Genomic DNA, 128,907 nt, shown 5'->3' with positions numbered 1-128,907 from the left:
CGTGTCTCAAACAATAGTGAGGCGCATTCATCGCCTTCGTAAAATGTATATTCTGTTAAATGAGCAAACTATAATTTGTGGGGGGGGGAGAGAGTATTTGGAAATAAATAGTATCATAGATTTGTAGATTGTCATTCTAATGTTTGATGCTTTGGGTAGAAATAGCATTAATAGAATAGCAAATTAAAACATAATATGAAGGGTATTTTGAGAATAGATGGTATGAATACTTTCTATAGATTGCAAATTTGCAATTCAAGACAATTAGATTATAGAGAGAGAGAGAGTCTCTATAGGTAACGGACTAGAAGAAAGACAGAGAGAGAAACATGGGAGGGAGGGAAATATTTGTAGCAAAAGGGAAGAGAGGTGTCAAAGGGACTTTGTTTATTTCATCAATTTCCTATTGGTCATCTAGAAAAGTGGTGGCATGTGTCGTGCGTCTGAGGAAAATAGGCGAGGAATGTCAATACCACTTTGTTTGTTTCATCATTTCCTATTGGCCAACCTGGATAAGTTTGGCACGTGCCATTCATGTAGAGAGAGAGAGAGAGGTGGCAAGGGCACTTTATTTATTACATCGTTTTCTAATAAAGGTAATTCTCAAAAGTTGTTGCGTAGAGAGGCTAAGTACTGTGTCGTGCATGTGTGTAAGGATTTGCTAGGCACTTTTGCTGAAAAGCCATTTCGCAGCTCACGTTTTTTTTTCTCCTCTCTAGCTTTTCTATCCGGTAAAAGTAAACCGCCAAATGGCTTTCTGCAAAACTAAGGGTGGAGCCCCACAACAATATTTTTTTGGGGAGTGATAAATCGACTCCCCAAATTGATAAATCGACTCCCCATATGTCTTTCTCTCTCCTCTAGGTTAGAAGAGGAGAGAGAAAGACACATGGGGAGTCGATTTATCCATCTGCCCTATATTTTTTTTATAGAGAAGTTTTTCTATAAAGCCACCTTGTGTTTGTAGCATAGACATATCAAAATGAAAGTTGGAATTGAAATTAAGATCAGCGAAATCAAATTAAAAGCTCAACCGAATGAGTTTTACTATAAATTAAAGAAATGCATCACAATTGGCAAATACAAAAAAGCACAAACACCAATTTCTCCTAATCGAACCGGGTTTTATATGAGAACATAGGATCTACCTATGCTCTCATCCTGACTATTGTTGTTATAATTATCAAAATCATCTTGTGGGGAAGTTGGAAGTACATCAAATTAAGACTACAAGAACAAGACAAAAAATAATAGATAGACAAAATCATGATAATAGAACTACAATCATAAAGAACAAACATGTTTCCACCCAAAAAAGGAAAAAATAAATCATGAAATCCCAACAATCCCAGGCATCTACAGAAACGCAGAAAAGCCTCCTCAAGATCGAGGAAGCAAAGGCGAACTATTTGAAGAGAGCAAAAACTAGCATCACTAACCTCCAGATTCAATAGATCGGAGTAGTACAACCCTATTCTCGAGTGGCGCTTGTACTCCATGTTTTAGGGCTTGAGGACTCTAGAGAAGAGAAGTAAAGGATAAAGATGGAACAAACCCGAGGTGCCGAGGAAGCATAGCGAAAAGGGATCGGTGCATGAGAAGACTAGGTTTGGATGATCCAAAGCATTCATTTGCATAGTCCAAAGATAGATACAGTGTGCACAAAAAATCTGCTCCACAGGATTATCCTAACCCTTCGATTTGTGGAGGTTAAAGTGGATGGGTATAAACCTCCACAAATCTGTCCATTTTTAACCTCTAAAAATTGAAGGGTTAGGATGATCCTATGGAGTTGATATATATATATATATATATATATATATATATATATATATATATATATATATATATATATATATGAGAAAAGTTTCTCTAGTTCGCCGACTAGAGAACCTTCTCTAGTCCGCCGACCCAAAACACAGTGGGCCCACAATGTTTGGATGATCCAAAGCATTCATTTGATAGGCCCTGACATAGATAGGGTGTGCCCAAAAAATCAGTTCCATGGGATCATCTTAACCCTTCGATTTGTGGAGCTAAAAATTGGACAAATTAGTGAAGTTTTATACCCATCCATTTTAACCTCCACAAATCGTAGGGTTGGGATGATCCTATGGAGCTGAGTTTTTGGGCACACCCTATCCATGTCAGGGCCTATTAAATGAATGCTTCGGATCACACAAAAACTGTGGGCCCGCACTGATTTTTTGGCGGACGGACTAGGAAAATCAACCCCTATATATATATACATATAGATATATTATATATATATATATATATATATATATATATATATATAGAGAGAGAGAGAGAGAGAGAGAGAGAGAGAGAGAGAGAAGTGTTCCTGAGCTCGAGCTAAAAAACTCAAGTGGCCCCACAATTTATTTATTTATTTTTGGGAGGGGGGGAAGAGAGAGGTGTCCAAAGCATTCATTTGGAAGGCCCTTCCATGGATAGGGTGTGTACAAAAAATCAGCCCTATAGGATCATCGTAACCCAATCAAAGGTGGAGGGAAAAATGGACAGACACTGCGTGTCCATGTTTCTGCTTATTTTTTCCCTCCACAAATGGCAAGGTTAGGATGATCCTATAAGGCTAGTTTTTTGTATACACCCTATTCAGTGAAGGTCCTTCCAAATGAATGCTTTGGATCCCCCAAAAAATGTGGGGCCACATGAGTTTATAAGCTCGAGCTCAGATAAGCTTATATGAGCTCGAACTCAGGAACGCTTTCCTCATATATATATATATAGAGAGAGAGAGAGAGAGAGATAGAGAGAGAGAGAGAGAGAAAAGTGTAGCTACACATACGTGTAGCTAACTTAGCTACATCGATGGCTTAAAATACAGTGGGCCCCACATTGTTTGGGTGATGCAAATCATTCATTTGATGGGCCCTCACATAGATAGGGTGTGCCCAAAAAATCAGCTCCATAGGATCATCCCAACCCTACGATTTGTGAAGGCAAAAATGGACGTGTAAAAACCTTCAGAAATCGGTCCATTTTTGCCTCCATAGTTTGAAGGGTTGAGATCATCCAATGGAGCTGATTTTTTGGGCACACCCTATCAATGTGAGGTCCTATCAAATGAATGGTTTGGATCACCCAAATAATGTGGGCCTACTGTATTTTAAGCCGTCGGTGTAGCTAAGTTAGCTACACGTATGTGTAGCTTCACTTAACTCATATATATATATATATATATATATATATATATATATATATATATATATATATATATATATATATACAAGATCCTAATTAGTGCTTTTATAGAAAACATATTAGACAAACATGGAAAGATAATAAGATAAAAATGGAAAGAGATAGTCCTAATATATTATCCTAATCTAGCATAGGTACTTAATCTAACGCTAGATGATCCAACGATCAAATCTCACTTTATCTGATATATTCCATCCCTCTCTCTCTGCCAACAACTTATATGAATTAATGAATGTGGCTATTCTCTATGGAGATAAATACTTTGATAATTTATTTCTAAGATTGGCTATTTTGTTTCAATAATTTTAACTTATTTTAACCTAATTTTACAGTATATTGTACCAAGGTTCTCTTTGTGATCCAAGGACATGAAACCGACTTGCTATCTCATAGTCATCGCTAACATCCCCAATAAAAAATGACGAAATACACAAAGTGCCCTCTCTCTCTCTCTCTCTCTCTCCACGCACACACACATATTGGATCCTCATCATTAAGTTTCTTAAACCGATTTTAACATGTTATATGTGTGTGTATATATATAATCTTCTGAAAAGTGAGACTATGTGGCTGCTCTCTTATGCAACAGCCAACTGTGAAATGCCTTTCTTCTAAAGTCCCTAGCAAATCCCATAATATATATATATATATATATATATAAGAATTCAAATCAATATTTTACTGCAAGATAATCGATTTTAATACTATTTACTTCATATAGTGTCCACAATTATAATTTATAAAGCACACAACGTATGCAAGGCATGTCTATGTGTAATTGAGGTTGTCGATTTGTTAAGGCCGCCACTAGACCATGTGTGTGGGCCCACTTGATGGATGATCAAGATCAAGCATCCACGTAATTTGATAAAAATTTATTTTAAACAACTAAAATTCACATACCTAATATATATAATTAACTATTACTAATTAAAAATTCAATTAAGACTATTTAAAATATTTAAAAAGTGAGAGTAAACAAGTTTCACATAACAATTTTATTGTTGAATATAATAGCTAAAATGAGAAGGTTCACTGAAACAAATTTGAAACTGAATAAATGCTATGACATCTATACATACCTGATTCTTATTATGCTCAAGGAGCAACTTGCACTTGATTATATGATAGACACATAATATTCCCATGTTGGTTAGTATAGTTGGGTTCAGAATAAAAGCATTTAATATCGATAGTGTATGTCTTAGTGATCTTTTATTTTGATATTAATTCCTTTAGGACTAATTGAAAAATAGAGATTGCCTATTAATGTTTCAAATAATTAATTTGGAAAATCTTTGATTGATATTATTATTTCCTTTTAATAGTGTCTTGATCTTGATAATTGATATATTTTTATAATGACAGATAGAAGCTATTTGAAATTTAGTAAAAGTTGCATTTATACTTATGATATGGTCCTTCCTTGACAAGTATCCAGTATCTAGACTTGTCTGCTTAGTCTTTTTACTATGATCTTTTTAATTTCTTTGTACATCTTTTGGAAATCATTGCTGGGAAAATCTTTCTTCTTTTCTTTCTTATATGAGACTTACTTAGTCTCTTAGGTGCTATTCTTATTAGTTTGTTTTCTCATCATAGCAAAAAGGGCGATGAAGGCGAAGCCCATCCTTAGGAGACTTGCACAGTCCAAGTAGCCGTCCCCTCGTTTATTTTTAAGACTTGCCCAGTCTTTTAGATACCCTTAAGCATTAGGAGCCTTTTCATTATAAGGGTAATAAAAGAGTCATCTTGAGCCCACCCTTTAGGGAGACAAGCTATGTCTCAGCAGAGAAGTCATACTCTTTAAGAGACAGGCTTTGTCTCATTAGTGAGTCACACGTAGGAGGCTTGCTTAGCCTCATCATTAGAAACTCCCTTTTTAGTTGAAGACCAACTTGGTCTGGTAGTTGTCCTAACCCTTTTTATCGTTGCAAGGGCAATGATAAAGTTACTTAGAGCCCACCTCTGTGTCTAGTAGACTTGTGTAGTCTCGGTGGCATCCTTATTTGTCCTCTCTTCTATAGGAGACAGGCCATGTCTCATAAGCATCGGCTGTCATTTTTCTTTTAAGAGACTAGCCTAGTCTCACTAGCATCTTTCTCCCCTTTTATAGAGCTTCTAGTTTTGAATCTGTCCTTAGCTAGAGTTAGCTAGATAGTCAGATTTTAGCATAGGAGTCAGTCCTTCAGTTTCAGGAGTCTGTCCTATCATCATAGGGGTTAGGGTTCTATCCAACCTCTCGTCAAGTCATGTGATTTTATCCAACCCCTGTAAGGTATAGGATGTTGTTCAACTCTTTCAGAGTTGTGATTCTATTCCCCCGCAAAGCATAGGATGCTGTTCAACCTTTGCGGGATATTAGGAGTCTGTCTTACCCTTATGATGATAAGATTCTGTCATCTTGTGTCAAAAATAACAAAAACACTTGAAAAACATCTGAAAAATCTTGAGTCAATAGGAGTAGTTAGGAAAGTCTGTTCTGAACTACGTTGGCTTGATCCCTTTTTACAGGGTACGTAGTGCAGCTTGGGATCCACATCCCAAGTCCAGCCAAACCTTTCAAAATAAACATATCAAACCTTCCAAAAATATAAAAATTCTTCAAAATCTTTTCAAAAAGATCTTTCCCTAGAGTTAGGAGTCCGTCCTAAATATTTTGGGTGTTTTAGAGTCAGGAGTCTGTCCTGTTTGTATTGATATGATGTGTCTTGTTGTATGAGTGTCCTTAGAGTTAGGAGGCATCGAGTCATGGTCGGTTAGACATTTAGTCGAACCGATGGCTAGACTATGAAGCATTTAGTCAGCCCATGGTTTTCCTTAGGATGCACAGCCTAGTTCTGCATTAGCTTAAAGCTAACCAACTTGCATTAGTTAGGGCATATAGGGAGTCTTAAAAATTACAATTCACTTGAACTTAAGCAATCGTACAAAAAGCTTTAAAAATAAGTCGAGTCTTGTTGATCGAGTCTAGGATAGCGGTTCTAGATGGTTAGGCATCGTAGTTTAGAATAGGTCATCGAACTACGTTGATTCTGATTCTTCCCGAGGCCGGGATACATAGAGCAGCCAGGGTGGATGGCCATTCTGGTCCGAGTCAAGTATTGCATTAGAGTTTTAGGATTCGTCTTGTCAAGTTGTGTATAGAGTTGATTTGTGTTGTGTGTTTTGTTGTGTTTTCTTACTTTCATGTACAAATCCTATACTTTTAGCTGTAGCATGCATGTGTTTGCACACCAGAACTTAGATACCAATTAGATATGACATTCATAACCTAGTTATTCTTAGGTGACACTTATTTCATTTCTTTTATGTGTGCTTATTAATCATCTCCGAGACATGCATGATTAGGTAGACTTCTTCTCGGAGATATATGTTCCCATTTCATATGACTTTCGCCCAAAGCTTTTCAAAATTAATAAGTAAATGGCATAAGAGACCAGGTGTTTGCACTTAGGCGGATGAGGTGCTCTTCGGACCTTCCAAATTCGTAACCGGGCACGAACATTCTTTTCTATCTCTGATTATCCGTTGCAACAGAGCATAGTATGGGATCCAGGGTCTACTTCCTTGGATGGCGACTCTTCTTTGTTTAAGGTACGTCTCGAATCTGGGCTAGTCCCCGAATCGAGAGGTATCTCACCTTATATCACCACTCATGCTGTGAGAGGGACATTCTTTCGAGAGTTTCTTGGTAGAGCTCTCCATTCACGTGGATGATCTGTAGAGAGAGATTTCTCGTGGGGGCTAGTCCCCCGCCTCTCTCGGATCGGGGTCCACAGTAATATCTTAAACCCTCTTCTTTACAAGTGCATGTTAGATAGCTTAAAAGTAATTGGTAGAATCTTTTAAAATAAGGTTTTCAAAGCAACAAATTGTTATAAAACCTAATTCACCCCCTCGTAGGTTGCCTAGTCTATTTTCAATATCATTACTTCTTTTAAACATTTTCTTCCACTTATATATATAAGAATTCAAATCAATATTTTATTGCATGATAATCGATTTTAATACTATTTACTTCGTATAATGTCAACAATTATAAAGCACACAATGTATGCTAGGCATGTCTATGTGGTAATTGAGGTTGTCGATTTGTTGAGGATGCCACTAGACCATGTGTGTGGGCCCACTTGATTGATGATCAAGATCAAGCATCCACGTAATTTTAAAAAAAATCATATTAAGCAACTAAAATTCACATACCTAATATTTGTAATTAACTATTATTAATTAAAAATACAATTAAGACTATTAAAATATTTAAAAAGTGAGAGTAAACAGTTTAGATGCATTGGAGTTATTTTTGGTAATACACATAGTAGTAAAAGGACATGTGTGAAGCATGCAAAACAAAACAAAAGAACTTCAAAAAAAAAAAAAAAAAAACAAGAAACTAAAAAAAAAAAAGGGAAAAGAAAAATGAATGTAATGCAAAAAAACTTTATAATTACACATTGTGCTCAAATGTATTTGAATCTCGCAAAGCATCCATGCATTTTTAAGATCCAAAAATATTAAAGTAACATACATAGAAAATCTTATATTTTTTCTTTTCTAAGATGAATATATTAAAAAAAAACATTAAACACTCATTCTTCTATGTATTATACAATATGTGTAACTTAACTCTCAATCACTCAATATTATAACCCGTTTGCATACCCCTCTCTCTCTCTCTCTCTCTCTCTCTAAGAGCGCATCAATCCTCCCTTCTTGCTCCTCCCCTTTCCTTCTACTCTCTTTCTTTCTCTTCTTAGGCTGAGCTAGCGCCCCCCCTAAATAATCAATAAATCCCAGATTTTTTGGTGAAATTTCAAATTTTCGATCGAAATAATGTAACTTTTCGGGTTATATCAATTTCGATTTCGTTATTGACCGAAATTTCAGATTTCGGTCGAAATTTAAAACCTTGGTTGAGTTCCTTTAAGGACTGGTCCAAGACAACCAATGAAAAGGAAGCGTGACACACCACATCTGCCCTCATTCCATATTAATCCAAGCCAAAGTGCATTGCTGAATGAAAATCCGAAGTGCCCATATAGACAGCCCTACTATTACCAATTGTACCCAAATAAGGATACGTTATTTGCCATTTTATCAAAGATATATGAATTTTTTTGTCATATAACATAGTCACTAATGTATTATTTGGCCAGTGGAGTACGAGAGAGGTTACGAGAAGCTCCCAGACGTGGGCGTGTCTTCATAGCAGCTTTTTTATTTTATGAGGAATGCTAAACTGAAGTGCGCACTTGCCAAAACAAGCTGCAAGCTTGCAAGGGTGCCCCTATTCGATCCACATCACCAAACTGCATTTATAATAGCACTGAAAAATGAAAAGGATGAGGAATAATAAATGCAATTGGGAAATGTGGATCCAATGGGGGTGCCCTTGCCACATGTTTTTGCACGGGCGCCCTTCATTTTAGCATTCCTCCTTATATGTTTTGTTTTGTAGCTTTGTCTTTCAAGTGTGGGGTTAATGTATTATACATTATCCTCATTTTAATGATGGAGCATTTGAAAATGTTATCTAGAAACACAACTCTCACGTAGTGTGAATATTTAAAACAAAGTGCACCTCCATTCTCCAACAACGTATAAGAAATCTTAATAAAACTATTTAAAGGAAAATAAATTAAGGAGGACGAATGCCGCGGTTGAGGGCGACCTAATGTAGCACCCTCTAGGCTTTGTTTGATCCGAGCCGCTCATTCGATAGCCCTTGCTTTGGATCCCTTATAGTCCAAATTGATCACATAATCATAAAATCCAATAATGTATATTGTCCGCCATTGAACGTGAACAGTTGCTTAGTTACTTATATGTAGTTTTTAATCACCACAATGCTCGCCCGAGGGTGATCTAGCTTCCATTACATTCTGTTTAGAGTCCCCACACAAGCTGAAGATCTTACGAATTGAAACGAGTTACGCACCAACCCTACCAAACTTACAGTTGATCTCTACTTTTAACGTTTACTTATGAATATAATTATCTTAAGAGATATGTTTATGATGTTAATATGGTGGTAAATAATATGAATTGCTCTATGATTCACAGAGAAAGAAACTAAACAAGAATATTATAAATAGCCAACTTTATCTGTTAATCAATAGAGGAATCATCTCATTGATTAAATACATGGTAAGCCCGATCGGTTGAATTTCAGAATAAAAGTGCAAATTCGACTAGTGCGTAGTCATATGTTAAAGGCACTCAAAAAAATACATTCTGAATCTTGATTTAAGAATGAGAATCAAGAGAATGGTTGCCTAATGCAACCTTGTAAGGCTTTGAAAAGCAAAACCTCGAATCTAGAACACAAAGGTTTGGTAAAGAGACCTGTGTGCCTGATCTGACATGCAAAAGACCATCTGCGATGGACAGTATGCGATGGACGTTAGCAAATCCCTATTTTGAATCATGCATGATACAAGACAAACAGGGCCTAAGGATAAATATATTAATTGAGCTCAAACTATTACATCATTCCTTTGAGCTCAGTTTTCACTGTGCTGAGAATTTTTTCCTAGAACAAGAACTTAGTGAAAGTTGAATTTGCAAAGTCTGGTAACCAAAATTTTCAAGTAAAAATGGTTCACCAGAAGGCTTCAATGAATTTCCTTGCCCATTTTTTTTGTTTTAGCAAAGGTTTTTTGACTGATTTTTTTAAGAACAAAACAGTTCTCGATAGAATTCAACCCTCACATGTGAATGGTCGATCCTATACAGGTCATGTCTTAAATAAACCAACCATCAGACTAAGGGTGTCAATTTTAGCTCGGGCTCGGAGGCTCGCTCGAGCTCGGCTCGAATCCTTAACGAGCCGAGCCGAGCCGAGCCCGAGTTAGGCCAGGCTCGGCTCGTTAAAGCTCGTCAAGTCAACATCATCTGCAAAAATAAAAACAACCGTACTAAGGGTAGGTATGTCATGTCAACATCATCGGCAAATCAAATGAAATTAATTTTGTCCCGTAGTTGTCATAACATTTAACATTTTTTGGTATTTTTTACTTAATTGTCATAACATACTAACTTTTCTTGGTAATTTTTCATTTTAAACTTTATAAATCAGCTATTTATCTTTTTCTCTGTCATGATTACTTTTTTTTTCTCTACTTTTGCTACCGACCTTTGCTTATGCTACCAACCTGTGCCATGTGCGAAACTCGATAAAGCTCGCGAGCCTGGCCGAGCCGAGCCCGAACCAGGCCCGAGCCTAGCCTCTGAGCTTAACGAGCCGAGCCGAGCCTGACCAAGCTCAGCTCGGCTCGGCTCGTTTACACCCCTACATCAGACCATCCTAACAATCCAATTTGAAGACTTATGATTGTTGAGTGTTTAAGTATTGTTTCATTTTTATAGCGTATCGATCTCGCGATATAGACCCTCCAATCTCAGCTGTTTTTAGGCAATGCAAATCCAAGCTTGTGCAATCTTGACCAGCCACCTGTATGCTGGGATGTGCATACCAGAAGGTCTATCCTTTCATGTACTCCACACCTTTGCAACCCCATTCAAGTACACCATGACTCCCAAGCGCCTAGGGGTGTAAACGAGCCGAGCCGAGCCGAGCTTGGCCAGGCTCGGCTCGGCTCATTAAGCTCAAAGGCTAGGCTAGGCTCGGGCTCGGCCACGCTCGGCCAGGCTCGCGAGCTTTATCGAGCTTGGGTTTATCGAGAAAAAGTAAAATAACTGATTTATAAAGTTTAAAATGAAAAATTACCAAGAAAAGCTAGTATGTTATGACAATTAAGAAAAAAATACCAAACAATGTTAAAAGTTATGACAATTACGAGACAAAATTAATTTCAAACCGTTTGATTTGCCGATGATGTTGACATGACATACCTACCCTCAGTACGTTGTTTTTATTTTTGCAGATGATGTTGACTTGACGAGCTTTAACGAGCCGAGCCGAGCCTGGCCTAACTCGGGCTCGGCTCGTTAAGCTTAACGAGCCGGCTCAGCTCGGCTCGGCTCGTTAAGGATTCGAGCCGAGCTCGAGCCGAGCTTTTTTTGAGCCGAGCTCGAGCGAGCCTCCGAGCCCGAGCTAAAATTGACACCCTTACAAGCGCCCCACAAACCCATTCACTTGAGTCGGATACCAGCACTAACAAAATCTGGAACTACTGTACATCACCTATACCATGCAAAGAAGAAATGTGAAACACCCTTACCCATGAGACCAGCACTGCCTGTTGAAACTAGAAATTTTGAAAGCCTTTCCTCTTGAGGGCCGTACTATGTAGGAGAAGAAACAGCGCGTGATCCTCAAAACATATCAGCAGTGCCCTCCATTTTCTCCAAGTCTTCTTGCGACAAAAGGGTCTTCTTGCCACTTCCTCCGGCCTTATCGTATGGTTGGGCCATCTTCCGAAGGAACTGCGTCAACCACAGAAACCGGTTCTAAATGTCAAACAAATAACATTAAAAATAGTAACAGAGTGAATGGTGATGAATTAAAAATGCCAGCATAGACACACCTCGCGAGCTATATGAACAGCCATGTCGGTGCTTAGGTTGAGGTGGGCATCACGTAAATGTGACAATATCCAGCCAGGCAACTTAGAGCGCTTGTCATGGCGACTATATCTGCAAGGAAAGCAAGTTTCCCATCAGATGCACCATTGATATATTACAGTGCAACAGTGAATAAACATATGATACATACCAACAATAATAAGCAAGCCATTGCAGACAAATAGACTGCATACGTTTGGCAGTGTAGCTATTCCTATAAAAATATTGCAAAGAGGTCCCTAGGGCCATCCAATGATGGGCCATATCAACTTACATATTAATAACTTAAATCAAGATAACTTAGGTTATAACAGATTCATTGTCCCCTTTCCTGTTGACTTTGATGGCTGATTCTTCAAGTAGAATCTTGAAGAAGTCTAAGAGTTGCGAGTTAATTAATGGCTTCAGGATGGGATTGCTAGGAGTGGAGATCACTCATTTCCAGTACATTGATGACACGAATGTGTTTAGCAGTTCGGAGGACAATGAAATTAAGAATCTGAAAGTTGTCTTTTGATGTTACAAGGTGGTGATTGGCCAGAGAATCAATTTTAGTAAATTGATCATGATATGCACTTCATCTCAGTGAGGAGAGTTCTAAATTTTCCACTTTTTGGGGTGTAGGGTGGAGTAGCTCCCTATCAGATATCTTGGTTTACCTTTATGTGGCAGAAGGCCTAAAAAGGGGTGTCCGACCCAATCATTGAGAAGAGAGGGGACTCACCTCTCCTCATGGAAGAGGACTCTCCTCTCCTGTGGTGGCAAGATCACCTTGATCAAATTGGCTTTGTCTAATCTTCCTAATTATTACATGACTCTATTCAAGTGCACTATTGTGGTTCTTAAGCACATCGAACAGCTTTACCCTACAGTTAATTGAAGTTTGTCAGCCCAAGAAGACTGGAGGTCTGGGCATCAGACACCTTAAAGCCCTGAACACGGTTCTTGGGTAAGTGTTTGTGGAGATTCGATGAGGAGAGTTCTCTTTCTAGATGCGGGTCATTGACAAGAACTACAGGGCCAATTTTGTGGTTGGAATCTGTCAGACATAGACATATATAGTAACCATGGCATCACGGCATAGAGACACATTCTAAAGATTCAGTACCCTTTTCTCAGAGGGATTTGGCACAAGGTCCGCAAAGGTGACAGTGTGGTTTTGATCTAATGTGTGGTGTTGTGAGAAGCCTCTGAAAGACTTATTTCCGAACCTCTTTTGGATGGCAAACCAGAGGGAAATTACTAACGTCATCATTGACTAAGGAGGTCGAGTTCTGTAGACTTTTCTTTGATAAGAGATTGAGAGGGTGGTCTCTTTCAAGGACATTCTTAATTCGACTTTCATTAGAAGGGAGGGGAAGGATAAGAGAATTTGGATTTGGGCACGTGATGGTGTTTCTTAGGCCATTCTTTCTACCGCCTCGTGTTGGCTACCTCTTCCTGCAAAAATGTAATGTTATCGTCGTCAACCATTGCACTATATGTCTCAAGGCGGAGGAGACCATGGACTAACTCTTTATCCATTTCAAAGCGGACAGAGAAATTGGGTTTTTTATCCTAAATCTGTTTGGCACCGTCTTGGTCCTCCCTTTTCGCTTTGCAGATTTGTTTGAGATGTGGAACTTTGCCCCTTGGGCTAGGAGGGGTTGTATTCTGTGGAGATGGCCTTCTTGAAGTGATCTGGATGATCTTGAAAGGAATAGCCGGGTCTTCAAAGGTTCTTCGAGTTGAGGAAAATTCATTTCTATTCAGCAACAAGCGCTTTCGATGATTGTCCATTGGGCCAGTATCCTTCGGGAATTCAGGGGGATATCTGAATCCACTATTAGAAGGTCTCCCACTCCAGTCTGGGATAAGTGCAAGCCTTGAAGTTTGGGATTAGGCTGGTGTAGCACAGAGAACTTGGCAACCTAACAGTAGAAGGCGACTCAAGCAACGTTATCCGGTGGATGAAACATGAGATTCGCCAATGCAATTGAAGAGATTTTAGATCGGATTGAGGGGCATTATTACTTTTCAGCATGTTTGTCGTTAGGCTAATAGCAAAGCAGACAGGGTCGCTCGCTCTTGGGTAGATAGAGCTAGTATAGAGACTTTTGACTACCTTCCTCCATGAATTTTGATGTTTTGGTCTTTCTCTGGTTGTGTTGTGTATTTTAACCATCTCGGCCCCCCGAGCCTAGCCCTTTATTTTCTAATGAAGTGTTTTTTTTTTTAAATGGTTCTAACGAATTGTTGCCATTCAAATAAAAAACAGATGTGGGATGACCATAGACACTTAATCAAGATATCATCGTGAGTTTCCCTCGTGAAACTGCAGAGTATACAAACTAACTAATCACATGTATTTCTCTAGAATAACTGGTCCCCAATTAGGATCTTACTGTGAATTGCACACCATAAAAAAGCATTGATCTAGGAAAAGAGGGAATGCTCCAAATTTTACGAAAATCATCTTTGGTAGTTGGGGGACCACTGAGGAATAGAAAGATTTAGCCAACTGGGGAACACTTAATCAAGTCTCCGAAGTATCTCACCAAAGTATCCCTGGGCATGGATATAATGAGAATTAATTCGATTTGATAGGATCAAGGATTTAACTGAAGCACACGGAAACAAACATTACTGCTGAATCAGGGCAGTAACAATAGAACCATCAATTTGGTCCTAGTAATCTGCAAAATCATCTTAGGAGATCCTATGTGCACTTGAGCCCTAAGAAAGTGACAATCTTCACATGCTTCGTTACAGGACACTGCATCTGCATCAATGTGGGGTCCTACTTTTGGTTTTTCTTTGGAATCAAATTTCTACCAACAAAAAATATCCAATAAACTAATGAACACAACTTATTTGGGCAACAAACCTAGTCATCATCAATATAGGCTGTGCAATGTCAAGAGAGTAGTTTGAAGCTAGCAAGCCTCGCACCTGAGACTAAAAAAAGGACAACTAGACTATTTTCAGAATTATCAATGTGCCAGAGGTTGTTTATTTGGAAACAATACCAGTAATAAAAGATGCAGATAAAAATTGCAAACCTTTTGTCCGCAAAAATCATCATTCCATAATCTGCCTTTGAACGAATGACCCGGCCTACACATTGTGCTGCTTGCCTCTGCCGAAAGGTTATCCCATTAATGAAGTTCATATTTTCATATATAACAATAGACTTCAGAAGTTAAATTACTTAGCATAATTAAAGAACCGAGTTCAAATAAAACATGACAATATGAACATAACAGTATCGGGACATACCAAGGCATCGAATGTCAGAAAATCTCCTTCTTTTATCTGAAAAGTCTCTCGTAAATACTCTAATCTGGCGAGCAATATTCTGGAAAAAGAAAAGCTTTGTCTCTCAAACAAGATGCATAAAAAGAAAAACAAGACTTAAAGCTCAGTAACAGAATCAACAACTTTAAAAGAAACTTTCTTTATCAAGTGTATGTCAAGGTTTGGGCCAATGATCATCAAGGTTTGATAAGTGAGTTTCGGCCTATGATCATCAAGGTTTATTCTTCATCAAGTCTGATTTTCGAGTCGTTTCTTCAGGTTATGGTAATTTGTCTTCAATTGCCAAGATTCGAGGGATTGGTATCTCATAGGGTTGAAACCTTTTGTTGAATGTTCTGACCATTCCAATAGGAGTCAGGAGTGATCAAGGGATGGACCAATGATTGTGAGATCCTGACGACAAGTAAAAGAACAACAAGTTTGGGCTTGCGAATATTTCTTGATTTATTTGAAGAAAGGCGGGCCTTTTGAGCAAAAAAGTTGGACGTTTAGGAATCAGGGGGACAATTTGGCGACGTGTCAAATCTTATGATGCTTCATCCCTCATGTGATCTTCTAAGATATTTGGAATGGAAGGAACAAGAGAATCTATAAACATACAACTCTTCTCCATCGGAGCTTCTGTGAGACACATTAAAAGGTCCGAAGGCACTAGCAAGGAAACAATTTTGGGTTGTTCAGTTCAAGATCTTACTGAAATTAGAGAGAAATGCGAGAAAAATCAATAGTATATGGGTATGCTGCTTGACAGGTGGCCCCTCCCACTAGTATCCTAAAACTAAATTTGGTTGTAGTTCTTTGGATAAATCCAAAGGTCAGTATCTGAGGTGTTTTCTAGAAATGATAAAGGTGATGAGGTAAGATTCTATTCCTAGGACAATTAGAATTAAAAGGTCTTATTTTTCATTTTCCCTCTCGGAAACAGCCTCTCTGCAAAGCAGGGGTAAGGCAGCGTACATCTAGCCCTCCCAGACCCCGCAATGGCGGGAGCCTCGTGCACTGGGCCGCCCTTTTTTTATTTATTCTTCATTTTCTCCATTGATTTCCCTGCTGAGTAAGGCATTGGTGGGAAGGTAATTATTGATGTAATATTTGAGTTGGCTAGATGTTTGGGTGTTTCTTCTAAACTATTTTGCAAGAGGAAAGAATTAATTGATAAAAAAAGATGTTTCTAGGCCAGAGTTGACTACCTATCATTCTTTTCCCATTTTTAAAATTTTTGTCCTTTTTTTTCTTTAATAAATTTGCCATTTATTGAAAAAGAACAAACCTCTTCAATTTTGGGAGGTCCAGAAAAAAAAACTGAATCAAAGATGAATCAACTGGGACAATAAGCAAATCTCAAATAAAAGTGGACCACGCACCTGCTCAGCGTGTACTGAAAAGGAACCCCAAACATGATCACAAGTCTGCCATAATGTCGATCAAAATCTATACCTTCAGCTACTTTTCCCCTGCATAGGACACACATTTTTAGAATAAAATAGGGGTCGCCAGAGAATTGGGATTAATTTGGTGTGTTGGGAGTAACAAAAAAATTAATGAAAAAATAATGGAGCAACAGTAGGGGGTCTGCAAACATAAAAACAAAACAACAAGGCATGTGATCTGATTCATGCAAGTGCCTGCCACTTGTCCAACCATAGCTTATTTGAGATGTCTAGGTTTTTGGCATTGAATCAGTTGCAGAATGTTAGTACGAAAGAAGAGCAAAGGAGAATATCAAGATGGCCTGACCCGCAACTACAAAGGCTTATGTAGTTTGTTACATCAGCAAAATGGAAAATTATAAGGGAAACATTGCATCCTTGGTCTAGTAGTCAAGAATTTTATCTCAGATTTTTCTGAGAATTTTCTGAGAACAGATATTCCTGTAGACTTTACTCCTATAAACAGAGACTTGCCAAAGAATTTCCAAGAGACTTTACTGGGTGGTTGAAGCATCAAGCTTGTGGCTGTAAACTTATAGTCCCTACTCCCATCACAAACTGAATTGGGATTTTTTTTGGGGAGTTGAGGGTAGATAATAGCAGAAACACAGGCGAGAAGAAGTTCAGAGCAAAAAAAGCTACTATCCCATCGACCACCCAAACTGTCCTGCAAATTCAAGAAAAACCATAATGCTTCGTTTGGTTGCAAGTAAAAAAAAATTCCCTTGAATTTTCATGGAAAAAGGGAGGAGACAAGGGAGGGAACAAGCATTTATTAGCAAGGGTGTCATTATGAGTGGAGAGAGAGGGAAGTGAGAGAAAGAGAGAGCACCATTCCCTAGAAAATTACATGGGAGACTTCCAAGATAATGCTGATGTCACCTCCCTTTTTCCACAAAAATCCAATGGATTTTTGTTTTTTACTAGCAACTAAACGAAGCATAAAAGAAGCCCCCTTTCCAGATCTGCCATAACTCCAATAACAGTCCTAAAACCTATTTCTACTGTCCCAACTCCCTTACTAATCACCCTAAACCCTTTCGCAACCAATGGATCACCCTAACTCCAGTTCAGACCCAATCAGCCACCATAAACCTGTCCCATCTCCCAGTCCTAACTGCTAAGTCCTAACCATGCCACTTCCACAGGTCCCTCCAAGGCTCCTAATAGTCTCAACCCTATAGATATACGTCCATTAATTCCTTTACATCAGAACCCCTCAACTATGACTCCAACCTTAGCCTTTTATCCTTAAATCATATTGTTGTGATTAAAAACAGCAGTCTTAAGTCAATCTGTGGTTCTAAATTTCGACCGACACGATGTTGGTTCGGACCAACACCAAAAGTACCAATTTCGGTGTCGGTCCAGATTCCGGCCGAAATTTCCGAAGTTTTGAAATTTCGGCCAAAATTTTGGGAAAATGTAATTGTTTAAAAAAAATCCAAAATCAACTGTTATTCCCAAATTTAGCCAAAAAATTCGGATTTGGCCGATTTTTTTTTCTAATACCGAATTTTGGCCGAAATTTCGGTTTCGGCTGACGCCTAAACTGATACCGAAACTGAAATTTTAAACCTTGAGTCAATCTTTCTAGCCAGTCCTACACCAAGTGGTATCAAACCCTATCTTTTTCTATGGCAACTCAAAGCGGAAGGGCTTACAAGGGAAAATTCACTCAAAGATAATATGCTATTAAGCTGGTAGAGAGGTTGTACAATATTGAGATTCACTTGAAGGAAGCAAAAAACTCCTCTACTCGAGGGAATGCAACAACTAAAGGGCTTGGGATCTTGGAAACCAAGAGGAAGACATAAACAGAAAAAGAAGAGTCCACAATGGTGGCGGAAGTGGAAAGCAGAATAACTTGCCACTTAGGACCAGTCCTAAGGTTGCCAATGTCAAACAAAGTCTACACTACAACGGACTCCAACAACCAAGTTGGTTCGCGAAGTACCTCAATGGAATAATTTAGGAAGTGCAAGATCCAACAAAGATATTAGCAAAGTAAAGGCACGCACTATGGAACTTTATGACATTATGCGAAGAAAGGATGCTCATCTAAAGAAACATAAATATGTTTGGATGTATCTTGCAAATAAAGCTTACACAAATTTGTTTTCTGTGGCTATTAATATTCAATCTTGTTTGTGTGGAATAATGGACTGTAAATAGCTCAATTTCAAGTGAAAGACAAAGGCTACAATTGTTATCTAGAGTTGATTCCGACAATACTTGACTCACATACAATATTGAAGGTGATTCTCTAAATGTGATTAGATGGATTAATAAGGGTGTGGGATTTTTTTGGAAGCTTGTGGACCTATTCGAAGAAGTGCTAGATAGACTTGAAGGACACTGCCTTCAATTTGGCCATGTTAAAAGAGAAGCAAATGCAGAGGCTGACCGAATAGAAAATTAGGGAGTTTCTAGTGAAATCTTAAAATAAGGGAGTTTCTAGCAGAAATCTTATAATTAGGGAACATATGCCTGCATTTCATAGGCCCTAGAAGGTTTTCTTGTAGCTAGTTATCTTTTGTTTTGATGATGTTTTATTTTGTTGCCTCGATCTGATCACCTCTGTTGAGCTTTGTTTCTATCTTTTTATTCTATGATTTCATTGCTATTAAAAAAGGTATGTTATGACAAGCAAGTGGAAAGATGGAAGCTTCACCCATTTGTTGCCAAAAGCTCAATTGCAAAAACAGCGGCATGGGTTTCATAAGGGACCACCCTCTCATTTAAAGATTGCTTACTCAAGTTTGGTTGGCATCAAGGACTTCAACACTCCCCCACACGTGAGGGGGAGTGTTGAAGTATAAAAGAATAAATAACGCCTTCTCCAACAGCTTAAGCTTTTGGAGAAACTGGTCGACACAGTTTTTTTATTTCTGTTGCACCATCAATTAAGAAATTCAACCAGCTGATGGATTAATTGTCTTCTATCTAGAATATGAGTGGTCAATATTTTCCATTAACAATATACATATGAAAAACACATATCTTTAATCATGATTTTGAAAAGACGGGCAAGAGCTAGAAGATGTGGTATTTATTTGAACTTTGAGTTGTCTTCCATTTGGAAGTATTCAACAAATAAAATGTCAAAGGAACAATGAGATAATGAATACCTGGCAACGGAAAAAAATACAGCGCCTCTCCCACAATCACAGGCCCTACGATAGTTATCTAGAGCCAAAGTAGTTTCCACCACATCCTGAGTTTCAATGAAAACTAGTTTATGTTGCATTACATCCTGCAATAAAGGGAGGGGTTAACACGATAGTTAAGTCGCTCAAGAAAATTGCAATAAGAATAGTGGTCAAGTTGTGGAACTTTCATATTGAGATTTTATTTGTCCAGATAAATCCAAAAAAGGGCCTGAAAAAGAGATTTTATGAGGCATTTTAGACTGAATATGTCAACTGGAAAATACAGTGACAGTCCAAATCATAGATGCAGGTCTAGGAAATGAATAGAAGAAGAGAAACGTGAAACAAAAGGGAAAATAGAGGAGAAAAGAGAAATGGAGAAGAGATAGGAAATCAACCATTCAAAAAATGATACGAAATCATATAAGAAACATCTTAAAAAACCACTTGAAACATTTGCGAAACAATAGATGAGTGTCGAGGAAAACATATCTGAAACAAGAGAGAAGCAAACCTGAATTGTGTGGGTTAAAAATTGGGTTGTAATAAAGCAGATAAATAAACCAATATAAATGAAAAATACCAAAGTCTAGGAACTATAGCTCCCTAACACAAGTGAGGATTACAAACAATTATGATTCAGACTTGAAGGATGTTGACGACCAATACCTCAACATATTTTTTAAATGACCGACAGCTTTACTAAAGAGAAAACAACCAACGTTAGATATAACACAAATACATACTTAGGAACCATGACATAAACAAGAGAATCATTCGTTAAGTGTTTAATAACATCAAACACCCAATGACGTAGCTCAATAGTCAAGGCTTTGTTCTTCAACTTAGATGTCGGACCTTCAACCCAGTTTAATAAACACACGCACGCACACAAACAATGACGTGCGTTGTCGTACAAGTCTGATAATTCAATACAAATCACATTTCACATGTAATTCATATAATATGTATAATAGTACAAGCAACATATTTCAAATTCAATTTATATAGATATAATTATGTAACATATACTAATATAGTATACCACTAATGCACTTACGATTTTGGTTTCAGTATGCATTTCAGTTCCGATATTGTTTCAATGAGGATAGACATGGAAACGTTTCAGCTGTTACATGTCGGTTTCTGTGAAATTTAAAACGCTTTGGTAGTTTTGTGTCGGTTTCGGTTGAAATTTAAAACCAAGCCCTCAATGAAGATTTTCAACACGGGTTGAGGAACCACCCAGTTGCGCACCAATACCATAACTATCATGACATCTAGTAAGTAGCATATTTTTGTCTCCTCATCCAACTCCAGGGCCTGACCGAAAAATGAAGGTGATCATCACAATAATCGTTTCATGATCCAGACAATGAGGTGGATACCAAATATTCTTAGCAAACAGCCCTAGCTCATTGATAGACATCATGATGCCCCTGGGATAACGATATCAGGCGGTCCTGAGGTTTGATCTATCCCAGACTCAAAACCTTGGATGCTCACACCTCCAAGAACAAAGAAAATAGAACCACATTATTGCTTAAGATCCTCGTGTTCACCTACGTCACAAATATCGTTCACGGGAATTTCCCAGCAAGGGAAAATCTAGGGATATATTAATTTTTTTTACTTTGTTCGGGCTTATATCGGGAAAACATGGTAAAAATAAAATTATTTAAAAATATATAAATATATAAAATAAAAATATCGGGATATTATTGCGATATTTTATGATAAAAATGAAAATATCACTATATTTCTAAAATCACGGGATTATTTCGGGATTTTGTCGTTTTCTCAAAACGTCGCCATTGAAATGAGATATTTTGAAAATATCAGAGATATTTGTGACAAAGGTGTTCACTGGGCTTTTGAGTCACCAATGCACCATAGCCCAACTCTCAAGCTCTTGATCAAAGAAAGCCTTAGACATCAGCACTCCACAAAAAATCATTTGAAAAAATCCAACACCTCAAAATCCTCCTTATCCACTGCCACCGCCTCCTCATTCTCACTATCAACCCATGCGTTTCCTTAACATGACCAAGGTCGAGAGCAAACCACTTCCTCAAACGATATTGATAGACTGGAAAGGTCCACTTTTAGGGTCTTCTCACTCCAAATCTTCCTCACAAATTGAAACACCTAGTGGCAACTCCACCCACATGTCAGAGGTGGATAGCAATATGCAGAGACTCTAACTAGCTCATAAATCCCTTGAGAATGGCATGCATGCAATCTCCAGGCACTCCAAGCACACTTTTAACCAAAACGAAAACTGCCATTACTTAAAATTCATGGAATGGATACAAACGACAACAGTCATTACTGCCATTACTTTAAATTCATGAATGACAAAAGAATTGCTTTTCAGTAGCGCCAGGGACTGTCTGATCCCATGTTCAACACTCCGTGTGGACTCTGCATATGCGAAATAACAGAAAATAAAGGCCCTTGAAAACTAAACAATATAATGGCTCCTCAGAGGCTCAAACACAGAACAGGCTAAACTGGAAACATGCTTTTAACCCAATAAGCTACAAGTACAATGAGCATTGCAAGAACTTGAAGCAGATAAAGATTTCTAAATCTTTTCCTACAGAAATTTATTGCTTGCATTTCCAAATTGAGCATTGCAAGAATTTGAAGCAGATAAAGATTTCTAAATCTTTTCCTACAGAAATTTAGGGGCCGTTTGGATGCGCGGATTTTAGAATCCGGGATTTCTTCAAAATTGTAGATGAGAGACAAGAGAAGAAGCGGACCAGCCATCGTTTTCTGATTTCTCGCCCTTCTTTCTGTCAGCAAGAGGGTAGCAGATGATCGCCTGTTTCCCGGTTTTAGAAATCTCAGGATGTGGGAGAGATTTCAAAAACCTGGATTTCTTACTTAAAATCCAAGAAACGCTGTCAGGACAGCATGCAGAGCTTGATCATGAACCCTCTTTTACAATTAAAACCAGGATTCTAAAATCTGCGTATCCAAACAGCCCCTTAGTGTTTACATTTCCAAATTAGAACTTTAAGAAAGATCCAATGACATCTATTCACCTGAAAATTCAAAACAAATTTCCCCCCAAAGAGGTCCAGATGCAGCACATTCTCACCTGTAAAATGCCAATTTCATTCCAACTATTGACAATTCCATCCATATATGAGTAGCTGACGAAGAAACAAACAATGCCATCTGGGACAGCAGCCACCATTTCCAGCAGGAGCCTTCCATAATTCCTCACAACACCAGGATCACTACGCATATCAAATTTTGTACTTACGGGAAGTTGATCACTGAAAACAACATTAGAAATGGAAAGTAAATAATCTAGGAAATGTTAAACATCAAATTCCATGAACGTGAAAGCTTCCATGATTGTTGTGCTGATAAGATACAACACAATGAAACTCAGTTTTGGAATATGCACTTTGCAATTGAATGCATAAAGAGAACTAGAGGGTAAAAACCACCCTTTCTATTCAAAATCAAGAACATCGCAAAACAAATGCTACCAAAAATGTCCCACAACCAGAAAAAAAAAACTTTTAGATTTTACATAGTTCACACCTTCCACGGGTTAAAACCATTGGACATATGCAATCCCTTGTCAGAGACATTGTAAAACTTCGACTGATAACTGGATTGAAATTAAGAAGACGCGGGTAGAGGTCAATCGGGCTTAAAGTCCCAGAAGTTATAATAACCGATTGGAAGCGTTGGAATACTGGCTTTATGGCAAGAGAAGCATCATGACAGCTAAGCTGGAACACAATAACAAGAAAATGTCAGATAATCAGTCTCACACACACACATATAGAGGCAACTAAAAATATTAAAGAGGTTGAGTTCAACCGTACCTGCAATACAGGGTCTGGTATATGTGGCATTCTCTCGTCATAAGGTTCAATTATAATAGAAAATCCCTGTGTGTATGTCCCAACCAATGTTGCGAAATCACAGACAGTTTGGATATGCAAAAATTCATCTGTATCAGTTATTTCGAGAGTCAGCATGAGGGAGTGCAGACGATCGTAGCAGAATTTCAACATTTTCTGGTCAATTCCAGCCTGAGAATTTATTGAAGCAACAAACAGAACAGGTCCTTCAGTCTCAACATTTTCAGTTTCCAGACGCCCCTTCAAATAATGTACTAATCTCCGTAAAACAGATAGAAAATGTTCCGCACGTCGAATATTTCCAGGCACAGCCTCCTTCAAAATATCATCGGGCAAGGCAGGATTAGAGAGCCAAGTATCCGTTACTGCAATGAGAATGAGAAAGTGTCAACAATTATTAAAGACAGAAAACCCAAGGATAATATCTAACCAGGATAGAATATCACACGTACATGGCAAGTTCCCTCTTTGTGCCAAACCCTCAACAAGCCGGTTGTATTCTGCACGCAACCTACCAGCATCCGTGGCCTTGAACCTTCCTACCATATCAAACAGTTTGAAGACTGGTCAAGTCTGAAACTACATCGTGGACACCGCATAAAGACTAAAGAAGCAATGTGTAATTACAGACATGGTCTTAAATTTCGGTAGGGACTGAAACCGAAATACCACCGAGCTCGTCAATCTCCCTCTGTAATCAACAAAATCCAAAATTTTGGCTAGAGTCTGAAATTTCGGCAATTTCGGTACATTAATTAAATTTGCTTTTTTTTAACCGAATTTCAGCCGAAATTTCAGTTTCAGCTATGTCCAAAACCGAAACCGAAACTGAAATTTAAATCCTTGATTACAGAATAAGCCCAACAGCCTAAAACCTTAATCTCTGCAGTAGTTCTGTTTGAGTGTTGACCATGGATTGAAATCAAACAGATAGATAGAACACAGAGCAGCAACTAAATAACTAAACTACCACAGAGTAATATTTAGGACAGTGTGTAAAAAACTAAAAACAACAATACATAACATTGAAAAAGTGAGATTGATCTTATTTCAATGTGCCACATCTTTATAACGGATCCGAAATTTATAGAATTTCCAAAATATCTAATCAGCTCAATGTAGAAAAAGGACAATGCAAAAGCAATGCACTGAAACATCTCAACTCAATCACATAAAGAGCCCAGAGCCAATGAAGCTAACAAGGGTAAAATACTGACAGAACTCAGAAGCATCCATATAAATATTATATCACAAAATCAAAAGAGGCAACCGATAAGATGCAAGTACCCAAAAAAATTACAATTATATCAAAAAAAAATAGACAAAGATGTCATGCATAAAAAAGTAAATCTAGAGAACATCCAATGAGCTTCCATACAACATTCCAAGCACAAAACCATATACAGGGAAAGAGAGAAAAGAGACCATACAGAAAAAGAGAAAGAGAAAAAGGAAGAAAGGTGCACCTTTCGATCTCATGTGAAATCTTGTTAAGATTCCTGGTGGCCCCGTCAAGAGTTTGACGCCTCACACTCACACTAAGCGCCTCAATACAAACGTTGTCAATATTATGGGCTTCATCAAACACCACAACGCATTCTCTCTGCATCTCTTTCGATATGACTCCAGCGACCTTGGGGTCAAGCAAATACTGGTAGCTATACACAACAACATTGGCGTACTGTATCATATGCCGAGCCAAGAAATACGGGCACCAGCCCTTTTCTTTCCCAAAGCTCCGCAAGTCCTGCAATGTGTAGACACCAGGGGGGAGGAGGGCCTCCGCACCGGACTTTTCATAATTTTCAAAGAACGGACACGTAGGTATGTTGGGGTTCTCGACAGCAAGGGCACGGACCCAGCTGGCAGTGAGCTTGCGGCAGCCAGCATCAACAGAGTCACGGGTTGTGGACGAAACAACAGAAGGGTTGATGCATAGATTCTTGCGGGAGCTGAGACCTAGAGCGAGGATTTTAGCAGAGGGTCCAAGGTGGCGAAGCTGATAGTCATAAAGGAGGCGGAGCTCAGATAGAGTTTTCTCCATCTCATGGACGGTTCGAGTGCAGTAAAGGAGCTTTGGAGGGTTGGAAGGTTTAGCAAGGGCATAGCTAGTGATGAGTGAGAGGAGGGCTATGGTCTTTCCAGTGCCAGTTGGCATTTCCAAAAGGCAATGGCCTTTCGCATCTAAGGCGCGTTTTAGGTCCAACATGTAAGAGTACTGTTCTGGGTAGATGTGGTCATAGGGGAAGTAAACAGTTATATCTTCAATCTGGAACTTCATTGTTGGCTCCCTCAGATCCTCTGCTTAAAAGTGACTATTTGAATGTTAAGGATTAATGAGTGGAATAATTACAAGTATATTGCTCTTTTAGCTTTCTTTACATGATAACTTTCTTTCTTGTTGATGGTATAGTTAAGCACGATATTGAACCCTTGCTTCTTTCCTTCAGATTTATGTGTGAATATATAAGACATCGGCATTTTGAGGAAAAATCTTAAATTGGGATATATTTATTTTATCACACCATTTTTTATACTTATTTGTCACGTAATTCAGAAAATCGTTTGGGCGTAAAGCAAACCAGATTAATCCCAACCCAACCCCAAACCAAAAACTCAAATAAATCTCAAACCCAAACCAGATCAGGGGGTAAATCCGAACCCAAACCAAACCAGATTAATCTGAAACCCAAACCAGAATAATCCCAAACCCAAACCAGATTTAATACCCAAAATCCAAATCAAACGAACTAACCAGCCATTTAATACCCAAAATCCACACCACAAAACAGAGCAAGATGAAAAAAAGACGTGCAAGATGAAATAACCCAAAAATCCAGACCCTATTCAAAATGAATCAAAGTACTCCAAGATCTCCAATGCAAACCAGTCATTTAATACCCCAAGATCTCCAGAAAAAGAAGACATTCCAAGATTTCAGCAAACATTCCAAGCACCCAAACCCTAGTTTTAGGTTAACAACACACGTTACAAACCCTAGTTTTAGGTTAACAACAGACATCTAAAACAAATATACTAAAAAAAATCCCACCAGGGACCCTAAAATCAAATCACAACACAAAGCATAAAAATCAGATCTGAACAAACCCTAGTTTTAGGTTTAGAATCACACGTTAAAAATCTAAACAAAAAACAAAAAACAGAGAAAAAGAAAAACCCAAAAAAGCATACAACCAAGCCCCAAAAATACATAGATCCAAGCACCAAGCCAAACAAAAACAAAGATCCATGCCAAACCAGGCATCTCCTACAATTGAAACCCAAAAAAAAATACAAAAAAGAGGGGAAAGGAAGAAAGGGAGGAGGCGTACCAGTTGGGGAAGAAGGACGAGTGGAGGCCTCGAGATTGTAGAGCGAGAGGAGATGAGATGAGAGAGCGAGAGGAGTCGAAAAGGGTTCTGCTGTCACTCACAAGACGCGACTCGTTTTTTTCCGTGGAAAATAAGACTCCTTGCCTTTCCGTTTCCGTTTCCGTTTCCGTTTCTAAGGCGCAACTGAACTGCTTGAGGATTAATTCATCTCCTTTAACGATTTTCGTTGCTTTGAAACTTAACAGATAACGTTACAGAGGGGATTTGATAGTCAGAGGGGATATTTCCCCCCAAAACAGAATGTGCGCATAGATATTAAAGACGGAGAAAACAAAGTTACCTCAGGTGAAACAGCCGTCTTCTTCTTCTTCTTCTTCTTCTTCTTCTTCTTCTTCGTCTTATTGGTTCGAGATTGAGATCGGGAGCGACTTGTTATGCTTGAGAGAGAGAGAGAGAGAGAGAGAGAGATGAGGTGTTTGTTAGGGTTTTGATCCAGACAGTTCGAGGGAGAGACGGGGGCGGGGAGACGGTTTAGGGTTTTGATTAAGAGACTTCGAAATAGATTCAGTCATTCATAGAGAGAGAGACTCGCTGTCGAAATTAAACTTCGAACACAGTGGCCCACAGTACGGTGTTCGTTGTTCGTATAATCGCAGCCGTTGACGTATAAAATCCTACCAGAAAACAACTTTTACCTTTTTGGAAGGGAAATGACCCCCCTAAACGGATAAAATCCCCCTGAAATTTTACATGGGACTAGATACACTCACGTCAATGTCCTTTCACACTCTACAACCCTAGAAAGGTAAATGATATCCCCCTAAACGGATAAAATCCCCCTTTAATGGTTTCTAGGGGTGCAACTCGGGTCGGACCGGTCGGGTTTTCCGAAACCCTACCATACCTAAGAATTATATCAGGTCTGGTAGGGTCGGGTCTAAACTTTTATAGAAAAACCTTAGATTCGTAAACTCAACCCTATGCAAGATAGTTTCTCGGGTCGGGTTTTCATTTTTTAGCGTAGGATGATAACTAATTTTAAAGATTGTAGATAAAAAATATAAAGTTTCACACCAAAAATCTCTAAATTTATGTCATCAAGTGTATAAATTTAAGAAGAACACTACATTTGCACATAACAGACATAATCACCTCAAAACAATTGTATTAGTATATTGAAAAATAATTTGCTATGTTAATCAAGAGATATTTAAGAAAGTCATAGTACACCCATATGAGTTGGGTCAGGTTTCGAGTTTTAGGCCTTTTTTTCCTTTAAATCCAGCACTACTCAAGATTGAGTCGGGTTTTCCAATTTAAAGCCCGACCCTACCCAGGACCCAAGATTTCTATACCCAACCCATGTTATTTTCGGGTCGGGTCAATGCGCAAGTTGCAGCCCTAACTGTTTCTGTGAGAATGGTTCAATGCTTGAGGATTAATTCACCTTAACGATTTTCTTTGCCTTTGAAACTTAACAGATAATGTCAGAGCCTTAGAGGGGGGATATTATCGTCAGAGGGGATATTTCCCCCCAAAAAGGGAGCCCCCCCTCGTATTTTTCTTGTTCCCCACACCTAGCCTCAAACACCCCACTTCCCATTGCTATACCTGAAGACGTTCAGGTGCTCTCTCTCTCTCTCTCTCTCTCTCTCTCTCTCTCTCTCTCTCTCTCTCTCTCTCTCTCTCTCTCTCTCTCTCTCTCTATATATATATATATTTAATTTTGATAGCCAAAAGAGCTTCGTATCTTTTTATTGCAGGTCTGATCTCTGTGTCTGTTATCTTTCCTCGTCCAAATTCTCAACACATTGCCATTGCTGATCGATTTAACCCGTGTATTTCTTTTCCCGAAATGTAGAGTTTGTTTCCTTTCGGATTATCCTGTTCTTTGCCTTTGAAACCGTAAATTTTTTGCCCTCTAATGTTTTTTGCTTCTGCCTTATCTATACTGTTTTTCTTCTCCCCCCTTATTTCGACTGTCGTAAAAAATTTCTGCTTTAGGATTTTCTATCCAGTTTTAATTTATTGCGTTTGGGTTCTCTACACCTTGCCTAGTGTCTTTTTTTTCCGGGATTATATGTGCATATAAACACCCATGAAAAAAGGTGATGAGTCAAAGAACATCGCATCACTTGGCTTAGTGATTTTAGTTTAATAGTGTTTGTGAATCCAGGACAGCAGAACCTTGACGATAAAAGCAGTTGGGGGTTCCATGCAAAAGCAAAGACCCCCCATCGGAAAAGTGGATGGATGTGGCTGCGCTTATAATGACTTGGACACCCTCCCCTTAACGGTTAGCTTTTAAGGGAGAGCTCAAACCGGGTCTCAACAAGCAGTATCAGAGGCGGGGCATGGTAACTATGTTGTGCCCCTGAGGATGGAGATAATCCCTCCGAGAAGATCTCGGTAGCCCCGGTATACTCTCGAGGATGGAGAAAAATTCGTCAGGGAAGACCTAGTAGTTCCCACATTGGTCCTGCGTGGAGGGGCGAGATTGTCCATGTTGTTTCCACGTTGAAGGGGAGATTGTTGGGGGTTCCACCCGACAGCAAAGATACCACATAGGAAGATCGTGGATGGATGTGGATGCGCTTATAAGGACTTGGGCACCCTCCCCTTAACGACTAGCTTTTAAGCCTTTAAGAGTGAGTTCTACCCAGGTCCCAACAACAACCACCTCCACTATTTCAGAAAACCTGATAGCCCCGCTGAACAACTTAAGAATCTTTGCTTAGTGGTAAGTAGCTGTGGAGCCTCGGCACTAATGTCATGTTGCATAGGTTTCTTGAATTGTCTTTTGAGAAGAAAAAGGAATATAAAAAATTCAGTTATATCTTGTGATCCAATCACAAAATATACTCAATATGGTGAGTTGTGCATCTTCCATAACCACTGCACGAAAAATATCCAAAGCCCTTGCACATATGATACACTGAGCTAAGGAAAAGCATGGATATGACAAGATGCCAAAATAAATGAGCCAACAAAGGCAACGATGTTTTCGAATTGATGCATCACCATTTGCAAGATATCATAATGGCAAAGAAACCACATGTTTTAGAATTGATGACACAAAATATATGCTCACGGTGCCAGTCATTCATGCGAAGAAGTAAAACTATGTTGATAATTTGGGCCATAGGAGATCAAATATTAATTTCATCATAAGAGCTTCAGGAGATAGTCCATGCTTTCACATATACACTCTTCCATACATTCCATATATGAAGAGAGAGAAAAATTAATAATATTCTAAACAGCACATACTAATGTTATCTATTTCATAAAATCTTAGAAGCAATGTGCTCATGTATTCCTAATTTAGAACAACTAGCCGTCTAATAGCATATAACACGTACCATTGAAATCATTGAAGATAATCCTAAACACCAGATACAGCTATTATGGAGATCTGTTAGTATAGTTTTTAAGGTGACTGCTTAATTTTATACATTTAAATATCTAGACACCTAATGGCTTCTGCTCAATATAAATATGATTTTTGTTAGAAACAACATCCATGTGTGAAAAACAGAATATTTTATAACATGAAGATGGAAAAAATACCAGCAGAGGACTGAGAGATAGTAGAAAAAATATATAATAGTATCTGCTAAGGCCAATTAACAAAACAAAAAGAATAGATGGTTAACCATAATATTGCTAAGTTATACACAAGGGGCAATTAATAAAACAAGTTTGGAATGAGTATAAACAGAAGCCCAGTCAAGACTGGAAAACAAAATGGTGAATCTAAAGCAGACCAAGCATATGATATATGCACATATAATCCTGGCAAAAAAAAAAGACACTAGGCAAGGTGAAAAGAACCGAAATGCAATAAATTAAAACTGGGTAGAAAACCCTAAGGCGGAAAATTTTTAAAGTAGTCGAAATAGGGGAAGAGGGAGAAGAAAAACAATATAGATGAGGCAGAAGCAAAAAACATTAGAGGGCAAAAAATTTACGGTTTCAAAAGTAAAGAATAGGATAATCCGAAAATAAACGAACTCAACATTTAGGGAAAAGAAACCCACGGGTTAAATCGATCAGGAATAGCGATGTGTTGACAATTCGGACGAGGAAAGATAACAGACATAGAAATCAGACCTGCAATAAAAAGATACGAAGCTCTTTTCACTATCAAAATTAAATATATATATATATATAGAGAGAGAGAGAGAGCGCACCTGAACGTCTTAAGGTATAGCAATGAGAAGGGGGGTGTTCGAGGCTAAGTGTGGGGAACATGAAAAATAAGAGACTCTTCCAGAAATCTGAGGATTTTCCGACTTTTCTCTTGTCTTGAAACGTCAATTCACATTCAAAGTGGTGTCAATCATCCTACAGGGGGTGCGAATTTATAAGTGCCCACAACTAAAGGGAAATTTTTTTTTTGTTTTTTTTTTTTTGGGTCGATTGAGAGATAGTAGAAAATATATATAATAGTATCTGCTAAGGCCAATTAACAAAATAGAAAGAATAGATGGTTAACCATAATATTGCTAAGTTATACACAAAAGGCAATTAATAAAACAAGTTTGGAATGAGTATAAACAGAAGCCCAGTCAGGACTGGAAAACAAAATGGTGAATCTAAAGCAGACCAAGCATATGATATATGCACATATAATCCCGGCAAAAAAAGACACTAGGCAAGGTGAAAAGAACTGAAACACAATAAATTAAAACTGGGTAGAAAACCCTAAGGCGGAAAATTTTTAAGGCAGTCGAAATAGGGGAGGAGGGAGAAGAAAAACAATATAGATGAGGCAGAAGCAAAAAACATTAGACGACAAAAAATTTACGGTTTCAAAGGCAAAGAATAGGATAATCCGAAAAGAAACGAACTCAACATTTCGGAAAAAGAAACCCACGGGTTAAATCGATCAGGAATAGCGATGTGTTGACAATTCGGACGAGGAAAGATAACAGACATAGAAATCAGACTTGCAATAAAAAGATACGAAGCTCTTTTCACTATCAAAACTAAATAGAGAGAGAGAGAGAGCACACCTGAACGTCTTAAGGTATAGCAATGGGAAGGGGGGTGTTCGAGGCTAAGTGTGGGGAACAGGAAAAATAAGAGACTCTTCCAGAAATCTGAGGATTTTCCGAATTTTCTCTCGTCTTGAAACGTCAATTCACATTCAAAGTGGTGTCAATAATCCTACAGGGGGTGCGAATTTATAAGTGCCCACAACTAAAAGGAAATTTTTTTTTGTTTTTTTTTGGGTGGGGGGCATTGTGGGGGGGGGGGGGGGGGGGGGCTCCCTTTTTTGGGGGAAAATATCCCCTCTGACGATAAGATCCCCCCTCTAAGGCTCTAACGTTATCTGTTAAGTTTCAAAGGCAAATAAAATTGTTAAGGTGAATTAATCCTTAAGCATTGAACCATTCTCACATAAACAGTTAGGGCTGCAACTTGCGCATGACCCGACCCGAAAATAACATGGGTTGGGTTTAGAAATCATGGGTCCTAGGTAGGGTCGGGTTTTGAATTGGAAAACCCGACTCAATCTTGAGTAGTACTAGGTTTAATGGAAAAAGGCCTAAAACCCGAAACCCGACTCAACTCATATGGGTGTACTGTGACTTTCTTAAATATCTCTTGATTAACATAGCAAATTATTTTCCAATATACTAATACAATTGTTTTAAGGTGATTATGTTTGTTATGTGCAAATGCAGTGTCCGTCTTAAATTTATACACTTGATGACATAAATTTAGAGATTTTTGGTGTGAAGCTTTTTTTTCTCTACAATCTTTAAAATTAATTACCATCCTACGCCAAAAAAATGGAAACCCGACCTGAGAAACTATCTTGCATAGGGTTGAGTTTACAAATCTAAGGTTTTTCTATAAAAATTTAGACCCGACCCGACCTGATCTGATATAATTCTTAGGTATGGTAGGGTTTCGAAAAACCCGACCGGCCCGACCCGAGTTGGGACCCTTATAAACCGTTAAAGGGTGATTTTATCCGTTTAGGAAGGATATCATTTCCCTTTTTAGGGTTGTAGAGTGTGGAAAGGACACTGACGTGAGTGTATCTGGTCCCATGTAAAATTCCAGGGGGATTTCAGCCGTTTAGGGGGGATATCATTTCCATTCCAAAACGGTAAAAGTTGTTTTCTGGTAGGATTTTATTCGTTGATGTGAGATACCCCACGTCAACGGTTGTGATTATACGAACAATGAACACTGTACTGTGGGCCACTGTGTTCGAAGTTTAATTTGGACAGCTAGGCTCTCTCTCTCTCTCTCTCTATTTGAATGGCTGAATCTATCTCTCTCTCTCTTAATCAAAACCCTAAACCGTCTCCCTGCCCCCGTCTCTCCCTCGAACCGTCTGGACCAAAACCCCAACAAACATCTCATCTCTATCTCTCTCTCTCTAAAGCATAACAAGTCTCTCCCGATCTCAATCTCGAACCAATAAGACGAAGAAGAAGAAGAAGAAGACAGCTGTTTCACCTGAGGTAACTTTGTTTTCTCCGTCTTTAATATCCATGAGCACATTCTGTTTTGGGGGAAAATATCCCCTCTGACGATAAAATCCCCTCTGTAATGTTATCTGTTAAGTTCCAAAGGCAACGAAAATCGTTAAAGGAGATGAATTAATCCTCAAGCAGTTCAGTTGCGCCTTAGAAACGGAAAGGGAAACGGAAACGGAAAGGCAAGGAGTCTTATTTTCCACGGAAAAGCACAAAAACGTACGTTTTGTTGGCTGGGAACGGAAAGGACGGGGAAGGCAGGAGTCTGACGTGGAATCCGACTTATCCTGCGTGTCAACCCACCTTCCCCAACTCAAAATCCGACCGTGGCTCTGTTCACTTGTTTTCCCGGGAAAGGAAAGGAAAGGAAAGGAAAGGAATCTGACGTGGCAAAATGGAAAGGAAAGGAAAAGAAACTGTGATTTTCCCATGCTTTCTCGCTGTTCACTTGCCTAGAAACGGAGGAAAAATATGCAGGAAAGTTATCTTCTCACTGTTCACTTGCCCAGAAAGCAAGGAAAAATATGCAGAAACCCATATTAAACATATTTTGCACAAGATTTATTTTTGGCATTAAATGCTACCGCATAAACAACACGTACATAAATCCCTAATCCATCCAAATGAACCTAGCAAGCTTCTATATAGGATCCTTCTATTTCAATCTGCATAAAATGAAATGTCGATATCGGCTGTTGAAATTTCTTTACGCAATCTACATTCCAATGCAACTAATTACGCTACAAATTGAAAATTAAAAAAAGGTCTTTCTCAAATTAACCAAACCTGTAAGAGGTCTTTCTCACATTCTTTGCCCATTCTGAGTGTCTGACCTGACAGCGGGCAGCTTTAGAAAATTAAATTTATAATTTTCTTGGTGTGGGTCAGGGGGTAAATGAAACACCAACAAAGGGCCTTTTCAGCACAACCTCTGGAATTCAAGGAATTGCGTCAACAGGTAAAAAAAATATTCAAGGAATTCCATCTTCTTCTTCACATTCTTTGCCCATTCTGTTCTTGTGCACTTCTTGCCCGGTTCTCTGCTTTTTAATTTGCTAGCAATTTGGCGGAAAAAACCTCGTTTTCCATCATCTGGGATTGCTTTTCTTTCCCCCATATATACATATATTAGCAACTTCAGGTTTTTAAGCAAATGGGTTTTCTTCCATTTATGAAATGGTGATGTGATGATTCAAGCCCACTTACCTTGACAATGAGACCTGAGATTTGCTTCACCTCTAGATCTTCTACAGATCTTGTAGATCAAGAGGGGAAAGGAGGCCGTGGATTGAAGAAATCCTATTCCCGGAAAAAAGTAACAAAAAAGTTGTAGATCAGAGAAACGAGGTCGAGGATTTGAAGGAAAAAAAAAATGAAACCCACTTACCTTGACAATGAGACCTGAGATTTGCTTCGCTGGAGTATTTGCTGCCCGCCGGAGGTAGAATCGTCGCCGGAGTGGTCGAGGTTGACGAAGGAGGAGCGCCTAGGGTTTTTGCTAGAGGGAGAGTTGTGAAAAAAAAAACACGATGATAGCTTTCTGGCGAGAAAGGAAATTGATTTTCCTATCGATTTAGGCGGAAAATGGGTAGCGCCTTTCGGGAGAATCCATATTTTCCACGTATTTTTTTATGTTTCCACATCATTAACTTTATTTTCCGGAGAAAACAAGCGAACAACAGAATTTGCTATTTCTCACGAAAATTTGGGGTGTTTTCCTTTCCTTTCGTTTCCTGATAAGGCAAGTGAACAGTGCCATAGACTCGGATTCGAGTTATTTTCCTCGATTCACGTCTATCGGAAAAAAACGAGTCGCCTCTTGTGAGTGACAGCAGAACCCTTTTCGACTCCTCTCGCTCTCTCATCTCATCTCCTCTCGCTCTACAATCTCGAGGCCTCCACTCGTCCTCCTTCCCCAACAGGTACGCCTCCTCCCTTTCTTTCTTTCCCCTCTTTTTTATAATTTTTTTTTGGGTTTCAATTGTAGGAGATGCCTGGTTTGGCATGGATCTTTGTTTTTGTTTGGCTTGGTGCTTGGATCTATGTATTTTTGGGGCTTGGTTGTATGTTTTTTTGGGTTTTTCTTTTTCTCTGTTTTTTGTTTTTTTTTTAGATTTTTAACGTGTGATTCTAAACCTAAAACTAGGGTTTGTTCAGATCTGATTTTTATGCTTTGTGTTGTGATTTAATTTTAGGGTCCCTGGTGGGATTTTTTTAGTATATTTGTTTTAGATGTCTGTTGTTAACCTAAAACTAGGGTTTGTAATGTGTGTTGTTAACCGAAAACTAGAGTTTGGGTGCTTGGAATGTTTGCTGAAATCTTGGAATGTCTTCTTTTTCTGGAGATCTCGGAGTACTTTGATACATCTTGAATAGGGTCTGGATTTTTGGGTTATTTCATCTTGCATGTCTTTTTTTCATCTTGCTGTGTTTTGTGGTGTGGATTTTGGGTATCATATGGCTGGTTATTTCGTTTGATTTGGATTTTGGGTTCATGATTTTGGGTATTAAATCTGGTTTGGGTTTGGGATTATTCTGGTTTGGGTTTCAGATTAATCTGGTTTGGTTTGGGTTCGGATTTACCCCCTGATCTGGTTTGGGTTTGAGATTTATTTGAGTTTTTGGTTTGTGGTTGGGTTGGGATTAATCTGGTTTGCTTTCCATTGTTTTGCAGGTGGTCACGCTCTCATTTGATTTTCAAGAACTGTTCCATAATTTCCAAGGTAATCAACACTCACAGTAGTTATTTTTCTATTTAGGTAGATGTGCTTGTGTTGTTTGGATGTGCTTGGATGGATGGTTTATGGAGGGGTTCTTTTCCATTTCCTGGCAACTGAATGCACATTCCTCCTGTTTCTTTACTGTTTCTTTTCCGTTTCCTGGTAACTGAATGCGCACTCCTATTGCTTTCTTAGCAGTTTCTTTTCATTTCCATTTCCTTCTGCCACGTCATTTCCATTTCTTTTCCGTTTCCTTCGCGCAACTGAACAGACTCGCCAACAAAACGTATGTTTTTGTGCTTTTCCGTGGAAAATAAGCCTCCTTTCCGTTTCCGTTTCTATGGCGCAACTGAACTGCTTGAGGATTAATTCACCTCCTTAAATGATTTTCTTTGCCTTTGAAACTTAACAGATAACGTTAGAGGGGGGATTTTATCGTCAGAGGGGATATTTCCCCCCAAAACAGAATGTGCGCATAGATATTAAAGACGGAGAAAACAAAGTTGCGTTAGGTGAAACAACCTTCTTCTTCTTCTTCGTCTTATTGGTTCGAGATTGAGATCGGGAGAGACTTGTTATGCTTTAGAGAGAGAGAGATGAGGTGTTTGTTAGGGTTTTGATCCAGACAGTTCGAGGGAGAGACGGGGGCAGGGAGACGGTTTAGGGTTTTGATTAAGAGAGTTCGAGATAGATTCAGTCATTCAGAGAGAGAGAGAGACTAGCTGTCCAAATTAAACTTCGAACACAGTGGCCCACAGTACAATGTTCATTGTTCGTATAATCGCAACCGTTGACGGTGGGGTATCCCACTTCAACGGATAAAATCCTACGAGAAAACAACTTTTTCCGTTTTGGAAGGGAAATGATATACCCCCTAAACAGATAAAATCCCCCTGGAATTGTACATGGGACCAGATACACTCAAGTTAGTGTCCTTTACACACTCTAGAACCCTAAAAGGGAAATGATATCTCCCCTAAACGGATAAAATCCCCCTTTAACGGTTTATAGGGGTGCAACTCGGGTCGGGCCAGTCGGGTTTTCCGAAACCCTACCATACCTAAGAATTATATTAGGTCAGGTTGGGTCGGGTCTAAATTTTTATAGAAAAACCTTAAATTCGTAAACTCAACCCTATGCAAGATAGTTTCTCTTGTCGGGTCAGATTTTAATTTTTTAGCGTAGGATGGTAACTAATTTTAAAGATTGTAGAAAAAAAATATAGAGCTACCAAAAATCTCTAAATTTATGTCATCAAGTGTATAAATTTAAGGACACTACATTTGCACATAACAAACATAATCACCTCAAAACAATTGTATTAGTATATTGGAAAATAATTTGCTATGTTAATCAAGAGATATTTAAGAAAGTCTCAGTACACCCATATGAGTTGGGTCAGGTTTCGGGTTTTAGGCCTTTTTTTCCCTTTAAACCCAGCACTACTCAAGATTGAGTCGGATTTTCCAATTTAAAACCCAACCCTACCCAGGACCCATGATTTCTAAACCCAACCCATGTTATTTTCGGGTCAGGTCAATGCGCAAGTTGCAGCCCTAACTGTTTATGTGAGAATGGTTCAATGCTTGAGGATTAATTCACCTTAACGATTTTCTTTGCCTTTGAAACTTAACAGATAACGTGAGAGCCTTTTAGGGGGGATCTTGAGCCTTAGAGGGTGGATCTTATCGTCAGAGGAGATATTTCCCCTCCAAAAAGGGAGATCCCCCCTCTCAATTTTTTTTTCCTTTTAGTTGTGGGCACTAATAAATTCGCACCCCCTGTAGGATGATTGACCCACTTTAAACGTGAATTGACGTTTCAAGGCGGGAGAAAATTCAGAAAATCCTCAGATTTCCGGAAGAGTCTCGTATTTTTCCTGTTCCCCACACCTAGCCTCGAACACCACCCTTCCCATTGTTATACCGGAAGACGTTCAGGTGTGCTCTCTCTCGCTCTCTCTATTTAATTTTGATAGTGAAAAGAGCTTCGTATCTTTTTATTGCAGGTCTGATTTCTGTGTCTGTTATCTTTCCTCGTCCAAATTGTCAACACATCGCCATTGCTGATCTATTTAACCCGTGGGTTTCTTTTTCCGAAATGTTGAGTTCGTTTCCTTTTGAATTATCCTGTAATTTGCCTTTGAAACCGTAAATTTTTTGCCCTCTAATGTTGTTTGCTTCTGCCTCATCTATACTGTTTTTCTTCTTCCCCCTTTATTTCTACTGCCTTAAAAATTTTCCGCCTTAGGGTTTTCTACCCAGTTTTAATTTATTGCGTTTGGGTTCTGTACACCTTGCCTAGTGTCTTTTTTTTTTCCGGGATTATATGTGAATATAAACACCCATGAAAAAAGGTGATGAGTCAGAGAACATCGCATCGCTTGGCTTAGTCCAATAGTGTTTGTGAATCCAGGACAGCATAACCTTGACGATAGAAGCAGTTGGGGATTCCATGCAACAGCAAAGATCCCGCATCGGAAAAATGGATGGATGTGGATGCGCTTATAATGACTTTGACACCCTCCCCTTAACGACTAGCTTTTAAGGGAGAGCTCAAACCGGGTCCGAACAAGCGGTATCAGAGGCGGGGCATGGTAACAATGTTGTGCCCCCGAGGATGGAGATAATCCCTCCGAGAAGATCTCGGTAACCCCGGTATACCCTCGAGGATGGAGAAAAATTCGTCAGGGAAGACCTAGTAGTTCCCACATTGGTCTTGCGTGGAGGGGCGAGATTGTCCATGTTGTTTCCACGTTGAAGGGGAGGTCGTTGGGGGTTCCACCCAAAAGCAAAGATCCCTCATAGGAAGATCGTGGATGGATGTGGATGCGCTTATAAGGACTTGGGCACCCTCCTCTTAACGGCTAGCATTTAAGCCTTTAAGAGTGAGTTCTACCCGGGTCCCAACAGCAACCACCTCCACTATTTCAGAAAACATGATAGCCCCGCTGAACAGCTTAAGAATCTTTGCTTAGTGGTAAGTAGCTGTGGAGCCTTGGCACTTATGTCATGTTGCATAGGTTTCTTGAATTGTCTTTTGAGAAGAAAAAGGAATACAAAAAATCCAGTTATATCTTCTGATCCAATCACAAAATATACTCAATATGGTGAGTTGTGCATCTTCCATAACCACTGCACGAAAAATATCCAAAGCCCTTGCACATATGATACACTGAGCTAAGAAAAAGCTTGGATATGACAAGATGCCAAATGAGCCAACAAAGGCATCGATGTTTTCGAATTGATGCATCACCGTTTGCAAGATATCAAAATGGCAAAGAAACCACATGTTTTAGAATTGATGACACAAAATATGTGCTCACGGTGCCAGTCTGTCATGAGAAGAAGTAAAACTATGCTGATAATTTGGGCCATGGGAGATCAAATATTAATTTCATCATAAGAGCTTCAGGAGATAGTCCATGTTTTCACATATACGCTCTTCCATACATTCCATATATGAAGGGAAAAAAAAATCAATAATATTCTAAACACCACATACTCATGTTATCTATTTCATAAAATCTTAGAAGCAATGTGCTCATGTATTCCTAATTTAGAACATCTAGCCGCCTAATAGCATATAACACGTACCATTGAAATCATTGAAGATAATCCTAAACACCAGATACAGCTATTATAGAGATCTGTTAGTATAGTTTTTAAGGTGACTGCTTAATTTTATACATTTAAACATCTAGACACCTAATGGCTTTTGCTCAATATAAATATGATTTTTGTTAGAAACAACACCCATGTGTGAAAAACAGAATATTTTATAACATGAAGATGGAAAAAATACCAGCAGAGGATTGAGAGATAGTAGGAAATATATATATATATATATATATATATATATATATATATATATATATATAGAGAGAGAGAGAGAGAGAGAGAGAGAGAGAGAGAGAGAGAGAACGGTTCCTACACATATGTGTAGATAAGTTATCTACACACTAGCTTAAAATACAGTGGGGGCCACATTATTTGGATGATCCAAACCATTCATTTTTAAGGCCCTCACATAGATAGGGTGTCCACAAAAAATCAGATCCATAGGATCATCCTAACCATTTGAACTGTGGAGGCAAAAAATAGACTAATTTGTGAAGGTTTAAAGACATCCATTTTACCTCCACAAATCGTAGGGTTGGGATGATCTTATGGATCTGATTTTTTGTAGACACCCTATCTATGTGAGGGCCTTTAAAATGGATGGCTTGGATCACCCAAACAATGTGGGCCTCCACTGTATTTTAAGCTAGTGTGTAGAGAACTCTCTACACATATGTGTAGGAACCGTTTTCTCATATATATAATAGTATCTGCTAAGGCCAATTAACAAAACAGAAAGAATAGATGGTTAAGCATAATATTGCTAAGTTAAAACAAGTTTGGAATGAGTATAAACAGAAGCCCAGTCAAGATTGGAAAACAAAATGGTGAATCTAAAGCAGACCAAGCATATGATATATGCACATATAATCCCGAAAAAAAAAGACACTAGGCAAGGTGAAGAGAACCCAAACGCAAGAAATTAAAACTGGATAGAAAATCCTAAGGCGGAAATTTTTTAAGGCTGTCGAAATAGGAGGGGGGGGGGGGGAGAAGAAAAACAGTATAGATGAGGCGGAAGCAAAAAACATTAGAGGGCAAAAAATTTACGGTTTCAAAGGCAAAGAATAGGATGATCCGAAAAGAAACGAACTCAACATTTCGGGAAAAGAAATCCACGGGTTAAATCGATCAACAATAGCTATGTGTTGACAATTTGGACGAGGAAAGATAACAGACATAGAAATCAGACCTGCAATAAAAAGATACGCAGCTCTTTTCACTCTCAAAATTAAATAGAGAGAGCGAGAGAGAGGGAGAGAGCACACCTGAACGTCTTTAGGTATAGCAATGGGAAGGGGGGTGTTCGAGACTAAGTGTGTGGAACTGGAAAAATAAGACTCTTCCCGAAATCTGAAGACTTCAATTCACGTTCAAAGTGGTATCAATCATCCTAAAGGGGGTGCAAATTTATCAGTGCCCACAACTAAAAGGAATTTTGTTTTTGTTTTTTTTTTTTTGGGGGGGGGGAGGACTCCTTTTTTTGGGGAAATATCCCCTCTGACGATAAGATCCCCCCTCTAAGGCTCTAACGTTATCTATTAAGTTTCAAAGGCAAAGAAAATCTTTAAGGTGAATTAATCCTCAAGCATTGAACCATTCTCACAGAAACAGTTAGGGCTGCAACTTGCGCATTGGCCCGACCCGAAAATAACATGGGTTGGGTTTAGAAATCATGGGTCCTGGGTAGGGTTGGGTTTTAAATTGGAAAACCCGACTCAATCTTGAGTAGTGCTGGGTTTAAAGGAAAAAAAAGGGCTTAAAACCCGAAACTTGACCCAACTCATATGGGTGTACTGTGACTTTCTTAAATATCTCTTGATTAACATAGCAAATTATTTTCCAATATACTAATACAATTGTTTTGAGGTGATTATGTCTGTTATGTGCAAATGTAGTGTCCTTCTTAAATTTATACACTTGATGACATAAATTTAGAGATTTTTGGTGTGAAGCTTTAAATTTTTTTCTACAATCTTTAAAATTAGTTACCATCCTACGCTAAAAAATGAAAACCCGATCCGACCCGAGAAACTATCTTGCATAGGGTTGAGTTTACGAATCTATGGTTTTTCTATAAAAATTTAGACCCGACCCGACCTGACCTGATATAATTCTTAGGTATGGTAGGGTTTCGGAAAACCCGACCGGCCCGACCCGAGTTGCACCCTATGTGGGATCTTTGCTTTTGGGTGGAACCCCCAACAATCTCCCCTTCAACGTGGAAACAACATGGACAATCTCGCCCCTCCACGCAGGACCAATGTGGGAACTACTAGGTCTTCCCTGACGAATTTTTCTCCATCCTCGAGGGTATACCGGGGTTACCGAGATCTTCTCGGAGGGATTATCTCCATCCTAGGGTGCACAACATAGTTACCATGCCCCGCCTCTGATACCGCTTGTTCGGACCCGGTTTGAGCTCTCCCTTAAAAGCTAGCCGTTAAGGGGAGGGTGTCCTAGTCCTTATAAGTGCATCCACATCCATCCACTTTTCCGATGCGGGATATTTGCTTTTGCATGGAACCCCCAACTGCTTTTATTGTCAAGGTTATGTTGTCCTCGATTCACAAACACTATTAGACTGAAATCACTAAGCCAAGCGATGCGATGTTCTTTGACTCATCACCTTTTTTCACGGGTGTTTATATGGTGCCATCTATGAATTTTTGCAGGATGTTTAGCTTGAGTTATCCTCCAACAAGCGTGTCAAGAAGTTTGGAACTAATCAACATTTCACAGAAGTTTGATGCGCTTGTGGTGAGTTCCCCTAAGTGGGTTGCTGTTTATATTTATATTCTTTATGCAACTATAGCATTTTGGAGCTCATTACCCACAAGAGGACGTATGGTTCTGGTGGGATTTATTATAGAGATACTTTTCTTTTTTCTTTTCAAATATGCTAAATTTATAACCTTGTGATATCTGAATTATCTCATCCAGTTAACACCGTCCTTAGGTTCTTGCGATACTACCACAAATGAAGCTTTGATGTTACTAATCAGTAAAGAAGAGCAAAAGGCAGGAAAAACATAAAAATACTCGCATGGTTCTGCTCCTTCAGATTTATTGAGAATTATCACAAATGACTCTTTGATGTGGACATGGTCATATTCATCTATTCAAAACTGATGATGCATGGGGATTTCTAAGCTTCTGACAAGTTGTAGTAAGAAATCTATCTATGTGCCAGACATTTCAATTTTAATTCTTAGTTAAAGAAGGGTCTATACATAAATAACGGTGTCATCATGGATCAATAATGGACTTGTCACATTTGGTTGATCTGATCTTTGCATAAATTTCTGACAAGTTGTAGTGAGAAATCTATATATGTGCCAGACATTTCAATTTTAATTCTTAGTTAAAGAAGGGTCTATACATAAATAACGCTGTCATCATGGATCAATAATGGAGTTGTCACAGTTTTTGATCTGATCTTCACATAAACTATTCAATGTTTTCATATTATGCTATATTTCAATTATTATCTATCATTCTTATACAAATCATTGCTATACCAGGTATGTTATGCAAAAGGCCCAAGACCAAGATATCCTCGTGTATGGAAATCCAGAAATAGAATAGGCACCATTTCAAAGTCGCAAAAGCTTGTTGAATGTGTAAGGGTTTCCTGTACTGGTATTTACTATAACCAATTTTATGAGTTCATTAAGAATATCATGAATCCATGGCAATAGGAAGGAATTTAATAATGAAAATGCATTATTCTATCCATTTTTGATATTTTTTTAATTGTAAGCTGGTTACAGAAGTACTGAGTATTCTCATATTCAGTTACTAGATTGAACTGCTTCCTGGTTGCATTGATTAACTTCATCGGTTTTCCTTTCTGTCCATTCATAATCTATCATTGTACGAAACCGCATAATTCTAACATTTGAAGAAAATTCTGGAGTAGATGGTGATGGAATTCTGTTTTAATTTTTTTAATGGTTTTTTGGGGGGATTTCTGTTTTAGTTAGTCAAACTAAATATACCAATGATTCGGCTACTCTTGTACTTTTCACAGATACATAGTTGACGCCCCTATTGAGCTTAATGTGAGGTTCGTTAGATCATCCTTTACTTTAGGATTCCACTACTTATTGTCGTCTGGTTGGGAGTTTGATCTATTTGACTATGACATATACATATACTGCTTTGGTTGTCCAGATCATGACTCACTTTGTCACAGTTCATCATACATCCCATCAGACAACTGTGCATCACATTCTTAGATATTTGTGTGGGACGTTGGGTTGTGGCCTCCTTTTTCCTTCATTATTGTAACTAGATCTTGTTGCTTATGCAGATGCAGACTGGGCGGGGTGGCCATGTAAAAATTAGTTTAAGATGAACACATATACGTATTAGGATATAAACAAGAAGAAGAAGAAGTTTGGAACAATTCTACACTTTCATTAATTTTGAAATGCTATTTACATTGACTTTTATACATATTGTGATCAAATGACCGAAATACCCCTACTTAAATAATTCATATATTTCAACACTCCCCTTCAAGATGAGTGTTCTGTAGAACATGCTTTAGCTTGTCCACCAAATAGTGATGATGATCTGCTATGAGGCCCTTTGTGAATACATTTCTTACTTGTTCTTGCTGAAAACATAATTGGGGTAGATCTCATCATCAACTTCTCACGCATGAAATGGTAGCCGGGATTTGTGAACGTTCACTGAAATGGGGCAGCTATCTCAACTCCTAGGTATACTAGTAGTCGCTCGAATCTAATCGAGAATCTATAAGAGGAAGGCTGTCAAATAAGCCAAGCAAGCCGGATCGCGCGAGGCCTCGCTGACTGAGAGGAATAACCAATACTATCTTAACATGTTTTGTCCTGGAATGAAGACTGGATTCTAAGAGTTTGATGGCACCCTTGTTATCCTAGTAAAACACATGTACTCCTTATCTCAGTCACAACTCCTGTAAAAGTTGTTTCACTTTGTAAGCTTTACTGTACTGGATGCCATGGACCTCTATTATGCCTCTACACTTGATCTGGCTACAATTCTTTGCTTTTTCAACTCCACAAGACTAAATAGTCATTTGACGCTGATTTGCATGTATCTGTGTCACATACCCAATCTGCATTTGTGTAGCCAAATGCCATGACTATCTTATAATGTTGTGTCTTGTAGAATAGTCCATGATCCAAGGTGCCCATGGTGTACCTTAGAGTTCTCCTGCCAACTTTAAAAGGCTATGGATTTTAGATATATCACTCCATGTTATGATGTTTTCATCTAAATAGACCAATACTAAAACCATGCTATAGTTATAATGTTGAATGAAGACAGATTTGACTTCTTCCGTATGCACCATACTTCAATGCTTGGTGAAGCTTTTTCAAACCACACTCTGGAATCCAGATTCAATCCATAAATTGCCTTTTTTGAGTCTACAGATGAATCGATCTCTGTCTGCAACCTCGAAGCCTTTTAGCTGCTCCATACGTACTTCTTTTAATGTATGATTTGTGGACACGGACACGAGTGTTGCATGTCGACATTGACACTGTCTGATATGACAACCCCTAAAAATCTAGATATGGTGGCAAGCCCATACAAGTACGTGCATATAAAATTACTTATTACTATCATAATTTGCAATAATATAAATACGGTATTCATTTAATAAACGAATAAATATTAGGATTGATCAACTATAATCTAAAAGGAACATAATATCATCAAATAACAACGCATTCGTCAATTTAATCTTGTGATTGTGTATAGCCTAAGGGCAATGATGTAATTTGTCATTTTCTTACCATATAACGGAGAGAAGGCAAGTCATGAGGTGGGACACAAACTCTTTCACCGGAAATAGTTCATGTGACTCGGTTTGCTCTCTACTTTCTCTCTTCTTTTCTCCTTCTCAATATTAATCTAGTTTTAACGATCATAAGAAATCCAAAATCCTTTCTAAGGCAACCAACCTCATCATCAAACCTATGCCTCATGCTTTTGGCTAAATCTAATATAACTTCCTGGGTGTATCTCCGTAGGCGTAATTCTAAATGATATTTCTCAGGTTATTGATGTTCAACGGAATATTCTCTTGATGACAATTCATTAACGGGGTCCACTAACTTGAGGGTTGATGCACTGCAAAGGCTACATCAAACCATTCCACGTGAGGACTATGGATGCAAATATTGGGTGAAAGGATTTCTGAATGTTAATTTTTTTCTTATTATTTTGCTCTATTTTTAGTGGCATTTTTTGTTATTTACATTTGTAGAAAAATGTGATCAGTAACTTGTCAGCTCACAGCTGTGAAAGTTTATATTTTCTATTGTAGGTCTCCATAAGTTATCAGAATAGCTTTGCCAGCTCTAATTAATGGCTGAGATTAGTTTAGGGTGGATGGTTGAGACTTGAGACAAGAAGTGATAGTTAGAGACTTAGAGCTGATTTTTTGAGTAAATATGTTAGTCTTATTCGACTTTTCTGTGAGTATTGGATTTTTTTAAATGTTTTCGAGTTTCGACAACTTGTCAGCTTACAGCTGTGAAAGTTTATATTTTCTATTGTAGGTCTCCATAAGTTATCGGAATAGCTTTGCCAGCTCTAATTAATGGCTGAGATTAGTTTAGGGTGGATGGTTGAGACAAGAAGTGATAGTTAGAGACTTAGAGCTGATTTTTTGAGTAAATATGTTAGTCTTATTCGACTTTTCTGTGAGTATTGGATTTTTTAAAATGTTTTCGACAACTTATGCTCCATAGTTGAATATGAAAAATTTTTTGATTTTTTTTTGAATGGTGCAAAATTTTCTGATTTCTCCTGATCTTCTACTTGTTTTCCATCTAAAAAGCATCTTAATTAGTATTAATGGATTAGTCAGACAAAGACCAAGTTATTGAGCCTTGGTCAACTCAAGGACTGGCCATCTCTGAAGTTATCACTTATTACCTTCCATGATCGGTTTGGAAAAGTTTTGTTTTTGGGAGGTCTTTCTAGAGTGTTACACGGAGTTATCATGGTTCTTGTTAAGCCCCAATTGTTTGTCAATACTTTCTTGATATTTGATAAAAAAAATTGGAGCTTAGACAAAGAAAGAAGCAAGACATGATGCAGGGAAAATATGGTCTATATTATAACAGCACAGAAAATAGTATGATCCTAGTTGAGGTATGTTGAGTTGGGTGTCTTAAATTCAACCCGGTTGGGGTCCGAAATATTGTGTGCGACCCCGATGCGGCCCATTTATTCCGTTTGGCCCGGTTCGTTTTATGTATTTTCGGCCCTATAAGTTATGGTCCGCTTTATATAAAAAGGGGCTCTTACGGATTATTTTGTATTCTTGTCTTTGAGAAGAGGGTTGAGAGCTCAAAAGGGAAAAAGGGGTGTATTAGGGTTTCTTATGGGTTGGGTTGAGAGATACTGATCTTCTCTTGTAATCTCTTGTTCTCATAGTGGATTTTCTCGTCGCCTTTGCCGTGGACGTAGGCTTTGCCGAACCACGTAAATCTTTGTCTTTGTGATTGCTTGTGTATGTTTGCTTCGTTTTTGGTTTGCCGTTGAAATTGCTGATCGCTATTTTAGAGGGGTTTTTCATATCAAGGTAAAATTTTCTAAAACCTCAAAGTTGGGTCTGGCACATAGCTTAAGAAATAAATGCCTACTTCTCCGCTTCTACTGCTTGTGCTTGCAATACCCTTTTATACTCCTTTGCTTAATATTATATTTGAATTGGTGCTATTGAATGCTTGTTAATAACTCTTTATATGTTTACTTAGTTTCTTCAATAACAGCCTTTTTTGCTTCCTCTTGTAGATAAAGGGATTGTCAAATGTCAAGGAGGAAGTTTATGGGGCCCTGGATTCTTTCATTGCTTGGGAGCTAGAGTTCCCTTTAATTACAGTAAAGAAAGCATTGAAGACCCTTGAGAATGAAAAAGAATGGAAGAGGATAATTCAGGTATCATCATAGGCAGCTAATAAAGTGATAATCAGTCATTCCAATTCGTTGTTTTCATCTCCTCAATAACTTCTCTGGTCACTCACTCAGTGGCTATGGTGTAGTAGGTGACAAAATGGATGCTAAGCAAAGGTCAAGGAAAAACCAAGGGAAGCTATTACACACTGTTAAATGCTTTAGCAGAGGACGGGAGACTTGAAGAAGCCGAGGAACTCTGGACGAAGATATTTTTTGAAAATTTGGAAAATTTGCCTCGTGAATTCTATAGTAAAATGATTTCAATATACTGTGGAAAAGACATGCATGAAAAGATGTTCGAGGTATAACTCTGATCCCATTGTAGCTTTTTCAATAGACACGAGATGTGGAGTTTTGGTCATCTTGAATCATAAAAGATGAAAATAAGCAGGGTCAAATGGCTAAAGAATTGGGGTGTTTATGCACAATTTCATTTAGAGTGTTCATTTTTTTTGAATGGTAAACTGTTTTCATAGAGCATTCAGCATAGTACTGCTTGTCCACGTGTGGGTTGGTTGGTTATTCATTTGCTCTTCAAGATCCTTTTTCTGATAAAAAAAGCTGTTATTTTGAATCTCTGATCTACTAGGTATTCGCTGACATGGAAGAGCTTGGGATCAGGCCAAACAGTTCAATTGTGACAATGGTGGGTAATGTGTTTCAGAAGTTGGGCATGCTAGACAAATATGAAAAGTTAAAGAAGAAATATCCGCCCGTGACATGGGAGCACCGGTACATCAAAGGGAAGCGTGTTAGGATCCAATCAAAGCGTGTAAATGAATTAGATGAGGAAGCTACTCCTAATGCTTCTCAATAAATTGCGAGGTACATGACCCCATATTTTGTTCTGTATTTCTTTAAATGTTTGTGATGAATGTAGTTCTAACATTTAAGGGAGTTGGAGAGAGCTCCCTTTGCATCCAGAAGGTGTTCTGTAATTCTTCAAATTTGGTTTCTATGCATGTCGTAAAGAATAGACAGTGTTTTCTTCAAATAGGCAGTGCTGGGATTGTCTGTGACCTAAAGGTTGGCTCATTATACTCCTGAAAACTTTGTTACTGGCTCTATTCCTCATTGACGGCATTCTTATCAGCCCAAACTTTTCTCAATTGTTAAAAGGTTTTAATGCCGTCTCTTGTCATAGTGCAATTACAGAAATAGAAGTGCAATTACAGAAATAGAAGTTTTACATTATTTTTCTTCACAAACATAAAGATCCTCAATCGGAGTAATGCCGTATCTTTGATCTTCGACTTTCTTTTTGATTCTTCATTTTAAAAAATTTCTATATGTTTCTCGAATTATACTCGTATAATTTCCTAATTAGCACTACCACGTTTTGATAATTGCACTAAGTCATCTTGTCTTTTACTATTTAAACAGCCGTCAAAGGTTATTAACATCCCAAAAGGCTAAGGCGCAAATTAAATCATAAAAGATAAGCTGAGTTTGTGCAATTATTAAAACGTGGTAGTGCCACTATCAGTTGCCTTATTCTTTTACCAAATCTGAACTTTGTAACCGCTATAAAGGGCGGCCAGTGCACGAGTATTGCGGGTCTGGGGAGGGCTAGATGTATGCAGCCTTACCCCTCTGCTTTGCATAGAGGCCGTTTCCGTGACTCGAACCTGTGACCAAGTAACAACGAAAAAGGCCCCGGGTGTCGAGCTCTTTACTCACAGCCACCTTAGCCACCTTTTCGGGCCCACAAATGCGATGTGGACATTATTAGAGCCATTGATCTGGTTGGCAGCCACGAGTCCTACTCATTGCAACTAATCCATTTTTGACCGGATTATCCTACCCCTTGATTTATCAAGCCTCATTCAGGGTTTTGGCCAAGAGCAAAATCATTGATTTGCCGTCTATTTGATTTGTTGTTTCAAGAAACTATGATTGATTTGTTGTAGGTAATTTTGCTTTCGAGGTAAGGTAGAAGACTAGAAGTGGTATGTTCCCCTCTTGTACTTATTTTATTCATCAATAAAATTTTCAAGTCCCTAGATAAGTGCCGGGTGAAAAAAAACCAATGATTTGCCCTGTAAAAGTGCAAGTGGGCCCACTTATTGAACGATCCCAATCGTTCATTTGTCAGGCCTTGACATTGCTAGTCAAAAGTACAAGTGGGCCAACTTATTCAATCATCCAGACCATTCAACTGTTAGGCCTTGCTATGCAAAAATAGGAGTGAATTTTGATGCACCTCCCCATCAACAGAAAGGCCTAGCATATAAATGGTTTGGATCAATGAAATAGTGTTATACCTGCTTATAATATGAGCATGCATCATATAAATAGGGCCTTTTCACAATTCCAGTTTGGTAATTAAAATTACATCATATATAACACCTCCCTCCCAAATGTCTTTCCTCCAATATAATTAGGGATTTGCTAGGGACCATCAGAGAAGGCATTTCGCCGACGGGCTGTTGCATGAGAGAGCAGACACCTCAGATGAATTAAATGGATGAGTGAGACAAGATCTGAGCCTGTGTGGCTGCTTTCTCGTGCAACAGCCTGTCCGCGAAATGCCTTATCACTAATGCTTGATAATGTGTCAGTCTGCTTATCAGAATAGTCTTCTACTTTCATTCTTTCATGTCATTCCTAGCTAAACAACTATTCAGTATACTATATCATTCCTAACTAAAATATTATTCAGTATACTGTGTCATTCCTAACTAAAAAACTAATTCAGTGTACTCTTCCAAGGATGGTATAGAACTCACTGATGCTTGACCATAACCTGGATGATTTTCCCACCTGGGGGTTTCACAGAATATCAATGTTATTAGCTTTCTTGCTTTCCACAAAGTTTAGAATTGCTGGTAGACTTAATCAACATGGTGCCATTGTCTTATAGTTTCCAACCTTCCAGGCTAAAACATGGAAGCTATAATCATCCAATAAGGGCAGACTTTGGCACAGCCAATGCACATAAATGCCCATTTAGAGCTGAAACAAAACACAAAACAAACAAATAGGTACATACCTGACTAGATGAGATGCTAAAATGGGCACAGGCAAGCAGTTAATGTAACCCATAACTAGTGATTGAACTAGAGATCCCATAGATAAAGCAGCTATTTATAATCAATCCACTTGAAAAGAAAAAAAAAAAACATGGGTAGAGATTTCTGATCCTGAATACATAACATTCACAGAAAAGCAGCTGCCAAGCGAAAAAACTTCCAACTTGGAAGTAAGAACGGACTTTAACTAATCAGAACTACCAAGAAACCCAACAACAAAGGCAGCAAATGCAAGTGCAAGCCAACTATGGAAACTGAACCAGAAGTGTTCTCAAAGCTCCCTGTGGACGTATTTGTAGTGAGAACGGTAACGATCCAGTTGTCCTCTGAAGCGATACCGACTCCAGAGTATTTGCTGTCATTCAGATACAGTGTGTATTTGGTCCTCGTGAAGTTTGTGAGTACAAGACCCGGAACAAGGTCAGGAATGCATGCTGGCATTATAGTCCCATCTCTAGTAACAGTTGCATTGAGATGGCAGTGGTCTAGAAGTTTTGGATAGTTCCCCACCGGAACAGTATGAGTGCCTGTGGTATTGGTGCAATTCTGGTCCTTCAATTGCTCAGAGATTTGATCTGCTAGACATTCGGCATTTTTGTTCACAACCAGCGTTGAAAGATTTAAGGATACTCTGTAGGCGTTAATACCTTGAAGGAGTTTATCATTGGCATCTGTGGAAGAAAAGAAAATTTGGCAAAGAACAGCTCATCTATTAATCTCTCCAACCATGCAGCAAACATAATAGAGCTCCTTGAATTAATTTTGGCAAAGAGACAGGATTTGATCTTAAGTTGTTTCACAATCCACAAATAGTTTGTAGTAAATGCTTCTACAATAATATGTAAAATATTGGCACACAACATGGCTAATGAAGATCTTTCGTTTATGACCCTAAGTTATGCAAAACTCAACATTGATACACGCTCTGGAATATAATTTCAGTTGTTTTAGTGTAAGACTCATTTGTAACTGTTTGTTTTCCTTGTACGTTATGTCATGCATTGGCATAAAAATACTAATATGTATAAAAGTTATAATTATCCATCATTAAATACTAAAAGCCTAACACGATAATTCTAATCTTACATTCCATCCAACCTTTTTAAAACAACTCCCAAGCTAAACCAAGCTTACGAAACCTAAAACAGAGATACTAGTTTTACTTCTGAGAAATAAACATGAAATGGTAAGCATTTGCCCCCAAGTCTTGGGCTTTTAACAGTCACATAAAAGACAACCCTCCCAAAATGCAAATAAATATAGTGATAAATTCTTCATACAACAAGATGGTAAAGTCCCCCAACTATTGTTAAGAGTAATATTAAATATTAATGGTGGATCCTCGATGTCAGCATGATGTCACTAGTAAGCCTCCATTTCTTTTCCTCTTACTCTTTAGGACAAGGTCGATTCTAAGGGGGAAGGAATGTTATGTGCATATAATTATGGTGCATATGGGTAGTTATAATCTACTTATTATCTAGTTGTGGGAATGTGTTTTTAGAGTTATGGGTGTTAGTTATGGTGCATGTGTTTAGGGTAGTGGGTGTTAGTTATTTGTGATGTGTCTTGTTAGTAAGCATATAATTTGAGAAAAGAGGGTAGATGGTATTTGAGGGCGCTTAGCCTCTGGGTTTGCATTATTCAACACTCTCACCCCCAAAACAAAAACATGGCTTTGAGTTCAAACCATCAAAGTACTCTAGTACCAATTAACTCCAGCACTGAAATTTTCAAAAATTGTGAATTTGTTAAGATGTAATGTGCAAATCCCTGTCATCGAATCAAGTACATAGAACAAGGTTTCATACTATTCTTTGGATGAGAGAGAATATTTATTAACTCAAAAACAAGAGGAACGTCTAAATCACAGACTGAGATGGTCTCGAGCAGTAAAGATATTATAGCAAAAAAAGAGAGGCAACACTAACTCTTTATAGAGTTAGATCTAAGAATAAGAATTTGTAATTGAGAGTCTCTGTGAACCCCTAGCTTAGAAAGCTTGTCCACAATCATACCTAGCTTAGAAAGCTTGTCCACAATCATACCTAGCTTAGAAAGCTTGTCCACAATCTCATTCATGAAGTATCAGACATTGTGGGATAATACACTATGCCCAGTAACGCAATCCATCACCTAGTCGATAGCATCAAGTAGAGTGGGCCAGAAGATTGCATCCAATGAAAGGCTTTTTAAAAGTAACCTACGAAAAATCACTTATGGAGATCATCCATGGCTCCGTCTTTAGGATCCATTGAAGAACTACCTGAGACTATATAGGAGTCTATGTTCTCTGGGCCCTCTAAATCTCTCTCAGATGAAGATGAAGCTCCAAACACATCTCTCCTGTGTGTCGTTTCTTCCCCCAAAGGTTACATCTCAGCTTATCCTTCTTTGTTGCACTTATGCCTCCTTGACTCGTCTCTCGAATCAGAAACCAAAGCTGATTGCTCAGGCTATGAAGTACCTCCTTCGGGATGCTTTGCATGTGCTCTTCTGGTGGTCTCTTCCTTGATGTAATTGTAAATAGCTTCAATGGAAGTAAAGAGTGTCTTTTCCTAGAACTTGAACTCTTTGTAACTCATGATCTAAGTTCAGTATAGCTAGAAATTAAAACATTCTTCTTTGCTCTGTTTGTTTCCATGTCTTCAATACTAAGAGCAATGGGATGGTAATGATCCAGCTCTTCCTATTTGCTTCTAAGGATATCATAATACTCTTCAATAAACATCTCCCCTTGATCGAGATTTACTATATCTTAATGTAGCTGATAGACTCTAGGAATATCATATTTGTCAGTGTGTGTCTGAGCAACTAAGATGTTTTTCAATAAAGATTTTGCCCCCCTTTTTTTACGTTTGAAAAAAAAGGCATTCACTCAGAGAGTTAGAATTGATCACAACTGACTGGGTTGAATCGGCGAGGCCTTTCCTCTCAATCGCCAGGGGCTTTACTCTCAGTCGGACCGTGTAGCGTTATTTTTCTACGCAGCACAAAATGGCCTGTTTTAAAATTGAGGCCCTGTTTGTTTTGGAATATGAGAATCGATTCAGTTCCAAACTGATTATTGAACTCAAAATTAATGCCCTGTTCGTTTGAGATTGTGGCAACCGATTGCCACCCCTATCCGATTATTCAATCGAAGCCCAAAGAAGTGAATAGTGGTACCCAAATAACGATAGATATGTAAAAAGCAGGTCTGATTAAATCTATTTCTAATCCTAAATGGAATGTAACGGCATAAGGAATTAGGGTTCGATATGTAAACGTAGTATCTATTTACATAATGTTCTTAGGGTTCGATATGTAAACGTAGTATCTATTTACATAATGCTCCACTGACCGGTGACCAAGGTTTTAAATTTCGCCGAAACCGAAATTTTCGGCCGATTTCAGGCGAAATCCATGAAACCGGATAAAATAATATTTTATTCTATAGAAGATTTAGGCTGAAATTTCGGAAAAGTAATATTTAATGGGGAAAATCTATTTTCTGGTTGAAGTCCCTAAAATTTCGGCAGAAATTTTATACTGTTTTGGGTATAGCCAATTTCGGTTTCGTTCTCCACCAAAACCCAAAATTTCGGATTTCGGTCGAAATTTAAAACCTTGCCAGTGACCCCTTCTCATAATGCAATTTTGAATCTAATAATCAGTTTGGAACTCACAATCGGTTCTCATAATCCAAAACAAATAAGGCCTGAAGCATTACATTATTCCTCGCTTCGTCTTCGGCCTTCAGAGCTGTGAACTAACTTCTTCCTTTTGCAGCCGGACAACTGGCAGATAAGTTGGGCATCTAATGAACGTAAGATCCGAGCCAGATCGACCCAGAGAGGAACGTGCCCACGAGGGCACCACCAGATGTTGTAGATGAACCTTGAACCTACTAAAGAAGAAGTGGAGTATATCATAGCTGACCGCTGCCTTCGCTTTTGGCATTCCTTTGTAGATCTAAGGATGTCACCCCTACACATGAAATTCCGCTCCTCTGTCTCACTCAAGTGTAGGGCTGCAACTCGGGTCGGGCGGGTCGGGTTTTGGAGAACCCAACCCTACCCGAGAAATATCTCGGGTCGGGTCGGGTCGGGTTTTTTTTCGGAAAACCCACGATTCCCAAACCCGGCCCTACCCATGATAAATCTCGGGTCGGTTCGGGTCGGGTCGGGTTTTTTCATGTTGACGCAAATTTTTAAGGAAAATTCTTGTTTGGCAAGGCAACTCAACTCATAGAAGCAGAAATTACACTCACATTACACTTGAATCAAACAATGATGTAATTACACTCACATCACACTTGAATCAAACAATTATGTAATCAAACAATGTTGTAATTACAATCAAACAATGCTGAATCAAACACTTGAATCAACTCAACTCATAGAAGCAGAAATTACACTCACATACAGTAACCGTGGGTTTTCACTTTTAACTTTGGGATAATTACATTTACACCCCCTCTAGTTTCTGACACATCCACTTCCACCCCTATAGTTTAAAACGTGACAAATACACCCCTGTAGTTTCAATTTGTTTAAGGTTTGCCCCCTCAGCTAAAGGTTCGTCCATAGATTGAAGGGTTAGGATGATCCGATGGAGCTGATTTTTTGGGCACACCATATCTATGTCAGGACCCATCAAATGAACGCTTTGGATCATCCAAATAATGTGGGCCCCTACCCGAATCCAAACACTACCAAAAAATCATCCAAATAATGTGTGCCCACATTGTTTGGATGATCCAAAGCGTTCATTTGATGGGTCCTGACATAGTTAGGGTGTGCCCAAAAAATCAGCTCCATCGGATCATCCTAACCCTTCAATCTATGGACGAACCTTCAGCTGAGGGGGCCTACCTTAAACAAATTGAAACTACAAGGGTGTATTTGTCACGTTTTAAACTATAGGGGTGGAAGTGGATGTGTCATAAACTAGAGGGGGTGTAAATGTAATTATCCCTTTAACTTTTAACTAACAATAGAAAAAAATGTACATACTATAACTTATGTAACTCAGGTCGGGTCGGGCCCCTTCAAACCCGGCTCGACTAGAGATTCATGCGGGCTTTTGAATGCTGAACCCGGCTCGACCCGAAACCCATGAAACCTGAACCCGACCCAGGCTATTTTCGGGTCGGGTCGATGTGGGTCGGGTTTTACCCGGCTCGAGTTGCAGCCCTACTCAAGTGAATTGGTTTCGAGAGCATTCCGCCAATTTCCGTGACTTTAAATAAACATAATTGCAGCACAAATCAAATCAAATAGATAACCAACTAAAGAAAGAAATCTAGTTTAATATAATTTCCCAATCACCCAACATCTATCCTCCCACCTACGTTTATATCATTTTAAAAGGGAAAACAAAATCTAACTTAGATTTCTCATATATTTTTTTCCAAACCACCTAAAAGACCAAATGAAACTCACAGTGCAATTGCCCACACCTTTAAAAAACCCATTTGTTTGAGACTCATAACAAATGACCCAACTTCAAACAATGCAAAATAAAGGAAAAAACTGAGAATAGATCCATCATAATGTATGTATGAAAATTAAAGCAAGAACGATAAATACAGAGAGAGGGTGGATTTTACCATCAGATTTCGCAGAATAAGATAGCAAGAGAATAGCATTGAGAAGTAGGAAAACGAAAAGGCTATGGTGAGAAGCCATTGCTGTTAAAGAAAGAGATTGAAGGGATTGAACACGACACAGAGAACTTTTCTTTTCTAATTTGTTAAATTTTTTCTCTTCTTCCTCTTTCTGCTGGACTTTGTCTCAGCGAAGGCAAAGTAACTCCCGCTTGTTTCTGAAGAGTTCGTCTACACTTGGCGCCAAAAGGTGGCAAATGTTACTAGTAAGCATGGCACGTGTCTACACTCGACTCCGAGTCATAGTGCCACTCGTCCTTATGCCACGCACAATTCGCGATTGCCTACTGGATGAAACGGGCATTTGTACTTGTGGGCCACAATCATATCACATAGATTTCTGGGCTCCACCGGATTAACCAATCTCGAGATGCCACATGTTCAACCTTAGGTCCCACTGGAATGTACCCACCCCGCTCAGGCAAGAGCAAGGGTGGGCCTTAGCTTGAGGTTTTCTAATGTTTCTGTTTGGATTCACAAGGTTTTAGAAATTATGGACATTCTGCAACGCAAGTAATTTCAAAATAAATTTTTTTTTGGCGCGGAGGATTTTAACTTCTAAGACATCATTAACATTGATCATCATTGGGCCGCGCTCTGGGGCGACGAGTGGCAGACTATTCAAAGAACAAAATGAGATGTCTACAATGATATTTCCCAGAAAATTCAGTGTGTAACTTAATTTCTACAAATAGAAGAGAACAATGAGTAATGTATAACATGGGAATCGGCATAATCAGGCACTGATTATGTCTATGTCGCTCTCTTTAAGGTGAATTTGAGCTCATGCGGAAATCAGTTCTTGTACATTAGATTTCAACACCATCACCCGTAAGATACAACAACCTGATGCACCATCAATCTCGCCATGGGGCAAAATCCATCCCCGTTATTCTAACCCTAAAACTTGTCTATACTTGGAGGATGAGAAAATAAAACACAACCATATGAATTCACCAAGAAAGCCTCTACAGATTGGAGGTCTAGAATAATCCAGTGTGGTTAGATTTTGCTCCATGGCCAGCATGTAGCAAAAGCTGAGAAAAAACAATGCTTTGGATCATTAAGCAAGTGGCCTTCACTTGTACATAGAGGTTAGTTTGGATGCAAGTAGCATAGAAGTATATTCTCATTTCATTACTTTCCTTTGTTCTCTTGATTTGTGAGGAAAGTGGAACGGTAAAAAAGTGGCTGCATTTGGCCTTCAATTGTCATATGTGAATAGTAAATGGCAACCAAATTCTCCTAGGAAAAGAAAAATATATCATTTTACTTTGGAAAACGTACATGCCCTTTTCCTTTGGGGTCCATTTGGTTGCACCAAAAATCTTGAAAATCAAAGTAAAATAACAGGTTTTCCATTTCTAGCTGTATTTGGCTGCCATATTACTATTCAAATGACAGTCCATGTTGGCTTTCCTCTCAGATCAAGAGGAAAAGAAAAGTAAATAACTGAGAATTTGGTTTGTTTTCCTTCTCTAATCTCTATAATGCGTACATCCAAACACACTCTACCAACAAATGTTGTGAAATCTAACAAAAAAATGGAAAAAATAGCATGCCCTTTCCAGTTGGCGTGGGTGGTGGACCTATTGAAGAGCAAATGGAACGTCTCCAAATTAGCATTATCTCTAGGGTGATGAGAATAAATTCGCACCTCCTGTATGATATTTCACACCCATTTAACGTCGTGCATATCCTTATTACAGGGGTGCGAATTATCCTACAGGTGGTGCGAATCATCCTACACTTTTATATCTATAGTGATTTCCACCAATGGACTTCAATTTCAGATGTGACACCTTTTCTAAATCTAATACTAATAAGTCGTCACGCGGTTTCCGATTCAGTCTAAAATACGCCGCGATAGCACGTGCTCCCTCGCTTAGGGTGCGTGACCTATTTGGTCGGTCTTCCCAACGACCCTCTTATTCGCATTTTTCTCCTTTCTCTGTCTCTCTCTCTCTCTCTCTCTCTCCACATAAATTTAGAAATTTAAGCATATAAAATCTCTTTCCTTGACCACCATAACCGCCCCCGCTCTATTTCTCTCTCTCATCCCTTTCTTGCACTGTGGTTTTCTTATCAACAACCGGGAAATGGAAGATTTCACTTTTCCGGCAGAGATTCCGGTGATCTCTCCGGCGGAAGCTGCCGTCAGCGTAGAGGACAGCTGCGATGATTGCTGCAGCATCTGTCTCGAACCGTTCTCCGCCGAGGATCCCGCCGCGGTACGATCATTTATTTCTTATTTTTCCATGTTCTCCTTGATTTTTCTTTTGATCATGTATTTTGATCTTGATTTGCTATAATGCGAGCTCTTTTTATGTTTGTCGTGTTAACAAGTCTGTCCAATTCTGTTGTTTGTTTGTTCTGCGCTTTGTAAAAGCTAGGGTTTACAATTGAGTCTGGCGATTGTATGCCACTGAGTGTGACAAAATTAGGGTTTTGATTTTGTATGATTCTCATGATCGTAATTTTTCTGAATTTGATGTTGTTGAGTTTCTTTTTTGGTGGTTCTCTACTCTTTTTTATTGATGATTTTCAGCTTCTGATTCCTGATTATTGGATTATTGCTACTGATGTTTATTACGAGGATCATCCCTAACCTCGACTGTAAATTTTGCATCAGAAAATGATCCGCTGATAGATTTTTTGATCTGATTGATTTATTTCAGGTTACTAATTGCAAGCATGAATATCATCTTCAGTGCATCCTTGACTGGTAGGCCCAATTACCATCAGTTTCAGGTTATATCTGATCACCATGATATTTCTATTCTTAGTATTCATGCATACTATCTTGGCAAACTTATGTGGGTATCTGTTTCTATCTGAATTGAGAGCTTAGATGAAAATAAAATTCATCTTTCAGGTCACAAAGAAGCAAAGAGTGCCCGATTTGTTGGCAATTACTTGTCTTGAAGGATCCTGTCAGGTAGATACCTTTCATTCTTTTTTTCTTAAAAAAGGAAAAAGTTAACTCTTTGATGTGTTCCATACAAAAGGTTGGCAACTATGATCCATTTCCTGTGTCTTCTTTAGATTCATGTGTAGAAATTTTCAAGTTTGCACAGTCAAATAACTCTCTAGTTGCCAATTATGCATCAATTTTCCATTGTTGATTATTAAATAAATCATGGGTTCTTTGAGAGGTGAGGTAACATAATTGGAATTATTTGTTGTCATATTTGCATGTACCTTTCATTTTTGACACATTTTTTTGTCTCTATCTGTAGCCAAGAGCTTCTTCTTGCAGTGGGGATGGAAAGAAACTCACAGTCAAGACACAGATCTTCAAATGCATCAACATTTCCTCGTATACCCCTTGAGGATTTCGAATTCCACAATGTCAGTTATGTAGTTTTTTTTTTTTTTTTTGGCTCAGTTAGAAGCTTAAGTTTTTCTACATTTTTACCGAAGTTGGTTATGTGTTGAAAATTGTAATTTTTAGGTTCCATCCTACACTGATGACTCAGACTTTGATGAGCATATCAGGCAGCATTTAGCTGCTGCGGCCATGGGTAGGGCTCATCATTTTAGGAGGGAGAGGCACAGATCTTCTGGGCTTGCTCGTTCCCAGTTTCTTGTTTTTGCTACTCCCTCAAATGATCCGGATGCACAACAAACACCTATTGTTGTTCCGGTAGAAAGTAATGATTCAGGCAATTTTCCTTTACCTGAGGGTAATTCTCCGACATCTACCGTATCGCTTGCCGTGGATGTGCAACCTCAGGCATCGGTGCCTTTGCCTCGTGGTCCTGGTATTGCAGACGTCAGGCATGGTCCTTCTAGCCCCAGGTATCTAACTTTCAAGTATTGGTTCATTGCCATACATTTCGCTGCTACCCAAGCCTGTATACATTATTTTTTTCTTATTAAAAATCTCCAGAGAGACATTTGATTTAAGCTTGTGTGATAGGGTACCCCCATTTTATAACGACTATCATTTGTAATTGGTAGGTAACACTATCTTTCCTTGTTACTTGTTTATAATGTTGCTAAGTTGTTATTGCCGGCTATAAATAAATTATCTATGCACATTCACATTCTTTGAATTATCATGTTCTTATACGAGGATGTGAGCTCAGTGAGTTCCCCAGGTCACCATTTCATACCCCAGGACAGTGCTCTTGGCTTGCCACATTGAAATTATCCTGATCCTGGAATGCAGCATCAAGATGATCATAGTGCTGTCAGATTTTTTTATTTATTATTTTACAGCCTGACTTTTCTCCTCTGATAACCACATATTATGGTGACATCTAATGAATTAAACTTAATTTTTTTTCAGTCATTTAAGCTGCATTTAGCTAGTGTGTACTATTCCGGAAGCTGTTTGTAATATGGACACACTTGCTACTGTTCTGTTCCTAGTGTTTCTTTTTTACTTTATCACGACATTCAATATCATAATGATCCTTTGGTTTTTGTTCAGAATACATGCTGGCCAAACACCGCCAGGTAGTCCACGAAGGTCACGGCAGCCAGAGCTCCTTCAATTATCAGAGACTCTTAAATCCAGATGGTCTGCAGCCTCTTCCAGGTGAATAAATGTAGTTTTTTTTTTTATTGTTGGAGTTTTGTATTTTAATACTTTCACCTTTGGGACATGGATGCACATTTGCAACAGATATAAAGAAATGATCTCGAAAAGTACAAAGGGTTTCAAAGAGAAGTTGTTGGCACGCAATAAACCAGTCAAGGAGCTTAGCAAGGAAGTTCAGCGTGAAGTGACAGCTAGTTTTGCCGGTTTTGCTCGAATGATGGAACGCCTAGATCCTTCCACAAAGAGAACTGGAGGATTTAGTGCTGTTTCTGATGGTATTGAGGGGACCTCAGAATCTACTCCTAACGGGAAGGGCGTGCTAGAAAATCTGATTAGTTCGTCTCCTAATAAAAATTGCGGGGAAGATGCACATGGCACAAGTTCAAACAGGCCCCTTCATGCTACTGGTAGTCTTTCTTCTCGTCCAGAAGGTCATCTTGAAGTTGCTCAGGTGCATGTCCAAAACACCAACCATGCAATTTCACATTCTTTCTTTCTTCTGTGGATTGAATTTCTTCCTTTGTCTCAGCTTCACCCCCATTCATTTTCCTAAAGTTTCCATTTTTATTCAGATTTTTTTCCATTGTCTGTTCATGCTTTCATGGTCTGTTTGCGGATATTCTTTTTTTTTTGAATGATTAAGAGCTTTATTGAAAAAAAAAAAGAATGAGGAACAAGGGGTCAAAAGATTCCTCAAGGGGGGAGAAATTCAAAGAGCTTTAGACTCTCTCTGTTGACTCTTCCCTTTCAAGCCTGTCAACATCCCTGTTGGCCTACCATTCAAAAAAATAAAATAAAAAAATCCCTGTTAGATGTATACTATAGACAGGTTATGAGGGAAGCTAAAACCGTTGCCTATGCCCTTGCGAAAGGTCCACCTTGACCGATGTGAATTTGAGGCAATCTCTACCATTGTTGTAATTTCTTTTGTATGTTATTGATAAAATTTGTCATATATTGATTCTCCTGAAACCAAAACACCCAATATATGAAAAGAAAACAATAATAACAGAAGGGAAACCTCATCTGAAGCTCCAAATGGGAGCTCCTCAGGATTCTTCTTGAGGAAAATGTGTTTCTTGAAAGACGTGTAACATCCGCTCTGTTTTAAGATGGTAACAAACTTCCACAAGGCATGCACTAACTCAATACCAAGTCATGCTCTCGATCTGTTTTAATTTTTCGCAAGGAGCTTGGATTGAAATACCTTCATTGTTGGGAAGGTTTCTTGCACCATACCTGCATGTTTTCTTTATTTTATTTCCTTGGGCTCCATTTCTTGTGTAAAATAAAATTTGTTTTACACCCATTTTATGTCGAAAAAAACAGAGCCTTACTGTGTTATTATTACCACAAATGTCGGCATGTAATGATTTCATAAACTTCCGATGAAAGGGGAGTATCTTCTTCTTGCTCTGATGATATTTCCATTTCTTGGGCAGGAATTGCACTGATGCTATGCAGGTGGAATCAAGCTAGAACTACAGTTTCTTCGAGAAGGCATATAAATATTTATAGTGAAGTCATTTTTCTGACACTGTCACTGCATATGCGTTTTATTTACAGTGTCAGGAAGATGCCAATCCAATTCGCACATCAGAGTGAGTCATGCTTTTTTTTTCCTCGTGTTTTTCCCCTCAGTTGCTTTTGAGAAGTTACAGTTGAACTTGATAATATCTGCATCTGCCCTGTTCTAATGCTACTATGTAAAAAAATTTCTTTCTTCTCTTTTGAGGTTCATAAATTTGAATCAATGCCTTAAAAGCAGCAGCTATTGGAACTGAAGCAGGGTTTGTCGGGCATTAAATATCAAATTTTGGTGGGCTTTGTGCACTCAAACACCACACACAAAACCTACCGATGTAATAGATGAAATATAGATATGATAGATGAAAAACGCATGCGCTCAAACACTAGCTCCTCCATGACTTGCCCCCAAAATGCCAGTGCCCATTGGTGAGGTGCCTAGTTGCTTTTAATGTCAATTAGTTGACCAGGTTGCTCATTAAAGCAACCAGGCATGGTGCATATGTGTGTGACCTACATTGAAGTTCTATTGCGTGCAATGAACCTGATACACAAGAAAATGCCGACGCATTGAAAACATGGAGGATGGTGAATGCCAATGCCGAATATCTTTTGAAGTTGACTATTTCGCATGACTTGTTTGGTCATATCATTGACTATAAACCGATTAATAATATTTGAAGTACACCATTTAAAAAAAAAAATAAAAATAAAATAAAAAATAAATAAATATATATATATATATATATATATATATATATATATATATATATATATAGAGAGAGAGAGAGAGAGAGAGAGAGAGAGAGAGAGAGCATTTCCTACACACTTGGGTAGGTAAGTTACCTACACACTACCTTAAAATACAGTGGGGGCCCACATTGTTTGGGTGATCCAAACCATTCATTTGAATGATCCTCACATAGATAGAGTGTCCACAAAAAATCAGATCCATAGGATCATCCTAACCATTCAAACTATGGAGGCAAAAAATGGACTAATTTGTGAAGGTTTATACACGTCCATTTCACCTCCACAAATTGTAGGGTTGGGATGATCCTATGGATCTGATTTTTTGTGGACACCCTATCTATGTGAGGACCATTCAAATGAATTGTTTGGATCACCCAAACAATGTGGGCCCCCACTGTTTTTTAAGGTAGTGTGTAGGAAATGTTCTCTCATATATATATATATATATATATATATATATTTGAAGCACACTTGATGGATTGTTCAACAAGAAAACTATGGTCCGTTCTCAAATGTTAGAAGAAGATTTGGCAAATACTACGCAAGGTACTCTCTATTTTTCAGTTCTTCTTGAAGATCAAAAGTCTTTGCTCAGATAATTCTCCATGAGTTCTGAAAGAGCCTAACTCGAAGGTACGGACGAAGCAGCACGTCATTTAAAAAAGGGCGGCCCAGTGCACGAGGCTTTGCGGGGTCTGGGGAGGGCTAGATGTACGCAGCCTTACCCATGCTTTGCAAAGAGGTTGTTTCTGTGACTCGAGACCATGAAGTCACAATGGAGTAACCTTCCCGTTGCGCCAAGGCTTGCCCTCTATGAAGCAGCACTTGATTTGTGGGTTAAAAAAGGAGTATGTTTCGTATGTTACATCGATTCAAGGATGGGATTCTAATCATCTTTGGTGGAGTTTGAGAATATTCTTGTTTCACAAGATTTTAATTAGACAAATGATGAGGTTAAAATCCAAAACAACATTATTTTAAAGCCACAAGAAGACGAAGAATGTTCTTAAGTAAATGTGGAAATGAATTAAGGGTGGGGTGAGCAAAAGCTGATAAACAAAGAAAAAAAATTCCACTCAAAATGCAATTTATTTTTCTTTTTCTAGCCACTTTTCGCCCTCTCCTCACTTATGCTCTTTATAAGTTTCCCTCCAACATGCCTAACCATCTCTCACCACTCGACAGACTAATATTCCATGGAAAAAACTTCATGGTTGCCAAATATGGCATTGGATTTAGACATTTATATACCTCTACAACTTTTACACCCTTTCCATGTTAATCATTGAGAGAAATAAATAAATGTACATAAAACGATATATTCATAGAAAACTGTACTCAAGTTTTTTTTATCGAAAACTCTTAACTTTCAAAGTGAATGTTAAATCATTGTGGAAAATAAACAAATGTACATAAAAACTATATATTTATAGAAAAGTGTACTCAAAATTTTAACGAAAACTCGTTCCTCTTTCGAGTTAAATAGACTCGACCCACTTTCGAGCAATTTGAATTTTTTAGTTTTTGAACCATGATCACGACAGAGAATGGTATAGAAACCAAAGCAAAAGCAGCAAAAACTACTGGTAATATATCAAACATCTTACATCTTCCATGACAAATCATTGAAGGAAATATATCAAACAGCTTACATTTTCGATGACAAATTACTGAGAGGAGGAGAAAATGTAAAACAAATCATTAGAGGAGAAAATGTAAGTCAATGAGGATAGTAACCAAGGATCGAATATACAGTCTGACCTACAGTGAGGCCTAGAAGGAAAACTGCAGCCACAAGGGACAGAAGTGCCCAAGGGCTCCTGAAGTATGTGTGTATAAGGTTGGCTCTATACATGTTCCATTTCTTCCTGCAGTATTTGTTCACCTCTTTGTGCACCTCATCCAAACTACTCTCTGGGTCGAGTGTCACATCCTTTGAGAGCTGATTGAACAGCTTTGCCACAGCTTTGTCGCTCCCCACCGCGTTTTGGATGATCCCTTTCGAATGAAGGAGGCTAACATCTTTAGCCGAGTCTATGATATTGTCCATGAAGAAGACATAGGAAGTCACCTCATTGCCTGTGCCCACATGAAGTCGTTCGAAGGCCATGAGATTGAGGAATGTTGATTCTGTGGTGTCGTCCACCACCACAATGGGGAGGGTGAGGATGCCATGCTTAAATTTGATGTCCTTGAGGCTCTGGGTTTTGCTCTTCTTAAACCGGATTCCAGCTTCGTTAAGCTCGATTGCTGATCTGATTATCTCGCCGGTGCTTTCGTGAGCATGATTTTGCGATGTGGGAGATGGACCTTGAAGCATGCTCTTCCTAAACACGTCGAGAACGTGGAGGCACGGGCCGATGTTTGTGTCGAGGGTACTAGGGTTGCAAAACTTCAATATGAGCTTGTTTATGAACTCGTCGTTCTGCATGAAGTTAGGAAAATCATGGTGATTTTGAGGTTGCTTTGAAATTTGTTGTGTGGAGTACACAATTTACAAGCTTTTGATATTGATCTTCAAGGCAGCAATGAATTTTATTAAAAAATGTGGGGGGAGGGACCCTTGATTTGTAGGGTTGTCAAAAGGCCAGACTTGGATCCACCAATGTCCAAGTCAAGATCTGGTCGGATCCTGGTCGGAGAATTCCTCATATCCTACTGGATGTTTGGATCCGAGTCCATTTGGATTTGAACTGTTCTTAGGATTGCCCAGGATTCAACAACAAAATTAACATTATTATTATATTATCATTTCGAAAATCATATAATGTAACTACCAGCGGTGTCAACAGATCCTCCTATTTCCTCGACTGTATCTGTTCAGATTCCTTATTTGGATCCGACTGTGTGTTTCTCTGTGTTATTTGTATTAGTTTTCAATAAACCAAAAAAATAAAAATAAAAAATGAAATCTCACCTTAGGAGTTCCCTTTTCCACAGCTACCAACTTGTCTAGAACTAGAAGAGGAAGCTGGTTTTCCACCCTCAACATATCTCTCTTGATGTAAGGCATTTTATGGACCTTCCCATGAGAGCTAAAGATTGGGTCTTTAGACGCATAAGTGTTAGAAATTCCATTAGCTGTGTACAAGACTTCAAGCATAAAACACCCATCAAGCAACATCATCTTCAAGAATCTGTTCCGATCTTTCCATGCCTCTTCGAGATGTTCATATGAATCCATGAGTTCTTCCCCGACTTCCTCCAATGCCTTTACGTAATCTTCGATGGATTTGTTCGTTCTCTTCAGAAAGTGAAGGAGAGCTCTTTGTTTGTGTACTTCCATTTGTGTCAACTGCTCATTTTCATGGTGATAGGGTCCAAAAGAGACCACTTGAGGCTGATATGCCTTTGGGTTTAGCTCTGTGAGGCAACTGGGTACTCTGTAGATTGATTGCTTTTTCCAAATCTGTTCTTCTTGTAATGAATTTGTAAGCTGGAGTTTCTCCTTAACTTTGATTACCCAATTCTTCTCTTCCATTGTTTTAGCACTAAGTTCTGTAGAGAACCAAAACTAGAATGATAATTTGAGTTCCTTGTGTTGGTGTCTTTATGCCAATTGAGATTAAGAAAAAGGGAGTCATAAGCATCTCTGTTTGCTCAGATTTTTATTGCTTTACAGCTAAGTTGGAGATGTCATTTTCTTAGTCCTGATTAAAGGTCTTCCATGGCTTGATCTGATGTTATTGGGAAGAGTAAAAAAAGTGTAATTCAAAGGAAAAGAGGAAAAAAAGATTCAATAACAGGTCTTTAGTTGCAATGGGCCTCTGTGGGGTTCCATGGGAACGTGGAGAAATACTTATCTTCTCCTGAGAGAGATAACTTTTAGCAGATGTTAAGGTAGTCCTATCAGAATGATCTTTGTAGCCAACCAAAGCAACGGCCCAGATTACTGTACATATGTCACATGGAAAGGAATGGCATGGTAGCACAGGAGCTCTTAAACATATAAAACTCCAAAGGCAGATGTTGCCTTTTGAACTGTTCTTAGGATCGCCCAGGACCTCTCCTTCCTATTATTTTTTGCACATCATATATTCTTGAAAGCATACCACATGCTGCATCCTATGTTTGGTTGTCTTATTTGTGCCCCGTAGAGTATAGTCAAGTGGTCTCTTGGTAAAATAGTAGTGAAGTTGTCTTTAGGTAGTCTTCAAGTAAACTTCCCACTTTTGCTAGTAATTTGAAGCCCTTTAAGATGGATGCCAGTTAATTAGGCTGATCAGGTAAGTTGTCCCCTGGTACTTGTGTTGCTGTTTGAAAACCAAACACCCCTAGTAGCCGATGTAGCACCCTGAAATCAAGAATAATACCTAGTAAATCCGAGCTTTTAGCCAACCAAATTAACAGAGCCTAAAGAATCTTCCCTGGGATCGGTAGTTGTTTGAGAATCAAGATAGGAGTCCATTTACCATCGACCCTTATTAAGTTTTCTGCCATTAAAAGCTAAATTGTTAATTTTTGTGTTTCATTCCTTGTCTTTGCATGGGATGGCCGTTCGGGATGGGACCAATGAGTAGGTCGAATTATGAAAAGTACTACTAATTTTCAAAGGATAATTTCAATGAAGAAGGGTCAGATCTAACAAATGCAATTCAGATAAAGAATCAAAAGAACTATCAAATTTTTAAGGATTTTTAGGCAAAAAAATAATAGTACAAGGGTCTGGATGTGTGAACTGAAATGCAAAGAACTACTCCATCAAAGGATCGTCTATTAAGTCCACCTTCACAAATGAAGAAATTGGATGGCGCTGTAGGATTCTACGCGCTTTCTTAAACACATCTAGAGGGTGATTTTGATTCTGAATGAGATTTAAGGGGCCGTTTGGATATGCGGATTTTAGAATCCAGGTTTTTAGTTTGAAAACAATGTAAAAGAGGGTATGAATCAAGCTGCTGGATGCTGTCGTGGTAGCATTTCTTGGATTTCAAGCAAGAAAATCAAGTTTTAAAAATCTCTCCTACATCCTAAGATTTCTAAAACCTAGAAATCTCTTGCTGATGGAAAGAAGGGAGAGAAGTAAAAAATGAGTAAAAAACGACGGCCGGTCCTCTTCTTCTCTTGTCTCTAACCCTCTTTTACACTGTTTTCAAACTAAAAACCTGGATTCTAAAATCTGCGTATCCAAACGGCCCCACTTTCCATCCGCTCTTGAAGGGATTCATGAAATATACTCTCAACTAGTGTAATAAACCTAGCAGTCAGGGACTCCTCCTCCACCCCTGAACCCTGGGCAGGTGGCGCTCTCGAATAGATTGTGCATCGTTACTCCGTAAATCATTCCCAGAAAGAACACAAGACATCCATCACAACAATCTCAACATGGACAATACGAAACATATAATCGATGCTATTGATTGTGAACCTTTGGTTTCATTTTAGCCATCTATTTTCACGCCGTTGATTGGATGATAAGCATCCCCTAGGGCTTGAAATTTTGAGATCATGGGACATCGGGATGGTGGGACCATCGTCTAGTGAGGACTATAGATTGCACATGTATCTGTTCCTCATCTAGGATGATTGTCAAAATTTTGAAGTATTTTGTACTTTAAATTTCTGTGACAAAGTTTCAACGTCCATCAAAATCTGTCACACCAAAAAAATTCCGCCAACCAAACGGAGGTGCATTTACTTTTAATGAAACAGCCTATTTCTTTTAAGAGTACGGGTGTAAACGGGCTCGGCTCGGCTCGGCTCGTTAAGCTCAAAAGCTCGGCTCGGCTCGGTCAGGCTAGCAAGCTGCTCGCGAGCCTTACCGAGCTCGGGTTATATTAAGTTCACACCCCTAGTCTTCCCTGGACAGCCTATCTAGTGTAACACTATGGGGGGTGGTCCAAGTAACAAATGGGGTTCCAAAAATGAAGTGACATATTTTGCCTCCCCCTTTCACTCCCTAGACAACTCTTTTAGTATATATATATATGAGAAAACAGTTCCTACACATATGTGTAGATAAGTTATCTACACACTAGCTTAAAATACAGTGGGGGCCACATTATTTGGGTGATCCAAACCATTCATTTTTAAGGCCCTCACATAGATAGGGTGTCCACAAAAAATCAGATCCATAGGATCATCCTAACCATTCGAACTGTGGAGGCAAAAAATGGACTAATTTGTGAAGGTTTAAAGACATCCATTTTACCTTCACAAATCGTAGGGTTGGAATGATCCTATAGATCTGATTTTTTGTAGACACCCTATCTATGTGAGGGCCTTTAAAATGGATGGCTTGGATCACTCAAACAATGTGGGCCCCCACTGTATTTTAAGCTAGTGTGTAGAGAACTCTCTACACATATGTGTAGGAACCGTTCTCTCATATATATATATATATATATATATATATATATATATATATATATATATGTTAAATTCTTAACGAGCCTTAACGAGCCGAGCCTGGCCTAAATCGGGCTCGGCTCCTTAAGCTTAACGAGCATGGTGAGCCGGCTCGGCTCGGCTCGTTAAGGATTCGAGCCAAGCTTCCGAGCCCGAGCCAAAATTGACACCCTCTCTATTCAAGAGCGTGCATTTAATGAGAAGTAGCAAAAGTACAAGTTCTTTGCTGTTCATTTAATGAGAAGAAATTAATGTTGTATTTAATGAGATATTTAAAGCCTCTCAAAGTACTTCTGCGTAGCTCTCTTTTTATGACAAAGGAAATGTTTGGCTTTCTCAAGTGGGAGGGAGACCAAACAAGACAAATGGAAATAGGTAAAACTGTAGAACTGTTGTACAATTTCCCTTGTATCTATTGGCTTCAAGCGCCATTTTTTCTTAGGAGTTAAAGATAACTTGTATTAAGATTAAAAACTTATATTAAGAGTAAAAATAAGAGATTACAGATTCACGTCATTGCGGAGAGAGCCCCAAAGTAAAAAGAGTCCTTCAATGGCTTCAAACACCATTACAGGGCCAGGTTTCACACTTCTCTTTGTAGGGACTTTTTTCAATATATAATTTGAAGTGGGCTGGTACTGCCACACCTTGAAATGGTGTGGCAATTCACTTTAAACGGTGTGAATTATCCTACAAGGGGTGCGAATTTATCATCGCCCATAAAATATTATCGAAATAAAGTTGGGATCTTCAATACCAATAGGATCCAAATAAATCGGAAAGCCATTAGGTTTTTAAACTCATATAAATGTAAATCTAGTATTTCAGTGTAAATAGATTAACAAAGCCATTAGTGTCCCTAAGTATTTTATATAATAAGAGGTGGTTATTCAAACCCTATAAATTAACAAATGTAAATCTCTCCAAAGATATTTTTCTCTCTGTTATGTTTTCTTTGTATCTTTTGGATGGACCCTACCATTCAAAAAATAAATAAAAAATAAAATATTATAAATCATACTATAATGTGATTTTGACATATGATAGGCAAAGTGAGTCCTATCCATTGCGATTGGGTGGTCCTAGATCATTAGATATTAATTTTTAGAAATCTGTTTTGTAAAAATAAAAAGAGACGGGATCTTCTGTTATGACAAATGCACAAGAAAACAAGGGAGTGAGCTCGAATCAGTGCCAAATTCTCAAAATGCCTGTGGAAATGACCAAATTGTCGGTCATTTTCGCTTTCATCTCTATTTTCCAAACAAAGTTCCGTTTTGGAAGGGTTTTCGTTCTAACAATTAACCCTTGCATGCCCATGAGTAGCACATGTATATGATTAGCTCTTTTGATTTTGCGGGCAACATATGACTCAAACCCCTCACTATTAGGCCCACTATTGTCGAATGATCTCATCACCTGCCGATTCGGTGTGAAACCAAGACCATTTGTGTTGCCTCATGGTGTGCCACTAGCTCAACCATATTAGTCCAAACGTTAGTAATTTCTTGTTGTGATTTCATATTAAAATAAAAAACCGTATCATTATTTACCTAATATTTTTCTTACTTTAGTCTGTAGATATGATCCTTATATATATATATATTTTTACCCATAGTTTATCTAAGAACCTTGGCACATCTGAAAATTTATTGATAAATAACAGAAGTACAAGAGGGGGCAGTACCACCTCACCTCACCTCAGAACCAAAATAAAAGCAAATTACTTACGATGGATATTAGGGACGTCCAAAGATTCACATCTTAAGGTGCCCCTAGCCCTTCTAAGAAGGTCCTTTCATTGTCGGCATATATGATTTTCTTTTCTTTTACAGGAAAAATTAGGCAAAGAGTCGGTAACCTAGTTAGCTTCTTTGAATTGATGCGACACTTTAGATTGAAGCTCCTGCCAATAATATTTAATGGATCATTGGAGATCCTTCTTGTCAATGACGATATTGATCAAAATTTTACTGTCAGCGTCAAGTCAAATGTCAGATGGACTAACTACTTTGTAGTACCTTTAGCCCATCTAACATAATTCTAGTCTCTCCATGCATGTTAGTGCCAATGTGATCCTTAAATACTTTCTCTCAAAAGACGCTTCACTCTGTAGACCTAATTCTGTGTGTCTCGCACATGAAAATTAGGCAAATACATATGGATATGATAGTTCTTAGCTCCATCATTCAAGTTCTGTTTCAGAGAAAGATTACGTATCATGATACTTCCTGTTTCGTCGAGCGGTACTTTGATATCTGGTTTGATGGTTACTTGCGATAAAAATCCAGTATTTCAGTGTAAATAGAAAAATACATGCATCATTTTCACTTTTCTCATACTCATCCCAAACATAATCTGATTTTTTCTTACAAGTGCATCTACCAAATATTCCCGAATTTGAACTTTGTAACTACTTTATATATTCTCAACTCAACAAAGCTTTTGTCCCAAACTAGTTGGGGTCGGCTAAATGAATCCTTTAGAAAAATTTCATGAAGAAGAAATCTATCCGGCTCTAGTTGGGTTTTCTACGTGGATCATTTTCTTTCATTCTATCCTATCCAAGGTCATGTTCTCTAATATGTTCCTATCTATCAAGTCTTTCTTCACTGTTTCTACCCAAGTTGTTTTCGGTCTGCCCCTACCTCTTTTTACTCCATCAATTTGGCACGAGTTGTCTCTTCTCACCAGAGCATCCAAAGGCTTACGCTGGATATGTCCAAATCATCTTAAGCGGTGCTCTCTCATCTTCTCATCAATTGGTATCACCTCCACCTTTTTACGAATGTCCTCATTTTTAATTTTATCTAACATTGTGTGGCTCATTTAACTCAGCTTGTGTTTTTCACAACCTGTCCCAAGCCAGGATAAAGGAGGAGGGTTAGCATCAGGTTAGCAGCCGGCAGTAAACTTTGCTACTCTTCTATGAAACTACTTTATATATACCACCACAATTTGAAAATTTGAATTATTACCAAAGCTAAACTTTGTAATTACTATACATATACTAGATAATTCACTCTGTTACTACTGTAAATATGGAAGCATAATCCTCTCCCTCAGTCCCTCTTCTAAATGTGCATCCAAGCATACCTAATTCTTTCCTTATTTTATTTATGTATGTTTTTAGAACCCTATTAGGAAAATAATAATGAAGTTCTCTTAGAAAAATGATACAACAGACATACGACACTTATCCAAGCGAAGACAAGAAAAGTGAAAAGCACGTTAGGCCGAAACCACTTTCTGGCAAAATGACTAAAATGTTCCTATTATAAGGTCCATTTTTCAGTATCCAACTCTGACCTGACCAGAATCTTGTTGCCCAACTAATTAATACGATGCCTGAGGAGAGTGTCTCGAGAAAGGTTGTCCATTAACTATCGTTATTTTTTAATCAACTCTATTCCCCAAAATAGGTATATTGTTGTACTTACTTTCATCATTTATATTAGGAAATTTGGTCAAGTGGTACCTCAACAGAACCCTTGAATTTCAAACTTGTGGAGGGGTTCCATTTTGCTTTTACTACAAGGTTTTTGACTGAAGTACCATTCCACCCTCAAAATACACATTAAGCCATAAAAAATGGATAAAAAAGTGTTTCCTTCTTTTTCTACCGGCCATTCTTTTTCCCCAATCTCCATTAACGCCTGGAACAAAAATAAGAAGAAAAAGGTGAGTTTTATTTTTGTCCTCTTAGGATTTGTGCTTGTAACCCCTAATCTCTCATTTAATGTGTTTGATAACTCTGTCTTTTAACTCCATTTCATCTCTTGGTCACCCCATTTTCATATGTGATACCCCCATTTTCCTTGACCTGGTAACCCCTTCCAGGCCCAACAGACATGAACCGAAAATTTTTCAGTTGTAATAACCCCATTTCATCTCTTGGTCACCCAATTTTCATATGTGATACCCCATTTTCCTTGACTTAGTAACCCCTTCTAGGCCCAACAGACATGAATCGAAAATTTTCTAAGTGTGATAACCCTATTTTATCTTTGGTTACCCCATTTTCATATGTGATACCCCTATTTTTCTCGACTTGGTAACCCCTTCCAGGTAAAAGAGGGTTGTAAGCCTGTAATATTTTTAAAATAAACAAAACCGCTTGAGGGGTATTTAGGTAAAAAAAATGTCAGGAAAAGTAAAATGGACCCATTTCACAAATTTGAAATGTGGGGGTACCGTTTCACTATTTCCGCTATTTTTTGGACCATTTTGACCAAATTTCCTATATATATATATATATACACACACCTTTACCTTTCTCTTTCTCTCTCTCTCTCTCTCTCTCTCTCTCTCTCTCTCTCTGTTTTTTTTTTTTTTTTTTTCATTTATCATCAGCCAACAGAAATGAGTTCTGTCACACAAATCTCAACATGTGATAGCTGATGAGAATCCTAACCTTCAAACCAACGATTCAAAAACGAATATTATACCCGTGTCTACAGCTTAGGAGCAAAAGTCCATTGATTAGACACTTAATACCATCCAACAATCATGATTTATTAGGCCCTGGTTGTTTTGGATTTTGAGATCTGACTGATTATTGGATTCTAAACTACATTTTAAATTTGAGTCCAATAATCAGTTTTGGACTCACAATTGGGTCTCAAAATCCAAAACAAAGAGATTGTGAGTCCAAAACTGATTATTTGACCCAAATTTACGTTTAATTTTAGTCCATTAATCAGTTTTGGACTTACAATTGGTTCTCAAAAACCAAAACAAACTGTCAGTTTTCAAAATGCACAATGAATAGGGTGTGTTTAGTTTTGAGTCCAAATGCCCTTTTGTTTTGGATTTTGAGAAGTTATAGTGAGAGTCCAAAACTGATTATTAGAATCAATTATGTGTTTAAGAACTTTAAGTAATTTTCGGAGCGAGATTCAGTAGTCAACAATCAACCCAAGTTGGTGGGCCGCCATAGTATACATGAAAGAAATTTCTATGGCCCCTATTGAATCCGTCATCAAGTGGGGCCCATTCTAATGTAAACCTTAGGTTATTATACGATGCATGTGCATATTTCTTAAGGAAAATTATTAGCTGTCAAAAGTACAAGTGGGGGGCCATTTTTTAATGATCTAGGCCATTTCTTTCCTAGGCTTTGTCAATTGTCATGGATCAAAATCTGCCTCTATTTTGGCCAATAAATGGATGATGAGAAAAAAAATACAACCTCTGTATTTATTAAGATAGTATCTAGAGATTGAAGGGTTAGAAATGTCCAATGATCTATATTTAAAGGGCAAAAGTCTATTAATTGGATGGTTAGGATCACTCAGTTCTCTCATAAGTCCAACTGCATAGATGGTCCGGATCAATGGCGGAGCCAGGATTTATACATAAGGGGTGCAGGTTATACATAAGTGGGGCAGGCTTCAAATTTTGAAGGGGATGGGCCCAATTGAGTTGGGCATATTAAGGAGTTTGGCCAAACTCAAGAGGGGCAGCTGCCCCCCTTATGGTACATGTAGCTCCACCCCTGGTCCGGATCATCAGTCCAAGGCAAGCTGTCTCCTTTTAATAATTTAGATAGCATTGCGGACCTTACCTTTCCTTTTTTCTTTTGTCTTTCTTTCCATGTTTCCAAATAATGGTAGTAAGGGTTACTGAACAGTAAGATTACATTGAGAATTGATTTTCTAAGCACGATCAAGTCATGACACTAAAACCCGGTTCGTTTTGGAATTTGAGAATTGATTTTGAGTCCAAAGTGTTTAATGAGCTCAAATGACCTTCATTTTAAGTTCAATAATCAGCTTTGGGGTAAAAAATCAATTCTCAAAATCCAGAACGAACATGGCCAGGGGCAGAGGCACATAGTCTGAGGGGGGCCATGGCCCCCCATCAATATATTGCTTATGTAGCTTACCCTTTAGACCTTTTTGAAGAAGGTTCTGTTACTAACATGTTTACTTCCATTGTGGGTAATGTATTTGGGTTCAAAGCTGGATCATGTCGATTTTTTTTAATCTCTATATGTGCAATTCCTTCTGAACCAGATCTCATATCCAATTAGTCCCATCCTCCCCTGACCCTTTACCTGGAACAGCCAATCAATCAAAACAAAAAGGATCACCCTAAGATGATCATCTCATGGCTATTGAGAACGAATCAAATCAAATGGTTCTATTTCTCAATCTTTCTGACTTGCTCCTACGAAACCAAGGTCGAAAAGATTGAAAAAGCCCAGAGACGAGGAAGGGCGTAGCAAGCGACGAAATACTTCGGGGAGTTGAAAATAAGCATAGATCCGGAGATTCCTGTATGACGAAAGTGCTAACTATGTATATGACGTCGAAAATAGACCGATTTGCTATCACCCCTCAATTAGAATTAGCAAAAGCAATGTCCCCTTGCATAATATGGATTCCAAACATTCATGATCTGTATGTGAATGAGTCACATTCATGCATTTACGGTCCATGTGACTGTATTGATACTACTGAAAGGTGTTCTATTTGCACGTAGCTCATGTTTGATACCTGATAAAGCAAATCTTGGTTTTCGTTTCCCTTGTGACGGACCTGGAACTTGCAAAATCCTTTTTGAGGGTATTGAAAAATCCATTTTATTACAAAAATTTAGTAAGCTGGCCCCCACAATGACCAATGCATGCATTGTGTAATTAATCTCTCCCCCCAAGTGTCAATTCCTGGCTCCGCCACTGAACATGGCCTAATCAACTCTAATTAGATTGGAAATGAATGAGAGGAACATCCAAAGCTATTAAAAAATGACGTCATGTGATTCTATAATAAAGCATGCTATCAACGAATGAGCGATTTGAATAAAGCCCAGATTGGTTTGGATTTCAGAACCGATTGTGACTCCAAGACTGATTATTAGAATCAAAATTAAACTAAGGGCCCGTTTGGAGGCAGAGAAGAATCTGATTTGGATTTCTCACATTTGCAGCCCTTTTTGCATTGTAATTTGGATTCGGATCAAATACTTGGATTTCCAATTCAGCAGCTGATAGTGAAAAAGATCAGATTTCCAAATAAGCTGTGCAAATAAGAAATTGGAAATCCACAGATGTGGCAGTTTCCTTCACCCTCTTGGCTCCTCAACCTCTCCCCTCCAACAGGAAGTACCCCCTTCGCTGTCTCTCTCTCCCTCAACATGAGCTGCCAGATCTATTCATTTTGTGTTCAAAACTCAATTCCAAATCCAAAAACAATGTAGCGTGGTATCCAAATGGGCCAAGGCTCTGTTTGTTCTAGATTTTGAGAACCGATTGTGAGGTCAAAACTGATTATTGGACTCAAGTAATCAGTTTTGGACACAATCGGTTCTCAAAATCCAGAACAAACATAAGTGATCCTTACTTTCCCTCAAACTAATGGAACTACAATTGAATTTTGAAGCTACATGGACGTTCTTATCAATAATCTACCATCCACATCCATAGAATTGTTAAAAAAAAAAAAAACAGACAAAAATTCCATTCCCCATTAACATTATTTAGGCCTTCGACCACAAATTTGTCTGCTATTTTTTATCCAAAGCTCTTTGACAGAAAAAATATCCTTCCATTGTTTTGAATTAGAGGATTTTTTAATTCATCAGAGACCCAAGACGAACTGCCAAATATATTGATAGTTGAATTTGTGGATTTCCTTTCCATCATATTCAGTTAGTTATGTTTAACATTTTGATCTGATGAAGCTGCTCTAACTATAACTGTATAACTGACGATTATGCATTTGCTTTCAGCCTAAAGATTTTTCAGTAATCCAATAGGGATTTAGTTCTCAATTCTCCCTCCTTGGGCCCTGTTTGGATTGCAAGAAAAATATCTCTGACCGAAATTTTTTCTTGGGATTTTTTTTCATTTTCACAATTTAGAGGGAAATGATATGATTATAGTTAATTTAGATGAATCCATAACTTGGAGGCCCCTCTGACTAAAAATTGAATGGGTTGGTTCAAGTTACATCTGCTCATGAGTAAGAAAATACGAAGTTTTTCAAATATTTTTCCTTTTCAAACTTTTTTCAGAAGATTCTTGTGATCCAGACATGGCCTCAGTTATGCAAAATTTGGCTCAAGCTTCTTAATGAAGTGTCATTCCATTCTTAGATTCTCTCTACCAAATGTTAGTTAGAATGTTGATGAGTCTATTGACGATAGATTTTGAAACCTGACCCGACTCGAACCCGACGTCCATCCTTTAATTTCTCATAATTTTTTAGGATTATGCTTTTTATCCTTGTATTTTTTTTATTTGGCCCTAAATGAACCTGAATATAACCCGACCCAATTTGGAGGCGGGTTGGGTTAGGGTTGAGAGAATGCTGTCTCGGGTTGGGTTAGGGTTGGCCTCAACCCGATCCGACCCGACCCGACCGGACTTGCACCCCTGACTTGTGATGCCCAATTATATTCATAAACCCGTCAGCCTCCTGATAGCCCATTTTACTGTGCGCAAACAAATAGTTGAAAATATTTTTGGGGTAAAATTTTACCCATTTGTTTTACCCCATTTTAGGACGAAGCAAACAGATCCTTGATTAAATACCCTTCCAAAAGAAAAGGCATCGTAATACACCGTAAGACCTTGCTACCCATTAATAAGGTGGGAACCACTTATGGGAGAGTGGGACCCATCTGTTTTGTAAGTGAGTTGGAAAAGGCAAAGGAAAACGTCATTGGTCCTTTTCCAGTTCTCTCGCACACCACCTAACGAACCGCGTGAGAGAAGAACAAGGAGAATGAAGAGAGAGAAAAAGAGCAGGTAAGAACTGTCCGGTAGAGCGACCAGTCAAAAGCCCCCACCACAACACACACATACACAGCGCCCATTCCCTTTTTCCCACATATTCCCAATCATCTTCCTACACTTCCATTCCTAACTACCATGCAAAGTATCAACCAACGATTGATCTTTCTTTCAAACGTGTAAGACACCATCTACCTATATTAATTATTGAATTTGGGTTGTTGTAAATCCCTCATCTTTCCTCTTGAATTTTGGGTGTTCAAAGTTTGGTTTTCGAAGTTTTTCTTTATGGGTTTTGTTAGAACTTGGATATAGAGTATTGGTTTTAGAGGATTTAGAGAGGGAAATAGAGATGGCTTGCCCGCCAAGCAGTAGGCTTCAACAAATGCTGCAGGCCGCGGTGCAAGGCGTTCAATGGACTTATAGCCTCTTCTGGCAATTCTGCCCACAACAAGGGTAAGGACTAGTGTTATTTCATATAATAATTAAACCATCTAATGTATCATAGAAAGAACTTTTCAATGTCTCCCTATTGATATTCTTATTGTTGTTGTTGTAATCATCTGAGAAAGAATGTGCATGTTGATCTAATAATCAACCAACCTTGAATCATGGCTTAGAGGACAAACCAAAAATGAGGATTACTTTGTAAATTCTTTACTAAGAAATTTAGACAATTCTGACATTATCTAGTGTTTTTAGTATTAGAAAATTTATTGATCTGATTGGTGGATTCTTTGTGATTATGGTGGTGGATTAGGATTTTGGTGTGGGGAGATGGGTATTATAATGGTGCTATAAAGACGAGGAAGACGGTGCAGCCTATGGAGGTTAGTTCAGAGGAGGCATCTCTCCAAAGGAGCCAACAGTTGAGAGAGCTGTATGAGTCGTTGTCGGCGGGGGAGACGAACCAGCCAGCTCGCCGACCGTGTGCCGCACTCTCGCCGGAGGATCTGACGGAATCCGAGTGGTTCTACCTCATGTGTGTCTCCTTCTCCTTTCCTCCTGGTGTTGGGTAAGTGACCCTCTCTCCTCTTTTATTCTCTTTATTCTTTAATTTGGAATTCCACTATATATGAATTTGATTGTGCTTTTGTTGGGGTGGAGAAAGCCCTTGAAAATCTTCTATTAGCATGCAAAGATAGGGCTTTGAGTGAATGATTTCTAATATTTTATGAGAGAATTCTTTTATGGGCCGGTCTTTTGTGAATAAGACCTAAAATTAAACTAGCCATATCGTATCAACCAGTCTTTACAATTCTACCAACCAGTCTTGTGGATATAATACTCTCTCTCTCTCTCTCTCTCTCTCTCTCTCTCTTCTAGAAGTTGAGACGAATCCACATGCATGTGGAGAGATCTAAACCAAGTTGTTTAAGAAAGATATTTATAGGAGAGTTTTCAAGACAAAGCAAGCTAACTATGTCACTGTTTCGTGGCTACTTTAAGCTAAAGTTAGGATTCAATGTGTTATATGTCACACACCCACTATATATAGCAGGTGTCTAGCAGTAGATGATGTCTTCATGTCTTCTTTCTTCCAAGAGTTTTGAGGCAAAAGTCTTTTGGCGTTACTTATTTGTTGCTTTGGGGCTTAAAATAGAGTGCGAGATCCAGGACTAACAGTGAATAGATTCTTAACACCTTCAAGCTAAGAAGGAGATGAATGGTCCTCACCACCTAACTTCCCATTAAAGTTCCTCTTTTTGAGAAAGGATATTAAAAGCCAGCAGTAAAATGAGGTGAAACATTGTCTTAACTATGTAATAAGTTTCAAACATTGGGAAGCCAACGCTCTTCACTTCAACCGCTAAATGGGGCCCTTTTGTTTGGAAGTCTCTACTCATTCATGCCAAAAGATAAAAGGATATTTGTTTTCTCATTGTAATCCTTTTGAAAAGAAAATGTAGAAGAGTTCAAGAAACACATTTTCCCCCTTGTTTTGTTTTTCTCCTTTGGAAATTAAGGTAAAGGAAACTCATTTTTTTCCTTTGGTTGCAACTTCTGAGTTTCTTAACTGTTATTACTAGTGTTTCAAAATGCGGATGGGGATCAAAATGCATCCAAAGCAAATCCTAGGTGACTTGGCACGATGCGGCTGAGTAGTTGGTTGACGCGGCTGAGTACTTGGTTGAGCCGTCATAACTTGGGAGAAAATAAGGAGTTTTGATTGACTCGGGGAGTCCACGATGACGCAGGTGATAGGGTAGCAAACAGCCAACCCATCTATAACATGTTTTTCTTGGCGTAAAATAATCGGGGGAGTTTTGAAACTATGGTTATCATTATATTTGTTTGGACATCTGTTTTTCATAATCTATCACTCTAGGAGCAGTTAGTCCTATCAATTTGGCAATGGTGTTTTCATAATCTACCAATTCTCACGCTTGAGATTAGAGATGTCATGCTCCCAAACCAAGATCTAGGTACATAACATCGCCACATATTTATGATCTCAACCACAAATACATAAAGCATCACAATAAATATGCAATATAAAAAGCATACTAAACTACTTTATTTCTATTAAATAACCATCATCATATCAGAGTATGAGATAAATGAGTTCAACTACCTTTGCCTCAAGGGCTACAAGAATGATAAATGACTAAAATCTATAACTGGAATAACTGAAAGCAACACGGTCTTGCAATGAAACATCCTACTGATCAACATTTGTAAAACATAAATAACACGAATGAGCTAACGCTCAATGATAGGCAAATTCTAACAAATAAACATGAATACTGTTAGGAATTAACAACGCAGCAGAATAACGATGCAAAGATAAACGAAAGATTCACACACAGAACGCATAGATTTACGTGGTTCACCCAACCAGTTTGGTATGGGCTACGTCCACGGCAGAGCGACAAGCCAACGATTCCACTATTTTGAAGAAAAGATTACAAACCCTCACGTCTCTCTATGGCGTCTCCTGATATCACATCCCTTTTATATGACGTTCAGAAACGCGTTACAATAAAGAAAAACCCTAATTCATGAAAGTACAAAACTACCCCCAGTATAAAAATATCTTAAAAAATTCAGGTCAGGGGCTACCGTCCTTGAATCCCTGCCTTTGGGCAGGGGAGCTCCCACCCCCTTGCAGCCCCCTCGGCCCGCTCAGCGGCGAGCGGGACCGCCGCAGTCAGGGTAAAGTGTACAGTACTTTCCAAATTAGACTGAGATCAGGCTTCACCAATAACAAATACTAAGCATGACATACATTAATAACAATCAGCTGTACCTGGCATGTCCATGCAATAACTGTAAAACTGGAAATATTAGAACTAGCACAAAACTGGTGCAAATATAACTGGTAACAATAAATCTGACATGACCCATCAAAAAACAATAAATCTGACATCTCACTTCCCCAATAGTCTACTAGTCATGGTCCGTTATACCTGCGGTAAGCCAAGTCCCCACCAAACTTGTGGAAGGCCCCAATCCCCACCAATACCTGTGGAGATCATGTCCTCACTATAACGTGTGAGAGACCCCTGCAATACCTGTGGAAAATATCGTTTGCAATCTTGCGATAAAAATCCTGTCCCTGCTATACTTACAGTATACAACTTTCCGCGATCTCACGAATCAGCTAGTCCTCGCAATACTCGCAAGAGACTCCAACTGTGGCTTATGCCAAGACTAATTTGTAGACCAAAGGGTAAGCTAGGTGCAACTGTGACAATCCAAGGATCGAAACTCTGGCACTAAGCCACACTTGTTATCAAGTTCATTTGGACATAACCACGTCTTATAAAATATCCTGACTATTCCAAGTCATTAATAACATACCTGTGCAATTTCATTAATTCCTACTCTTAGAATTAATTATCAAGTACTTGTAGTCTATGCTACGGGTCATGCAAATACAGTCCAAAAATCTTCGTGTAACCCACAAGTTACTGATTTAATCTAATATCATTAAATCACATGCAATCTTGCACAAACAATAATAATTAGAACATGTCTACTTACTTGTGAAGTAATTTGAATTCGTTCTCTCACGAACAAAGCTATTTTAATTACTGTGCAGAATTACTTACAATCCCATATTAACCTTAGGCTAACACCTAGGAATAGTATTTACACCACTCGAGGTGAAACTACGCTCTCAAAACATGCCGGAAACAATCCCTAAAAATTCACCCTTCTCAGTATGTTCGGGCACCCGAGTACCCCCTTTCGGGCATCCGAACAAACACTCCGAGACTTTTTCCAATTTTTCATGCTCTCGGGTTTCGTTTGTGATGTGGGTTCGGGCGTCCGACCCAGACCCTTCGGGCGTCCGAACCCGCGAATTGGGTTTCTTCCAAACACGCGAGAACTTGAATATTTTTATGAGATTTTCCATCCAAGAATCAACTTTTACCCTCTAATCTTAATGAAATTAGTCAATTACTCATTCTTTGATTCCTAAACTGTTGAAAACTATCAAAAACCGGAATTGATCTATGCTTGTGGATCTAAAACTTCAATCTCCCACCAATCTTCAATATTCTTATTGGGTGGAGACTAATTAAACCCACACCCCTAGATCAATTTCTCCATAACTTTATCTTTACTGAAGAATTTAAGAACAATTTAAGAATTAGAATCCCAAAACTAATCACACACCTTTCTTGGATGATTTCTCCCATAAACTCCAAATGTTTTCTCCTCTCAAAGTCTCCACACATTTTTCTCTAGGGTTGTGTTATTGGGAAATTTGTGGGTTTAGGTAAATATTTATAGACTCTTAATAGGAGTCCTAATTTTTCAAGTAATTGGTAACCCTAAATCACTTAATTTAGGAAACTTAAATAATGGTGTTTCAATTAATACATAATTTTCCTTTAATTAATTTTGGGACAAAAATACCTTTCCCAAAAACGTGAAAATGCTTTGGGATATTTCAAAAGATCTATGTTTGCATAGTGTTTTTCCTCATTCCTAGAAGTGCTAATGATTTGGCTGATCGTCTTGCCAAATCAGGAGCTTCTAGTGCTTCTTATTTTATATGTGGCAATGCTTACCCCTGAAGTGCACTTGTAATTGTGGACCCTGATCCGAGAGAGGCGGCGGGGGACGAGCCCCACACGAACAGTCTCAATGGATCATCCACATGAATGGAGAGCTCTACCAAGGAACTCTCGAAAGAATAATGCCTCTCACAGCATGAGTGGCGATAAAAGGTGAGATACCTCTCGATCCGGGGACTATCCCAGATTCGAGGCGTACCTTAAACAAAGAAGAGTCGCCATCCAGGGAAGTAGGCCCTGGATCCCATACTATGCTCTGTTGCAACGGATAATCAGAGATATAAAAAGAGGGTTCGTGCCTGGTTACGAATTTGGAAGGTCCGAAGAGCACCTTGTCCGCCCAAGTGCAAGCACCTGGTCTCTTATGCCATTTATTATTGATTGTGAAGAGTTTTGAGCGAAAGTCATATGAAATGGGAACGAATATCTCCGAGAAGACGTCTATCTAATCATGCATGTCCCGGAGATAAATAATAAGCACACATAAAAAAATGAAATAAGTGTCGCCCGGGAATAACTAGGTTATGAATGTCATACCTAATTGGTGTCTGAGTTCTGGTATGCAAACACATGCATGCTACAGCTAAAGGTATAAGATATGTACATGAAAGTAAGAAAACACAGCAAAACATACAACACAAATCAACTCTATACATTACTGGACAAGATGAATCCTAAAACTCTAATGCGACTTGACTCGGACCAAGATGGCCGTCCATCCCAGCTGCTCTACGTATCCCGACCTCGGGAAGAATCAGAGTCAACGTAGTTCGATGACCTATTCTAAACTACGATGCCTAACCATCTAGAACCGCTATCCTAGACTCGACTGATTTTTAAAGTTTTTTGTACGATTGCTTAAATTCAAGTGAATTGTAATTTTCAGGACTCTCTATATGCCCTAACTAATGCAAGTTGATTAGCCTTAAGCCAATGCAGGTGGGCCCTACATCCTGTGTATCTAGGCTGTGCATCCTAAAGAAAACCGTGGGCTGACTATATGCTTCTTAGTCTAGCCATCAGTTCGACTAAATGTCTTACCGATCGACTCGAGGCCTCCTAATTCTAGGGACACTCATGACAGGACACACCATATCAATACAAATCAAGACAGCCTCCTAACTCTAAAACACCCCAAACAGCTAAGACAGACTCCTAACTCTAGGGGAGGATCTTTTTGAAAAAGGTTTTGAAGAATTTTTATATTTTTGGAAGATTTAAAATGTTTATTTTTTAAAGGTTTGGCTGGACTTGGGATGTGAATCCCAAGCTGCACTACCTACCCTGTTGAAAGGGATCAAGCCAACGTAATTGGAAAAATATTTTCCTAACTGCTCTGAATGACTCAAGATTTTTAAGATTTTTGGTTTTTGAAATGTTTTTGATGTTTTTTTTTGACACAAGAGGACAGAATCATATCATCATAAGAGGAGGACAGACTCCTGATATCCCGCAAAGGTTGGATAGCATCCTATGCTTTGCGGGGGAAAAACGACAGAATCACGACTCTGCAAGGGTTGGACAACATCCTATACCTTGTAAGAGTTGATGAAAATCACATGATTTGATGAGAGGTTGGAAAGAATCCTAACCCCTATGATGATAGGACAGACTCTTGAAAGACTGACTGACTCTCTAGCTAAGGATAGACTCCGATGCTAATGGAAAGACTCTTATACGAAAGGACTGACTCCTAGTGCACAACCTCAAGAGGGGAGTGCAAATGAGACTAGGCTAGTCTCCTAAAAGAAAAGGAGATCAAGAAGGGTTCTAGTGAGACTAGAAAAGTCCCCTAGAAGAGAGAACACTATGACCAAAGAGACAAAGCCTGTCTCCAGAAGGTTTGACTTTTCTGCTGAGACATAGCTTGTCTCCTAAAAGGGTTTGATTTTTCAGTCGAGACACAGCTTGTCTCTCTAAAAGGGAGCTAATGGTTTCAAGGTACATGTCTAAAAGGCTCGACGAGTTTTCTAAATGAGAGGTGATTATTACTAAGACTGGGTAAGTCCCCTAATAAAGGGCTAATGAATAACAAGGGAAAACATCTACAAGACTAAATTAGTCTCTATACAGGGGAAGAAAGAAGAGGAAATAGGGGTCATTATTTGGACTAAGCAAATCCCCTAAAAGATGGGCTTGTGATGACTCCTTCATCGTCCTTGCAATGAAGAGAAACTAATATCTGAGGGTGTCTAAAAATCTAAGAAATCTCTATCTAAAGAAAGAGGGAATAAAAGGAAAGAGGGTACTACCACGACCAGGTAAGTCCCTCTAGTGATGGGCTTGGGCTAACGCCTTCATCGCCCTTTCATAATGAAAAAGGGCAAGGTTCAAATGACGTCTAAGAAGCTAAGAAACTTCTATCTATAACTACATTTCCTTTCTATAATCTTGACTCTCGATACATCTGAATTATCATCCCTCAAACAACGTTAGCTCTCACTACAAGTGCTTTGAACTTCAAGAACATATACAATAGAATATACTACAGATTTTACAATAAATGCAACAACGGATGTCCTGAAATCCCATACAAGAATACAACAGCATACAATCTGAGTCTCAACAACGAATATAAAATGGTATAAATTCCAATAATAAATACAGCACAGCATGCTCTGAAGTTCCATCAACAAATGTATACTCTAAATTTCCTTTGAAATTATTATCTTTATCAATTAAAAACCATTCTTTAACTGCTTAAACATACTCTCACAATAAACAATGAAGCATTCAAAGGTAAATGTAGTGTAGGTTACAATGAGTAACTAAAAGAATTAGGGAAAATTAAAGAGATCAGCACTTGAACAGAAAATTTCAAAATTAAAATAATCTTATTATGAATTTATTTTTCATTCTGATTAACTTTGTGAATTTCATAAATTATTCTATATATTCAACCGTATCTGAATCTATGAGACAACAACAATATGTAAAAATGAGGAATTTAATATGTGAGGTAGAAGAAACACACAATAATTGAAAATTATGAAACATTAAAATATACATAGATGTGTACCTTCTGCTGAAATTCCTTGACAAAGAAATGCACGTATTGATGAAGAGTCCACTAGATAGCTTGAGATCGAAACTCAGAAAAGCTTGCCGAAGATAAAGATCTCATAAACGAAGCACTTTGGACTAGGATTTCTTAAAGAAATGAATTGAATCTAAGATTTTAGGAAAGCTAGGGTTTCAACCATTTCTAAATAAAAAGGAAATGATAAAAGGAGGAGATCTATTGCTGAGAAAAGCAAAGAATAAAATTTGAGCTTGCCAGAAAAAGTAATCCGGCCGAAGAACTGACCGGAAAACAATCGGAGAAGAGAACTGATCCAAGAAGACAATAAAAAATGGTTAGTCTTTTTTTTTACACATCTCTCTCTCTCTCTAAATGAGATTTTTTTTACGCAAAAACAGTAAAATAGCTCAGATTCAAATAAAATTTCTAAAGAAAAATCGGAATTTGTGCTTCCTATGCTTAGATTTAAGCCTTTAAAGGATGGATCTAGGGTTTGGTAAAAAAAAAAATGATTATAAATGCAGGTAAAACATCAGATCTAAGAAGAACTGGTTCAGAAAAACAATACAAAGAACAGGATCTAAGATTTTAACTGGATCTAAAAAAAAAAAAACTTGATCGGAAGCCATGGATTAAGAAATTTGGGTTTCAAATGAAGAATCAAAAAAAGAATAACAGATTTGCAGGGAAAAAAGAAGAAAAGTAAGAGATATAAGCTAGCTGGAGTTCAACCGGTGCTCAACCGGAGTATAGCCGAGATCTCACCGGAGAAGACGACAGGAGCTTTCTCTCTCGCGCAAGCTAATTGAACTACTGGTTCTCTTTTCTTCTTGAAATTCTTGCTAAAAACGCAATCTGACCTTGAAAATTCTTCAATCAGAAACAACGAGGTACCTTGATTTGTTCGGATTTGGGATGGCTTAAATCCATAATCAATAGAGATAAGGAAATGGTAGATCTGGAGCTTAGCAGCAGGCTTTAGGCCAAAGAAAATGAGATTTGGCCGGCCGGAGCTTAGGATTCCGGTGAGATCTACCGAAGAAGGTGATCGGAAAATTATGGGTTTTGGGGTTTTTCTCGTGCTCTCCCTCTAATTCGAAAATTAAAACCCTAGATCTTTTTTTTTTAAAGGAGGGTTACGATGGTATTTATAAGGATTTTTTTTATGGTTGATATCCGCACTACCAGTTGATGGGCGCGCGGTTTTGCGCGAGAACTTGATAAACGCACGAATGGATCGTGTCTTATATGAATTTGGGTTAGCCCTCTCTAAGATAATTCACCTCCCTGTTTTGTTTTACACTACGGTCCTCTCTCGGCTCGTTCGCTAGGCAAACGCGCTCGGATTTTGAAGAAATTTTATGGGGACCTAGCTGGGATCCTAACTTACCTTAGGGTGAAGTTTGGGACCATAATTGATTGATTTGGTTGGGTTTTACTAAAAAATGAAGGGATTAGGGCACGGTCAAAATTGGGTGTCTACAGTAATCCATTCTTATTTAATAAAATTGATATCTTTGTCAAAAAAAAGTCTTATCTTTGGTGCCAGAAGTTTAGAGCAAGTTTTCAAGTTTTTTTTTCTATTGTGTTCATTTATTATAAGGGTCGACAGACCGTCTGACTCAAACCAAACAACAAAATAAGCATGAACGAAGTGCCAGATAAAACGAACTAAAGAGAAAGACTCACTGAGGAAGATGAATCCATTGCTTCCTTAATCCGAGTATAGCTACATCTATGAAAAAGTAAAAGGTAAAGGTACTAAAAAGATAAAAATGCTAATACATATTTTGACTTTGGTTCTCGGACCTCTTCCTTGGAGACGGATGCCTCCTTATATAGCTGTATTCGGGTAACCGCTCCTCATTACCCCACGTTCTTCTTGAAGGGAAATTTTATGGTAACTACACATGATGGGTTACCTTATTTCACATCCTCTTTAGTCCGGGAAGCAATCTTCCACCTTCCCACAACTAGCAACAAACATTCCACATCCTTAAGTCATTCAAACAGATCGTATCACGTTGATTCAGTCCCCTTTGTCCTATTAGCTCCTTCAGGTTGAACATGCTTTAGTGGATATCTTCAACAACTGCCTTCTTATGCCATATTTGGGTCATGCACGTTTCCCTATATGTCCATTAAGTGCCAGCGTTGAACATAATTATATCGATCCAGTCCATGTGGAAGATTATTTGTTGATCCAGTCATCTATGATCGATAAAACCCAAAACGAGTGTAAACAAGAACAATCCCTATTTTTACCAATTTCTACAAATGTTTCGTCCTTGTGTGTATCTACATGAATCTTTAGGTATCAATGGAGTTTCACACGAGGGACAACAAGCCTATTGTTTCTCGATGTTACAGTCTGGTTACACAATCTACCTAGAATCTACAAAAAATATTGATAAGACAATGTAAATTAAGAAATTATAAGATTAATTAGTTGCTTCTCAATCATTTTGGAAATTAATGTGATTCTCAGAGTGGGAAAATACTACAGAGAAAAATTGCAAAAAACGAATCCACTTCACTTCATGTTTTTTTTTTTTGCTTAAAATTGTGCTTTGGAGTGTTGGAATGGGTAAAGCGAGCGGAGAAGATCGCATTTCGAAATCTAATTCTTGGGGACCAGCCAGTTTTTGGAGCTGCAAAAAGTGTAGAATTGCTCGAAAGAATGGTTTCTAAGTGCACTTATAGATGCCAAACCTGAAGCCGATGGTCCCCAAATCAACCAACGTTGTCAGAAATATTAGGCCCAAGTGATGACAACCCAAGAGGGGGGTAAATTGGGTTTATAATTTTTTTTTCTCTTGTTAAGATTATTAACAAATTAAAACCAAGAGTAAATCCAATTAATGAAAACAAATATCAAGATGCAAAATAAAGATAAAGAAAGAGAAGGAAAGAGTGCACCGTGATTTTTATAGTGGTTCAGTCCAAATTCCAGACCCACATCCACTCCTCGAAAATCCCTTCGAGGCTTCATTAATTGGACTCCTTGCGGATGTAGTCCAAGCCATTACAATCACCCGAGGTGGCTCCACGCCTCAACACTTTCCCAAGGGTCTTTCTGGTGCCCTCCACCATTTCCAATCTCCAAGGAAGCTTCGCACCTCCACACTCACTGACAAGGGTCTTCTGAGTGCCCTCCACCGTTACAATAATAACAAGGGACTTTCGGGTGCCCTCCGCCGTAAACAAGTAATGAAAGAAAATGAAAAATGCAAACACCTCTTCATAAGGCAAATATAACATTAAGCTTACCATAAATCTTTCTGTCAAAATATGTACAAGTTAAAGCCTAGATCTAATAATCCCTTCAAGAATTCCCAAATTGAGGCACAAGGGTGTTAATCGCTCATTAATATATTCAAAATATATTTATGAGAATTCGGCCAAAACTAGCCAAGGGGTTAGAGCAATTTTTTATAGAGAATCTGGCCAAAAGTAGCCATTTTAAGCTCCTTCAACGGCTCTTTAATGGTTATTTTAAAAAGTCAGTTTCCAAGTGATGGTCGACCGCAGTTGGAAAACTGGATTTTTTCAGTTTTACCCCGTAAATTTGGAAAATTTATATCTCCATGGTTTCTTATCGGATTTCGACGTTCTTGTGCTCTATGGAAAGCTAAGAGAGAGTACTTTTTGTTAAAATACTTTTAAAATTATTTGAAATTTTTTTGTACCCATTATTTGTAAGATAATGGTCTATGGTCAACCAAGCAAGCACCATTTTGGTATATGTTCAATTTTAAGTTCTCTTTGGCACTTGGACTTTGGGTCCACCGGATATCTTTGATTTATTTAACTTGTTTTAGTCTTAATTGAGTACTCCTTGATTCCTATCTAATATGTGATTTTGACTTTGAATTACCCATTGATCTTCAATCTTTAAGTCTTGATCTTCTTCATGGATCTCCTCATCTTTTCCTTTGGCTCACTTTGATCTTCATGAAGGGTCCAAGCCTTGATCCATGCTCCTTGACTTTTGTTCCTTGAATGAATTTTATCTTCAACTTATACACAAAATTCATTAATAAAAACATAATCAATCAACATGTGTTTGGAATCATCAAAACAAGATTAGAAAATTGCCAAGGGTTGAACCATTGGGCTTACAAACCTCATGGGAGGTGGTAAAAATTTTAGAGAAAGCCAAACCCTATGTGAATCTAGAAACCATAGACTGCATGCTCGAGATCATTGAAGGCAAAGTACATAACTAAGAGAACAAGAAGATGAACACACATTTTTTTTTAAAAGAAAACGATTTATTAAAACAAACAAAATGATTACAGCTAGTACTGAGAAAATGCAGCAGTACACAGTGCACATATGGACAAGGCATTCCCCATAATTTGCACAACAACCCAAAAAATCTTCTTTTCACTTAGAGATCTGTCCCTTTACCTCCACATAGAACTAACTATCACTACTTTCTCTCTCTCTCTCCACTCCATCCTTTGCTAATTTATTCACTTCTTTCGTTGATCAATCTAAACATATGCTGAAATTGAGGTTGACAGAGTTTGTAGTGTCTATTGAATCTAGTTTTGGGATTTTTTGTCATGTATGTTGATTTCTATTATTGGTGATTCTATCTAATAGGCTTTAGACACATCCCTCTTGATGTTCAAAGAAACTAATTTTTTAAATAATCCTTCAATTAGTGAATTTGCTCAGTTTGTTGAATTTGAAGGACTATAAGGAGATCCTCTAGAGAGCTCATATTTTAGATGCTTGTAATTTTTCTTCTTCTAATTCCTTCCAAATGGTGGGAGCTTATCCATGATAGTAGTTGAATGAAAATGATGACATATATGGCTATATTGATTTCTTCTTCTAAGATTTCATTCAGCAAGAGTTGTACTTCATGCACTTGACTTAAGAGTAACTTGTCACCAATCATTTTTGGCTCAGTTAATTTTTTACTATATATTACTTCACGTGTGCTTCTTTCAGTCTCTTATTTCTTATCTAAAGCTTCCCGAATTTGGTTTATTAAATTTCATTATGCAGTAAACATAAGCATCATAAAAGAAATCATCAAATTTTCACCTTTGTCTAAGCTCAAATTGAGTGGCTCATGTTCTTCGTGTAACTAACTACAGGGTGTAGGCTACATCCAAGGGTTGATAACCGAAAAAATAGATGGTGTTTCCTATACTTGAAGTTCAGTCCACCGAACCTCTCAGGACATGCATAATCATCAAAACTAGACATGTTTGAATTAAGATAGATTACTCTATAGGCAATGAAAAGTAGAAGCAATGAAAAGTAGAAGGAAGCAAACAATACTTTATAGGCAAAGAAAAGTAGAAGCAAGCAAACGAAAGGGTCTAAAATCGTAGGGGCATATTATTTATTTTAAACATTATCATTAAGATAGATTACTCTCCCCACATAGTTGGTATTCAGTTGTGTTGCTTATGACTTATCTCTATGACTCATCTCCGGGATACAACCTCCACTACGATCCACTTTGGACATGCAAAAGTCCTTCAATTAGTGGGCAGGTCCGTGATGGGGCCCATTAAATGAACATACAATTCTCGTATCCAGCAGTGTAATTCCTTCTTCTTCTTTTTCTAACTAGAAATCATGTTCACTAATCGCGGCCTTAAACTTTATTTATGATTAAATGCCTGATTATTTAATATTTGTCAAATATATAATTTTTTTTCTGAAAGGTACACATGATGGGTATGTGTAGGTTACCTGGAAAGGCATACGCGAGGCGACAACACGTGTGGCTTATGGGTGCAAACGAGGCAGACAGCAAAGTCTTCTCTCGAGCCATTCTTGCCAAGGTATCTTCTACATTAAAATAGAAAATGGAATTGGTTTTGAGATTTACTATTTCTTTTCTCTTGCTTAATTTGCTTCCACCACTTTCACATGGGTTTTTATACTTTGGTCGCAATAGTATGTATATGTGAGAATACGCATACAAAAAACTATAATTGTGCTCCAAAAATCTTCTCCAAAAGTTGAATCTAACCCTTTGATTTGTGGAGGTTCCTATACCCAAGGTTTTAAATTTCGGTTTCGGTACCAATTTCAGACCCCACTGAAATCCAAAATTTCGGGACGAAATTTGGTAATTCAATTCGAAATTTGGACCGAAATTTTGTAACAGTTTTTTTAAAAATAATCAAATGACATAAAATCGAAATTTCGGACCTTCGGTCTGAAATTTGGTAAATGGTAAAATCTGAAATTTCGGAAATTTCGTTTTCGGTCGGCCGAAATTTAAAACCATGCCTATACCATTGTTTTTTCGAGCTTTTGGAGCCATCCATTTTACACCAAATATATCGTAGGGTTAAGATCATCTGTGGTGAAGATTTTTAGAGCACAATCTATCTGTTGTGGGGGCCAATACATGAATGTTTTAGATCATCCGAATTGATGTTTTTTGGTTGAAAATACACGGGCCACCACCGAAGAATTTATCTTTTTACATATGGAAGAAAGTAATGTGGGTTTTATGCCTAATTATGTTCGTGTCAGTCATCTCCCATAGAATAAAATAATCATCTTGTATTTTATTTCATTTTTTACTTTCGAAATTCTAATTTCCATAACTAATCGTCTACCTTCTTCCCCTGTTTTTCCCATGCACAAATGACACGGCCATTGTATAGAGCGCTCGCATTCAGGTTCATCTCTCAATTTTTTTTATTTTTTATTTTTATTTTTTTGCATTTAAAAATGAAGAATAGAAGAAAAGTAAATGCATATTTTAATTTTTTATTTAGGTAAATTTTTTACTAACGAAATTAATTAATCTTGCAGACAGTCGTATGCATTCCTCTCATGGATGGCGTCCTTGAGCTAGGCACCACAGAAAGGGTCAGTCGGTTTAATTACTTTACATATCTCTCTAGTTTTTCTTCTTCCCCAATATTATCATTTTTTTTATACTAAAAATGAAGTTCACAAGGGGTGGGAATGCAATCTTTTTAGAGACATTTCCCATATAATATAAATCATGATATGGTTTCGATTTATTTCACTTCATTTCCTTTACATATCCCTCTAATTTATCTTCTTCTCAAGTGTTTCCACATTTTTTTTTTTATACTGAAAATGAAGTTCAAAAGGGGTGGAAATGCAATCATTTTTAGAAAGAGACAAACAAAAGAGGGTAGAAATGCTGAAAAATGAGGTGGAAATATAATTTTCCATATAATATAAAGGGAAATGATATCAGCAGATTTTGTCTTATTGATGACGTGGCTGGCCTCATGCCACAGCTGGCCTGCGAAATACCTTCTTCGATGGTCCCTAGTTTTTAGTATTTCAAGAGCCGTCAAAGGTAGGACTCTCAATCGGGATGGGCAAGCTCGAAGCCCGCCCGTTCGGCCCTCTAAAAGTCCGCCCATAATTAAAATGAGAACAAGCCAAACCAAGCTTGGTCAAAAGTTGAAGCCCGAACTCTAATTTGGGCTGGGCTTGATCAAGGGTCGTCCAGCCCATTATAGGCCCGGGCCTGATAATATATTTACTATATAATTTTTCAGGATTTTTTAAATGATGATTGATTCAACATCCATTACCAGTATGGTTGTATACCTCATTCTCTGTTATTCTTTATGATATTAAATGATTTTCTAGTTCAACGCTTAAACAGGAATATGTTCAATAGGTTTTTTTTATGGAATGTTCAACAGGTTTTTAGTTGTTAACTTGTCTTTGAGCTGGTACCTGGTCTCTTTACTCTGTGCTTGCCTTATAGTCTTTTCTCGTGCAGAAAATAAGAGGTGATGGGCAAGCCCGAACTCGGCTCGAAGCCCGTTGTGGAGTTTGGGTTGAGTTTGGGCAAGCAAAATTTCCAATTTAGTCAGGTCCGAACTCGGCTCGTAGCCCATTGTATAGAGATGGGCTGAGCTTGAGCACCTCAAGCCCGCCCAAGCTCGGTCCGATTGACAGTCCAAGTCAAAGGTTATTACATTTCCCAAAAAAACTCTCATGATCCAATTAAAGAAGAAAAGACAGCCGGGTTTGTGCAAATATGAAAATATGGTTGTGTTGATAACATTTCCCAATATAAATCATTAAATTAACAGTTTAGATTTGTTTGATCTTAAACCAGGTGCAAGAGGACCTTGGACTAATACAACATGCTAAGAGCTTCTTCACGGATCATCAAAGCCAACACAGCCACCCAAAGCCCGCTCTCTCGGAGCACTCAACATCCAATCCTACCTACAATGATCGTTCCCGTTTCAGTTCTCCGCCCTTCCCTGCCACTTTCACGGCCGCAGACTCTCAACCCAGAGATGTAGAAGCCAATCAAGAAGATGAAGATGAAGAAGAAGAAGAAGAGGAAGAGGAGGAAGAAGAAGAGGAAGAAGAAGCCGAGTCTGACTCGGAAGCTGAGACTGGAAGGGATAGCCCAGTGAATAGGGCCCAAGACCCTCTCCATCTAGGTGGGCATATCCCCCATGGGATGGGTGCGACTCAGCCTGCCGCCGAGCCAAGCGAGTTGATGCAACTAGAGATGTCTGAAGACATTCGTCTGGGTTCGCCTGATGATTGCTCTAACAACTTAGACTCGGAGCTCCAAATGCTTCCTACAAGCCACTGTGGCGAACAAGCCGACCAGCAGCGCCATGTTGACTCATACCGAGCTGACTCAGTTCGTGCCTGGCCCCTCTTGCACCATGAACTCAGGACTGACCTTCCACCCTCTGGTACAAACTCACTCTCTCTCTCTCTCTCTCTCTCTCTCTCTCTCTCTCTCTCTCTCTCTCTCTCCCTAGTGGCAATTGGATCAAAATCATTACAAACTCTCTCTCTCCCTCCCGCCCTAGTGGCAATTGGATCAAAATCATAATTTCAAAACTCCCCTGTATCTACATTGACTCGCTTGAGAAGAGACCTTTTTACTTCGCGTTCTTGTCCGAGTCAGCATTTTATCCTACGAACTACGAAGTCAATTAAAACTCTCTTGACTGCGCGAACAAAGTACTTGGCTGCGTTAACCAATTATTTGGAACATTGATAAAATCAGAAGTACCCATTTGCTCAAATTTCAGGAATAGTACTAAAACTCGTCGAGTCAACTTGAAGCTCGTCCGAGTTGACTCCATTTGTTTGTATTTTCCTAAAAATGATTGCATCTTTTGTCACTGTGTACCTAAAAACGACTGTATTTCCATCAACTTTCATTTGTCTTTTCTTTAAAATGACTGCATTCCCAGTCCCACTACATTTGTCTGCCTTTTACTCAGGAAATTACAAAAAAAAGGTAGTATAGCTGGAAAGGGTCTAAATATCATTTTCCATGTATAAAATATCACGACATTTATAGAAAAATATACTAGAATATTTGTCAGATCACAGTATGGGAGTCGATTCAATCAGACCCATCAAAATTCAAAGATGAAACATCATAATCTCAATGAAGATATCTTAAAATCATTCGTTCTTTCTTTCTCTTTTATTTCAGAAGGGACAACTCAAATCCAGGAGCTAACACAAGAAGACTCCCACTACTCCCAGACAGTATTAGCAATCCTAGAGAGAAACTCCTTGGCCGGACGATGGACGGCCGGCAATTCATCTCCGATACCGGCGGCCACATCAAACAACATCCTCTTTGGTGGATATTGTTCTTCTTCTGCATTTAGCAAGTGGAGTTGTAGAGGGGAACATTTCCTCAGGCTACCATTAGAAGGCTCTTCACAATGGCTTCTCAAATACATACTTTTTAGTGTTCCTTTTCTTCACAACAAGTATAGAGAGGATAACAACAACTCCTCTTCCCCACCAAAATCACCCCAAGATGGTAATAATTTAGCCTCCCGATTTCGTAAGGGCACCCCTCAAGACGAGCTCAGCGCCAACCACGTCCTCGCCGAGCGGCGCAGGAGAGAGAAGCTCAACGAGCGCTTCATCATCCTGCGATCCCTAGTCCCCTTCGTCACCAAGGTCCACATTCTCTTTCCACTTGTTTCAAATGGCAAAAATAATATTTCCACTCCCTTTTGTTTACTTTTAGGTGGGTCCTATCATGGATGAAGCCAATGCCCAAAAAATCACAAATCCAGACCATAATCTAACTGTTAAGATCATCTATTCAACATGTGATGAAAGAGTTTTATGGGTCTGGTAGTGGCCCACCAAATCAACAGCCCTGATCATCATAAGTCCTGCCCCATGTTTGTTTTGGCAGAAGAGAATGGCATGTTTGTGTCACTCACAAGAGTAATGCTAGCATTCCACTTCCTTTCATTTCATTTTTGCCCTTCTTCCATTTTAGGGATTTTTTTTCTACCAATCCATGATATGCAAAGTATTTCAATGAAAATTAGGAAATAATGGGCAAAAAAAATCTTGCTCTTAGAGTTAGAGGCATTCAAAAGGAATTTCCTCGGTAAATAAAAAAAGATATATATAATTTCTATGGTATATATCGTAACATAGAGGAATGCTAGATGCAAATGCATGGCCTGCAGATTCACCCTTAAAGGCGGGCACTGATCATAGAGAATTTATATGGTGTGCGCAGATGAATTATAGTATTTTTCAAAAAGTACGGTGGCACCCACTTCATAGGATGATCCAAACCGTTCATTTGTTGGGCCACAACGTAAATAGGATGTAAATCATCTCCATAGGATGATTCTAACGGGGCCTATCTATAGAGGTTTCCAGTCTCTCTGCAGATAGGAGGGTTAGAGTCACCCCATGGAGATGATTTACAGGGTACATCCTATTTACGTTGTGGCCCAACAAATGAACAGTTTGGATAATCCCACAGAGATGATTTACAAGGTACATCATAATTTTTAATCACTAACCCATTATAAATTGCTACTTTTGCAGATGGATAAAGCTTCAATCTTAGGTGACACAATAGAGTATGTGAAGCAATTGCGAAAGAGAATACAAGATCTTGAAATGAGAAACAGGCAGCGTGAAGCTGATCAAAGAACAAAACCAACGGAGATGATCAAACCAAACAGTTTGAAAGATCAGACGGTCCAATCGAACAGTGGTTTAGCCAAGGCCAGTGTGACTCAAAGTCTGAGTAACGAACGCAGCCGGGTTAACTCGGCTCAGGATAAGAGGAAGTTGAGAATAGTAGAGGTGAATGGGGGTACAAATAAGACAAAAGCAGTTGAAGCATCAGTTAATAACACTGTCCAAGTTTCAATAATCGAGAGTGACGCACTCTTGGAATTGCAGTGCCCCTACAGAGAGGGACTTCTTCTTGAGATCATGCAAGTTCTTTGCGAACTTCGGTTGGAGATAACCGCAGTTCAATCCTCCTCAAACAATGGTGTTTTCATTGCAGAATTAAGGGCCAAGGTATATAAAATAAATCCCACTTTCTTAGATTAACACATATAGGTTTTGTTTGGATTCACGGAATCAGGAATCGGAATCGGCATCTTATTCGGATTCTCAAGTAAATTTCTGGCATTTTTCTCCCTTTAATTCCACAATGGTGACAATTCTGCTCCCATGTTCCATTCATTACTTTTTTGAAGCAAACATCAGAATCTGGCGAAATTGTAATAGGATGCCAATTCCGCACCTGATTCCAACAATCCAAACACGCCTACAAAGTGTACATAAGAACATATTATTTGTGGGGAAAACAAGAGAAAAATAAGAGAAAAATTGGAAAAAATAAAACTTCTTCCAGCATCACGTTATTAATTAATTATGAGGTAATCTAACCTCTGACTGACACAAGTGTGTCTTCATATGTCATTTCTCTTTTGAAAAAAGTGAAATGATAGGAAGAAATTCCAATTTTAGGTTCTGTTTCTTTCGATGTCAAATGGGCGTAAATTTTGTTTTATGCCTAAACAAAGCTTGAGCATTGGCTCTTATTTATGAATAAACCTCTAAGGTTCTTCTGATTTTCTATCATTTTTTTCTTTTGCAGGTGAGAGACAAGATTAATGGAAAGAAAGCGAGCATTGTAGAAGTAAAAAAGGCAATTAACGAAATCATCCCCCAATACTGACCCAAGTGGTGAAATCCCCCATTTTGGCTTCAGAGTCTGAGAGTCTCCGTTTATTAACTGTTAATTTCATCTACTAAAAAGGGTTAATGTTGGAATAGTTGTCCTGTAAAATCCCTACTTGTCATTGTAATATCTAACACTATTATCATGCGATAAATGCAATAAAAAGAAGAAGTAGTCTTACCAGGATGATTGAAGGAAAAGGAGAAGTAGTATTACCAGGACACCGAAGAGGGGGGGGGTGGGCCAGGACCAGGACCAGGACGTCCACTCTTTTTTTTTTTTTGAAATGGTAAATTATATATTGAAGGAAGAGAAACCGAGATGGTTCTCAATGATTACATTAAAAGATAAACAACAAAATAAAATGACTGGGCAGAAAATAGTCAAACCATTCCAGACCCAACCTAGGCACACCCGATCTAGCTAGAGCATCTGCTTCACCATTAGCAGATCTCCTAACATGATTAAAGGCTATAGAAGATCCGAAGGTCAAGTCTGAGATCTCATCAAAGAAGGAGAGAAACCTCCAAGGAGGGTCAACCTTTCCCGAAAGCCAACTGATTACATTTAAGGAATCCCCTTCTACAACCACCTTATTAAAAAACTCTTTATTCAGATGCTTGATGCCATGGAAAGCCGCCCTAACCTCCGCTTCACTAGAATCACATATTCCAATAGGACCAGAATAGGCCCACAAGACCAAACCAGAAGAATCTCTGCATAGACCCCCAACACCTGAAGGACGCGGATTACCTAAACAAGAACCATCAAAATTTAGTTTAATAAAATCATTAGGAGGGGCTTCCCACTTTTGAACAATCATGGATCTTCTCTCCCTATCATTGGACAATATCGGCCAACCCTCCCAGAGATCAAAAGCCGATACAAATCTAAACAAAGGGGTACTTCTAGCCCACAATATGGAGACCGCAATAATTTTGATGTAAAGTCTATACGGAGATTTAGCCACCCCATCAAACAACCTAGAATTCCTTTCTTTCCACATAACCCACCAAGACGTCCACTCTTTGTGTGCCATGTATGTGATCAGCTGTTAGGACCATGTGCGCCGACATTCTCATAATATAAGATCACAGGGGATCAAAGAAAGTAACAAGATTTTTTAAGAAGATTGAATACAAAACATATCCTCAATGTAGTCTGCGAGGTATAAGATTGAGTTCTTAAAAATATAACAATCAGATTAGAAAAAATATTAACCTTTGCTTTGAGATAACCCATTGAAAAGGTGAGGTCCATAGTATCCGTCTTTTCCAATGAGATAAAGTTACAGTGTCTATTTGTTCTTCGATAAATAAGAAGGGGTATTTCCATTGGGTCAACTTGTCGAAGTAGTTCCATACACTGTTGTATGTAGAATAGATACCATCTGAGGTATTTCCGTGAGTCCTCAATGGGATTCTGTTTGGAACTTGGATTTTTTTATCACCTCTAAGTTTTGAGAACATTTAATAATTCCTAATTTCAACATTGATTGCTAGAATCATCCCAATCCACTAAACCTCAAACAACACATTATGCTTCAAATCCCATCAACACATGAGAGGGATTGAAATCTTAAAATTCCTCCTGCATTCAAATCCCATCAACACTCTGTTTTCACCCTTGATTATGTTCATTTTTTTGAAACAAATGTAAGATTGTGACAGAATCAGAATAGGATGTGGATTTCAATGCATGATTCGAGCAATCCAAATCCACACTTTGGCATGGTAGGCAAACAGATAGCTAGTAGAGTAGTTAGTTAGTTTGTTGATGGAGTACTGGTGAACCCCATGATATGAGAGAGAGAGAGATGAGAGAGAGAGAGAGAGAGAGAGAGAGAGAGAGAGAGAGAGAGAGAGAGAGAGAGAGAGAGAGAGAGAGATCCCCTACAATTCTACTAGGAAAAAGCCACCTTTTTAAAAGTTGTTTAGTAGTAGAGTTAAAGGATGCCACCTCATCAGATGAGGTTATGTAGTAGGTAAGTAGTCTTCTAGGGTATTGGTTCCTTTGGCAATAAAAAAATCACATGCCATCACACCTTATTAGTAAACTACGGTAAAGACCTCCAAAATGTGCAACCAAACAAGCCCATGTGGTTCATTAGATAAGTGGCAGTTCTTATTAGTAGAAAGAGTCTTTGCACAAAACAATTGCTTCTGTAAAAATTGCCTACACACTCTAATGAGTAATGGCCAAGATTGTAGGCTGTTAGGTTTGTCCACTAGGCGTTGATTTTTTGGCTATTCCAGATGATCCAAGGTAGGGCCTATCAGATAGACAGCCTAGATCAATCAAATGGGAAATGCTATACTTGTTCCATTTTATTCCAATGGACACCCCCTTTGTTGTAAAAAGAGAAGTCATAAACCCACTAAAGGGGGTTGGCCAGGGGAAGAAAAGAAGGCGAATATATCACATACCTATATTAAGACCTCCCAGATTTTGCTTCTTTTTAAGTTTGGCTTTGGTAGAAAGCAGAAACCCTGCATCCAGAGAGAGAGAGAGAGAGATGGCCTCTATAATGGTGAAGCGATCAAGCTCTGGATTGAAGAAAATGGTGTCGGGTTTTGGTGTTTCGGCATGGAGGGGTTTTGCCTCTGTTTCGGTGGGCAGCGATCTCGTGTCTTCGGCTCCTGAGGTTTCCCTTCAGAAGGCACGATCCTGGGATGAAGGTGTCTCTTCCAACTTCTCTACTACTCCTCTCCGAGATATCTTCAAGGCAAAATATATACATACTCTCTATCTCTCTATGGATAATGTTTTTTTTTTTTTTTTTTCTTCTAATTTTCTTTTTGTTGTTGTTGTTGATTGTGATGTCATTTGATTTTCAGGAGAAGAAAGTGGTCATCTTCGGCCTCCCTGTAAGTTCTTCATTTCTTTTGTTTATTTCTTTCTTAATTTGTCCCATTTTTGTGTGTCTTATTTTGTTGGGTTCTTGCTTGCGTTGAGGGACTAGGGGATGTTTTTTTCTTTTCTTTGCTCATTTTTATTTCTGGGTTTCTTTTTGGTTACTTTGTTTCTAATTGGGGCATTAATTGGGGCATTTTGAGAGTGGGTGTGGGTTATTTGTTGTTTGCTTTTGAGGGATAAGGGGGCTTTATTTTGCTCATTTTCATTTATGGTTTTCTTTTTTGGTTGCTTTGTTTCCTATTGGGGCATTTTGAGAGTGAGTATAGGTTATTTCCACATTTTGTGTAAGTTTTAGTTCGTTATATTTCATTTCGGTTCTGGCTTCATTCCTGTTAACTTCATGATTGAATTGATTAATTCTAGTTTGTGAATTTCCTCTCTCTCTCTCTCTCTCTCTCTCTCTCTCTCTCTCTCTCTCTCTCTCTCTCTCTCTCTCTCCAGGGTGCATTCACGGGCGTTTGTTCAGCACAGCATGTGCCCAGCTACAAGAAAAATATTGATAACTTCAAAGCTAAAGGGATCGATTCTGTAATTTGTGTATCCGTCAATGATCCGTATGTTATGAATGGTTGGGCTGAGAAGCTAGAAGCCAAAGAATCTGTAAGTGCTTTTCCTAGAGCTTTCTCTTACCAATATTCAAAGATTGCAATCTAGTTCATTGTTCAGCTTCTCTATGTAATTTTGGTTCGAGCCACCAACTTGCATTGTGGCTCAAATGCTTTGTTTTCATGAATATATTCCCAGCATAATTGTTAGCGCTAGATTATGTTTTCCTTGAATATATACTTTTATCTACAATTGTCGAATGTCTTAAAATGTAGGAATTTAGGATGGAACTAACATTGTACCCCTGCAATCTGACTAATGTTCAATGGAACCCCCTTCCCCCCCCCCCCCCCCACCCCCCCCATTTCTCTCTCTCTCTCTCTCACACACACACACACATGTATACATATTGACATAATGAACATCAAGTTGGCTTCCTGAGAGATTGGGTAGCTTCAAGCAGCTATATAATAATTTTTAATATCTAATAGAAACTTTTATAGAGTCCATACTTTTCCCTCAATTGCTTGCAAGCTCCTAGCTGGCTTAACATATGCAAAAATAATAGCAATACAACATTCAAATATTGCTTCACCTTATATGCATCAGGCATATGATCCCCAAACATTAGTTCACATCAGGTCATGCTAAATTTGCTTTCTAGTTGGCAATGAAATTGCCTTCCCCTTGGATTGGACGTATCTTATTCGCATATGATGAATACAATATAGAGTTCATCTCCTTGAACCTAGCTAGAAGTTTCTAGATGCAACTCCCCTTTTAACCAATTGTTACAATATATGATTGCCTTAAGCCAAATGTTTTTGAAGGTTAAAATGCCTAAGAAATCCTATGCAACTTGATGGAGCCCATTGTGGGAGCCGGCGAAATTCGGTGTTTACACCCATACTCTTCCGTCAATTGCTTCCAAACTCCTAGCTGGCCTAACATAAGCAAAAATAATAGAAATACAACATTCAAACATTGCTTCATCATAGCCAGCAGAATGAACCATACTTCCATGCTTTGTGGTTTCCTTGCTGCCCCTTTTGAATTTAACCTACCAATATGAGGGTCAAACTGGATATCTTTTTGTGTTTTTTGTTCCATAAAATCCTTCCATACGCCAAACAAATTGTGATTTCGATGAGAAAACGAAGTCCTGCTGCTCTTTAATAAATTGTGATTGCGGTCCCCTGGCATTGCCCTTTGCTCTTTAATAAATTTGTTGCTATTAAAAAAAAAGAATCCCCATTAAAACAGCCATATTTCAATTGTTTTTAAAATTACCTCTTCAAACAAACACAATCATTTAAAGGACTCTCATTTATCTCTTTAGAAATTATTTTTGGCATGCATCGTAAGGTTATATGTTCAATCTAACATTCTTCCAAAGTGTTAGAATCAAGAAATCCACGTGAATATTAGAAAATCTGAAAAAAGTCCTTACTTTACCTTAACAAGGATTTTAGAAAAGAATGCACATGTATTTATGTCTATGTTTTTCTTCGAATAAGTGAAAGATTCTACGAAAGAAAATAACAAATATGGTAGGCCAAGGAGGCAACAAACAATCGAGCAGAATAACATCAGCACGATTGTTGCCCGCACAATGGATATGGGAATAGGAACACTCAAGACTAGGAACAAGATCCAACATTTCTTCAAAAATCTGGATCTCCATGGAGGCTGCAACTCCTCCATAACCTATCTGATGGTGTTAAGAGATCGCCTTTGATTCAAAATTGGGAAGTACTTATCCAATGTAATAGCTTAATTCCATTCCAAACCGCTTTGATCTATACTTCGACAGTAATGCATAAAGAAATTTAAGAATTATTGGGGGCTGTGGAAGGAGAAGGTATTTTGCGGGCTCAAGCAAATGAAACCGAATAATGATGAATGGTAAAGCTAAATTTCAATTTCAAGGGAATGAAACCGATGGGCTGAAAGTGGGATTGCTTCTTGCACTAGACAAGAAAACAAAGAAGAAAAATATAAGGGTTCGCATGAAATCTTAAATAATTCTTGGATGAGCACCTAAAAACACATAATAACTTAAGATTTCTGAACAGAACCATAGCATAATCTCCTTTAGCGTTTATAGTTATAGGGTTTGCAATACTTTCTAAGAATCCTTAACCTATTCAAAGACCTTTGCATGAAATTAGACTCCTTAACCAACAAGGAAACATAAAGAAAATCAAGAAAGTAAAATTAAGAGTTACTAAAAAACAATTCTACTGCATTGCTTCGCCTCATTGATTGATCGGTGCTTGAATTTTTCGATCGATGCTCTGGTCGATCAATCAATGAAATGGCCTATCGATTAATGCTGATCTGAATCTGTCCAATTGCTCTGGTCCATCGATCAATGAAATGGCCTATCAATTAATGCTGATCTGAATCTGTCCAATTCTTCTCTGTATTGCCCTTTTTTTTTAATGGTCTGCTCTGTATCATCCTTTGATCGATAGTTGGATTTATTGATCGATACTATGGTCTATTCCACTCGATCAATGATCTAGTCTGTTGATTTGGCTTCCGACCAGATTACATATAATAATGGCGAGTTCTGATTCATTTCCTGCAACCTCTGAGATCTTTTGTAATGCTTTTGGATGACCATTACACTTTTGAAATCCTTCTTCAATTTGTCCTTCATCAAGTCACATCACTAGCTCGACAAGGACCAACAAACACCAATACCTCCCCATCCCTATTAATCAGCCTATAGCTGCCATGGAAATTCAGCTTTATCCAATCAGGTAATTGGGCACATCATGAATCAAGTGGGCGGGATGAAAGGGAGTTGTCTGAGCTGTTACCAATCCAATAATTTATAATAACTTGTACATGAATATTTGCCAGTCCAAGGTACACTTTATTACTTTATTTTGACCGGAAACAACAAATATGTACCCTTCCATCCTTCTAGTTGAGACTGAAAATTCTGCACAAGCGGATCCTAGTTCTCTCCTAGGACCTTCACTTTAGGGGAAGCCCAAGATATTTGATTGGGAAAGAACGACTGACACAACCAAGTATGTCAGAAATATGAGCTATTATCTTATCCTACGAAGGTATTGCCAAGCTATTAAGTATCCATAGTTTTAAAACTCCCCTGCGTCAGTCGACCCCCTTTTCCCTTGGCCGCATTCTATCTTTTGCCCTACAAAGTCAATAAAAACTCCTTTGACTCTCCCGAGTTATGACTGCTTCAACCGAGTACTCAGCCGCGTCAACCAAGTACTCAACCACGTCATGCCGAGTCGACTAGGATTTTCTTCAACCTTGTTTCGACCCGCATCCACGTTTTGAAACACTGATCGTATCCATAGTAATCATCGTCAACCCACAAAATTGCCAAGGTATTAGACTTCTTTTAGGGGTGTAAAATTCTATGGATTGATGGTGATTTCTAATTTCCTAGACCATAGTCATGTGGATTAGGGGATTGTTTCCTCCATATGGGTTTACTCATGTACGTAGAGAAGCTAACGGTTTATTTAACAAAATGATAAATCATGGAATCACTTTTAGTTTGTTAAGAAGTTTACTTTCATGTCAAATATATAGGCCTTTGTCTGTATTTTGCGCACTATAGATTCAAACGTCTCTTTTTTCTTAATAAAATCAATACACGATGTTGCGAACTAAATGTTCATTAAAAAACCTTAGCATGTGTTGCAAAGGAAAAAAAACAGTGCTTTTATATGTACCTTTAAACAAAATAATGCATGATTGTTGGAGAAAAACCATGAGATGATTCCATGTCTTTGCTATGGGCGTGGAAAATTTATGAAGAATAATTCTTAACAGTTCAACTTACAATATTTTTTGGTGTATTATTTTTAATTCATTTGTTTTTCGATGGCATGTTGACTCCCATTTGAGTATTTGTTGTTGTCCTTAACTTTGCATAGAGTGATGGAAGACTTGCACTCCATTGTTTAGTTCTTTTATGCTGAGCAAAATAAAATTTCGATTTAGTTGAAAGGAATGATCTTTATATGTCTGTGTACTTCTAGATTGAATTTTATGGTGATTTTGATGGGAGCTTCCACAAAAGCTTGGAGTTGAACTTGGACCTCTCTTCCGCTTTACTTGGACATCGTTCTCAAAGGTATGTGCTATTTTTTCTTCTTTTACTTATTCGTTTCTGCTATTTCTTTTGCTTTGTTAATTGAGCATGGACATGGGCATTTGATGTTACTCACACTGTATACCGGGGGCTCACTTGATTAGAATTGTTTCTTACATGTATATGCGTATCTATTGTGTATGTGCATCAGGGCATATGTAGACATGAATCTTTTAATTAACTTTTTTTATTTTAATATGTACTTTTATGCTACTGTATCACTTAGGTCATATTTGAGTGCCTAAGGCAAATATTTTTAGATCAGGATATAGTTTGTGTTCCATTTCTTGTACAGTTGTACTTCTTATTGATGGAAGCTATGCGTAGTTTAAGTTGTATGGGTGTAACACCCATAGCTCACCCTTCTACCCTCATATCTCTCCAAACCAGTTCTAACAGTCCCTTAATGTTCCAAACCAGTCCTACCAGTTCATTAATGTCCTAAACCAGTCTTAACAGTTCTAAACCAATACCTAACCCTTAATCTCACAAGACTAATCCTTATTCCCCAATTTTACATCTTTTAGAATACCACTTCCGTGGCCATCCTGTACCACTGGGAAGTATATTCCCCGTAACTATAGCTTAGAAGTTGTTTAATACTGGTGCAATAATGCTAATCAACAAAGCTTAAAAGTTGCCATTCAAAAAAAAAAAAAAAAAACAAAAAACAAAACAAAGCTTAAAAGTAGAAAAGACATTGAAACTCATGATTTTTTTTTTTGAAAGTGACATATTTCATTAATATTCAGATAGCATTCGGGACTAGGAGTCCCAGCCTGCAATACAAAATATTAAGGTGAATTGGCACGGGCATACCCGAGACCAATTCAAAAAGTAACCAAAATAACAAAAAATTACAGTAGAAACCAAGCATTCCTTTCCTCTATTCTGCAAAATGCATTCTTTACATCTTCTATAGCCATATTTTAAAACTATCACCCCTATCATTTCGAGAAGTACTCCTAAACAAAACCTCTTGAAACTTTAAGTTGATTGGATCATCTGAAAGTACAAAACCTGCCTCCAGGGTCTCTAGAATTCCAGATGAAAAGAGAAACTTCCAGGTAGATATAGCCAAGGTTTTAAATCTCGGTTTAGGTCATTAGCGAAACCGAAACGTTTCGGTATGAAATTTCGGACGAAATCTTGTAAAAATTCCCGAACGTTTCATCGAAATTTCCGAAATTTCGGATGAAATTTTGTACTTCACCGAAATGTTTCACCGAAACGAAATGTGTCGGCCGAAATTTTCGAAACGTTTCGGCGAAGTTTGGTATTTTTCCGAAACAATGTGTATTTCGTTTCGTTTTCTACCGAATTGTTTCGGCTGAAATTTAAAACCATGGATATAAGCAAAGATAAAATATCCAGATAGGAAAGCCTAAGCGAAAGAACGAATCTCTCAAGCTATAGCTATGGAAAAATGACAATTTCTGGATAGTGACAGGCAATTTACAGTGCTATTAAACGATAGACATCCTGGAAGAAGACCTATAAACCCAATTTTGAAACTACCTGAAGAGAAAGGAACCTAAATACCACCAAAGGCGCTAGATTGAAGAATTTTTACTGAGTTCTATTTCCCTTTTTCCCGCACTTCTATGTCCATTCATTCACTATTCTCTTCTTCCTCTTCTTTTTTTTTTCTCCCCTCCCTTGTTTTTCCTCTCTTCTTCCTCTTTCTACTTCACATTCTCCTCTCTATTTTTTTTCCCGGGGTCGGAAGGCCTTTCATTCAGTGTTACTACCCTCGACCCACTTTTCATCACCTTCCTTCTCAGTACCAACCTTCCTTAGTTCTTTCAAATCCCTAATATCCATTGACCGAAACAAATTTTTTGTTGCTTCCAAATCATCGTCAAAACCTATTCCGAAGACATTCCATCTCCTATAGCCAGCAGCTTATCCATTTCCTCAGAAGGAATGACTTTGATGGTTAATAAAGTAAAAACCAAATTTTTTGAAACTCATGATTGATGGTTAATAAAGTAAATCTAGTGTAATCATCAATAAAAATAACATTGTACTCAAAACTACATAGAGAACAAAAGAGGTTCCCAAACATCAAAATGAACGATATAGAGAAGCCCAAAAGATAAATCAAACAAAAGCTCTTTAATTATGTTTGCCATGCTGACAACTAAGACACAGATGCATCTTGGAATCATTATTGCAAGATCTAGAGACTGAAAGCTGGGAAGGTAAACTACTTAAGATGCTATAGTTAGCGTGAAGTAGACTAACTGGAACATGAGGATGGCCTGAGGGGATTCATAATTAGAAAATTTACATATCTGAATATATATATATATATATATATATATATATATATATATATATATATATATATATATATATATATTCAGATATGTAAATTTGTGAAGGCAAAAATGGACAAATTTGTGAAGGTTTTTACACGTTCATTTTTGCCTCCACAAATTGTAGGGTTGGGATGATCCTATGGAGCTGATTTTTGGTGGACACCCTATCTATGTGAGGGCCAATCAAATGAATTCTTTGGATCACCAAAACAATGTGGGCCCATTGTATTTTCAGCCGGCGGTGTAGCTTCACTTTCCTCTCTCTCTCTCTCTCTATATATATATATATATATATAGAGAGAGAGAGAGAGAGAGAGAGAGAGAGAGAGAGAGAGAGAGAGAGAACATTTCCTACACACTTGTGTAGGTAAGTTACCTACACACTAGCTTAAAATACAGTGGGGGCCCACGTTGTTTGGGTGATCCAAACAATTAATTTGAATGATCCTCACATAGATAGGGTGTCCACAAAAAATCAGATCCATAGGATCATCCTAACCATTCAAACTATGGAGGCAAAAAATGGACTAATTTGTGAAGGTTTATACACGTCCATTTTACCTCCACAAATCGTAGGGTTGGGATGATCCTATGGATCTGATTTTTTGTGGACACCCTATCTATGTGAGGACCATTCAAATGAATTGTTTGGATCACCCAAACAATGTGGGCCCCCACTGTATTTTAAGCTAGTGCGTAGGTAACTTACTACACAAGTGTGTAGGAAATGTTCTCTCATATATATATATATATATATATATATATATATATATATATATGAGAAAACGGTTCCTACACATATGTGTAGAGAGTTCTCTACACACTAGCTTAAAATACAGTGGAGGCCCACATTGTTTGGGTGATCCAAGCCATCAATTTTAAAGGCCCTCACATAGATAGGGTGTCTACAAAAAATCAGATCCATAGGATCATCCAACCCTATGATTTGTGGAGGTAAAATGGATGTCTTTAAACCTTCACAAATTAGTCCATTTTTTGCCTCCACAGTTCGAATGGTTAGGATGATCCTATGGATCCGATTTTTTGTGGACACCCTATCTATGTGAGGGCCTTAAAAATGAATGGTTTGGATCACCCAAATAATGTGGCCCCCACTGTATTTTAAGCTAGTGTGTAGATAACTTATCTACACACACACACACACACACACACACACACACATATATATATATATATATATATATATATATATATATATATATATATATATATATATATATATATATATATATATATTTTTTTTTTTTTCATGAATAATATTCCTCACCATTCAAAAAAAAAAAAAAGTTACATGATTATTCTCAATACCATGTATGCTTCAGTGTGGTTAAATATGATATGTCTGATGAGTTTGTTATTAAAAAGTGTTGAAAGGGCAATCGATTTATTTGCCCGTTGTCTTATAGATGGTCAGCATATGTGGTCGATGGGAAGGTTCAGGTTCTGAATGTAGAGAAAGTCCCTTCTGAATTCAAGGTTTCAGGTGGAGAGGTAATCTTGGGTCAGATCTGATGTGCTTGAGGTGCCATGAGTGTGGGTTTTGATCAAAATTTCCGTCTCTTGCTTAATATATTCCGCAGGTTAATTTACAGTTATGTCATGAAATTTCTGCTTTAAACAGATATTTTCTGGGACTTGTGAAATCTGCCCATTGGTGCCCCAATCAGGAACTCCACTTTTTCTTTGAAAAATAAGAACCCTGCATCTTAAGTAGCCATATTGATAAAGAGTGAATTGAATTCTTGTTCCGTGTTATTTCTTCCCATCTTGTATGAGTGGGTGAACCGTGCTAGAGTTCCTATGTTTTGGTGAAATAGGTAGAGAAGGAAGTTTGAGCTGCTCACATAGGATTAGTCTTACAAAGGGACACTAAATAATGAACCCTCTGGCGGAGTTGCATCTAAAATTTATAAATTACATACCATGTTAGAGAGAGAAAAGGAACACACTGTAAATCCAATTATCCTTCATCTCAGGCGAGATTAGGATCTACGGCTCATTGCAGGGATCTAGATATTGATCCAGATAGAACAAATTGAAGGTTGTTATGAATTTCTAATAATATCAGCTCCCTTATCTCTCTCTCTCTCTCTCTCTCGTGAGTGCTTCAAAGTTCAAAGGCCTAATAAACGATAGGCAATTCACACGATAATCCTTGCTCTGAATCTCGTATGGGTTAAAAATCATGACAATCATCCAATCTTTAACATCAGATGGCAGGCATTTTTCGCCGTTAAAACTTAAAAACTACACACATGCGATTGTCTACATTCAACGGTAAATTATTGCGGTGTTAAGATGGTTGGTGTGATTTTCTGGCCTATAGGAGATCTAAACTAGGCCTTACAAATGAATGGTTTAGATCAATCACGGGTGAGAGACCCACTGTGCCATAGTGTGATTATGCGCCCTTTTTTTTTGGTAATGGCTGATTTCAGTGCAATGGAGGTTTAGACCGACTCTGGACACAGCACTGAGATCATCACAAATCAACCGTGCGTGTTCTATATTTTTTAGGCCATTTCCATGACTTGGTAGGCAGAAAGATTGGCCCTTTTGCTTGATTGTCTCGTAGAATGAATACCTTCGATGTAAAATGATCAGAGGGTGCCAATCTTGCATAACAGAGCCTTTGAGACAATGAACAACTTGAAAAAAATAAAATTGCTTTGCAATTGGGTGAATTTTGGAAAAAAAATTAAAAATTCTTTCTAACTAAAAAGCTATAATCCGCTCCTAATTGAGTAATTGAAGAGACCTTGGATGGGGATGTCTTTTAAATACCACTCCCAAGCAGAGAGCAGAAATACTCTTAAGAAGAAATACCATAGCCATCCTACCACAAAAAAAATGAAATAGTTTATGGAACATTGAAGGTCCACTGGCGCTTCAAAAGTAGACATGGACTTGAGTGAAAAGTAGAAATTAGGGAAGAGGGTGACCTTTACGTTTAAAGGGAGGGCAGTGTGGTTCATACATTGTAAGAGGTGTCATGTGAAAACCCATAATTCTCTAGAGAAATGGTATCTTGATCACTGTCAAGTTCATTTGAAAGATTAACCCTAGGTCCCATGTCATGCATATGGGATCCGATTTGTTAATCTGGTTGGTGACCCACAAGTAGATGCCATTGCCATTATACCCACCATGATCAGAGAATCCTATACCCTTGAGAAGGTTTCAAACTTTCACCAAAGCATAACTATTGGCGTGGCGTTTGTAAGCATTAATCTTGTCAATGGGATGTGTCTTCGGCATTAGAAACAGCCCATGTGTGTTGCCTACTAGCCTACTGTAGTCGAACTCATGTATGATCAAACAATTCTATGCATTAAACATAAAACCAATGGTGCACATTCAACTGGAAGAAATCCACAAAGCAGACAATTAGGATCATTTGGTGAGATTGGTTTTTGAGGCATGACCTGTCCAAGGTGGTACCTACTAGATCAAATCACTACTTTAATCAAGAAGGTATACTGAAGATACAAGGGTGGCAGAATGTTGGGTCCCTGCGAAACCCCACCAATGGGAGGAGGCAGACTGAATATTGGATGTGAATTCTGAACCCCCCAAGACTAACTGTCCCTTCTCCGTCCAATAACTTGCACGCTAAAAGGGCAATGGAATGCTAGCTTAAATACAGAATAAATATTACAACACTAATGCAGTACCTGGAATACCCTGTTAGAAGTAGCAGAAGGATTTCCATAACGAGGAAGAGTCGTGTGATACAATAGCTGAATACTGGAAATGCCCAGTGTACTCTTTATCATGCACATTGCACAAACCGCAGGGATAATATTAACAAATGTAAATTTGAGATATCAATCAGAAGAGTTATGTGGGCCGGACATAGGGACCACATCATGAGAAGGATATCAATTCAGTGATGAAGAAAATTAAGAAAAGTCACCCAAATGTCTGATGATGCCTTTTGGCACCTTGAGAATATCCATGACTGAAGTAATCGATACAGACGCCATCCAAGGAATGCACGTGTATGTCACACCTTAATGGCTTAGCTCCCTAAAAACCACGGCATCATTAGTTAACAGCAAACTGAAAATTAAACAAGACACCTCAACACGATGTCAGGTATAAAAGACAATCACATTATCTTTAAAATATACAATAGGGAGCATGGCCCACTTAATTAACTATTGGATAAAATGTATTGAGAAAATTCATTCCCACTTAATTAAATATTGGAAAAAATGTAGAGAATTCATTATTTCCTACAGGCTCAGTGGTTTGGGCCAATAGATGCTCTATTGTCATGAGGGTTCAAGACTGGTAGATGGTTCGAGAAAATTCATTATTTCGATTTGTTTAACCAAAACTGTCCAAGTTTCCCTTTATCATGAATCTGTGGTACATAGGTACAATAAGAAGATGGAAATGTTGAATAATTGGACCCAGAAGATAAGCAATTAACTTCTCTACAGTTCTGTTTGTGAAACATTTGTAGAAATAATTGTGCTGTGTCTTCAATGTTCAGATTGACCAAAACCTAGAGCCATGTGTAGCTAAATGTCCGATCATCACTTTCTAATGCTTTTATGACAGTATATATTGTGTACGTATGCACAGACGTGCATCATCGAGTAAAGAATGCTAATAGGCACATTTTTTTTGAATAAGGTAGTCTTTATTAATGAATATTTAAAAAAAAAAACATTTTAATGGGGGCAGAGATTGCCCCACATACACGGAATCATGGCTCACTACACTTTTGGCTAACAGGCCAGCCAACTCATTAGAACTAAGGGAGTGATGGAAAGACAAAAAACTAAGGTGGCAAACAGAAAGAGCCAAGTCGCCCTTATGCCCTACATCATGCATCCCATGAAGGGCCAGGTAGCCCACGCATTTTGCACTCAGAAGGTCAAGGGCCTGCATTATATGTCATTGTGCACAATAAGTTTAGGGGAATTTTGATGAGGTCTTGTAAGGAGGTTCGTTTGACTTCTTTTGGTTTTTTAGGAATTATGCTTTGTTGAATGTGAGGTTGTGGCTAGAAGAGGTTTGCCCCCTGTTTGTCCCCTTCAGCTCTAAAAGAATACAGGTGCCATACCAGGTTCCTTGCTAAATTCAGGGTTTATTTGCGGACTATGGTCAACCATTTGCACCATTCAAAAAAAAAAAATGGTCAACCATTTGCAAATCGCAAACAACTCATCGATCATTGTTTTCAGAGTCCCTGTCCTTGTCTTCCTAGACTTGGGAGCTTATTGTAGTCATTGGTTGTTTTGATTGGCAATATGGCAACTTATTCTTACAGAAAAGAGGTTGATTTCTTTCTATAGCATCACCTTTTACTTTCACATGAACAACGAGGAACATGTATGGTTTCCTTGCAAGGTAATTATGCTGCAAGCTTGACATACAGGTAGAATCTCTGAGAACGAGGTAGGCATGCTTTGAAAACTGCCTCTAAGTATGTCTTCGGACTTGAATACACTGCCTACTCCTAATCATCAAGTACAATGTTGTGCAAGCTTCACATATCTACCCCATTTTCTTGGAAAAATGCATTTTCATTTAAGTTTATATACAATTTTCATTCAAGTTTATATAGTTTTTTTTTTAACTGGAAATTAAGTTTATTTAGTTTTCACAAGCATTTATTAAACCAAAAGTTTTAAAACTGCCACTATGTCTTCGAACTTCAATACACTGCCTACTCCTAATCATCAAGTGCAATGTTATGCAAGCTTCACCATATCTACCTCATTTTCTTAGAAAAATGTATTTTCATTTAAGTTTAAGCATTCATTATACAGAAGTTTTGTTTTCCGACGATTCTAGTAATTTTCAGATAACTAACAAGCAGTGATTGTCGTTTAAGAAGAAACCAGACGAACTTCGATTAGGAAAACATGGGAAGCACTAACTCATTGATTTAAGAATTTCTATCAGACAACTCTAAGTCCTTCACAGGAATATTACTATCCATGAGAATGCAATTGCAATTGTTTGGTTAATTTGAGGCTTATGCCTTTCTTTATCAAACCAGGATATTCTCGTAATGTCTCTGAAAGTGATATCACTGTGCTATACCAAGAGAAACAATCGGTAATCATGCTACCAAGATGCTTTAACTAAAATCCAATAGGACAGGGAAAGAAGTTCTATCAAATGCAGAATGAGAGATGAGAAAATTTGTATGCCTTGCTGTGTAAACATTTAAAATTAAAACAAGATTTACAAATTAATCAACAAATTATAATAGAGAAAGTATACGTGATGTTGAGTCTACAAAAATCAATTCATCAAAAGAACATATAATGATAGCATTCATGCAAAAATGGTGAATCCAAATAGAGAAAAAGTTTATACCTTCTCAGTATCGCCACAGTTTTAAACCATGACCTCAGTAAACATCTATATTGTATGAATTTCAAATGGAAGTCTCCAACTAATTACTCACATCATGTAACATGTCTATCTCTATATTTGGCTTTCAATAAATTTTCATGTACATAGTAGAAAAATCATTAATAAGTATTTGAATTAATTTGATTACTGATTACAACCAGTAGCCACAAATACAAAAAGACAACAGGAATAGACATTTTGACAGAGACAGCTTTATAATTAACACAGAACGAGAGAAATGGGCTTCTATCAGAGAATGCATTGTGATTCAATTTTTTCTTTTTGAATGGCACATTGTGATTCAGGAAATACTTACTCTTTTTCTGTGCAAACCACCTTTCTATAGCTCCATACCAACTCCATTGGAAATATAGTGCCACTAACCGCATAAAACCAGCAGCAACCACCTCAACAAATGCCATCACGTATGAACTCTGGGGAGACAGACCGGCAGTTGCTATAGAAAGCATGACTCCATCAAAGTTGCAAGTAACAGTAAAGTTTCCAGATTGTATGCCATTTAGAGCTATTTCAGCAACTTCATCAGCCTGCATTGAACTAGAAGAGCCTGCTATAATTTTGGTGATCTCTGGTCTTATTTTGTTTTCTGCAGTAAGGGAGCATGTTTCAACAATGATGCACCATAAAACATAAACAAGTATTTGCATCACATACAAAAAAAAAAAAAAAAAATCTGCGAATTGTAGCATATGGTTTAAAGCTTATTTGTCAATACTATTTCATTCAGTGTTTTGTTCCGGTTAGTGGGATGGGACATTTCAATATTTCGGCTGTTTTGGTGTTTCGTTTCGAGAAAGACATTACAACTAGGCCATTAAAAAAAAGACACCATGACTAGAGATTTTTTTTAAATAGTTAAAAATTAAAAAAATGAGAAATTATCCAAAAAATATAAGAAACCATTATACCAACCAAATGTAATAAAAAGATATACTTTATTACTTAAAACATCAAATTTATTACAATATATCAATGAAAGTAAGAAAAAATAATCATACAGAATGTTATAGATTACATCTCATCTATAAAATGTAAGTCGTCTGACTCATTTCCTCATAAAGGCTTTCATAAGCTGGATCATCATACTTAATTGAATGATACCCCTCATCATCACCACCAATATATCTCCAGGAACATCATCATGATCGACATCCTCATCTTCGTCGTGATGATGTCATGTCTAGCTTCATCATGTGGTAACAGATTATAATAGATTAACAGTCATTGATCTTATTGATTTATTTCATCTTTTCTCTTTTATGTTTGTTTAGAAAGCAAAGAAAGTAACAAAAATTTCTCGTCTATGTTTTACCCCTAGTTAGTCGCGATTAGTTGACTAATCAAAGGCATCTCATGTAATTCACATAAGTGAAATTTGAGTGGGAACTTTTATGATTTTCCTCTGTAATTTCTCTTTTCTAGCTGCTAACACAACACATAAGAAATAACAAAGTGCTTTCAATGAAAAGATTAAAAAAACGTATAGTATGCTCTACACATATTTATCAATATAAATGGCGCTGACGATTTTGATTAGTTGCCAAACACTTTTTAAAGATGCTTCACTAATGGACTCCAAAATTTAATTATTCCTGAAAATTCTTTGAATAGTGTTGCTTTTCTAACGGGCATCCTTTTTTGGACAACAAGATAGCAGAAACAATAATCAAAGGCTCAAGAAAATGTTCCAAACCTTCCAAAAGGGCTGGGGTCTCTGTGTCTGGAGGGAATATAAGTGATACACGAATGTTGTCCGCAACAACCTCCTGCTGCAATGCCTCTCCTAACCCACGAAGGCCAAATTTACTGGCTGAATAAGCTGTATAGCCATATATGCCCACCTACCAAGAAATGTGCTTGCAAGTTAATGCTCAATTTCAAGACAGAACTCTTCATGTCAAGAGACTCATAACCCACTAACAATATTTTTCAAACAACATTCCTTATGGAAAAAAAAAGCAGTGGGAAAAATTCTGCCTATTCACGAGTTTTTCAAAATTTCACCAAATTTTGTTACTACAATCCATGTGCTAAGAAGCAATGTCTTTCCAATATGTGCATCGTGACATAAATTTGGGTCTAGGTTTATTAGTGAATGCTGAGAAGGGTATCACCATTTTTTTAATTTCTCTTCTCATGATGGTGGGAGAATGGAAGAAAATGATCCATGTAGACGAACCCAACTAGAGTCAGGATTAGACTTAGTCAATTTGAGCCAGGTAGATCCTTTCACCTTCTTCATGAAAATTTTCTAAAGGATTCATTAGCCGACCCCAACTGGTTTGGGACAAAGGCTTAGTTGAGTTGAGTTGAGTTCTCATGATGGTGGGAAGGGTATCACCATTTTTTTGAAAAACCCCATCATGAGAAGAGAATTAAAACCCACTAACAAATTCAATAACAAGAGATTCAAAACCCATCACGTATTTTTCAATTACAATTACACTTCTACAGTTCTACTGTTATACTCTTCATCTAATAAACCTAATCCGTTGAAAAAAAAATAAAAAAAATCATGCCAAGAGATTCAAAACCCAAAATGTGAAGCCGATTTTCATTCAAAAAGCAAAAGAAAAAAAAACCCATCATGTAAAGAGATTCTTAAAAAACAGTATCAAGAAACTAGGGTTTACACCCAATTCACATCAGTTTGGTATCAGAGCCTAGGGTTTGACATAAAAAACAGAAAATCACCATACCTGACCAGCCTGAGACGACATGAGCGCGATCGAAGCGGGCCTACGATCTTCCCTATTCTTCATCAATGGCAATGCAGCTTTGATGATATGAAAAGTACCCATCAGATTAATCTCAACTATAAATTTCACATCATTCATGTCTTGTGAATCCAATTCTTGTGGAATAAAAACCCCATGATTGCATATTAAAACATCGATGGGGCCCGCCTCGTCGATGGCTCGCTTGATAGCTTCAAAGTCTCTGACATCGGCGCTGAAGATCGAGATCTCAATACCGGTTGAAAGACGGATGGAATCTCGAGCTTCTTCGAGTTTCTTAGGGTTTCGAGCCAGGATAGAGACTCGGGCGCCCTCGGCGGCGGCGCGCCGAGCTAGGGCTAAGCCGATGCCACTCGAGCCGCCGGTTATGAAGACGTGGCGGCCTTTGATTGGGATCTTTGTGGGACGAGGACGGATGAGGAAGGATATACAGAGGAGGAGAGAGAGTGGGAGGAGGAGGAGGAGAAGGAGAGAGAGAAGAGTTAGGGCCGCCATTGATGGAGATTGGAAAATGCAGAGAGAGAGAGAGAGAGTTTATTTGTTAACTATTAGTCTATGACGAACAAAGAGAGGGGTGTGGTTTGTAATTTTGTGGGTCATAACGATTAAACCGATGTGTGTTGAATGCATATTGAATATCATAGAATTCTTAAAACTCTCAATGATAATGAGTATTTATCATTATGGGACAGAACCATGATCCAAATCTTATGGGACAGAACCTAAATAGGAATCACTTCCATAGGTTGATCCTAACCATCCGATCTATAGAGGGTTAGGATCAACCCTCTAATGTGCCGTCCCTCTATATACTTATGAAAATGATTTTTGGGGCATAACCTATTTAGGTTTGGATCATGGTAAGTAGATACCAATGCATGAATTATTCCTTTTAAAGCTACTGTTGTAGCCATATACGACAGATATAAAGAATTATGTGGGCTTGAAGGTGACCATAGGATATAGTGAAGAAACCATATTCTTCCATTAGCTTAACATGAAAATTAATAAATCCACATATCCCACTTTTACATGTAATGCCCCTTTTGGATTTCAATATTCATGTTATTTTCTCCATTTGAGAAGTATTGAGGGATTTTAGTCAATAAGAGATAAAAACACATGGACACATGAAGGCCGTGCCCCTCGCATTATATAATCTTAACTAAGAAGATAAACTCTAATTGTGTCAGACAAATTAGTTCATGACACTTCCTAGATGTCTATCACTTTGATCTGCATGTAGGAGTCATATGTATGTTTTGAACATCCGTCCTATCACATTGCTTACAATCTTGTTATTGTTGGACTTCAAGATATTGTTTATGATGATTCGCTCACAGATTCCCTGTCATTAACATGGGGGTCTTGTCCGATTTGAGTGGATTTTGATACATGACCCATCTATAGCAAAGGACTAATTGAAATGGGTTGGATTGTTGAACAAGTGGGCCCATTTGTTCTTCTATTAAATCATTATTTTCCCTCAAAAAATTATGTGCATTCATCATATAAGAACCCCCCACTTAAAGTAGCTTTCTTCTCACAATGGAGAGCTTGGAGTTAATACGAGTCTTCACAGTTCACACTACCTACAAAACATCTTTAATGCACAAAACAAAACAAAAAACGGGCATCAGGAATCATGAAGAGGACCCCTTTGAATGCACCTTTTCTCTAGAAATTTGATATGGTTTACAGGCTTCCGTTCGTACTTGAGTGCATAGTTACAAAGTTGAGATTTGGAATAAACAGGTCAGAAAAAACAGTACACAACTTACGCTTTCCCCATCCATCTGATTTTTTACCTCTTTGCTGTATTTTTTGGGATATGTTCGGGACCTTCGCAGAAGGCATTTCACGAGCTGGCTGTTGCATGAGAGTGCGGCCACCTAAGATGAATTGAATGAATTTATTTACTCCATTTTTATGACTGATCCTGTAATTTTTCCATTTCGACATCTAATCTCCCACGAGTGCCTCTGAATGGTCTCTTCGTGTAGTCATACAAATTCTACGACCTTGAAAAATTAGCAATCATATCCTAAGTTCTTCCGGGCCTGATTTTGGAAGTCTCAGTGTTGCATGTCTCTTTAACTAAAATAATATCATGATGAGATAATGTTTCTCTATACTTTCTGAGTTTAGGTTTATTTTGTTGGCTTGTTCCATATCATCTTCTTGTTCAAAAAAAATCTTCTGATCTAGGAAAATAATATAGAAGTTTCCTGATAAGATAGGACCGTATAAAGAGTTCTACAGTTGTAATTAGTTCTCTGCATAAGTATCAGAATAATTGGAAAATATCTTGATTTGGGACTATGGACCTATATTTGCAGATTGTTAATTTTCTCGTCGAATGCAACAGGTCTGTCTAAGAATAGCCTTTACTGTTCCTGGATTGCTCTACTGCTTATAAAAATTAAGTCAATTCAAGATTAGTCAGACCCAAATATGTATAGTGAGGACTAAGTCGCAAACAACCTGGCCGAAGTCTGGATTGACAAAATTTTAGGTAGGTTTCTGTCTAATGATTGCTGCTTTGTGTTTTAGAAACACTCCATCAGTTTTTTAGTCTTTATCATGACTGCTGCACTCTCTGTTTCACATATATATTTTGTGATCAACAGTTTATTTGATATCATTGTAAACATTTTGCTGTTCAGGTTTTAGTTGAGATCAATAAATCTGATCACATAAATGAGGCACAAGTATGGTCCAATCAGTGTCTTTTAGGTAAGAGCGTAAAAGTGACTTTTGAATGCAATTTCCAATTTTCGAAATAGCACAATTTTCGTTGACATGGGTGAAGTAACACAATTTTCGTTGAGATCGACAGTCCTTATGATATTGTATCATTTTATATGATATCCAATGATACCCTTATGATTCAGCTTTTGATGAAACTTGGGATTCTCTCATATAATTTTGCCACTGGGATCTAATAATCTCCTCACTCTCGAGTGGGATCTAAGAATCTCCTCACTCATGAGTACGGATAAAAAAACTGACTATGTTGCATATGAATGAGACCTTTGCATTATAACTGAGCTTTCATGCTTGCTTTTATTCATTTCTTTTGTGGTTGGATTTCCCCACATAGGAGGTGATATTTTATTCATTCCAGTTTCATACAGATGATGTCTTATGAAAATTCGTGTTGTGAGGAGCAGAATCACAAGAACTTTATATTTTTACAGAATTTCATTTCATTTATGTACACATTTTTGGGGTCTCTTCTCTGTCCCTTTTTGTTACAATTTAACTTTTCTGCATTGGAATGATATTGTACCGCATGTCTGCTCTTTCTCCAGATTCCTTATCTTTGTTCTTTATAGATGAAACATCGGTGATAGAATCAACATGAGCAAAAATAGATTTCTTTTGCTTGGATTTCTTTTAAAAATTTTGGGTCCTTTTTCTGATGTTTAGATTGGTGGTACTAACAAGAAGAGTACTGGTGATTAGGGGTGTAAATGGATATTCGGAAATTCGATTACCGTCCGCATCCGAATCCGTTTAAAGCGAATATTATCCGAATCCGTTTAAAGCGGATATTATCCGAATCCGTTTATGAGATATCCGGCTCTTAGCGGATGCGAATTTGGTAAATGGTATATCCCCGAGAAGTAAATCCTTTTTATTTATTATTAATAATATCATTAATATTTATTTTTAGTAATGACACACTATCTTTTGTTTCTATAAGAAAAGTGAATATTCTTTTTAGAAAAAAAATATAAAAACAAAAATAGCCCAAACCCATTCCATCAAAATAGGCCAAACTCATTCCATCATATACAAAAAAAGAAGGAAAAACCCAAAGACCACTACCAACACTATCATCTATCCCCATCGCCTCCCTCTCTCTCTCTCTCTGCCTTTGTTTTAAAAGGAAGAAGATGATCTCATATATTTTAGGGTTTGAGAGTTAATTTTGTGAAGAGAATGTAGAGGTCTAGTTTTAAGGTTTGGAAAATTCATTCGAGTAAGTAGGAGAAAAAAGATAAAGTGCTGCAATAAAATGTTCGAATTTACCGGATAAACGGATACGAATAATATCCGAATTCGAACAATATCCGACGGATACGAATTCAGTAATAGATATTAAATATCCGTCGAATCCGAATCCGAATCCGAATTCGGATAGTGTATACTAGAATCGAATTCGGATATAGCCATATCCGCTCCGAATTCGATCCGTTTACACCCGTACTGGTGATTCATGTTGGGAAGAGAAAATTAAGGAACACATTGATGGCGTTGAAAAAGGCCAAAGCTGCCCAAGCAATGTATAAAAAAACTTACTACGTTGTATATGAATGAGACCTTTGCATTATAACTGACCTTTCATGTTTGCTTTTATTCATTTCTTTTGTGGCTGGATTTCCCCACCTAGGAGATGATATATTATTCATTCCAGTTTCATACAGATGATGTCTAAAGAAAATTCGTGTTGTGAGGGGCAGAATCACAAGAACTTTATATTTTCACAGAATTTAATTTCATTTATGTACACATTTTGGGGGTCTCTTCCGTCCCTTTTTTGTTGCAATTTCACTTTCTTGCATTGGAATGATATTGTACGGCATGTCTGTTCTTTCTCCAGATTCCTTATCTTTGTTTTTTATCGGTGTTTTCGGTGTTAGAATCAACTTGAAGCTAAAATAGATTTCTTTTGCTTGGATTTCTTTTACAATTTTTGGGTCCTTTTTTCTGGTGTTTAGATTGGTGGTACTAACAAGAAGAGAATGGGTGATTTTCATGTTGGGAAGAGAAAATTGAGGAACAAATGGACGGCATTGACAAAGGCCAAAGCTGCCCAAGCAATGAAAGTTGATAAATAACTTCAAATTTTAGAATGTGAGTAAACATTAGCTGTTCTTGGTTCCGAATATTATAGAACCAATGTTAAGATTCAAACCGTTATCTTAGTTCCTTCGGATCCTTGATATGACTGATAGTTACATTGGCCATGTAAATTAGAGACGAGGCATGCTCTGGTTTGGTCATTTGGTGGAACCAATTATAATACTCCTTCATTTTAGATTGGAAGCTTTTGAGCATCTTTGAAGTTTTGGTTTCTTTCCTCTTAAAAGAAAGTTTTAATTTCTCTTCATTTGAGTTTCTTATTTTCTTCAGTAATATACTTCGCTATCCATCTTAAAAACGAAAAAAAAATTAGAGGATGGTATGTTACTTTCATTCATCATGTCAACAAAGAAAAGTTACTCTGTCACTCTGTTTTCTTCATTATTTCCTTCATCTTTCTGAAAATTTGTCTTCCATTTCTAATGTGAATTACACCCTTCAAAGAAAAAATATTGTAATGTGAATTACTGAAGTCAAGAATCTAGCCCCCTCCAAGCATCTTAAAAGTCGATGTCATCTACATCTTTCTTAAAGTTGTTCAATTCTAACTGGTGCCTTTGAACATTTAGGTGCCGCTAGAGGATGCAGCCGGCAGAATATGTGTGCTTTTATCAATCTTGGAGCTTATTATGTTTTCGGTATTCCCTTTCCTATTCACTTTGTCTTGTCTTTCGACTTGCAGGAATGGCGGGTTTTCATCTTCTTTTGTCGATGCGCTCATGCTACAGATGATCTTTCTAAATCTATTGATCACTAGAAATGTCGTAAGCAGGGACTTTGGATCCTTCATGTGTGGGCTTCTAGCACAAGTGTTGATGCTTCTTATGGTATTGTTAAATAATCCTTCACAAGGCAATGGTTCATTAGGGAATTTCTTGAGAATGAGAGACAATTTGGTCAATTTAACAGAAAGTATTGCACATTTGCACTTAACACTGCATTGTGAGAAAGCTTCATGTATGCAAAGTTATGGATAGACTAATCACTCAACCATAGAAATATACACTTCTATGAAATATGATTCTTAAACCGGTGACATTCACACTAGATTTCTTTATGGATCTGGTTGGAAATGAGAAAAGGGTGGCTTTAAATTGACATGAATAAGGTGATGGAATGTTACCTTTGAAGAATAAATTTTGCATTAGATCCCGGATTTTAAAGATTGTCATTGGATGGATGCTTGGGTTTTTGGTGTTCAACTGTCAGATCAAACATATTCGATTTGATTGCGAGTAATGGGTTCTTATCTATCGATCCGAATGAGCTAATGGGCACACTTTTGGCTTATTAAACAGTAGCAAATCTCGATCTTGGATGAGATCTGCAGATCTGGTTTTTTCTGTTGGACTTTTCTGCTCTCTCGTACTGCGGCCTTGATGCCATGAAGTACTACTTAATTTTTCAAGTTCAGGTCTAAGACTAATTCACTGTAAAATGTTGCAATATTTTATATTTAGGATTTATTTGTGACATGCTTTTTTAAATTGATGGTAGTGTTAAGATGTTATATTCTATTGGGGTGTTAGGTTTTTGGATGCTTGGTCCAGATCCACTGCATGTCCACTGCATCTGCATTTCAATTCTAGATCCCCATTCAAAGTTTATTGTGACATATAATGCTACGTTTTGGATCCTTCAATTTTCTATTTCGAACTTGTAAATTTGCTAATCCTTAGGGCACGTTTGGCTGTCAGGAATTTATTTTCATGATAAATCGGCGTCTCCAAGTGGAGATGAGTGTGAAATCCCTAAAATCAAGAAACAAAATCCCGAAAACTGGTGTCTCCGGGCTTTGTAATGTAGAAAGCTATAAACCCGCTTGAGTACTGCAATGTTGTCACAACCACGACCCTTAAGAGCCTAAGGGGAAACAGACTAAGCCCCCAAAGAAGGGCCAGCCCGAGGGTGCTCTGTATGATTACGAAGACAAGAACAAGGGGTCCTCACAATCACCAGATGGTTGCATTGCCCGTTGCCATGAAACAAGCAATATCTCCTGGGTTCAAGGCCTATGCCTAAGGGGAAACAGACTAAGCCCCCCAAGAAGGGCCAGCCCGAGGGTGCTCTGGTCGTGGGTCAATACTTCGACTGAAATTGGCATTGACATGCCACTTTCACATAATGGCCCACAAATATTCCATTAAGTAATTTTTCATTGTTGCTAAACATGGCTTTCTTCCCACGTGCAACGCACGTGCCATTTTACTAGTCATATATATGTAAATGAGTGTTTGGATGGGCATCGGTAGGGTCTACTATGGATGGCCACGGTACAAAAGTTAAAGTTGAGTATGGGCCGTCGATTGGGTTTCTTTTTAACCATACTGTTTAATGGAAGGAAAATGATTAAAAAGATTATCCCATTGGTCAGGTCACATTGGTAATTTCTCCAACAGATAAAATGGTCATCCTCTTACCAATATTGTAATTACCAAAATAATCTTCACCAAATTAATAATTACTACTAAGACAATTTTGCTCATAACTTCCTTAATAGTTTCTCAATTAAATCATATTTTATTAAACTATAATTTTAAATTGGTTCTAATATCTGATTTTTCTAGTTCTTCTAACTATCTTTTTATTTTTGAATTTTCTCAATTCAAAATGTTACTCAATTTGATCAACCAAAATCTTGTAATTAATATGTTCTACAATTTTCGCAGATGAGGTGTTGCATGTGAGAGCAGCCACAAAGACCCACTTTTCAAAATTAAGTCTAACATTTTACAAAAAAACCTACCAATAAAATTTTATTTTGGCATGATCAGTCATCAAATATAATTAGAGTAACTACTTTTAATTAGGGAAATGATTTCAACACAACCATGTTTTGATACAAGACGAGCGTCAGTTTCTTGTCTTTTAGTATTTAAAGAGCTATAAAAGGGTTTTTACGGTTCCCAAGAAGCACTTACGTGACAATTAAATGCTAAAAGACAAGATACATGAGCGCATGTATCAAAACATAGTTGTGCTGAAATCATTTCCCTTTAATTATTATGCATAGATTGAGCATTCTAAACAAGGAAAAATTGTCAACTGGTGACAGAAAAATACGAAAATAGTGAATGGGTGACACCCTTTTGAAAGTTGGTGAACGGAGGTCGAAACACCTTTTTCTGACATGGCCTTTTACCCAAATACCCCTCATGGCAAAAAGAACACGTTATACTAGATTTTTCTCTCTCTTACTTTTCACCTACCAAAGTTTACCGCCTACCTCTTGCAAATTTCTCCATTAACGCCTGAAACCCACGAAGTGTAAGTGAAGGTTAGTAGCTTATCTACTCTCTTAGGATTAGTGCTTCCATTAATGCGTTTGAACCCTGTCTTTAGTGTGTGATAATAACCCTGTCTGTATTGTGTGTGATAACCCTATCTTTATTGTGATTTATAACCCTATCTTATAACCCTTTTAAAATGGTGACTTAGGGCTTCTGCTTCTATTATCTCTGAAACTGTTCTTATAGAGTTGGTACCCTACTAATAAAGTTGGTATTAATATTTGATGACTCGAATATAGATGGTTTATGTAAACCCTTTTGTACATGAATCACAATTTTTTGCACTTGATAATCCCTTATTTGCTGTTGGTAAGTCCCATATATTTACCTGATAAACTTGTTTTGACACTTGATGTAGTTGTAGGTGTTGGATGTATATGGGAAGTATTTGTGCGCCTCCAACAATGCCTTGATTGGACGGATTGTATATATTCCTTCGTCAGTACATGTAAGAGGCTTTTTTGTAGCTATACATGTTACTTTACAACTTATTCATGATTTAGTGTTCCCACAAAATTCATTTCATTGTACAAGGATATAAGATTTCAGGGCGTGATTCAATGGATGACAAAAATAAGTTGGACTCCGATCGGTTGGCGAACGAGCTGTTGCATCGTACACTTGACCATATCCCGTCAGAAGATATTGGGATGCTTTTAATCCCATGCTGTCAAGACTTTCATTGGGCTCTTGTGGTTGTTGATATGGTGAATAAAAAGATGGTCGAGTTCAACTCATGGAAGGGGACTCATTTCAGGAGCGAGCATCTCCCACTGTAAGTAAATTAACATCTTCCGTAACATTTAAAGTTACTTCCATATGTATAACACTCAATATTCCTTCGTTGTCTTAAATTCAGGTAGCATTAATGAATGAATATTTGAAGGGCCGAGGTTGCAACATCGATGACTTTCCATATTCACAGATGGATGGCTTCCGAAAGCAGAACAATGGGTGGGTTCAAACTTAAAACTTTTGATTTTTTGTTAGTATTCCTATCTCATTCGTAGTTAGCTTAAAAGTAACTCCATTCAATGCATGCTTTTATACAGGGTTGATTGCGGCGCTTTTGTCATAAAATCGATTGAGCATCTCTACCATGGTCAACCACTGAACTTTGGGCCGACAGACATTCCTGAATTTCGGCTACAACTCTGTGAGAGATTTTTACGAGGAGAGTTTGGGGACTGCACACTTATATAGGAACACCTTCTAATGTTGATGGATGTTTATTTTTTCTGATGATCAAACTTTATTTTTTAATGGAGATTGGCAGGGGATTTGTTAAATGGCAAGGGAAGTTGTTATGGTCTGTGTTTTTGTTTGTGAATGGGTGGAGAACTTGTAAATTGAAATAGGTTTGATGGAAGTGTGTTTGTGTTTGTGAATGGGTGGAGAACTTGGTTGGTGAAGCAGGTTTTATGGAATTGTGAACTTGTTTATGAATGTGGAGAAGTTGTAAATGTAAGCAGGTTTTATGGAATTGTGAACTTGTTTATGAATGTGGAGAAGTTGTAAATGTAAGCAGGTTTTATGGAAGTGTATTTGTGTTTGTGTTTCAATTTGAATATTGGAACTTGTAAATTTAAACAGGTTTTAGACATGTGTGTTTCTGGGTTGATAACCCACATTCGAAGGTTAATAACCCAAAAAAAGGGAGGTTGGTAACCTTAAGTTCCAATTCCAGCAACTTTACTCGGCTGGACAAATGGTTGGTGACCCTCTTTCTGGGTTGATAACCCACATTCGAAGGTTAATAACCCAAAAAAATGGAGGTTGGTAACCTTAAGTTCCAATGCCAGCAGCTTTACTCGACTGGAAAAATGGTTGGTGACCCTCTTTCTGGGTTGATAACCCACATTCGAAGGTTAATAACCCAAAAAAGGGAGGTTGGTAACCTTAAGTTTCAATTCCAGCAGCTTTACTCGGCTGGAAAAATGGTTGGTGACCCTCTTTCTGGGTTGATAACCCACATTCGAAGGTTAATAACCCAAAAAAAGGGAGGTTGGTAACCTTAAGTTCCAATTCCAGCAGCTTTACTCGGCTGAAAAAATGGTTGGTGACCCTTTTTCTGGGTTGATAACCCACATTCCAAGGTCAATGACCCAAAAAATGGGAGGTTGGTAACCTTAATTTTCAAGTCCAGCAGCTTCACTCCTCGGACGGAAAAATGGTTGGTGACCCTTTTTCTGGGTTGATAACCCACATTCCAAGGTCAATGACCCAAAAAATGGGAGGTTGGTAACCTTAATTTTCAAGTCCAGCAGCTTCACTCCTCGGACAGAAAAATGGTTAATGACCCTTTTTCTGGGTTGGTAACCCACATTCCAAGGTCAATGACCCAAAAAATGGGAGGTTGGTAACCTTAATTTTTTGGTCGATCACCCACTTTCGAATGTTGGTAACCTCGTTTTGAGGGAGTCGATAATCTGGATTTTGAATTCCAGTAGCTTTATCAACCAAGGGAATGGGTTGATGATCCAATTTTGAGTGTTGATAACCTCACTTCCGATTGGTTGATGACCTATTTTGGGGGAGTCGATAACCTAGATTTTGGTTGATAACCTAGGGAATTGGTTGATAATCCCTTGTTTGTGCCGGTAATCCAATTCTGACTGTTGATAAGTTCATTTTTATGGTTTAGATGTAGGAGAGCGACAACTAAATAGAGAACAAATAGCATATCTATATCCAAAAAAATTGTTTATGTATTGATGTTCTAATTACAACCATTCTTTACAAAATAACAAAAAAGAAGTCATCACAATATCTGAGAAGTTTGTATGTTCAAGGGACCGTACTTCATATTCATGAACCCCAACTCGATAAGCTGTATACTGGCGGCTCTCTTCCCTCGCTAATGTTATACGTTCTTCTGCGTAATGGGTCAACTTTGTTTGCCAACTATGACCCAATTTCTGATGCTTTTGAATGAAGTCTGTAGTCTGATGTCTACTGTGCTCTACCAATGATGCAATCGGCAATCTTCTCGCATCCTTCAGGACAACATTGAAACACTCCGATCTATTTGTAGTCAATACATCATACCTATTCCCCTTAAAATAAAAACTAGCCCAGTGTTCGTTCGCAATGTCACTTATCCACTTGTGTGCACGTTCATTCCTCACCTTAATCTTCTCCATTGTTTCTCTGAACACACTCTCTCTCAAAGTCCGTGCGGCTTTCCAAAACAATCTCTCAAGTAGAACATCTTTGAATTTGGATCGCAAATTGGCGGCGAGGTGACGCATACAATAACTATGATGAGAATTGGGAAATATATTAGGCACTGCCTGCAACAACCCCTTCTGTCGATCGGAGCATATGGTGAATATGTTC

The 128,907-nt window shown here is 38.1% G+C and overlaps 8 protein-coding genes and 1 long non-coding RNA gene across 12 annotated transcripts; 4 read left to right on the top strand and 5 right to left on the bottom strand.

Moving 5' to 3' along the window:
- Nucleotides 1–9,287: 9,287 nt before the first annotated feature.
- Nucleotides 9,288–27,275, bottom strand: UVH6 (RAD3-like DNA-binding helicase protein). Of its 4 annotated transcripts, XM_077362324.1 has the most exons (14): nt 26,862–27,275; nt 24,996–25,830; nt 23,982–24,064; nt 23,491–23,894; nt 23,201–23,394; nt 22,746–22,926; nt 19,616–19,740; nt 16,419–16,508; nt 15,016–15,094; nt 14,799–14,875; nt 11,721–11,829; nt 11,480–11,619; nt 11,313–11,377; nt 10,521–10,777 (listed from the first exon to the last, which is right to left on the bottom strand). In XM_077362324.1, exons 2-12 carry the CDS (start codon nt 25,808–25,810, stop codon nt 11,509–11,511), a joined length of 2,268 nt encoding a protein of 755 aa, XP_077218439.1. In that variant the 5' UTR covers nt 25,811–25,830; nt 26,862–27,275; the 3' UTR covers nt 10,521–10,777; nt 11,313–11,377; nt 11,480–11,508. The 4 variants fall into 4 exon arrangements, with proteins under 4 accessions (XP_077218438.1, XP_077218440.1, XP_077218437.1 ...); XM_077362323.1 differs by lacking the exons at nt 10,521–10,777; nt 11,313–11,377 and adding an exon at nt 9,288–9,608 and having other exon boundaries at nt 11,415–11,619; nt 24,996–25,844; XM_077362325.1 differs by lacking the exons at nt 10,521–10,777; nt 11,313–11,377 and adding an exon at nt 9,288–9,608 and having other exon boundaries at nt 11,415–11,619; nt 19,616–19,701.
- A 6,706-nt stretch (nt 27,276–33,981) lies between these two features.
- LOC143852747 (uncharacterized) lies at nt 33,982–35,065 on the bottom strand. Its single transcript, XR_013236851.1, has 2 exons — nt 34,749–35,065; nt 33,982–34,660 (listed from the first exon to the last, which is right to left on the bottom strand). It is a non-coding gene; the product is annotated as an uncharacterized LOC143852747 (long non-coding RNA).
- Nucleotides 35,049–48,734, top strand: EMB1417 (Pentatricopeptide repeat (PPR) superfamily protein). Its single transcript, XM_077362326.1, has 7 exons — nt 35,049–35,283; nt 36,036–36,084; nt 42,377–42,461; nt 43,226–43,324; nt 47,508–47,651; nt 47,759–47,971; nt 48,259–48,734. The coding sequence occupies exons 3-7, from the start codon at nt 42,378–42,380 to the stop codon at nt 48,484–48,486; spliced, it is 768 nt and encodes a 255-aa protein (XP_077218441.1). The 5' UTR covers nt 35,049–35,283; nt 36,036–36,084; nt 42,377; the 3' UTR covers nt 48,487–48,734.
- Nucleotides 48,735–50,675: 1,941 nt separating this feature from the next.
- Nucleotides 50,676–56,513, bottom strand: LOC143853491 (putative GPI-anchored protein At5g19250). The gene is made up of 2 exons (XM_077363279.1): nt 56,295–56,513; nt 50,676–51,372 (listed from the first exon to the last, which is right to left on the bottom strand). Exons 1-2 carry the CDS (start codon nt 56,371–56,373, stop codon nt 50,885–50,887), a joined length of 567 nt encoding a protein of 188 aa, XP_077219394.1. The 5' UTR covers nt 56,374–56,513; the 3' UTR covers nt 50,676–50,884.
- Nucleotides 56,514–58,324: 1,811 nt separating this feature from the next.
- Nucleotides 58,325–62,733, top strand: LOC143853363 (E3 ubiquitin-protein ligase RHF1A-like). Its single transcript, XM_077363113.1, has 8 exons — nt 58,325–58,582; nt 59,030–59,076; nt 59,227–59,289; nt 59,591–59,702; nt 59,806–60,152; nt 60,790–60,897; nt 60,985–61,351; nt 62,343–62,733. The coding sequence occupies exons 1-8, from the start codon at nt 58,451–58,453 to the stop codon at nt 62,352–62,354; spliced, it is 1,188 nt and encodes a 395-aa protein (XP_077219228.1). The 5' UTR covers nt 58,325–58,450; the 3' UTR covers nt 62,355–62,733.
- A 2,023-nt stretch (nt 62,734–64,756) lies between these two features.
- On the bottom strand, nt 64,757–66,681 carry LOC143852987 (UPF0481 protein At3g47200-like). The gene is made up of 2 exons (XM_077362675.1): nt 66,098–66,681; nt 64,757–65,605 (listed from the first exon to the last, which is right to left on the bottom strand). The coding sequence occupies exons 1-2, from the start codon at nt 66,659–66,661 to the stop codon at nt 64,901–64,903; spliced, it is 1,269 nt and encodes a 422-aa protein (XP_077218790.1). The 5' UTR covers nt 66,662–66,681; the 3' UTR covers nt 64,757–64,900.
- An 11,668-nt stretch (nt 66,682–78,349) lies between these two features.
- Nucleotides 78,350–98,501, top strand: TT8 (basic helix-loop-helix (bHLH) DNA-binding superfamily protein). Its single transcript, XM_077362046.1, has 9 exons — nt 78,350–78,724; nt 79,029–79,283; nt 92,037–92,133; nt 92,971–92,985; nt 93,122–93,178; nt 94,422–95,022; nt 95,781–96,262; nt 97,160–97,645; nt 98,232–98,501. The coding sequence occupies exons 1-9, from the start codon at nt 78,621–78,623 to the stop codon at nt 98,310–98,312; spliced, it is 2,178 nt and encodes a 725-aa protein (XP_077218161.1). The 5' UTR covers nt 78,350–78,620; the 3' UTR covers nt 98,313–98,501.
- A 2,267-nt stretch (nt 98,502–100,768) lies between these two features.
- Nucleotides 100,769–110,021, top strand: PRXIIF (peroxiredoxin IIF). The gene is made up of 5 exons (XM_077363086.1): nt 100,769–101,040; nt 101,153–101,182; nt 101,673–101,831; nt 105,809–105,903; nt 109,673–110,021. The coding sequence occupies exons 1-5, from the start codon at nt 100,831–100,833 to the stop codon at nt 109,776–109,778; spliced, it is 600 nt and encodes a 199-aa protein (XP_077219201.1). The 5' UTR covers nt 100,769–100,830; the 3' UTR covers nt 109,779–110,021.
- A 1,874-nt stretch (nt 110,022–111,895) lies between these two features.
- LOC143853207 (3-dehydrosphinganine reductase TSC10A-like) lies at nt 111,896–118,072 on the bottom strand. The gene is made up of 4 exons (XM_077362947.1): nt 117,368–118,072; nt 116,362–116,509; nt 114,964–115,254; nt 111,896–112,295 (listed from the first exon to the last, which is right to left on the bottom strand). Exons 1-4 carry the CDS (start codon nt 117,899–117,901, stop codon nt 112,288–112,290), a joined length of 981 nt encoding a protein of 326 aa, XP_077219062.1. The 5' UTR covers nt 117,902–118,072; the 3' UTR covers nt 111,896–112,287.
- Between the last annotated feature and the right edge of the window lie 10,835 nt (nt 118,073–128,907).

Source organism: Tasmannia lanceolata, unplaced genomic scaffold (genome assembly GCF_043159265.1).
Source record: "Tasmannia lanceolata isolate RefF3 unplaced genomic scaffold, GAP_Taslan_0.1 ptg000019l, whole genome shotgun sequence".
Lineage (NCBI taxonomy): Eukaryota > Viridiplantae > Streptophyta > Magnoliopsida > Canellales > Winteraceae > Tasmannia > Tasmannia lanceolata.
Note: the sequence above shows the minus strand (reverse complement) of the source record. Positions and strands in the feature narration are given on the sequence as shown.

What these genes read in the sequence shown, in the direction of transcription:
- PRXIIF (XM_077363086.1), top strand. Translation starts at nt 100,831, where the DNA reads ATGGCCTCTATAATGGTGAAGCGATCAAGCTCTGGATTGAAGAAAATG. An exon ending in AGCTAGAAGCCAAAGAATCT is followed by an intron (nt 101,832 to 105,808) that starts GTAAGTGCTTTT and finishes GTGTACTTCTAG; the next exon opens with ATTGAATTTTATGGTGATTT. An exon ending in CTTGGACATCGTTCTCAAAG is followed by an intron (nt 105,904 to 109,672) that starts GTATGTGCTATT and finishes GTTGTCTTATAG; the next exon opens with ATGGTCAGCATATGTGGTCG.
- EMB1417 (XM_077362326.1), top strand. Translation starts at nt 42,378, where the DNA reads ATGTTTAGCTTGAGTTATCCTCCAACAAGCGTGTCAAGAAGTTTGGAA. An exon ending in AATGGAAGAGGATAATTCAG is followed by an intron (nt 47,652 to 47,758) that starts GTATCATCATAG and finishes ATGGTGTAGTAG; the next exon opens with GTGACAAAATGGATGCTAAG. An exon ending in TGCATGAAAAGATGTTCGAG is followed by an intron (nt 47,972 to 48,258) that starts GTATAACTCTGA and finishes CTGATCTACTAG; the next exon opens with GTATTCGCTGACATGGAAGA.
- LOC143853207 (XM_077362947.1), bottom strand. Translation starts at nt 117,901, where the DNA reads ATGGCGGCCCTAACTCTTCTCTCTCTCCTTCTCCTCCTCCTCCTCCCA. An exon ending in TGTCGTCTCAGGCTGGTCAG is followed by an intron (nt 116,510 to 117,367) that starts GTATGGTGATTT and finishes ATTTCTTGGTAG; the next exon opens with GTGGGCATATATGGCTATAC. An exon ending in GACCCCAGCCCTTTTGGAAG is followed by an intron (nt 115,255 to 116,361) that starts GTTTGGAACATT and finishes CCCTTACTGCAG; the next exon opens with AAAACAAAATAAGACCAGAG.
- UVH6 (XM_077362323.1), bottom strand. Translation starts at nt 25,810, where the DNA reads ATGAAGTTCCAGATTGAAGATATAACTGTTTACTTCCCCTATGACCAC. An exon ending in ACAAAGAGGGAACTTGCCAT is followed by an intron (nt 23,895 to 23,981) that starts GTACGTGTGATA and finishes TTCTCATTGCAG; the next exon opens with TAACGGATACTTGGCTCTCT. An exon ending in ATGATTTTTGCGGACAAAAG is followed by an intron (nt 11,830 to 14,798) that starts GTTTGCAATTTT and finishes CTTTCCTTGCAG; the next exon opens with ATATAGTCGCCATGACAAGC.
- LOC143853363 (XM_077363113.1), top strand. Translation starts at nt 58,451, where the DNA reads ATGGAAGATTTCACTTTTCCGGCAGAGATTCCGGTGATCTCTCCGGCG. An exon ending in AGGATTTCGAATTCCACAAT is followed by an intron (nt 59,703 to 59,805) that starts GTCAGTTATGTA and finishes TGTAATTTTTAG; the next exon opens with GTTCCATCCTACACTGATGA. An exon ending in CATGGTCCTTCTAGCCCCAG is followed by an intron (nt 60,153 to 60,789) that starts GTATCTAACTTT and finishes GTTTTTGTTCAG; the next exon opens with AATACATGCTGGCCAAACAC.
- TT8 (XM_077362046.1), top strand. Translation starts at nt 78,621, where the DNA reads ATGGCTTGCCCGCCAAGCAGTAGGCTTCAACAAATGCTGCAGGCCGCG. An exon ending in TCCTTTCCTCCTGGTGTTGG is followed by an intron (nt 79,284 to 92,036) that starts GTAAGTGACCCT and finishes GGGTATGTGTAG; the next exon opens with GTTACCTGGAAAGGCATACG. An exon ending in TTGCAGAATTAAGGGCCAAG is followed by an intron (nt 97,646 to 98,231) that starts GTATATAAAATA and finishes TTTCTTTTGCAG; the next exon opens with GTGAGAGACAAGATTAATGG.
- LOC143852987 (XM_077362675.1), bottom strand. Translation starts at nt 66,661, where the DNA reads ATGGAAGAGAAGAATTGGGTAATCAAAGTTAAGGAGAAACTCCAGCTT. An exon ending in TGGAAAAGGGAACTCCTAAG is followed by an intron (nt 65,606 to 66,097) that starts GTGAGATTTCAT and finishes AACTTCATGCAG; the next exon opens with AACGACGAGTTCATAAACAA.
- LOC143853491 (XM_077363279.1), bottom strand. Translation starts at nt 56,373, where the DNA reads ATGGCTTCTCACCATAGCCTTTTCGTTTTCCTACTTCTCAATGCTATT. An exon ending in TTATTCTGCGAAATCTGATG is followed by an intron (nt 51,373 to 56,294) that starts GTAAAATCCACC and finishes TTTCTTCCACAG; the next exon opens with ATGCCAATGATAAACTCCTT.